At 43.5% G+C, this 110,449-nt stretch overlaps 6 protein-coding genes and 3 pseudogenes across 10 annotated transcripts; all 9 read right to left on the bottom strand.

Moving 5' to 3' along the window:
• Nucleotides 1-1,830: 1,830 nt before the first annotated feature.
• Nucleotides 1,831-5,642, bottom strand: LOC125528878 (subtilisin-like protease SBT3.10; annotated as a pseudogene). The gene is made up of 10 exons (XR_015610360.1): nt 5,391-5,642; nt 5,208-5,299; nt 5,010-5,107; nt 4,678-4,842; nt 3,971-4,583; nt 3,456-3,523; nt 3,094-3,360; nt 2,872-2,989; nt 2,569-2,740; nt 1,831-2,485 (listed from the first exon to the last, which is right to left on the bottom strand). The product of XR_015610360.1 is annotated as a subtilisin-like protease SBT3.10 (transcript).
• Nucleotides 5,643-25,948: 20,306 nt separating this feature from the next.
• Nucleotides 25,949-29,376, bottom strand: LOC125520323 (subtilisin-like protease SBT3.9). The gene is made up of 10 exons (XM_087535507.1): nt 29,220-29,376; nt 29,038-29,129; nt 28,826-28,923; nt 28,572-28,736; nt 27,874-28,487; nt 27,588-27,655; nt 27,191-27,463; nt 26,988-27,105; nt 26,690-26,861; nt 25,949-26,604 (listed from the first exon to the last, which is right to left on the bottom strand). The coding sequence occupies exons 1-10, from the start codon at nt 29,298-29,300 to the stop codon at nt 26,066-26,068; spliced, it is 2,220 nt and encodes a 739-aa protein (XP_087391633.1). The 5' UTR covers nt 29,301-29,376; the 3' UTR covers nt 25,949-26,065.
• Nucleotides 29,377-31,506: 2,130 nt separating this feature from the next.
• LOC125525160 (subtilisin-like protease SBT3.10) lies at nt 31,507-35,314 on the bottom strand (annotated as a pseudogene). Its single transcript, XR_015611541.1, has 10 exons — nt 35,063-35,314; nt 34,880-34,971; nt 34,682-34,779; nt 34,327-34,491; nt 33,620-34,232; nt 33,103-33,170; nt 32,741-33,007; nt 32,519-32,636; nt 32,216-32,387; nt 31,507-32,132 (listed from the first exon to the last, which is right to left on the bottom strand). The product of XR_015611541.1 is annotated as a subtilisin-like protease SBT3.10 (transcript).
• Nucleotides 35,315-49,183: 13,869 nt separating this feature from the next.
• On the bottom strand, nt 49,184-52,903 carry LOC125520321 (ABC transporter C family member 10-like). The gene is made up of 8 exons (XM_087536049.1): nt 52,310-52,903; nt 52,048-52,212; nt 51,586-51,880; nt 50,947-51,161; nt 50,550-50,855; nt 50,312-50,375; nt 49,828-50,067; nt 49,184-49,648 (listed from the first exon to the last, which is right to left on the bottom strand). Exons 1-8 carry the CDS (start codon nt 52,901-52,903, stop codon nt 49,539-49,541), a joined length of 1,989 nt encoding a protein of 662 aa, XP_087392175.1. The 3' UTR covers nt 49,184-49,538.
• A 5,811-nt stretch (nt 52,904-58,714) lies between these two features.
• On the bottom strand, nt 58,715-62,871 carry LOC125518389 (subtilisin-like protease SBT3.10; annotated as a pseudogene). Its single transcript, XR_015609736.1, has 12 exons — nt 62,681-62,871; nt 61,963-62,020; nt 61,781-61,872; nt 61,569-61,666; nt 61,315-61,479; nt 60,617-61,230; nt 60,331-60,398; nt 59,947-60,206; nt 59,895-59,904; nt 59,732-59,848; nt 59,434-59,605; nt 58,715-59,348 (listed from the first exon to the last, which is right to left on the bottom strand). The product of XR_015609736.1 is annotated as a subtilisin-like protease SBT3.10 (transcript).
• A 16,614-nt stretch (nt 62,872-79,485) lies between these two features.
• Nucleotides 79,486-83,961, bottom strand: LOC125520319 (subtilisin-like protease SBT3.8). Of its 2 annotated transcripts, none has more exons than XM_048685213.2 (10): nt 83,004-83,961; nt 82,821-82,912; nt 82,627-82,724; nt 82,270-82,434; nt 81,562-82,175; nt 81,133-81,200; nt 80,770-81,036; nt 80,548-80,665; nt 80,245-80,416; nt 79,486-80,161 (listed from the first exon to the last, which is right to left on the bottom strand). In XM_048685213.2, the coding sequence occupies exons 1-10, from the start codon at nt 83,316-83,318 to the stop codon at nt 79,623-79,625; spliced, it is 2,448 nt and encodes an 815-aa protein (XP_048541170.1). In that variant the 5' UTR covers nt 83,319-83,961; the 3' UTR covers nt 79,486-79,622. The 2 variants fall into 2 exon arrangements, with proteins under 2 accessions (XP_048541170.1, XP_087392856.1); XM_087536730.1 differs by having other exon boundaries at nt 79,487-80,161; nt 82,627-82,719.
• A 283-nt stretch (nt 83,962-84,244) lies between these two features.
• LOC125520317 (ABC transporter C family member 10-like) lies at nt 84,245-88,646 on the bottom strand. The gene is made up of 10 exons (XM_087536729.1): nt 88,326-88,646; nt 88,159-88,245; nt 87,467-88,063; nt 87,205-87,369; nt 86,743-87,037; nt 86,104-86,318; nt 85,707-86,012; nt 85,469-85,532; nt 84,985-85,224; nt 84,245-84,789 (listed from the first exon to the last, which is right to left on the bottom strand). The coding sequence occupies exons 1-10, from the start codon at nt 88,554-88,556 to the stop codon at nt 84,680-84,682; spliced, it is 2,310 nt and encodes a 769-aa protein (XP_087392855.1). The 5' UTR covers nt 88,557-88,646; the 3' UTR covers nt 84,245-84,679.
• Nucleotides 88,360-92,209, bottom strand: LOC147958178 (ABC transporter C family member 10-like). Its single transcript, XM_087536731.1, has 4 exons — nt 91,900-92,209; nt 91,290-91,369; nt 89,110-91,142; nt 88,360-88,646 (listed from the first exon to the last, which is right to left on the bottom strand). The coding sequence occupies exons 2-3, from the start codon at nt 91,303-91,305 to the stop codon at nt 89,197-89,199; spliced, it is 1,962 nt and encodes a 653-aa protein (XP_087392857.1). The 5' UTR covers nt 91,306-91,369; nt 91,900-92,209; the 3' UTR covers nt 88,360-88,646; nt 89,110-89,196.
• Nucleotides 92,210-95,977: 3,768 nt separating this feature from the next.
• Nucleotides 95,978-103,705, bottom strand: LOC125520318 (ABC transporter C family member 10). The gene is made up of 13 exons (XM_048685212.2): nt 103,347-103,705; nt 102,768-102,833; nt 100,640-102,672; nt 100,028-100,348; nt 99,847-99,933; nt 99,140-99,733; nt 98,883-99,047; nt 98,443-98,737; nt 97,827-98,041; nt 97,430-97,735; nt 97,142-97,205; nt 96,678-96,917; nt 95,978-96,588 (listed from the first exon to the last, which is right to left on the bottom strand). Exons 2-13 carry the CDS (start codon nt 102,781-102,783, stop codon nt 96,479-96,481), a joined length of 4,446 nt encoding a protein of 1,481 aa, XP_048541169.1. The 5' UTR covers nt 102,784-102,833; nt 103,347-103,705; the 3' UTR covers nt 95,978-96,478.
• Between the last annotated feature and the right edge of the window lie 6,744 nt (nt 103,706-110,449).

Raw genomic sequence — 110,449 nt, forward strand, 5'->3', positions numbered from 1 at the left:
CTTTCAAACAAGCTTCCACGGCTTTGCACATGGGTCTTAATCGTTCCACATGCGTCTTAATCGTTCTACAAACGCGGGCGGTATAGGTAATACGTAACAAAGTTGACAAACGTGACACATTCAAATATTCCATGGGCACGTCAAGGATATAGACCCGCCAACTTTCCTATAATCGCATGTACTCAAAGATGTAACTTTGCCTGTTTTCAAATAAAGTTCCAAGAGACTTTTTCTTCGAAAAATAAATTTACAAGGGCAAAGACTGGTTTTGCTGATCCGTTTCTCCAGCTATTACATTATATAAATCCAGTAATTCGAGCCGACATAGTGTGATGTGGTCGCCTCTCTAAGCTCGTCTCATGGTTTTCAATTCTTTCACTGAGAAAGCCAACTAACAAGTATTTAAAGAGAAAACACATTTATGGAAAACATAGGCCCGAGAATGGATATTGGGACGTTACATAGACATCATCAATCATATCATAGTGCACATAACAAAGCATGTAAAACCAAGCTCATGTTCTCCTACTTTTGTAGGCATGTATTAGTATGTAGTTGAACTTGCTTATTTATAAGAACAAGAGCTTGCCCGGCATCTATAGTCCTACCCTCCCATGTCACGGTGATCATAGTTTAAACAAAGGGTAATTAAGGCGTCATTTCATGAGACAACCGTACCAACACATTAACACTTCGTGAATACATGGAAACATCAAATCACAACACTCCCCATTGATATCCCGGTCACCCTCGGGGTCACTTTTGAGGCTATAATAGGTACATACCACACTTGCAGGTACAATCCAGACACATTGGCATCATGAAAACTTATATGGTTAATATATGATCCCACATTACTTGGGCCCTATTAGTAGACATTAAGCATAACAAAGTTGTATCAAAACCCTATAATCTTAGCACTACTATATGATTGGCATCGTCAAATTCCCATCCACCTGCCTACAACAGATTACTTGCATATGGATGGAAGAAACATGATGGAGATGAGAGGAAAAGAGTTGATGGCGGTGGAACTCCCTCTTAGTGTGCAGAATCAACCTCTCGACAACCCTCCTAGACGAGGATTAGCGATGGTGTCGACCGTCAAGTGTCAGGATAATATGGCATAAATTTCGTGGAACTTAGAACGCCAAGAGAAATTGATAGCCGGAAGGAGATGATGGGAGACAACCTTTGGATCCCCACGCGGGTGGCTCACACAACCTCCTCCATAGCCAGCGTGAGGAGTGGGGCATTAAGGTCAATGATACTCAAATCGGAAGAGACATACCGAGGACGAGGTAAGGGTGGGGGATAATCCATCATTACAAAAGGAATGTGAAACCGAATTTTATTAAACTAATTTTCATGTGTATTAGATTATTTTTTTCACCCGCCAAAGAATCTTATCTGGAGCAATAGAATTAAAATGGACATGGGCGATCAGAACAATTAATTGACAAACGCAAAAATAAGGATCTTGAAGTTTGGACCCAAGGACAACAAGGCATAAAATTTTTGATATCACAAAGGAAATCGTGCAAACTACAATGTAAATCTAAATTAACTTCAATGTACTAACACGAGCATTTTGGACATTAGCAGCCATTCATGAATTCGGTGCTTTTGGCCCAGCTAAGAAAATTTGATCGTGTTTATTTCTTTTCACTTCCAGTTTAGAAACGTTTTCATCCAGAAAGAAAGGTTCCGGAGATTTGATCCGTCGTTCTCCCTTAGTCTATTTCATGTCGATATGATCCGTGGTTTTCTCGTTAATTCATTTTTCGTAAAAGTTTGTGAATAAACCTCTCCTTAGCAAAGAATCGTATTTTATTCCAGTATAACATTTCCTGTGATGATGTACAAAATTAAAGTGTTTCTTCTACATTTTCTTATGCCAACCACATGAATACATAAATTATGTGTATAATACAAAGAATATGAGCTTAAGATGTATCTGCAACAAAGTCTTGTATCACAGTCCGTACCGCGATAGGAATTCTCACTGAGTGGGTACTTCCGTCTGACCATGTCAAGCTCCCAAAAGTGTATCCTCCTTGTACTCTCTGCCTTGTTGTGAATGCCACCATAAACGTCACGCTTTTACTAGTGCTTTGGGTGAAATTGATCACAGATGGCTCTACGGACACGTCTATCCCCGCTGGAGCTTCAACCACTAAATGATATGTTGCTTCCACTGGCCCAATGTTAGTCACGGTGCGCCGAAGCATGACACGGTCCTTGAGGTCTGGCACGGCAATTGACGGGAGGTTGAGATTGAGGTAGTAGGACTCACAGCCGCCTAAATATCCAAGGGTGCAGTTGAAAAACTTGTTGTACTCCCTTGCATCAACGTCGTAAACCAAGCCAGGGTCAACGGCTCTATTTGGGTCAATGTGTCCACCACCAAAGTCGAAGGGGTCGGCCAGTTTCCTTGGGACTGCTTCTGCTTGGATTGGCATGCCAAAACGATCGATCGCAGATGCTTCAACCAATGCCAAGGAATCATCAAGTTAGTCATATATTCAAATGAGTTATTTTGACGTATTTTGGTTATTACTTTCCTACCTGTGGTGACGATGGCCGATTTGATCATGGCAGGTGACCACTGAGGGTGAACCGACTTGAGCATCGCAGTCACTGCGGAGACATGTGGGCACGCCATTGATCTCCCAGAATAGAACACGTAGGAGCCGCGCACCGCTGCCAATATGTTGACGCCAGGAGCAGTAATGTCGGGCTGTCAAAACATTAATTTTTATCATGAATTAGGTATGTAAGTCTTTAATTCTGAAAAACTAGAGAGGCTAGATAGCAAACAAACAGTGACAAAAATTCAACTATTTGCCTTAAGTTGATAATGATATACACCTTCAGTATGCCAGGGAACAATAGGCTTGGACCTCTGGAGGAGAACGAGGCGACCCTCGGCGACAACACCCCATTTCCAACAACACTTACAGCCGGAGCCACCATCACCACCGGATTCCTAGACACATGACAAACATGAATTAGTTCTTGTATAAGGAGATGGCAAACTGACTGTTCAAATATTTTCACACTGCAGTTTCCAACAATTCAACAAATTCTCACTCAGTCATGTCCCAGTAGGAGGAAATTCGATGTGCGATCTCGAAATCCACCAGAGCGCAAGGCATAAATCCCTCGCACCTGACCAGGCTGTCAAGATTGTTGGCGGTGTATTGTGCGAAGATGAGGCCCTTTGCACCGGCCTCAATAGTGTAATTGATGGCATAAGGGAGTATTAACTGGGGCGACCACCGCGATGCCTCTTCTGGTGCATAACAAAGGATGATTTTGCCCTTGACATTGCCCAAGGCCAGTGATTCCGGGCCGCAGCTGCTCAAAAGTTTTAAAATTGAACATGGTTTTGTCCTAAAGCGCGGCATTTACTATTAATCAAATGTCGTCAAGAGACTGGTTTCTTTCATTACCTCCCAGCAAAAACAAGGGCCTGAGAGCCGCTGTTATTCATAGCTGCATTGTAATTTAGAGATTGCCCCTGCGTTTGAAATTGATCACAAATTAAAGAACAAGCTAACTGAGGAAAGCTACAAGATACGATATAGTTGGTGGAACCAGCAATGATTTAAGTAAAGCTCCAAGGAGGAGCAAACCATTTATTTTCCCCGGGTTGGTTTGAACGTCACTTTCGTGCTCAGAGAGTCAAAAGGTTATTATTTAGTAAAATTGTAGGAAAAAATCCAGATTGACTAATCCTCCACATTCATGCTATCTTATATGAACTATTTCAGGATTGGAGCACGTCTTATCCAATAACATTTTTCACCTGTTTTTTTATCCATTATTAATATTTTCCATGGGGTTTTTCAATCCCTTGAGAAGGGCAAGGTAATACTTCCCTGTAATATTTCTTAAGAGATGGAAAATATAAGAAATAATTTACATACTTTTTTAAAACAAAGGAGTGAAATTGTTTGGTACGTACCATCAGCTTTTCTTTGTTCCCAAGCAATATTAGGGTCGGAAAAGACCGGTCAATCGTGCTAGCGGCCACCGTCGTAACCCATGGCACGGCATTCGTCACTGTCTGTGGCACAGGGCCATCATTCCCTCCGGCGAACACGACGGAGATCCCTCTTTGCACAGCATGCAACGTCCCAGAGTACTCCTGACCAACCCCTCCAACAGAGAGCGACAAGACGTCAACCCCATCATGTATGGCGTCATTGATGGCAGCAAGGACCGCCGCGTCAGGGCAACCCTCATCCACCCAGCACACCTTGTAGATACCAAGTCGTGCATGTGGTGCTCCGCCACGTGCCACACCAATGCCTAGGCCTCCATAGCTCACGCCCTGCACTTCCCCACCGGCGATAGTTGAGGCGACGTGTGTGCCATGGCCATTGAGGTCCCTAGGTGACTTGTAGTCGATCTTTAGTGACTCGGCACTGATGCCACGGCCATACCACCGCGCACCGATGATCTTTCTGTTGCAACCAGTGGCGTTGAACTTCTGGCCACTCTGGCATTTTCCTTTCCACCGTGCCGGCACGGGCCATAGCCGTTGTCATCAAAGCTTCGTGATTGAGGCCATATGCCTATAAAGAAGCATTTACATCCATGGGGTTAATTGATTCCTGGTCTTGGGATTTCTCATGTTTTGGGTTTAAACTTAAGGATGGGATTACGAACCTGTATCGATCACACCCACAATGACATCTTCACCATACTTTGCTCTTTTGAGGAGCCCCGGTTGTTGTGGCGGTTGATTATAGTCAAGGCCAAGGAAATCCCAGCTCCGAGTTGTGTGCGTTTTGTGAAAAATATTAGGCTTCACAGAGACAACTTCAGGAAATTCTACATTCATATATGTTGATTAGTTCATTTCGATCATGCAAGTTGATATAAAGATAGCAAGCTCATGGCACCTCAGGACTGACAATTAATAATCATACTCCAAACAAATATGGTTGTGTAAATTGCAATGACCCCGTCTTATAAAAAAAGGGTTGACAATTACTTACTTGCGATTGCCACAGCTTGAGATTTTGTTAGCATAGCCGCAAACCCAGAAAATCCATGCTTGTAACTGTAAACTATCGACCTCACGGCTTCATCCTTGCTGTTTCAAGTAATAATAAAACAAAAGGGAGGTGAGCAAATCACGACTGTTTCCTGCTAACACATCTATGATGCGACATGAAACTCATAGCCAGTAGTACCTCCCAAAAACAGATATTAGCATGTCATGGTGCGACGCGATGACCACGGACGGGTCATCATGTTTCTTCTCCCTCATATACACAATGTAGAGCTGAAATTTCAACAAGAAAATGTTCTCAGTAAAAGATGGGAAAGAAGATAAGATAAATGCTGTGCGAAGAGGAATCGAGCATGGATCTTACTTTGCTCGGCGCGCTGGCTGAAAGAGGCAGCAGCGTCACCAGCAGTAGCAGAGCGCCGCAGAATGCTGTTCTGGAATCCATATCTGGCTTCGAGAAGAGTGTTCCCTCGATCGCTTCTCCCTGTGTGTATATATAGCAGCCAGGAACAAGAACAAGCATGGAGGCACAAGAACAGTTCAGACGAATTTGTCTGCGAGCTGTTTCCTTCCCTTTTAAGGGATTGTTTGTGTTGCTACTTGCTAGGTGACACACACGTCCGAACGGAAGACCATATATAGATCCTTGTCTGTATACAAAGCACCGTGCCTTTTCCATCATAGAAGAAGCACCGTGCTTTGATCAGGTCCGCCAGGATTAAACAGCTAACCGGATATAAATATTCTGGTGTCTGACGTAATGACCTTTTTTTCGAAAAGGGGGATTCCCCCACCTCTGCATCAGAACGATGCATACGGCCATGTTAATAACCAAATAAAGAAGTACCAACATGATTCCAAAGGTCTCCAAAAGTAAAAAAAAGTACAGAAAGCTCACACAGAGCCAAATAAAGGCTAGAAACACCAACTAGCCAGGACAAGATGCCACAACCGGCCGGCTCAAATTAGACAGGGAAACTAAGTACCTATCCTATTACATGACCGTTATCCAAACCGGTTGAAGATATCCCGAGGTACCATCTCCCAGCGGAAAGATCCAGTAACCAAATGCTCCCTGGCCTCCGTCTGGGTGAGTAGCGACCACGAACGGATCAGTGCCGTAGTTTGGAATATGACCTGCAAAAAATGTATATATGATATTCTGTTAAAGACCAAATCATTTCTGCAAGCCCAGATAGTCCACAGCAAAGCACAAACTCCAACCCGAATATGTCTCGCTAAACCAGGCTCGATCCCATTAAGCCAAGTCCCAAATAACGCATTAACAGAATTCGGTGGATTGATATTAAAAGCAATGTGGACTGTCTGCCAAACTACCTTGGCCAACGGGCAATCAAAAAAGAGGTGTTTGATAGTCTCATCCCGATCGCAGAAACTACACCTAGTAGGTCCTGTCCAATTACGCTTTATCAAGTTGTCCTTAGTTAAAATAACTTGTTTATGGACAAACCACATAAACACTTTTATTTTCAAAGGAACTTTGACATCCCAAACATGCTTAGACGTAGGAATGGAGTTCGAATTAATAACATCAATATACATTGATTTAACCGTGAATACTCCAGACTTAGTCAATTTCCAACGCAATTCATCGGGTTGTTGGGAAAGCTGGACGTCCATCAGTCTCCTAACTAGACGGAGCCATTCTTCCCAACGGTTGCCCGCTAGCGTTCCTCGGAACTGGATATTAAGGGGGGTAGACTGAAAGACCGATGCGACGAATACCTCACATCGTTGAACAATGCGGTACAAAGACGGATATTGGATGGCCAGGGGTGTCCCGCCAAGCCAAGTATCCTCCGAGAAACATGTACTCGAGCCGTTTCCAATCACAAACTTCGTCCTATTAAATAAGGCATGTTTGACTTTCATCAGGCCTTTCCAGAAAGGCGAATCGGTCGGCCTGACTGTAACCCGGGACAGAGTTTTTGTCTGGAGGTACTTGCTGCGAAGGATTTGAGCCCACATAGCATCAGTCTCCGATGAGAGCTTCCACAGCCACTTGCTAAGAAGGCATTTATTCTTAACTTTTAGATTCTCAATACCTAGACCCCCTTGGTCTTTTGGTCTACAGATGATATCCCATTTAGCAAGCCGATATTTTCTTTTAAGCTCATCACCCTGCCAAAAGAAACGCGATCGATAGAAGTCCAGTCTCTTCCTAACACCAACTGGGACCTCAAAGAACGATAGGAGAAACATTGGCATGCTCGTGAGCACCGAATTAATCAGGATTAATCGGCCTCCGTATGATATGAGCTTACCCTTCCAGCAGCTCAGTTTCTTCTCAAATCGGTCCTCAATGCACTTCCACTCTCTGTTTGTCAACCTACGATGGTGGATTGGAATCCCCAGGTAGGAGAAGGGTAACTCTCCCAACTCGCACCCAAACAATTGCCTATAAGCATCCTGTTCATCTTTGGCCCTACCAAAACAGAACAACTCGCTCTTATGAAAGTTAATCTTTAATCCGGTCAATTGTTCGAAAAGGCATAACACAAGCTTCATACTTCTAGCCTTGGCCAAGTCATGCTCCATGAAGATGATTGTATCATCAGCGTACTGAAGGATGGATACATCTCCATCAATAAGATGAGGTACCAATCCACCTACTTGACCATTTTCCTTTGCCCTTCCTATCAAGATTGCTAACATATCCACCACAATGTTAAACAAGATAGGGGACATCGGATCTCCTTGTATGAGGCCTTTATGTGTCTGGAAGTAATGACCTATGTCATCATTAACTTTAATTCCCACACTACCTTTTTGCGTAAATGATTCAACCTGTCGGCGCCAGGCCTCATCAAAACCTTTCATACGCAATGACTGTTGGAGGAATGGCCATTTGACCTTATCGTACGCTTTCTCAAAATCCACCTTAAAATTACACCATCTAATTTTTTTGGAATGGATTTCATGGAGTGTTTCATGCAGGACGACCACCCCTTCAAGGATATTTCTGTCCGGCATGAAAGCAGTTTGGGACTGTCGCACCACAGAATGCGCAATCTGTGTGAGTCTGTTAGTCCCGACTGAAGGAAATATGCCCTAGAGGCAATAATAAAGATATTATTTATTTCCTTATATCATGATAAATGTTTATTATTCATGCTAGAATTGTATTAACCGGAAACATAATACATGTGTGAATACATAGACAAACAAAGTGTCACTAGTATGCCTCTACTTGACTAGCTTGTTAATCAAAGATGGTTATGTTTCCTAACCATGGACAAAGAGTTGTCATTTGATTAACGGGATCACATCATTAGTTGAATGATCTGATTGACATGACCCATTCCACTAGCTTAGCACCCGATCGTTTAGTATGTTGCTATTGCTTTCTTCATGACTTATACATGTTCCTATGACTATGAGATTATGTAACTCCCGTGTGCCGGAGGAACACTTTGTGTGCTACCAAACGTCACAACGTAACTGGGTGATTATAAAGGTGCTCTACAGGTGTCTCCAAAGGTACATGTTGGGTTGACGTATTTCGAGATTAGGATTTGTCACTCCGATCGTCGGAGAGGTATCTCTGGGCCCTCTCGGTAATGCACATCACTTAAGCCTTGCAAGCATTGCAACTAATGAGTTAGTTGCAGGATGATGCATTACGGAACGAGTAAAGAGACTTGCCGGAAACGAGATTGAACTAGGTATTGGATACCGACAATCGAATCTCGGGCAAGTAACATACCGATGACAAAGGGAACAACGTATGTTGTTATGCGGTCTGACCAATAAAGATCTTCGTAGAATATGTAGGAGCCAATATGGGCATCCAGGTCCCGCTGTTGGTTATTGACCGGAGACGTGTCTCGGTCATGTCTACATTGTTCTCGAACCGTAGGGTCCGCACGCTTAAAGTTACGATGACAGTTTCATTATGAGTTTATGTATTTTGATGTACCGAAGGTTGTTCGGAGTCCCGGATGTGATCACGGACATGACGAGGAGTCTCGAAATGGTCGAGACATAAAGATTGATATATTCGGACACCGGAAGTGTTCCGGGGATGTTTCGGATAAAACCGGAGAACCGGGGGGTTGCCGGAACGCCTCGGGGGGTTAATGGGCCTCATGGGCCTAAAGTGGAGAAGAGGAAAGGCAGCCAGGCCAGGCCGCGCGCCCCCTCTCCCCCTAGTCCGAATTGGACAAGGAGGGAGGGGCGGCGCCCCCCCTTTCCTTCCTCTCCTCTCTCCCTTCCTTCCCCCTCTCCTACTTGGACAAGGAAAGGGAGGGGAGTCCTACTCCCAGTAGGAGTAGGACTCCTCCTGCGCGCCTCCTACTAGGGCCGGCCGCACCCCCCCTTGGCTCATTTATATACGGGGGCAAGGGGGCACCCTAGGACACAGAAGTTGATCTTCGTGATCATTACTTAGCCGTGTGCGGTGCCCCCCTCCACGATATTACACCTCGATCATATTGTAGCGGTGCTTAGGCGAAGCCCTACGACGGTTAAACATCAAGATAGTCACCACGCCGTCGTGCTGACGAAACTCCTCCACCGAAGCTTTGCTGGATCGGAGCCCGGGGTGTGTCATCGAGCTGTATGTGTGTCAAGAACTCGGAGGTGCCGGAGTAACGGTGCTTGGATCGGTTGGACCGGGAAGACGTACGACTACTTCCTCTACGTTGCGTCAACGCTTCCGCGTCGATCTACAAGGGTACGTAGATCACACTCTCCCCTCTCGTTGCTATGCATCACCATGATCTTGCGTGTGCGTAGGAATTTTTTTTAAATTACTACCTTACCCAACACCGACCTTGGTGAAAATTTTGAAACTAACATTGAGGAGACAGATCGGCCTGAATTGCTCAATTCTCACAGTATCCGTCTTCTTAGGAAGCAGTGTGATAGTCCCAAAATTCAAGTGAAATAATTGAAGCTGTCCGGAAAACAGATCATGGAACATAGGTAGTAAATCCCCCTTAATAATGTGCTAGCACTTTTTATAGAACTCTGCCGGGAATCAATCCGGTCCGGGAGCCTTGTTGTTTTTCATCTGTGCAATAGCATCAAAAACCTCCTTCTCCGAAAACGGGGCAACCAGAATATCATTATCAGCAGCTGATAGCTGAGGTACTTTCTTAGTCCTGGACTCATCGAGGGACACACAATTATCCTCCGGAGGTCCAAATAACTGCTTATAATAGTCGGTAATATATGTTTTTAGGTTATCCTGACCTAAAATAGTGCCCTCGTCTTGCTCAAGCTGAAAGATACGCTTCTTTCTGTGATTGCCATTAGCTATCAAATGGAAGAACTGAGTGTTCGCATCCCCTTGGACCACTTTGCGGACTTTGGCACGCAAAGCCCACTTCAATTCTTCTTCGCGAAACAGTTCTTTCAGCCTCTTCTCCGCCTCATTTTTAGCCTAAAGCTGAGCTGGCGACAAGATATTGACTTCGGCCTGTATGTCCAGGGCCTGTATAAGAGTAAGGAGTCTATCCTTTTCAATCTTATACACACCACTGAGGTTCTTAGCCCAACCCCATAAGAAACTTCTTAAATGCCTAATCTTATTCTGCCAACGCTCTATCGCATTCTTGCCTCCTACACCTCTATCCCATTCCCTGGCGATCAAGTCCAAGAACCCCTCATGTTCAAACCAAGACATCTCGAAGGAGAAGGTATTCTTGTTACCCTCATGGTTCGGCTCCCCTGAGTCCACGAACAATGGGGTGTGATCAGATATTCCCCTCGAAAGAGCTTGCACCGTAACCAGAGGGAACTTTTGTTCCCACTCCACGCTCGCAAGTACTCGATCAAGTTTTTCATAGGTTGGGTTTGGTAGAGCATTAGCCCAGGTGAACTTTCTCCCAGAAAGCTCTATCTCTCTCAGATCCAAGCTTTCAATAATGGTGTTGAACATAAACGACCATCTGCCATCAAAGTTATCATTGTTCTTCTCCTCTCTCCTCCTGATGATATTGAAATCACCTCCAACTAAAATTGGAAGCTGTTCTGACCCACAGATTCGAACAAGGTCCGCCAGAAACTCTGCTTTAAGTTCAGGCTGTGCGGCACCATAAACCGCCACCAAAGCCCAGTTAAAACCATCTACCCTAGACCTGACTCGAAACTTGACCGCGAAGTCTCCCATCACGACACTTCGGACTTCAAGCGAATCGCATCTCACACATAGTAAGATACCACCCGATCTTTCTCGCGGAGGGAGGCAATGCCAATCGAAATCAATACCACCCACAAGAGAAGAGAGAAACTGGGGCGCAAAGTTATCTCTACCCGTCTCCGATAGAGCAACAAAATCTAACCTCTGCTCTAGAGCTGCCTCAGCTAGGAATCTTCTTTTAGCCAAGTCCTTCAGACCTCTGCTATTCCAAAAAATTCCTCTCATAGTTCATCATGGAATTTTTTAGTAACTAGAATCCTAGCACTCCTACGAACTGCGGAATCTGGATAGATCTTCCGTTTCCACTTACGCTTAGGTTTACTAGGCTCAGTCACCCGGTCCTCATAACCGGGTTCACATATATTGCTAGCCTCATTCTCTAGGGGTACATCATCTTCCTCAGAGTCATGATTGGGGGGTGCTAGATCCGCACACAGATTATCGAGCACTCTAACCCCTAACGCATCAATCTCATCATCATTCATGACGTAATGACCTGATCATCGTCTTTCAAACAATTTTCCGCGGTAAGTTGGGCATGAAACAGGATGGGCCGCTTTGATGCCAGGACAATCATTTTAGGTTTTTTAGGTTTATGCCCTTGGTTGGTTCCCACTACTCTTAGATTTCGGACCAACACAGTTTTACCCTTGTTTCAATATAAAAACATTTTTTTCTTTTCAATTTGAACTCAATTTCATCAATTCTGAAGTTGCTACCCACATGTGTGATGTGGTCTGTTAGACCATTGCTTAGGGCATCTCCAATGCAGACTCCTACTCCGGCCTCAAATGTCTGGACCGGATGGTTGCACATCCCCTAGAATTTTTTGTAGTTGTCAGGTCTAGTATATTTTCTTAGTTTTTTTGCAGGTTGCACACTGGTAGTCCATAGTTATCATCATGAGCTTTATTAGTTGCACAAAAACATCATATTAGTTGGCATGATCCATTTTATGTTTATATAGTTTTTGTAATACTGATCCAAATGATGATTGCTAGTTTTTTCAGTCCTGTTTTTTGTCTTGTGTTTACTGTTTCCTTAATGTTTTTATTTTCTCACCAACAGGCCAACAGTGAAGGAGTTGAGGTGGCTGCAGGGGAAGATGTGGAGCGACCATCACAAGCGGGCAGGATAAGGGCATCACCAGGGCGGTTTGCGAAGTTCAACAACTCTTTATCCCCACCGCAGAAGTCTAAGCTAGTTTTGAGGTTGTTGGGGGCCTCTTGAACTTATCAGACACACTTCCAGTGGACCTCACTAAATTCCTGGTGGAGTCCTACCATCTAGAGAGCTCTGAATTTGTGTTCCCAGGCTGGGAAAGGATCCGTGTCGATGTTGACAGTGTTCAGAGGGTAATTGATCTCCCAAATAGGGGTCAAAAAGTCAGATATGTAGGTGACAAGGATGCAACTAGGAGATTCAGAGAGGCTTTCAACATAACTGGAGATTCTCATCCCCAGATCACTACATGGTGCAAGATGATTAAGGATATGGCTGGAAGAACGGATGACACATTCTTTATGGCCTGGCTTGCGGTTGCATTCAGCACTTTTCTAACACCAACCATGGCCAAGCACCCTTGATCTAAATAATTATTATTTGGTGCTAGCGTTGAGCATGAACATTATATCTGGATCTTGTTTGATGCCAGGCGGTTATTCATTTAAATTAGAGAATAATGGTTGTTCTATTTATATGAACAATATCTTTTATGGTCATGCATCCTTGATAAGTGGTCTATTTTTACTAAATCTTGATAGTAGTGATACACATGTTATAGTATTGAAGCCAAAAGATATAAGTTTAATAATGATAGTGCAACTTATTTGTGGCACTGCCGTTTAGGTCATATTGGTGTAAAGAGCATGAAGAAACTCCATGCTGATGGACTTTTAGAATCACTTGATTATGAATCACTTGATGCTTGCGAACCATGCCTCATGGGCAAGATGACTAAGACTCCGTTCTCCAAAACAATGGAGATAGCAACAGACTTGTTGTAAATAATACATAATGATGTATGCAGTCCAATGAGTGTTGATGCTCGCGGTGGGTATCATTATTTTATTACCTTCACATATGATTTGAGCAGATATGGGTATATCTACTTGATGAAATATAAGTCTGAAACATTTGAAAAGTTCAAAGAATTTCAGAGTGAAGTGGAAAATCATCGTAACAAGAAAATAAAGTTTCTACAATCTGATCGTGGAGGAGAATATTTGACTTACGAGTTTGGTCTTCATTTGAAACAATGCAGAATAGTTCGCAACTCACGCCACCTCGAACACCACAGCGTAATGGTGTGTCCGAGTCGTAATCGTACTTTACTAGATATGGTGCGATCTATGATGTCTCTCACTGATTTACCGCTATCGTTTTGGGGTTATGCTTTAGAGGTAGTTGCATTCACGTTAAATAGGGCACCATCAAAGTTTGTTGAGACGACACCTTATGAACTATGGTTTGGCGAAAAACCCAAGTTGTCGTTTCTTAATGTTTGGGGCTGCAATACTTATGTGAAAAAGCTTCAACCTAATATGCTCGATCCCAAATCGGAGAAATGTGTCTTCATAGGATACCAAAAGGAAACTGTTGGGTACACCTTCTATCACAGATCCGAAGGCAAGATATTCGTTCTCTAGAATGGATCCTTTCTAGAGAAGGAGTTTCTCTCGAAAGAAGTAAGTGGGAGGAAAGTAGAACTTGATGAGGTAACAGTACCTGCTCCCTTATTGGAAAGTAATTCATCACTGAAATCAGTTCCAATGATTCCTACACCGGTAAGTGAGGAAGCTAATGATGATGATCATGAAACTTCTGATCAAGTTACTACTGAACCTCGTAGGTCAACCAGAGTAAGATCCACACCAAAGTGGTATGGTAATCCTGTTCTGAAGTCATGTTACTTGACCATGACGAACCTACGAACTATGAGGAAGCGATGATGAGCCCAGATTCCACAAAAATGGCTTGAGGCCATGAAATCTGATATGGGATCCATGTATGAGAACAAAGTATGGAGTTCAGTTGACTTGCCCGATGATCGGCAAGCCATAGAGAATAAATGGATCTTCAAGAAGAAGACTGGCGCTGATGGTAATGTTACTGTCTACAAAGCTCGACTTGTTGCAAAAGGTTTTCGACAAGTTCAAGGAGTTGACTACGATGAGACTTTCTCACCCGTAGCGATGCTTAAGTCCGTCCGAATCATGTTAGCAATTGCCACATTTTATGATTATGAAATTTGGCAAATGGATGTCAAAACTGCATTCCTTAATGGATATCTTAAAGAAGAATTATATATGATGCAACCAGAAGGTTTTGTCGATCCAAAAGGTGCTAACAAAGTGTGCAAGCTCCAGAGATCCATTTATGGACTAGTGCAAGTCTCTTGGAGTTGGAATATATGCTTTGATAGTGTGATCAAAGCATAGGGTTTTATACAGACTTTTGGAGAAGCCTATATTTACAAGAAAGTGAGTGGGAGTGTCGGTGTCAAAACCGGCGGATCTCTAGTAGGGGGTCCCGAACTGTGCTTGTAGGATCGATGGTAACAGGAGACGGGGGACACGATGTTCACCCAGGTTCAGGCCCTCTCTATGGAGGTAATACCCTACGTCCTGCTTTATTGATATTGATGATATGAGTATTACAAGAGTTGATCTACCACGAGATTGTAGAGGCTAAACCCTAGAAGCTAGCCTATGGTATGATTGTTGTTGTCCAACGGACTAAACCCTCCGGTTTATATAGACACCGGAGGAGGCTAGGGTTACACAGAGTCAGTTACAAGGGACGAGATCTACATATCCGTATTGCCAAGCTTGCCTTCCAAGCCAAGGAAAGTCCCATCCGAACACGGGACGAAGTCTTCCATCTTGTATCTTCATACTCCAGCAGTCCGGCCAAAGGATATAGTCCGGCTGTCCGGAGACCCCCTAATCTAGGACTCCCTCAGCCTCCACTTCCATTTGCCTTGCGCACCACTACCGTACTGGCCAACCACATCGGATGGAGTACTCCTCTCACCAAGCCTGCCGCTTCCAACTTCCTGATCTCCTCCGTAATGAACTCCTTTCGTTCCAAAGCTTGCTTCATGACCTTCTGCTTGACGGGTCGCGCATGAGGACAGAAAGCAAGGTGGTGCTCAATCACCTCCCTGGGAATGCCGGGGATGTCGGATGCTTGCCATGCAAACACATCGACATTTTCCCGTAGGAAGGTGACAAGAATGCTTTCCTATTTGCTATCCAGGGTGGATCTTATGGTGAAAGCCCCTCCCGTGCCATCCTCCTCGGTGGACACCCTCTTGATCTCTGGTGGCGTAGCTCTGGATTTCTTGCTCTTGTCGGTTGAGCCCTCTGGCACGTCCTCGATGGGAGCACAACACTCCGAAGAGGTGCGCTTGCCGGAGTGGGTGCGAGAGGTCTTGCCGGTCTTCTTCCCTGCCGGGGCTCCAGCGGCTGTTGCGAGTGCCTTGGCGTCGAAAATGATAGGCGTGCTGGACCATTTCAGTGGCCTCTGAGCATCAAGTGATGGTTCTGTTGCTGTGATCTCACGCGCCCACGGCTTGAGCTGGCGGTGAGAAGGGTGCAGCGAGGCGCCAGCATCGACGCACATGGCCTCTATAGCCTTTTGGAACTCGTGCTCGTCGGACTCGTCGTCTTCGTCATGATCATCATCTCCTTGCTTCTTGTCGCGGCCCCAAGCGGGCCTCTCTTGCTGATTATCCTTTCCGCGGCAGCCTCCATGGCCGCCATGCTTCTTGCCAGACCCCTCGGCACCGTCCTGGCCCTTCTCCTTGTCCCGCCTCTCATACCCAGCGTTTTGCTGCTCAGCAAGCAGCTCGACTTTCCCGTAGTTCTGGAGGTCGTAGCCCTTGGTGCGGTGGATCTTGCAATATTGCTTGTCGTAGCCTTTGGTTAATAGGTTAGTCCCAAAAATAATATAAAGAGGTATATTAAAGCCCATTAAACATCCAAAACAGATAATATAATAGCATGGAACAATAAAAAATTATAGATACGTTGGAGACGTATCAAGCATCTCCAAGCTTAATTACTGCTCGTCCTCGAGTAGGTAAATGATAAAAACAGAATTTTTAATGTGGAATGCTACCTAGCATAATTCTTAATATAATTTTTTTATTGTGGCATGAATGTTCAGAACCGAAAGATTCAAGACAAAAGTTTAATTTTGACAGAAAAATAATAATACTTCAAGCATACTAGCAAAGCAATCATGTCTTCTCAAAAGAACATGGCCAAAGAAAGTTATCCCTACAAAATCATGTAGTCTGTCTATGCTCCATCTTCACCACACAAAATATTTAAATCATGCACAACCCCGATGCAAGCCAAGCAATTGTTTCATACTTTTAATGTTCTCAAACTTTTTCAATCTTCACGCAATACATGAGCGTGAGCCATGGTCATAGCACCATAGGTGGAATAGAATGGTGGTTGTGGAGAAGACAAAAAGGACAAGATAGTCTCACATCAGCTAGGCGTATTGACAGGTTATGGAGATGTCCATCAATAGATATCAATGTGAGTGAGTAGGGATTGCCATGCAACGGATGCACTAGAGCTATAAGTGTATGAAAGCTCAACAAAAAAAACTAAGTGGGTGTGCATCCAACTTGCTTGCTCATGAAGACCTAGGGCATTTTGAGGAAGCCCGTCATTGGAATATACAAGCCAAGTTCTATAATGTAAAATTCCCACTAGTATATGAAAGTGACAACATAGGAGACTCTCTATCATGAAGATCATGGTGCTACTTTGAAGCACAAGTGTGGTAAAAGGATAGTAACATTGTCCCTTCTCTCTTTTTGTCTCATTTTTTATTTTTATTTGGGCCTTTTTTCTCTTTTTTGCGCCCCCACTTTTTTCTTTTTTTCGTCCGGAGTCTCATCCCGACTTGTGGGGGAATCATAGTCTCCATCATCCTTTCCTCACTTGGGACAATGCTCTAATAATGATGATCATCACACTTTTATTTACTTACAACTCAAAAAATTACAACTTGAGACATAGAAAAAAATATCACTCTATGTGAATGCCTCCGGCGGTGTACCGGGATGTGCAATGACTCATGAGTGACATGTATAAAAGAATTATAAAGGTGGCTTTGCCACAAATACGATGTCAACTACATGATCATGCAAAGCAATATGAAAATGATGAAGCGTGTCATAACAAACGGAACGGTGGTAAGTTGCATGGCAATATATCTCGGAATGGCTATGGAAATGCCATAATAGGTAGGTATGGTGGCTGTTTTGAGGAAGGTATATGGTGGGTTTATGGTACCGGCGAAAGTTGCGCGGTACTAGAGAGGCTAGCAATGGTGGAAGGGTGAGAGTGCGCATAATCCTTGGACTCAACATTAGTCATAAAGAACTCACATACTTATTGTAAAAATCTATTAGTTATCAACATAAAGTACTACGCGCATGCTCCTAGGAGGATAGATTGGTAGAAAAAGACCATCACTCGTCCCCGACCGCCACTCATAAGGAAGACAATCAATAAATAAATCATGCTCAGACTTCTTCACATAACGGTTCTCCATACGTGCATGCTACGGGAATCACAAACTTTAGAACAAGTATTTCTCAAATTCACAACTACTCAACTAGCATGACTCCGACATCACCATCTTCATATCTCAAAACAATCATCAAGTATCAAACTTCTCATAGTACTCAATGCACTTTTTATGATAGTTTTTATTATAACTATCTTGGATGCCTATCATATTAGGAATAATTTTATAGCCAAAGCAAATTACCATGCAGTTCTAAAAGACTCTCAAAATGATATAAGTCAAGCATGAGAGATCAATAATTTCTATAAAATAAAACCACCACCGTGCTCTTAAAGATATAAGTGAAGCACTAGAGCAAAATTATCTAGCTCAAAAGATAAAAGTGAAGCACATAGAGTATTCTAATAAATTCCGATTTATGTGTGTCTCTCCAAAAGGTGTGTACAGCAAGGATGATTGTGGTAAACTAAAAAGCAAAGACTCAAATCATACAAGACGCTCCAAGCAAAACACATATCATGTGGTTAATAAAAATATAGCCTCAAGTAAAGTTACCGATAGACGAAGACGAAAGAGGGGATGCCTTCCGGGGCATCTCCAAGCTTAGGCTTTTGGTTTTCCTTTAATTTTACCTTGGGGTGCATTGGGAATCCCCAAGCTTAGGCTCTTGCCACTCCTTGTTTCAAAATCCATCAAATCTTTATCCAAAACTTGAAAACTTCACAACACAAAACTCAACAGAAAATCTCATGAGCTCCGTTAGTATAGGAAAACAAACCACCACTTCAAGGTACTATAATGAACTCATTCTTTATTTATATTGGTGTTAAACCTACTGTATTCCAACTTCTCTATGGTTCATACCCCCCGATACTAGCCATAGATTCATCAAAATAAGCAAACAACACACGAAAAACAGAATCTGTCAAAAACAGGACAGTGTGTAGTAATCTGTAGGTTTCGAATACTTCTGTAACCCCAAATATTCTGAAATAAATTGGTGGACGTGAGGAATTTGTCTATTAATCATCTGCAAAAAGAATCAACGTAATCGCACTGTCCAATAAAAATGGCAGCAAATCTCGTGAGCGCTAAAGTTTCTGTTTTTTACAGCAAGATCGCAAAAACTTCTCCCAGGTCTTCCCAAAGGTTCTCCTTGGCACAAACACTAATTAAAAGCATAAAACCACATCTAAACAGAAGCTAGATGAATTATTTATTACTAAACTGAATCTAAAAGAAAGAAACAAAAATAAAATTAGGTTTCCTCCCAACAAGCGCTATCGTTTAACGCCCCTAGCTAGGCATAAAAACAAGAATAGATCTAGGTATTGTCATCTTTGGTATGCAGTCCATAAGTGACTCTCATAATAGATTCATAAGGTAATTTAATTTTCTTTCTAGGAAAGTGTTCCATGCCTTTCCTTAACGGAAATTGGAATCTAATGTTTCCTTCTTTCATATCAATAATTGCACCAATCGTTCTAAGAAAAGGTCTACCAAGAATAATAGGACATGTAGGATTCCAATCTATATCAAGAGCAATGAAATTTATGGGGACATAATTCCTATTTGCAACAATAAGAACATCATTAATCTTTCCCATAGGTTTCTTAATAGTGGAATCCGCAAGGTGCAAATTTAAAGAACAATCATCAAATTCACGCAAACCTAACACATCACAGAAAGTTTTTGGAATCGTGGAAACACTAGCACCCAAATCACATAAAGCATATCATTCAGGATCTTTAATTTTAATTTTAATAGTAGGTTACCACTCATCATAAAGTTTTCTAGGGATAAAAACTTCTAATTCAAGCTTTTCTTCATAAGATTTCATTAAAGCTTTATTTTGATCGTAAGCATGAGGAGAATTTCGCACGGATTGCAACAAGGAAATACAATCTATCAAAGAGGAATTATCATAATTAAATTCCTTGAAATCCAAAATAGTGGGTTCATTGATATGTAAAGTTTTGACCTCTTTAATCCCACTTTTACCAATTTTTGCATCAAGATCTAAAAACTCTGAATCATTGGGACGCCTTTTAGCTAAAGTTGACTCATCTCCAGTCCCATCATTATCAAGATTCATATTGCAAAACAAAGATTTAATAGGAGACACATCAATCACTTTTAGATCTTCATCCTTATTATCGTGAAAACTAGAAGAACACACTTTTATAAGGCAATCCTTTTTAGCACGCATCCTAGCGGTTCTTTCTTTGCACTCATCAATGGAAATTCTCATGGCTTTGAGAGACTCATTGATATCATGTTTAGGTGGAATAGATCTAAGTTTCAAAGAATCAACATCAAGAGAAATTATATCCACGTTCCTAGCCAACTCATCAATCTTAGGCAATTTTTCTTCAAGCAAAGCATTGAAATTCTTTTGAGAAATCATAAATTCTTTAACACTAGTCTCAAAATCAGAGGGCATATTATTAAAATTTCCATAAGAGTTGTTGTAGGAATTACCATAATTATTAGAGGAATTACTAGGAAACGGCTTAGGATTAAAGTTTCCTCTATAAGCGTTGTTACCAAAATTGTTCCTACCAACAAAATTCACATCCATAGATTAATTATTATTCTCAATCAAAGTAGACAAAGGCATATCATTAGGGTCAGAAGAAACACTCTTATTAGCAAATAATTTCATAAGTTCATCCATCTTTCCACTCAAAACATTAATTTCTTCTATAGCCTGAACCTTTTTACTAGTAGATCTTTTGGTGTGCCATTGAGAATAATTAACCATAATATTGTCTAGGAGTTTGGTAGGTTATACTAAAGTGATTTCCATAAAAGTGCCTCCTGCGGCCGAATCTAAAAGATTTCTAGAAGCAAAATTCAATCCGGCATAAAAAAATTGTATGATCTTCCATATATTTAATCCATGAGTAGGGCAATTGCGTACGATTAATTTCATCCTCTCCCATGATTGTGCAACATGCTCATGATCAAGTTGCTTAAAATTCATGATATCGTTTCTAAGAGAGACGATCTTAGCGGGAGGAAAATACTTAGAGATAAAAGCATCTTTACACTTATTCCATGAATATTTACTATTTTTAGGCAAAGACGAAAACCAAGTTTTAGCATGATCTCTAAGCGAAAACAGAAATAGCTTCAATTTAACAATATCATTATCCATATATTTCTTCTTTTGCATATCACATAAATCAACAAAGCTGTTTAGATGGGTAGCGCCATCTTCACTAGGAAGACTAGAAAATGGATCTTTCATGACAAGATTCAGCAAAACAGTATTAATTTCACAAGATTCAACATCGGTAAGAGGAGCAATCGGAGTACTAATAAAATTATTATTGTTCGTATTGGAGAAGTCACACAATTTAGTATCATCTTGAGCCATCATGACAAACAATCAATCCAACACACAAGCAAACAAGAGGCAAACAAAAGGAGACGAACTGAAAAGAGGCGGACTAAAAAGAGGGCGAATAAAACGGCAAGGGTGAAGTGGGGGAGAGGAAAATGAGAGACAAATGGCAAATAATGTAATGCGAGGGATAAGAGTTTGTGATGGGTACTTGGTATGTCTTGACTTGTGCGTAGATCTCCCCGACAACGGTGCCAGAAATGGCTTGTTGACGAGAGATCAAATCTTGACTTGACTTGGTGCAACCTCCCCGGCAACGGCGCCAGAAATCCTTCTTGCTACCTCTTGAGCTTGCGTTGGTTTTCCCTTGAAGAGGAAAGAGTGATGCAGCACAGTAGCATAAGTATTTCCCTTAGTTTTTGAGAACCAAGGTATCAATCCAATAGGAGATTACACGCAAGTCGCCTAGTACCTGCAAAAACAAACAAGAACCTCGCAACCAACGCGATAAAGTGGTTTTCAATCCCTTCACGGCCACTTACGAAACTGAGATCTGATAAAAATAATAAGATCAATATTTTTGGTATTTTTGTTGTATAGATTGGAAAATAAAGATCGCAAAATAGAAATAGCAAGTTGATAGGAAAATAATATGATGGAAGATAGACCCGGGGGCCATAGGTTTCACTAGTGGCTTCTCTCAAGATAGCAAATTCTACGGTGGGTGAACAAATTACTGCTGAGAAATTGATAGAAAAGCGCATAGTTATGAGAATATCTAGGCATGATCATGTATATAGGCATCACGTTCGCGACAAGTAGACCGAAACGATTCCGCATCTACTACTATTACTCCACACATCAACCGCTATCCAGCATGCATCTAGAGTATTAAGTTCATAAGTAACGCATTAGGCAAGATGACATGATGTAGAGAGATAAACTCAAGCAATATGATATAAACCCCATCTTTTTATCCTCGATGGCAACAATACAATACATGCCTTGCTGCCCCTGCTGTCACTGGGAAAGGACACCACAAGATTGAACCCAAAGCTAAGCACTTCTTCCATGGTAAGAAAGATCAATCTAGTTGGCCAAACCAAACTGATAATTCGAAGAGACTTGCAAAGATATTGTTCATAGGTAATCTAGATCATAAACCCACTATTCATCAGATCTCGACAAACACACCGCAAAAAGAATTACATCGAATAGATCTCCAAGAGAATCGAGGAGAACTTTGTATTGAGATCCAAAGAGAGAGACGAAGCCATCTAGTTAATACTATGGACCCGAAGGTCTGTGGTAAACTATTCACACATCATCGGAGAGGCTATGGTGTTGATGTTGATGCCCTCCATGATCGATTCCCCCTCCGGCAGAGCGCCGAAAAAGGCCCCAAGATGGGATCTCACAGGTACAGAAGGTTGCGGCGGTGGAAATATGGTTTCGTGGTGCTCCTGGATGCTTTTGGGGTATATAAGTATATATAGGAGGAAGAAGTACGTCAATGGAGCTGCGAGGGGCCCACGAGGGTGGGGGGCGCGCCTACCCCCCTGGGCGCGCCCTCCTGCCTCGTGGCCTCCTCGCTTCTTTCTTGACGTCCACTCCAAGTCTCCTGGGTCATGTTTGTTCCAAAAACAACTCTTCCGAAGGTTTTATTCCGTTTGGATTCCGTTTGATATTCCTTTTCAGCGAAACACTGAAATAGGCAAAAAAACAGTAATTTGCACTGGACCTTTGGTTAATAGGTTAGTCCCAAAAATAATATAAAGAGGTATATTAAAGCCCATTAAACATCCAAAACAGATAATATAATAGCATGAAACAATAAAAAATTATAGATACGTTGGAGACGTATCAAGGAGCAAGTCGGCAACACACGAACTCCACTCCAAGTCTCCAACGCCTCTATACTGTTGTAAAAGGAAGAATATAGATTAATCACTAGCTAGATTAATATTGAGGGCAAAGAAAAGAGAAATTTATCTAGATGTACTTACCTTTCTTTCCTGCAAGCATCCGGCAGCCCGATCTGCGAGGCGAGCGAGAAAACGAACCGGCATGGAGACTGATGAGGAATCGCCGCCTCGCCGCTGTGCGTGCGTACCTTCTTCGGGCCTCTTGGCAATTGGGATTTTGTTGGAAGTTGGATGATGGGCCTCTCAGCCTACAAACTTTTTCTTTTTTATTTTCATTCACGAATTCATCAGGGCCTATATCATCTACTACCTGAAATCTAAAACGTGTGCGCGCGCTAGTTGGAGAAATCAAGCGGCCGCTGTGTTGCATGCATGTGTATATGTTTTGTCCGCTAGTGCATGTGATTGCTGGCATTAAATGCGGTCAGACTTGTCACATGTGAAGAAAAAATAGATCCACGCATATTTATTTCTGTTTTCAAATTTTTAAAAAGTCATATCTTTCAAACCACGCACCGGAATTCAGATCCATCTTCACCATTGGATTCCTCATGATGAGATCTTTCAAACTAGATCCTGCATGGGTATGTTTCGGCGAAATGTTTTTATGCGAACTTTGATGCTATATGGTGCAACTTTAGTACTGTATTGTGCAACCTTAGTGCAACATCGTGCAACTTTTTCGAAAACCAATTTTTAGATCTGCATGATTCAACTTCCTATGAGATTGCTATCTAGCAACTATGACAACATTGATGTGCAACTAGTCTACCGTCTCGATCAATTACCTAGTAGTCCATGTGCAACCCTCCTCTCTACATGTGGATGTGTAGTTCGTTTACTGTTGGCACACCCTACCCCCTACCCCTGCAAGCAATATGTGCAACTTAGTCTATTATTCAATCCAACTATCTATTAGTCATTGTGCAACTCCTTCCCCTCCCTATTTGTGGACATGTACTTTCAGTTGGCGGGGGCAACAAACAGAGTTGCACATAGTCTGCTAGGTGGTTGGCCAGGGAAACATACGAAGTTGCACATCTCATAGGCAGAGATAGTTGAATGGTCAAAAATTGACATTCATGAGGGTAATGAAAAGTTGCATATAAACAGAGTGCTAAAGTTACAAATCTCACTAGCAGGGGTGGTTTGGGCCGGGTGATAGTAGGGAAACTACACATCCATGGGGGTATGAGAGAAAGTTGCACATCACTGTTAGATAGTTGGCCGTTGCAGTATTCGAAGTTGCACATCCACTGTTAGTATGTTGGCCGATGCAGCAAACAGTGAAGCACATCCACGGGCGGGGGAAAGTTGCACATCAACTACTATGAAGTTGGCCTGGGCAACATACGAAGTTGCACATCTCACTAGAAAGAGGCAGTTTGGGGCTGGAGGTACCATAAAGGAAAATTGCATGTCTACATAGTAGGAGAAAAGTTTCACATCTCTAAGGTAGTTGCACATCGACGACTAGCCAGTTACACAAAACATGGACAAAATTACACAAAAAAAATTTCGTCGAAACATACCCATGCTGGATCTAGTTTCGAAGAGCACGCCGCGAGGGTTCCAACAATGAAAACGGATCTTAATTTCGATGCACTGCTCGAAAGCTATGGTTTTTTAAAATTTAAAAACACAAATTAAATGGGTTCACATATATTCACGTGAATACTTTGCAATTATTTATCTTGTTCACACATGTCCATACCTCTTCACTTTGCCTAATATGGATTAGGGAGAGAAAATATTTCATTTTTTGGCCGGCCATCGCGGAGCACTAGCGGGCCAACAGCCACCTGCTAGACCAGTCCCATCTACTATACACACACTGCAGCACGGGTCAGGGCCCCTAGTTTGGCTGGGCCCGGGCCGTCGCCCCTGCTGCCCTGGCCCAGGGCCGGCCCTGACCGAAAGTTTCAACTTCCTTTCTGGAAAAAGGTGGCCCGCAAATCGACACGCCTGACCTTATCATGCCGTTGTCACACTGGGCTTAGCGACCTCGCCTTGATTGCTAAATTTGATCTGCTGGGGCACGATGGGTTGTTTTCAGGGCAGTCGTGTCGAACTTGGGCAGTTGTTAATTTGTGAGCCAAATCCTAACTGATACGAGCAGTTTCTAATGTGTGAAGCACAATTCAACTGCTGATGAGGCAGAGTATTTTTGTGGGTTCTGGCATGTCTTTTTTCTTTTCTTTCACAAGCATGCCAATTTGTACATTCTTTTCTTTATGAGAAGACAATGCTCATGCCAGTTGCGGGAAAAAACTTTCAATACTCCCAAATTGCTATATGCATTTATGCTGCCACTGAAGGTAAGCATGAAGGCAAATGGAACATCAACGTCAATAATACTCAAATCAGAAGAGACCTCAGGGGACGGGGGTGATTGTGGTGGATAATCCATCAATAGAAAATGAGTGTGAAACATAAATGTATTATCATAATTGTCATGTGTTTATTTATTTTTACCTGGCTAAGAACCATGTCTAGAGGAGTAGAATCAAAGGACATGGGTGGTCGGGACAATGGAATGAGCAACTGCAAAAATAAGGATCTTCAAGTCTGGACGCCAATACCGATGAATATTGATCACGATAGTACAAAGAAAATTGTGCAAAATCTGATAATAATATAAACATAAGTTAATTTCAGTGTACTACACGAGCATTTTAGACATTGGCAGCCATCTATGAATTCAGTGATATTTTCCCAGCAAAGAAATTTCGGTTGTGTTGATTTCTTTTCACTTTCAGTTCAACAAAGTTTTCATCAAGAAAGAAAGGTTTGTGAGCTTTACATCCATGGTTGTCCCTTACTCTAGTTCATGTCAATGATATATATGATCCGATATTTCTTATTAACTGCAATTTTTGAACAAGTTTGTGAAGAAACCAAACTTTTGCAAAGAAGAATCATACTATTTTTATTTAACATTTTTTTATGATGTATAAATTCGATACGGAGTGTTTCTCCTACATTTTTGTATGTGGCCTACATGAATACACAAAGAAGGTTTACAATAACAAGATACGAGTTTAGGCGGTATCCGCAACAAAGTCTTGTATCACAGTCCTTACAGCAACCGGAATTCGAACTGAGTGGGTACTTCCGTCTGACCATGTCAAGCTCCCGAAAGTGTATCCTCCTTGCACTCTCTGCCTTGTGGTGAATGTCACCATAAATGTTGCGCTTCTACTGCTTCCTTTGGTGAAAGTAATCATAGATGGTTCTACCGACACATCTATACCAGCTGGAGCTTCAACCACTAAATGATATGTTGCTTCCGCTGGCCCAACGTTAGTCACAGTGCGCCGAAGCATGACATGGTCCTTGAGGTCCGGCACGACAATTGACGGGAGGTTGAGATTGAGGTAGTAGGATTCACAACCATCTAAATATCCAAGAGTGCAGTTCAAAAACTTGTTGTACTCTCTTGCATCCACGTCATAAACCAAGCCAGGGTCAACAGCTCTATCTGGGTCTATGTGTCCACCACCAAAGTCGAAGGGGTCAGCTAGTTTCCTTGGGACCGCTTCTGCTTGGATTGGCATGCCAAAACGATCAGTCACAGATGCTGCAACCAAGACAAGAAACAATCAAATCAGTTTTATATTTTGACGAATTGTTTTCATGTATTTTTTGTATTTCAATGTTCACACCTGTGGTGACGATGGCAGACTTGATCATGGCAGGTGACCAGCCAGGGTGAACCGACTTGAGCAGTGCGGTCACAGCGGAGACATGCGGGCACGCCATGGATGTCCCGGATTTGAACACGTAGGAGTCGCGGTCCGCTGCCAAGATGCTGACGCCAGGTGCAGCAATGTCGGGCTGTTCAAACATGTGTATTGAGAATTAGTTAAGAAGTCGTAAGTTAAGAAAAATTAGGAAGGCTAGGTAACAAACAAGACAATGGCAACAATTGTCTCAAGTTAAGAAATTGAGAATGATATATACCTTGAGTATGCTAGGGAACAACATGCTTGGACCTCTCGACGAGAATGAGGCGACCCTCGGCGACAACACCCCTTTTCCGACAACGGTCATGGCAGGTGACACCTTCACCACCGCATTCCTAGCATGACACGTGACTGGCATGAGTTTCCGGAGAAGAAGAAAACGCATTCAAGTCTGTTTCAGACAACACGACATGCACTCACCCTTTGTCCCAACTCCAATAGGAGGCAATTCGTTGTGCGATCTCAAAATCCACCACTACACAGGGCATAACGCCCCTACACAAAGGCAGGAAGTCGAGGAGGTTAGTAGTGTACTGTGCAAATATGAGGCCCTTGGCGCCAGCCATGGTGGTGAGATTGATGGCTATGGGAAGTGCTTGTCGAGGCGGCATGCTTCTCGCTGCCACGGGTTGATAGCATAGGACGATTTTACCGGTGACGTTGCTCAATGCCAGTGACGACTCCGTGTCACAGCTGCGCAGAAGTTGTAATTCAGTATAGTTGATAAAACACTAAATCGTGGTTACAAAAGTGGACAACTACAACAAATGCGTCAAGTGATTACAGATGCATAACTACAGAAGTTTTATTTCATTACCTCCCGGCATAAACAAGGTCTTTAAAGTTGCCGCTGATCACAGATGCATTGTTGTGAAGAGATTGCCCCTGTATTTCGAATCAAGCACACATTAATAAGTAACTAAAGGAATCAGGGAAAGCTGGCTTCAGGGACGAGCTAAATGTACTTTTTGTTTGTTTCCACGCTCTGAGACGAATCAAGTTAATTTGTCAAAAACTATAAAACCAATTTTATAGCCCCGGATCTATCATTTCCTCAGACCAAATAAATACTTGGAGAATGTTTGTTTGTAGCATGCACGTACCACAAGCTTTTCTTTGTTTCCGAGCGATATCAAGGTCGGGAAAGACCGGTCAATCGTGCTAGCGGCCACCGTTGTAACCCACGGTAGGGCATTAGCCACCGTTTGTGGCACAGGGCCATCATTCCCTCCGGCGAACACGATAGAGATCCCTCTTTGCACAGCATGCAGCGTCCCAGGAAACTCGTGACCAGCCCCAGCAATCGAGAGCGACAAGACGTCCACACCGTCATGCATAGCATCATCGATAGCCGCGAGGACCGCTGCTTCAGGGCAACTCCCACCCAACCAACACACCTTGTAGATACTGAGCCGCGCACGTGGCGCCCCGCCGCGTGCCACGCCCATGCCTAGGCCTCCGTAGCTCACGCCCTGCACTTCCCTGCCAGCGATGGTCGACGCGACGTGTGTGCCATGGCCTTCAATGTCCCTAGGCGACTTATAGTTTCTGTTTAGCACCTCGTCACTAATTCCACGCCCATACCACCGCGCACCGATGATCTTTTTGTTGCAACTTGTGGCGTTGAAATCCTGACCAGTCTGGCATTTCCCTTTCCACCGTGCCGGCACAGGGCCATACCCATTGTCATCAAAGCTTCGTGATTCAGGCCATATGCCTATAAATAAGCATGGGAATCAATTGATTCGGTATCGGAATTTCTCATATTCAGGATTTACGCTTGAGGGGTCGGACTGCAAACCTGTATCGATCACACCCACGATGACATCTTCACCATACTTTGCTTTTCTGAGTAGGCCGGGTTGTTGTCTTGCTTGGTTATGGTCAAGGCCAAGAAAGTCCCAGCTCCGAGTTGTGTGCGTTTCGTGATAAGTGTTAGGCTTCACCGTGACAACTTCTGGGAATTCTACATCCAAAATATGTTGATTAGTTCTTGTCGGTCATGCAAGTAGATACGATGATAGGTAGGAGCCTATAGGACTGACAATCACTTACTTGCGATTGTCTCAGCCTGAGACTCGGTGAGCATCGCCGCAAAACCAGAAAATCCATGCTTGTAACTGTAAACTATCGACCTCAAGGCTTCATCCTTGCTGTTGTCAAGTAAAATGAGGGTGAGCAAATCACGACTAATACGTCGACGATGCAACATGAACTCCTCATTGTTTTTGTTTTGAACAAAATGAATTGGTAGCTAGTTACAGTACCTCCCAAAAACAGAGGTTAGCATGTCACGGTGAGACGCGGTGACCATGGATGGGTCATCATGCTTCTTCTCCCCCATATACACGATGTAGAGCTGAAATTCATTTTGTCGCATAAGTTCTCAACAAAAAACAGATATCAGGAAAGAAAGCAAATTGAGAGAGGACTCGGGTGTGTATCTTACTTTACTCGACGCGTTAGCTGAAACAGGCAGCAGTATTACCAGCAGTAGGAGAGCGCCGCAGAATGCTGTTCTGGAATCCATATCTTGCTTGGAGAAGAGTGCTATGTTGTTGTGTTTGTGTTCCCTCGTTCGGTTTGTATGTCTATATAGCAGCCAGGAGCAATAAGGATGGGGTGCAAGAACAGTTCAAACCAATTTGTTTGAGTGTCTTTTTTCTCATTTCAGAGGGAATGTTTCAGTGTTGTTAGTTAGGTGACAGCGACACACACGCGTGAGGAGCAAAGACTAATCCTTTTGTCTATATAGGAATCCCCGTGCTTTTTGTAATGAGGAAGAAGCACCATGCTTTGATCAGGTCCTGGCGGCTATTAGTACCAAACCGGATATAGATCTTAATTAATTATATGCTCTCTCGTGCAATGACCTGGTCGACTTTCAAACAAGCTTCCACGGCTTTGCACATGGGTCTTAATCATTCCACATGCGTCTTAATCGTTCTACAAACGCGGGCGGTATAGGTAATACGTAACAAAGTTGACAAACGTGACACATTCAAATATTCCATGGGCACGTCAAGGATATAGACCCGTCAACTTTCCTATAATCGCATGTACTCAAAGATGTAACTTTGCCTGTTTTCAAATAAAGTTCCAAGAGACTTTTTCTTCGAAAAATAAATTTAGAAGGGCAAAGACTGGTTTTGCTGATCCGTTTCTCCAGCTATTACATTATATAAATCCAGTAATTCGAGCCGACATAGTGTGATGTGGTCGCCTCTCTAAGCTCGTCTCATGGTTTTCAATTCTTTCACTGAGAAAGCCAACTAACAAGTATTTAAAGAGAACACACATTTATGGAAAACATAGGCCCGAGAATGGATATTGGGACGTTACATAGACATCATCAATCATATCATAGTGCACATAACAAAGCATGTAAAACCAAGCTCATGTTCTCCTACTTTTGTAGGCATGTATTAGTATGTAGTTGAACTTGCTTATGTATAAGAACAAGAGCTTGCCCAGCATCTATAGTCCTACCCTCCCATGTCACGGTGATCATAGTTTAAACAAAGGGTAATTAAGGCGTCATTTTGTGAGACAACCGTACCAACACATTAACACTTCGTGAATACATGGAAACATCAAATCCACTCCCCATTGATATCCCGGTCACCCTCGGGGTCACTTTTGAGGCTATAATAGGTACATACCACACTTGCAGGTACAATCCAGACACATTGGCGTCATGAAAACTTATATGGTTAATATATGATACCACATTACTTGGGCCCTATTAGTAGACATTAAGCATAACAAAGTTGTATCAAAACCCTATAATCTTAGCACTACTATATGATTGGCATCGTCAAATTCCCATCCACGTGCCTACAACAGATTACTTGCATATGGATGGAAGAAACATGATGGAGATGAGAGGAAAAGAGTTGATGGCGGTGGAACTCCCTCTTAGTGTGCAGAATCAACCTCTCGACAACCCTCCTAGACGAGGATTAGCGATGGTGTCGACCGTCAAGTGTCAGGATAATATGGCATAAATTTCGTGGAACTTAGAACGCCAAGAGAAATTGATAGACGGAAGGAGTTGATGGGAGACAACCATTGGATCCCCACGCGGGTGGCTCACACAACCTCCTCCATAGCCAGCGTGAGGAGTGGGGCATTAAGGTCAATGATACTCAAATCGGAAGAGACATACCGAGGACGAGGTAAGGGTGGGGGATAATCCATCATTACAAAAGGAATGTGAAACTGAATTTTATTAAACTATTTTTCATGTGTATTAGATTATTATTTTCACCCGCCAAAGAATCCTATCTGGAGCAATAGAATTAAAATGGACATGGGCGCTCAGAACAATTAATTGACAAACGCAAAAATAAGGATCTTGACGTTTGGACCCAAGGACAACAAGGCATAAAAATTTTGATATCACAAAGGAAATCGTGCAAACTACAATGTAAATCTAAATTAACTTCAATGTACTAACACGAGCATTTTGGACATTAGCAGCCATTCATGAATTCGGTGATTTTGGCCCAGCTAAGAAAATTTGATCGTGTTTATTTCTTTTCACTTCCAGTTTAGAAACGTTTTCATCCAGAAAGAAAGGTTCCGGAGATTTGATCATTCGTTCTCCCTTAATCTATTTCATGTCGATATGATCCGTGGTTTTCTCATTAATTCATTTTTCGTAAAAGTTTGTGAATAAACCTCTCCTTAGCAAAGAATCGTATTTTATTCCAGTATAACATTTCCTGTGATGATGTACAAAATTAAAGTGTTTCTTCTACATTTTCTTATGCCAACCACATGAATACATAAATTATGTGTATAATACAAAGAATATGAGCTTAAGATGTATCTGCAACAAAGTCTTGTATCACAGTCCGTACCGCAATAGGAATTCTCACTGAGTGGGTACTTCCGTCTGACCATGTCAAGCTCCCGAAAGTGTATCCTCCTTGTACTCTCTGCCTTGTTGTGAATGTCACCATAAACGTCACGCTTTTACTAGTGCTTTGGGTGAAATTGATCACAGATGGCTCTACGGACACGTCTATCCCCGCTGGAGCTTCAACCACTAAATGATATGTTGCTTCCGCTGGCCCAATGTTAGTCACGGTGCGCCGAAGCATGACACGGTCCTTGAGGTCTGGCACGGCAATTGACGGGAGGTTGAGATTGAGGTAGTAGGACTCACAGCCGCCTAAATATCCAAGGGTGCAGTTGAAAAACTTGTTGTACTCCCTTGCATCAACGTCGTAAACCAAGCCAGGGTCAACGGCTCTATTTGGGTCAATGTGTCCACCACCAAAGTTGAAGGGGTCGGCTAGTTTCCTTGGGACTGCTTCTGCTTGGATTGGCATGCCAAAACGATCGATCACAGATGCTTCAACCAATGCCAAGGAATCATCAAGTTAGTCATATATTCAAATGAGTTATTTTGACGTATTTTGGTTATTACTTTCCTACCTGTGGTGACGATGGCCGATTTGATCATGGCAGGTGACCACTGAGGGTGAACCGACTTGAGCATCGCAGTCACTGCGGAGACATGTGGGCACGCCATTGATGTCCCAGAATAGAACACGTAGGAGCCGCGCACCGCTGCCAATATGTTGACGCCAGGAGCAGTAATGTCGGGCTGTCAAAACATTAATTTTTATCATGAATTAGGTATGTAAGTCTTTAATTCTGAAAAACTAGAGAGGCTAGATAGCAAACAAACAGTGACAAAAATTCAACTATTTGCCTTAAGTTGATAATGATATACACCTTCAGTATGCCAGGGAACAATAGGCTTGGACCTCTGGAGGAGAACGAGGCGACCCTCGGCGACAACACCCCATTTCCAACAACACTTACAGCCGGAGACACCATCACCACCGGATTCCTAGACACATGACAAACATGAATTAGTTCTTGTATAAGGAGATGGCAAACTGACTGTTCAAATATTTTCACACTGCAGTTTCCAACAATTCGACAAATTCTCACTCAGTCATGTCCCAGTAGGAGGAAATTCGATGTGCGATCTCGAAATCCACCAGAGCGCAAGGCATAAATCCCTCGCACCCGACCAGGCTGTCAAGATTGTTGGCGGTGTATTGTGCGAAGATGAGGCCCTTTGCACCGGCCTCAATAGTGTAATTGATGGCATAAGGGAGTATTAACTGGGGCGACCACCGCGATGCCTCTTCTGGTGCATAACAAAGGACGGTTTTGCCCTTGACATTGCCCAAGGCCAGTGATTCCGGGTCGCAGCTGCTCAAAAGTTTTAAAATTGAACATGGTTTTGTCCTAAAGCGCGGCATTTACTATTAATCAAATGTCGTCAAGAGACTGGTTTCTTTCATTACCTCCCGGCAAAAACAAGGGCCTGAGAGCCGCTGTTATTCATAGCTGCATTGTAATTTAGAGATTGCCCCTGCGTTTGAAATTGATCACAAATTAAAGAACAAGCTAACTGAGGAAAGCTACAAGATACGATATAGTTGGTGGAGAACCAGCAATGATTTAAGTAAAGCTTCAAGGAGGAGCAAACCATTTATTTTCCACGGGTTGGTTTGAACGTCACTTTCGTGCTCAGAGAGTCAAAAGGTTATTATTTAGTAAAATTGTAGGAAAAAATCCAGATTGACCAATCCTCCACATTCATGCTATCTTATATGAACTATTTCAGGATTGGAGCACGTCTTATCCAATAACATTTTTCACCTGTTTTTTTATCCATTATTAATATTTTCCATGGGGTTTTTCAATTCCTTGAGAAGGGCAAGGTAATACTTCCCTGTAATATTTCTTAAGAGATGGAAAATATAAGAAATAATTTACATACTTTTTTAAAACAAAGGAGTGAAATTGTTTGGTACGTACCATCAGCTTTTCTTTGTTCCCAAGCAATATTAGGGTCGGAAAAGACCGGTCAATCGTGCTAGCGGCCACCGTCGTAACCCATGGCACGGCATTCGTCACTGTCTGTGGCACAGGGCCATCATTCCCTCCGGCGAACACGACGGAGATCCCTCTTTGCACAGCATGCAACGTCCCAGAGTACTCCTGACCAACCCCTCCAACAGAGAGCGACAAGACGTCAACCCCATCATGTATGGCGTCATCGATGGCAGCAAGGACCGCCGCGTCAGGGTAACCCTCATCCACCCAGCACACCTTGTAGATACCAAGTCGTGCATGTGGTGCTCCGCCACGTGCCACGCCCATGCCTAGGCCTCCATAGCTCACGCCCTGCACTTCCCCACCGGCGATAGTTGAGGCGACGTGTGTGCCATGGCCATTGAGGTCCCTAGGTGACTTGTAGTCGATCTTTAGTGACTCGGCACTGATGCCACGGCCATACCACCGCGCACCGATGATCTTTCTGTTGCAACCAGTGGCGTTGAACTTCTGGCCACTCTGGCATTTTCCTTTCCACCGTGCCGGCACGGGCCATAGCCGTTGTCATCAAAGCTTCGTGATTGAGGCCATATGCCTATAAAGAAGCATTTACATCCATGGGGTTAATTGATTCCTGGTCTTGGGATTTCTCATGTTTTGGGTTTAAACTTAAGGATGGGATTACGAACCTGTATCGATCACACCCACAATGACATCTTCACCATACTTTGCTCTTTTGAGGAGCCCCGTTTGTTGTGGCGGTTGATTATAGTCAAGGCCAAGGAAATCCCAGCTCCGAGTTGTGTGCGTTTTGTGAAAAATATTAGGCTTCACAGAGACAACTTCAGGAAATTCTACATTCATATATGTTGATTAGTTCATTTCGATCATGCAAGTTGATATAAAGATAGCAAGCTCATGGCACCTCAGGACTGACAATTAATAATCATACTCCAAACAAATATGGTTGTGTAAATTGCAATGATGATGCAGAGGCCGGGGGGTTAACCCCGTCTTATAAAAAAAGGGTTGACAATTACTTACTTGCGATTGCCACAGCTTGAGATTTTGTTAGCATAGCCGCAAACCCAGAAAATCCATGCTTGTAACTGTAAACTATCGACCTCACGGCTTCATCCTTGCTGTTTCAAGTAATAATAAAACAAAAGGGAGGTGAGCAAATCACGACTGTTTCCTGCTAACACATCTATGATGCGACATGAAACTCATAGCCAGTAGTACCTCCCAAAAACAGATATTAGCATGTCATGGTGCGACGCGATGACCACGGACGGGTCATCATGTTTCTTCTCCCTCATATACACAATGTAGAGCTGAAATTTCAACAAGAAAATGTTCTCAGTAAAAGATGGGAAAGAAGATAAGATAAATGCTGTGCGAAGAGGAATCGAGCATGGATCTTACTTTGCTCGGCGCGCTGGCTGAAAGAGGCAGCAGCGTCACCAGCAGTAGCAGAGCGCCGCAGAATGCTGTTCTGGAATCCATATCTGGCTTCGAGAAGAGTGTTCCCTCGATCGCTTCTCCCTGTGTGTATATATAGCAGCCAGGAACAAGAACAAGCATGGAGGCACAAGAACAGTTCAGACGAATTTGTCTGCGAGCTGTTTCCTTCCCTTTTAAGGGATTGTTTGTGTTGCTACTTGCTAGGTGACACACACGTCCGAACGGAAGACCATATATAGATCCTTGTCTGTATACAAAGCACCGTGCCTTTTCCATCATAGAAGAAGCACCGTGCTTTGATCAGGTCCGCCAGGATTAAACAGCTAACCGGATATAAATATTCTGGTGTCTGACGTAATGACCTTTTTTTCGAAAAGGGGGATTCCCCCACCTCTGCATCAGAACGATGCATACGGCCATGTTAATAACCAAATAAAGAAGTACCAACATGATTCCAAAGGTCTCCAAAAGTAAAAAAAAGTACAGAAAGCTCACACAGAGCCAAATAAAGGCTAGAAACACCAACTAGCCAGGACAAGATGCCACAACCGGCCGGCTCAAATTAGACAGGGAAACTAAGTACCTATCCTATTACATGACCGTTATCCAAACCGGTTGAAGATATCCCGAGGTACCATCTCCCAGCGGAAAGATCCAGTAACCAAATGCTCCCTGGCCTCCGTCTGGGTGAGTAGCGACCACGAACGGATCAGTGCCGTAGTTCGGAATATGACCTGCAAAAAATGTATATATGATAGTCTGTTAAAGACCAAATCATTTCTGCAAGCCCAGATAGTCCACAGCAAAGCACAAACTCCAACCCGAATATGTCTCGCTAAACCAGGCTCAATCCCATTAAGCCAAGTCCCAAATAACGCATTAACAGAATTCGGTGGATTGATATTAAAAGCAATGTGGACTGCCTGCCAAAGTACCTTGGCCAACGGGCAATCAAAAAAGAGGTGTTTGATAGTCTCATCCCGATCGCAGAAACTACACCTAGTAGGTCATGTCTAATTACGATTTATCAAGTTGTCCTTAGTTAAAATAACTTGTTTATGGACAAACCACATAAACATTTTTATTTTCAAAGGAACTTTGACATCCCAAACATGCTTAGACATAGGAATGGAGTTCGAATTAATAACATCAATATACATTGATTTAACCATGAATACTCCAGACTTAGTCACTTTCCAACGCAATTCATCGGGTTGTTGGGAAAGCTGGACGTCCATCAGTCTCCTAACTAGACGGAGCCATTCTTCCCAACGGTTGCCCGCTAGCGTTCGTCGGAACTGGATATTAAGGGGGGTAGACTGAAAGACCGATGCGACGAATACCTCACGTCGTTGAACAATGCGGTACAAAGACGGATATTGGATGGCCAGGGGTGTCCCGCCAAGCCAAGTATCCTCCCAGAAACGTGTACTCGAGCCGTTTCCAATCACAAACTTCGTCCTATTAAATAAGGCCTGTTTGACTTTCATCAGGCCTTTCCAGAAAGGCGAATCGGTCGGCCTGACTGTAACCTGGGACAGAGTTTTTGTCTGGAGGTACTTGCTGCGAAGGATTTGAGCCCACATAGCATCAGTCTCCGATGAGAGCTTCCACAGCCACTTGCTAAGAAGGCATTTATTCTTAACTTCTAGATTCTCAATACCTAGACCCCCTTGGTCTTTTGGTCTACAGATGATATCCCATTTAGCAAGCCGATATTTTCTTTTAAGCTCATCACCCTACCAAAAGAAACGCGATCGATAGAAGTCCAGTCTCTTCCTAACACCAACTGGGACCTCAAAGAACGATAGGAGAAACATTGGCATGCTCGTGAGCACCGAATTAATCAGGATTAATCGGCCTCCGTATGATATGAGCTTACCCTTCCAGCAGCTCAGTTTCTTCTCAAATCGGTCCTCAATGCACTTCCACTCTCTGTTTGTCAGCCTACGATGGTGGATTGGAATCCCCAGGTAGGAGAAGGGTAACTCTCCCAACTCGCACCCAAACAATTGCCTATAAGCATCCTGTTCATCTTTGGCCCTACCAAAACAGAACAGCTCGCTCTTATGAAAGTTAATCTTTAACCCGGTCAATTGTTCGAAAAGGCATAACACAAGCTTCATATTTCTAGCCTTGGCCAAGTCATGCTCCATGAAGATGATTGTATCATCAGCGTACTGAAGGATGGATACACCTCCATCAATAAGATGAGGTACCAATCCACCTACTTGACCATTTTCCTTAGCCCTTCCTATCAAGATTGCTAACATATCCACCACAATGTTAAACAAGATAGGGGACATCGGATCTCCTTGTATGAGGCCTTTATGTGTCTGGAAGTAATGACCTATGTCATAATTAACTTTAATTCCCACACTACCTTTTTGCGTAAATGATTCAACCTGTCGGCGCCAGGCCTCATCAAAACCTTTCATACGCAATGACTGTTGGAGGAATGGCCATTTGACCTTATCGTACGCTTTCTCAAAATCCACCTTAAAAATTACACCATCTAATTTTTTGGAATGGATTTCATGGAGTGTTTCATTCAGGACGACCACCCCTTCAAGGATATTTCTGTCTGGCATGAAAGCAGTTTGGGACTGTTGCACCACAGAATGCGCAATCTGTGTGAGTCTGTTAGTCCCGACTGAAGGAAATATGCCCTAGAGGCAATAATAAAGATATTATTTATTTCCTTATATCATGATAAATATTTATTATTCATGCTAGAATTGTATTAACCGGAAACATAATACATGTGTGAATACATAGACAAACAAAGTGTCACTAGTATGCCTCTACTTGACTAGCTCGTTAATCAAAGATGGTTATGTTTCCTAACCATGGACAAAGAGTTGTCATTTGATTAACGGGATCACATCATTAGTTGAATGATCTGATTGACATGACCCATTCCACTAGCTTAGCACCCGATCGTTTAGTATGTTGCTATTGCTTTCTTCATGACTTATACATGTTCCTATGACTATGAGATTATGTAACTCCCGTGTGCCGGAGGAACACTTTGTGTGCTACCAAACGTCACAACGTAACTGGGTGATTATAAAGGTGCTCTACAGGTGTCTCCAAAGGTACATGTTGGGTTGACGTATTTCGAGATTAGGATTTGTCACTCCGATCGTCGGAGAGGTATCTCTGGGCCCTCTCGGTAATGCACATCACTTAAGCCTTGCAAGCATTGCAACTAATGAGTTAGTTGCGGGATGATGCATTACGGAACGAGTAAAGAGACTTGCCGGTAACGAGATTGAACTAGTTATTGGATACCGACAATCGAATCTCGGGCAAGTAACATACCGATGACAAAGGGAACAACGTATGTTGTTATGGGGTCTGACCAATAAAGATCTTCGTAGAATATGTAGGAGCCAATATGGGCATCCAGGTCCCGCTGTTGGTTATTGACCGGAGACGTGTCTCGGTCATGTCTACATTGTTATCGAACCGTAGGGTCCGCACGCTTAAAGTTACGATGACAGTTTCATTATGAGTTTATGTATTTTGATGTACCGAAGGTTGTTCGGAGTCCCGGATGTGATCACGGACATGACGAGGAGTCTCGAAATGGTCGAGACATAAAGATTGATATATTCGGACACCGGAAGTGTTCCTGTGATGTTTCGGATAAAACCGGAGAACCGGGGGGTTACCGGAACCCCCCGGGGGGTTAATGGGCCTCATGGGCCTAAAGTGAAGAAGAGGAAAGGCAGCCAGGGCAGGCCGCGCGCCCCCTCTCCCCCTAGTCCGAATTGGACAAGGAGGGAGGGGCGGCGCCCCCCTTTCCTTCCTCTCCTCTCTCCCTTCCTTCTCCCTCTCCTACTTGGACAAGGAAAGGGAGGGGAGTCCTACTCCCAGTAGTAGGACTCCTCCTGCGCCCCTCCTACTAGGGCCGGCCGCACCCCCCCTTGGCTCCTTTATATACGGGGGCAAGGGGGCACCCTAGGACACAGAAGTTGATCTTCGTGATCGTTACTTAGCCGTGTGCAGTGCCCCCCTCCATGATATTACACCTCGATCATATTGTAGCGGTGCTTAGGCGAAGCCCTACGGCGGTTAAACATCAAGATAGTCACCACGCCGTCGTGCTGACGAAACTCCTCCACCGAAGCTTTGCTGGATCGGAGCCCGGGGTGCGTCATCGAGCTGTACGTGTGTCAAGAACTCGGAGGTGCCGGAGTAACGGTGCTTGGATCGGTTGGACCGGGAAGACGTACGACTACTTCCTCTACATTGTGTCAACGCTTCCGCGTCGATCTACAAGGGTACGTAGATCACACTCTCCCCTCTCGTTGCTATGCATCACCATGATCTTGCGTGTGCGTAGGAAATTTTTTGAAATTACTACGTTACCCAACAGTGGCATCCGAGCCTAGGTTTTATGGTTTGATGTTATTTGCACGAGTAGAACACAAGTGAGTTGTGGGCGATATAAGTCATACTGCCTACCAGCATGTCATACTTTGGTTCGGCGGTATTGTTGGATGAAGCGGTCCGGACCGACATTACGTGTACGCTTACGCGAGACTGGTTCTACCGCCGTGCTTTGCACACAGGTGGCTGGCGGGTGTCAGTTTCTCCAACTTTAGTTGAACCAAGTGTGGCTACGCCCGGTCCTTGCGAAGGTTAAAATGGCATCAACTTGACAAACTATCATTGTGGTTTTGATGCATAGGTAAGATTGGTTCTTGCTTAAGCCCGTAGCAGCCACGTAAAACATGCAACAAACAAAGTAGAGGACGTCTAACTTGTTTTTGCAGGGCATGTTGTGATGTGATATGGTCAAGACATGATGCTGAATTTTATTGTATGAGATGATCATGTTTTGTAACCGAGTTATCGGCAACTGGCAGGAGCCATATGGTTGTTGCTTTATTGTATGCAATGCAATCGCGCTGTAATGCTTTACTTTATCACTAAGCGGTAGTGATAGTCATGGAAGCATAAGATTGGCGAGACGACAACGATGCTACGATGGAGATCAAGGTGTCGCGCCGGTGACGATGGTGATCATGACGGTGCTTCGGAGATGGAGATCACAGGCACAAGATGATGATGGCCATATCATATCACTTATATTGATTGCATGTGATGTTTATCTTTTATGCATCTTATCTTGCTTTGATTGACAGTAGCATTATAAGATGATCTCTCACTAAATTATCAAGAAGTGTTCTCCCTGAGTATGCACCGTTGCGAAAGTTCTTCGTGCTGAGACACCACGTGATGATCGGGTGTGATAGACTCTACGTTCAAATACAACGGGTGCAAAACAGTTGCACATGCGGAATACTCAGGTTATACTTGACGAGCCAAGCATATACAGATATGGCCTCGGAACACGGAGACCGAAAGGTCGAGCGTGAATCATATAGTAGATATGATCAACATAGTGATGTTCACCAATGAAACTACTCCATCTCACATGATGATCGGACATGGTTTAGTTGATTTGGATCACGTGATCACTTAGAGGATTAGAGGGATGTCTATCTAAGTGGGAGTTATTTAAGTAATTTGATTAATTGAACTTAAATTTATCATGAACTTAGTACCTGATAGTATCTTGCTTATGTATGTTTGATTGTAGATAGATGGCCCGTGCTGTTGTTCCGTTGAATTTTAATGCGTTCCTTGAGAAAGCAAAGTTGAAAGATGATGGTAGCAATTACACGGACTGGGTCCGTAACTTGAGGATTATCCTCATTGCTGCACAGAAGAATTACGTCCTGGAAGCACCGCTGGGTGCCAGGCCTGCTGCTGGAGCAACACCAGATGTTATGAACATCTGGCAGAGCAAAGCTGATGACTACTCGATAGTTCAGTGTGCCATGCTTTACGGCTTAGAATCGGGACTTCAACGACGTTTTGAACATCATGGAGCATATGAGATGTTCCAGGAGTTGAAGTTAATATTTCAAGCAAATGCCCGAATTGAGAGATATGAAGTCTCCAATAAGTTCTATAGCTGCAAGATGGAGGAGAACAGTTCTGTCAGTGAGCATATACTCAAAATGTCTGGGTATAATAATCACTTGATTCAGATGGGAGTTAATCTTCCAGATGATTGCGTCATTAACAGAATTCTCCAATCACTGCCACCAAGCTACAAGAGATTTGTGATGAACTATAGTATGCAAGGGATGAATAAGACTATTCCCGAGCTCTTCGCAATGCTGAAAGCTGCGAAGGTAGAAACCAAAAAGGAGCATCAAGTGTTGATGGTCAACAAGACCACTAGTTTCAAGAAAAAGGGCAAAGGGAAGAAGAAGGGGAACTTCAAGAAGAACAGCAAGCAAGTTGCTGCTCAAGAGAAGAAACCCAAGTCTGGACCTAAGCCTGAAACTGAGTGCTTCTACTGCAAGCAGACTGGTCACTGGAAGCAGAACTGCCCCAAGTATTTGGCGGATAAGAAGGATGGCAAGGTGAACAAAGGTATATGTGATATACATGTTATTGATGTGTACCTTACTAATGCTCGCAGTAGCACCTGGGTATTTGATACTGGTTCTGTTGCTAATATTTGCAACTCGAAACAGGGACTACGGATTAAGTGAAGATTGGCTAAGGACGAGGTGACGATGCGCGTGGGAAACGGTTCCAAAGTCGATGTGATCGCGGTCGGCACGCTACCTCTACATCTACCTTCGGGATTAGTATTAGACCTAAATAATTGTTATTTGGTGCCTGCGTTGAGCATGAACATTATATCTGGATCTTGTTTAATGCGAGACGGTTATTCATTTAAATCAGAGAATAATGGTTGTTCTATTTATATGAGTAATATCTTTTATGGTCATGCACCCTTGAAGAGTGGTCTATTCTTATTGAATCTCGATATTAGTGACACACATATTCATAATGTTGAAGCCAAAAAATGCAGAGTTGATAATGATGGTGCAACTTATTTGTGGCACTGCCGTTTAGGTCATATCGGTGTAAAGCGCATGAAGAAACTCCATACTGATGGACTTTTGGAACCACTTGATTATGAATCACTTGGTACTTGTGAACCGTGCCTTATGGGCAAGATGACTAAAACACCGTTCTCTAGTACTATGGAGAGAGCAACAGATTTGTTGGAAATCATACATACAGATGTATGTGGTCCGATGAATATTGAGGCTCGTGGCGGATATCGTTATTTTCTCACCTTCATAGATGACTTAAGAAGATATGGGTATATCTACTTAATGAAACATAAGTCTGAAACATTTGAAAAGTTCAAAGAATTTCAAAGTGAACTTGAAAATCATCATAACAAGAAAATAAAGTTTCTACGATCTGATCGTGGAGGAGAATATTTGAGTTATGAGTTTGGTGTACATTTGAAACAATGCGGAATCGTTTCGCAACTCACGCCACCCGGAACACCACAGCGTAATGGTGTGTCCGAACGTCGTAATCGTACTTTACTAGATATGGTGCGATCTATGATGTCTCTTACCGATTTACCGCTATCGTTTTGGGGTTATGCTTTAGAGACGGCCGCATTCACGTTAAATAGGGCACCATCAAAATCCGTTGAGACGACGCCTTATGAACTATGGTTTGGCAAGAAACCAAAGTTGTCGTTTCTGAAAGTTTGGGGCTGCGATGCTTATGTGAAAAAGCTTCAACCTGATAAGCTCGAACCCAAATCGGAGAAATGTGTCTTCATAGGATATCCAAAGGAAACTATTGGATACACCTTCTATCACAGATCCGAAGGCAAGACTTTTGTTACTAAATTCCGAAACTTTCTAGAGAAGGAGTTTCTCTCGAAAGATGTGAGTGGGAGGAAAGTAGAACTTGATGAGGTAACTGTACCTGCTCCTTTATTGGAAAGTAGTACATCGCAGAAAACTGTTTTTGCGACACCTACACCAATTAGTGAGGAATCTAATGATAATGATCATGAAACTTCAGGACAAGATACTACTGAACCTCGTAGATCAACCAGAGTGAGATCCCCGCCAGAGTGGTACGGTAATCCTGTTCTGGAAATCATGCTGCTAGATCATGATGAACCTACGAACTATGAAGAAGCGATGGTGAGCCCAGATTCCGCAAAATGGCTTGAAGCCATGAAATCCGAGATGGGATCCATGTATGAGAACAAAGTATGGACTTTGGTTGACTTGCCCGATGATCGGCAAGCAATTGAGAATAAATGGATCTTCAAGAAGAAGACTGACGCTGACGGTAATATTACTGTCTACAAAGCTCGACTTGTCGCAAAAGGTTTTCGATAAGTTCAAGGGGGTGACTACGATGAGACCTTCTCACCCGTAGCGATGCTTAAGTCTGTCCGAATCATGTTAGCAATTGCCGCATTTTATGATTATGAGATTTGGCAGATGGATGTCAAAACTGCATTCCTGAATGGATTTCTGGAAAAAGAGTTGTATATGATGCAACCGGAAGGTTTTGTCGATCCAAAGGGAGCTAACAAAGTGTGCAAGCTCCAGTGATCCATTTATGGACTGGTGCAAGCCTCTCAGAGTTGGAATAAACGCATTGATAGTGTGAACAAAGCATTTGGTTTTATATAGACTTTCGGAGAAGCCTGTATTTACAAGAAAGTGAGTGGGAGCTCTGTAGCATTTCTGATATTATATGTAGATGACATATTACTGATTGGAAATGATATAGAATTTCTGGATAGCATAAAAGGATACTTGAATAAGAGTTTTTCAATGAAAGACCTCGGTGAAGCTGCTTACATATTAGGAATAAAGATCTATAGAGATAGATCAAGACGCTTAATTGGACTTTCACAAAGCACATACCTTGACAAGATTTTGAAGAAGTTCAAAATGGATCAAGCAAAGAAAGGGTTCTTGCCTGTGTTACAAGGTGTGAAGTTGAGTCAGACTCAATGCCCGACCACTGCAGAAGATAGAGAAAAAATGAAAGATGTTCCCTATGCTTCAGCCATAGGCTCTATCATGTATGCAATGCTATGTACCAGACGTGATGTGTGCCTTGCTATAAGTTTAGCAGGGAGGTACCAAAGTAATCCAGGAGTGGATCACTGGACAGCGGTCAAGAACATCCTGAAATACCTGAAAAGGACTAAGAATATGTTTCTCGTATATGGAGGTGACAAAGAGCTCATCGTAAACGGTTACGTTGATGCAAGCTTTGACATTGATCCGGACAATTCTAAATCGCAAACCGGATACGTGTTTACATTAAACGGTGGAGCTGTCAGTTGGTGCAGTTCTAAACAAAGCGTCGTGGCGGGATCTACATGTGAAGCGGAGTACATAGCTGCTTCGGAAGCAGAAAACGAAGGAGTCTAGATGAAGGAGTTCATATCCGATCTAGGTGTCATACCTAGTGCATCGGATCTAATGAAAATCTTTTGTGACAATACTGGTGCAATTGCCTTGTCAAAGGAATCCAGATTTCACAAAAGAACCAAGCACATCAAGAGACGCTTCAATTCCATCCGGGATCTAGTCCAGGTGGGAGACATAGAGATTTGCAAAGATACATACGGATCTGAATGTGGCAGACCCGTTGACTAAGCCTCTTCCACGAGCAAAACATGATCAGCACCAAGGCTCCATGGGTGTTAGAATCATTACTATGTAATCTAGATTATCGACTCTAGTGCAAGTGGGAGACTGAAGGAAATATGCCCTAGAGGCAATAATAAAGATATTATTTATTTCCTTATATCATGATAAATGTTTATTATTCATGCTAGAATTGTATTAACCGGAAACATAATACATGTGTGAATACATAGACAAACAAAGTGTCACTAGTATGCCTCTACTTGACTAGCTCGTTAATCAAAGATGGTTATGTTTCCTAACCATGGACAAAGAGTTGTCATTTGATTAAGGGGATCACATCATTAGTTGAATGATCTGATTGACATGACCCATTCCACTAGCTTAGCACCCGATCGTTTAGTATGTTGCTATTGCTTTCTTCATGACTTATACGTGTTCCTATGACTATGAGATTATGTAACTCCCGTGTGCCGGAGGAACACTTTGTGTGCTACCAAACGTCACAACGTAACTGGGTGATTATAAAGGTGCTCTACAGGTGTCTCCAAAGGTACATGTTGGGTTGACGTATTTCGAGATTAGGATTTGTCACTCCGATCGTCGGAGAGGTATCTCTGGGCCCTCTCGGTAATGCACATCACTTAAGCCTTGCAAGCATTGCAACTAATGAGTTAGTTGCGGGATGATGCATTACGGAACGAGTAAAGAGACTTTCCGGTAACGAGATTGAACTAGGTATTGGAAACCGACGATCGAATCTCGGGCAAGTAACATACCGATGACAAAGGGAACAACGTATGTTGTTATGCGGTCTGACCGATAAAGATCTGCGTAGAATATGTAGGAGCCAATATGGGCATCCAGGTCCCGCTGTTGGTTATTGACCGGAGACGTGTCTCGGTCATGTCTACATTGTTCTCGAACCGTAGGGTCCGCACGCTTAAAGTTACGATGACAGTTTCATTATGAGTTTATGTATTTTGATGTACCAAAGGTTGTTCGGAGTCCCGGATGTGATCACGGACATGACGAGGAGTCTCGAAATGGTTGAGACATAAAGATTGATATATTCGGACATCGGAAGTGTTCCGGGGAAGTTTCGGATAAAACCGGAGAACCGGGGGGTTACCGGAACCCCCGGGGGGGTTAATGGGCCTCATGGGCCTAAAGTGGAGAAGAGGAAAGGCAGCCAGGGCAGGCCGCGCGCCCCCTCTCCCCCTAGTCCGAATTGGACAAGGAGGGAGGGGCGGCGCCCCCCCCTTTCGTTCCTCTCCTCTCTCCCTTCCTTCCCCCTCTCCTACTTGGACAAGGAAAGGGAGGGGAGTCCTACTCCCAGTAGGAGTAGGACTCCTCCTGCGCGCCTCCTACTATGGCCGCCCCCCCCCCTTGGATCCTTTATATACGGGGGCAAGGGGGCACCCTAGGACACAGAAGTTGATCTTCGTGATCGTTACTTAGCCGTGTGCAGTGCCCCCCTCCACGATATTACACCTCGATCATATTGTAGCGGTGCTTAGGCGAAGCCCTACGACGGTTAAACATCAAGATAGTCACCACGTCGTCGTGCTGACGAAACTCCTCCACTGAAGCTTTGCTGGATCGGAGCCCGGGGTGCGTCATCGAGCTGTACGTGTGTCAAGAACTCGGAGGTGCCGGAGTAACGGTGCTTGGATCGGTTGGACCGGGAAGACGTACGACTACTTCCTCTACGTTGTGTCAACGCTTCCGCGTCGATCTACAAGGGTACGTAGATCACACTCTCTCCTCTCGTTGCTATGCATCACCATGATCTTGCGTGTGCGTAGGAAATTTTTTAAATTACTACGTTACCCAACACCGACCTTGGTGAAAATTTTGAAACTAACATTGAGGAGACAGATCGGCCTGAATTGCTCAATTCTCACAGCATCCGTCTTCTTAGGAAGCAGTGTGATAGTCCCAAAATTCAAGTGAAATAATTGAAGCTGTCCGGAAAACAGATCATGGAACATAGGTAGTAAATCCCCCTTAATAATGTGCCAGCACTTTTTATAGAACTCTGTCGGGAATCCATCCAGTCCGGGAGCCTTGTTGTTTTTATCTGTGCAATAGCATCAAAAACCTCCTTCTCCGAAAACGGGGCAACCAGAATATCATTATCAGCAGCTGATAGCTGAGGTACGTTCTCAGTCCTGGACTCATCGAGGGACACACAATTATCCTCCGGAGGTCCAAATAACTGCTTATAATAGTCGGTAATATATGTTTTTAGGTTATCCTGACCTAAAATAGTGCCCTCGTCTTGCTCAAGCTGAAAGATACGCTTCTTTCTGTGATTGCCATTAGCTATCAAATGGAAGAACTGAGTGTTCGCATCCCCTTGGACCACTTTGCGGACTTTGGCACGCAAAGCCCACTTCAATTCTTCTTCACGAAACAGTTCTTTCAGCCTCTTCTCCGCCTCATTTTTAGCCTGAAGCTGAGCTGGCGACAAGATATTGACTTCGGCCTGTATGTCCAGGGCCTGTATAAGAGTAAGGAGTCTATCCTTTTCAATCTTATACACACCACTAAGGTTCTTAGCCCAACCCCGTAGGAAACTTCTTAAATGCCTAATCTTATTCTGCCAACGCTCTATCGCATTCTTGCCTCCTACACCTCTATCCCATTCCCTGGCGGTCAAGTCCAAGAATCCCTCACGTTCAAACCAAGACATCTCGAAGGAGAAGGTATTCTTGTTACCCTCATGGTTCGGCTCCCCTGAGTCCACGAACAATGGGGTGTGATCAGATATTCCCCTCGAAAGAGCTTGCACCGTAACCAGAGGGAACTTTTGTTCCCACTCCACGCTCGCAAGTACTCGATCAAGTTTTTCATAGGTTGGGTTTGGTAGAGCATTAGCCCAGGTGAACTTTCTCCCAGAAAGCTCTATCTCTCTCAGATCCAAGCTTTCAATAATGGTGTTGAACATAAACGACCATCTGCCGTCAAAGTTATCATTGTTCTTCTCCTCTCTCCTCCTGATGATATTGAAATCACCTCCAACTAAAATTGGAAGCTGTTCTGACCCACAGATTCGAACAAGGTCCGCCAGAAACTCTGCTTTAAGTTCAGGCTGTGCGGCACCATAAACCGCCACCAAAGCCCAGTTAAAACCATCTACCCTAGACCTGACTCGAAACTTGACCGCGAAGTCTCCCATCACGACACTTCAGACTTCAAGCGAATCGCATCTCACACCTAGTAAGATACCACCCGATCTTCCTCGCGGAGGGAGGCAATGCCAATCAAAATCAATACCACCCACAAGAGAAGAGAGAAACTGGGGCGCAAAGTTATCTCTACCCGTCTCCGATAGAGCAACAAAATCTAACCTCTGCTCTAGAGCTGCCTCAGCTAGGAATCTTCTTTTAGCCAAGTCCTTCAGACCTCTGCTATTCCAAAAAATTCCTCTCATAGTTCATCATGGAATTTTTTAGTAACTCGAATCCTAGCACTCCTACGAACTGCGGAATCTGGATAGATCTTCCGTTTCCACTTACGCTAAGGTTTACTAGGCTCAGTCACCCGGTCCTCATAACCGGGTTCACATATATTGCTAGCCTCACTCTCTAGGGGTACATCATCTTCCTCAGAGTCATGATTGGGGGGTGCTAGATCCGCACACAGATTATTGAGCACTCTAACCCCTAACGCATCAATCTCATCATCATTCATGACGTAATGACCTGATCATCGTCTTTCAAACAATTTTCCGCGGTAAGTTGGGCATGAAACAGGATGGGCCGCTTTGATGCCAGGACAATCATTTTAGGTTTTTTAGGCTTATGCCCTTGGTTGGTTCCCACTACTCTTAGATTTCGGACCTACACAGTTTTAGCCTTGTTTCAATATAAAAACATTTTTTTCTTTTTGATTTGAACTCGATTTCATCAATTCTGAAGTTGCTACCCACATGTGTGATGTGGTCTGTTAGACCATTGCTTAGGGCATCTCCAATGCAGACTCCTACTCCGGCCTCAAAAGTCTGGACCGGATGGTTCAGACACTTTAGGCCTCCAATGTGGACTCCTACTTTGGGCCGGACACGTCCAAAATCACTCAGTCCGTCCACAAATCGAGAGGCGGGGTTGGGGAGCCTAGGCGTCATCATGCCCCATTACTACATCTTAACCCAGCAACCACCTCCTTGACCCCTCCTTTTTTTTCCAGACGTCCCCCCTCCCCCTCCACTCTCTGTCCCCGTTCCTGGAGCCCAACGCCAACGCCACCACCCCCACCCCACCCCCATGCCACCTTGGCCTTGCCATTGCAATCATTCGAGCAGAAGGAATCGCTCCATAAGGCCATAAATCACCTAAGTTGGGGTTGTCTTCCTCGCCTCCGGTCGAGCATCGCCATGGTTAGGTCCCAGCGCCCCTCTGTCCATCTTAGCAATCCCCAGGAGCTTCCAAAGACGGTGCTGCAAAATAATGTATACAAACTATATAACTTGGCTACGAACAATAGGCCATCCCTCCATTTGTCTCCTATAAGTAGTTCCAACAATGTATTAATGGTGACAGCAGGGTTACAAATTTGTAATTCCTCTCAAATAGCCTCCTACATCCGATCGCTGGAGCGAAGGAATGTTCATGGGCTTATTCTATTCAGCCTCAGCGCTTCTGAAGAGTGGCAACACCAACGAGCATAAGCTAAACTATATGTAGCTCATAACTTCAGGTAGTAGTTGATAGCAAAAGAATTTTCCAGGCAATAACTGAGATTGCACTGTATTTTCTTCCGATCCCAAATAGAGGTATGTCGAGAGATTACTGCATCTCTTTTGTTCTCTTGTCGAGGCCAGCATATCCTTTTTCTGAAACTAATTCTAGCATATCTCCTGGGAAACTGCAACAGTGAACACACACTGTAAGAAATCTCTTCTAAATGTTTCCGTTTGATGTGTATGACCAGTACTCGTTGACCAGCTCACGGAAGAGAGATCCCTCAGTTTCCATGAGCTTCATGGGCTTGTCATACTCCACTACTTTCCCTGGAAATGTATGCAGATCAGTAGTATGGAATACTATGCTGCGGAACCAATAAGTTGGCAATAAGAGAAACCAATAGGTTGCAGAACCAATAAGTTGTCATACTCCGCTAGTTTCCCACATTAGTATGGAATACTATGTTGCAGAACCAATAAGTTGGCAATAAGAGGAACATACATACCATCACTTATTGCAAGTACCATGTCACAGCCCATAACTGTTGGTATATGGTGTGCAACAGTAATAACGGTGCAATGTTTGAATTCTGACTGGATCGTTTTCTGAAGGACGGCATCAGTTGCATTATCTATAGAGGCCGTGGCTTCATCAAGAACTAAGATCCTGCACCTTTTCAAAAGTGTGCGGCCCAAGCAAAAGAGCTGCCTTTGGCCCATGCTCCAGTTCGACCCGTCTTCCGCGACTGTATGGAAAGATATAGATCAGTACTATGAAGAACACAATTCCAGACATCATGCTAGCAAACTGATCCGACTCATACGCCTAGTACTACAAGCAGTTTGACAGATTTATTGGCGCATGTATTCTAATTGGTTAGGGGCATAAAATCAAAAGACTGAAGCAGAATTGTAATATGCTATCCTATTTTGTTAGGGGCATAAAATGAAATCCAGAAATTAAATCATAGGTACAGTGAGGTTTCCTACCAAGTGAATCCAATCCCTGTTCCTTCTCCCGGACAGCTTCAAGAAGTTGGCATTTGTCAAGAACCTGCAACCGAACAGCATATGAATTAACCAATTTAATGGGTTCTTTTTCCAAATGCACGTATGGCATATAACAGAGAATGGACTTATCATTTGACAGGCCCACTAATCAGTTTATTCATCCCAATCAGACAATGAGCTTACTGTTCTGAAATTGTAGATACATAACATGTCTTACCTCCCATATTTGTTGATCTGAGAACTGCCCAAGAGGATCTAGATTATATCTTACTGTACCCTGAAAAAGTGTTGGATCTTGTGGAATGATGCCCAAACGTGAACGCAGGTCATGTAAGCCTATTTTACTGATGTTCACAGAGTCTATAATTATTTCCCCTTCAGCAGGTTCAACAAGGCGAAACAATGCACCAATTAAAGTTGTCTTGCCACTTCCTGTTCGACCAACTATACCAATTTTATCTCTACCTTGAAACTTGCAAGTGATTCCATGTAGTACAAGGGGAGTATCTTCCCTATACCTAATCTGTCAATGAAAACCAATCACACACATCTGTCAGAATATTTGAAGGGTTTCGCCCTAGTCAGGCATACATGCATATTTTATATTTGCTTACCTTCAAATCTTTAAGCTCCACACTGCCAACCTGGGGCCAATCTAGTGCTGGTCGGTTTTCTTCAATAACTTCTGCTGCTTCACTCGGAATGTCCATGTACTGGTTCACCCGTTCCACAGATATTATTTTGTTTGCAAGGTCACATTGCTTTTGAATAGAGCTAACAAAGGAATTATTTAGGGAAAGGCCGTAGGACAATGCCATTCCAACAAAACCTGTGCCAAGTATGGTAAAAAGTAATTAGTTTTCTGAGGATAATGTTGATTTCTTTATAATCCAGTGCATATTAAATGTATATTTATAATGACAGTGGCACATAGACATTGAGCGTATAACGTGTTACTAAATGGAAAATTGGGTATCCTCCACTAGGGTTTCGAGCCATTCGCCGTTATGCAGAAGGATTCTGTAACTCTATTTGATAAAGAAAGTAGGCTTTCATAACGAAGTAGAGCCTTCGTAACACCTAATACCAGGAGCCTATGGAAACAAACAAAAAAGCTTTTGCAGTGCAAATAACGATTCATTGCAAATCAGATGAATGCAATGATCAATCGTCATACAGCCTGTAAGCTGCCATAAATATGTGCAGCACATGAAACAACTATGTGATGCTTGTACCTGGAATAAGCTACATACCAGGGCTAAAAGTTCCTGCAGGAAGAAGAGCCATGACAAAAGCAGAAGAAGAAAGAACCGCAGCACTCATTATTTCCAGACGTTGAATCAACCATTCAGTTGCTGCAAAATTAAAAAAGTACGGACCAGCATTCTTGTCAACTAACTCCAGATTTTTAGCAAAGAAACGACCTTCTTCCTCAAAGGCACGTATTGTTATAGCCCCTGAGATCGATTCACCTAAGTGATTTACTAGAGCAGACTTGGTAGTGCCATTGATACGCATCAATTCCTTAGCCGAGGCTAAGTAGTACCTCTGCATGAACAAACATATGAAATGTCAGCCAACGGGAATTGTGAAACGAAAAAAGTAGACGAACTTTACCTCCTGGGTGAAAATAGCAGCATATCATTTGGTGAATGAAATAACCAAAGAAAGGGGGTTTAGGCGTTTAGCCATACAGAAAAAGGCCACAAGATTACCTGTAACCGAATTGCCAAAACTATCATTGGCAATGATACAAACAGAACTTGCCATGTAACAACAGCCAATACCCCCAGATTGCTATATGCATTTAAGCTGGAACTAAAGCCAAACATCAATGCAAATGGAACATCAAGGTCAATGATGCTTAAATCTGAAGAGACCTGCAGGTTGGGGGGAGGGTTGATCTATTAATATAAAACCTTGTAACGTTAAACTGAATTGTAGTTCATATAGTTGTGTTTGTTTGAGAATTTTTACCCGGCTAAGAACCCTGCCTAGAGGAGTAGAATCAAAGAAGGACATTGGTGCACGGAACAATGAATTAAGTAGCTGGGAAAATAAGGATCTTGAAGTCTGCATCCCAAGAACAACGAAGAATATAGATCTTGATAGCACAAAGAACACCGTGCAAACTCCAATAACAATGTACACAGAAATTAACTTCAGTGCACTAACATCAGGATTTTGGACATTAGCGGCCATCCATGAATTCTGTGATATTTGCCCAGCTATGAAAATTATGTGAGACATGACAGAAAGGGAGGCATACAGGAAGCCTTTTTTCTGGCGCAGGTATAGTATATAAGGCTTAAGACCTGCGTCCCCTGATTCTCTTTCCTCTGTTTTGATCAGTTGATCTACTGGTGATGGCTTCATAGACTCTATATATCTGTTTCCATGAATACCATCTGTCTCCTTTATTGGCAAATCCTTTGTTCTGTGATGGGCCATATTGTTAAGATCTGAAACACCAGTAGTATCTTTATGGGCATTTACAAGATATTTTAATTCTTGGCAATCTGACAATAAATCATGATAAGACGCAGACCGAATAACCACCCCATCTGACATTAACTGCCAAAAATTATCACTAGTTTTAGACGAAATTGACAAATATAAATACGTGCATGCTACGGGAATCACAAACTTTAGAACAAGTATTTCTCAAATTCACAACTACTCAACTAGCATGACTCCAATATCACCATCTTCATATCTCAAAACAATCATCAAGTATCAAATTTCTCATAGTATTCAATGCACTTTTCATGACTTTTTATGATAGTTTTTATTATAACTATCTTGGATGCCTATCATGTTAGGAATAATTTTATAGCCAAAGCAAATTACCATGCAGTTCTAAAAGACTCTCAAAATGATATAAGTCAAGCATGAGAGATCAATAATTTCTATAAAATAAAGCAACCACCGTGTTCTTAAAGATATAAGTGAAGCACTAGAGCAAAATTATCTAGCTCAAAAGATAAAAGTGAAGCACAAAGAGTATTCTAATAAATTCCGATTTATGTGTGTCTCTCCAAAAGCTGTGTACAACAAGGATGATTGTGGTAAACTAAAAAGCAAAGACTCAAATCATACAAGACGCTCCAAGCAAAACACATATCATGTGGTTAATAAAAATATAGCCTCAAGTAAAATTACCGATAGACGAAGACGAAAGAGGGGATGCCTTCCGGGGCATCTCCAAGCTTAGGCTTTTGGTTTTCCTTGAATTTTACCTTGGGGTGCATTGGGAATCCCCAAGCTTAGGCTCTTGCCACTCCTTGTTTCAAAATCCATCAAATCTTTATCCAAAACTTGAAAACTTCACAACACAAAACTCAACAGAAAATCTCATGAGCTCCGTTATTATAGGAAAACAAACCACCACTTCAAGGTACTATAATGAACTCATTCTTTATTTATATTGGTGTTAAACCTACTGTATTCCAACTTCTCTATGGTTCATACCCCCCGATACTAGCCATAGATTCATCAAAATAAGCAAACAACACACGAAAAACAGAATCTGTCAAAAACAGGACAGTGTGTAGTAATCTGTAGGTTTCGAATACTTCTGTAACCCCAAATATTCTGAAATAAATTGGTGGACGTGAGGAATTTGTCTATTAATCATCTGCAAGAAGAATCAACGTAATCGCACTGTCCAATAAAATGGCAGCAAATCTCGTCAGCGCTAAAGTTTCTGTTTTTTACAGCAAGATCGCAAAAACTTCCCCCAGGTCTTCCCAAAGGTTCTACTTGGCACAAACACTAATTAAAAGCATAAAACCACATCTAAACAGAAGCTAGATGAATTATTTATTACTAAACAGAATCGAAAAGCAAGAAACAAAAATAAAATTGGGTTGCCTCCCAACAAGCGCTATCGTTTAACGCCCCTAGCTAGGCATAAAAACAAGAATAGATCTAGGTATTGTTATATTTGGTATGCAATCCATAAGTGACTCTCATAATAGATTCATAAGGTAATTTCATTTTCTTTCTAGGAAAGTGTTCCATGCCTTTCCTTAACGGAAATTCGAATCTAATGTTTCCTTCTTTCATATCAATAATTGCACCAATCGTTCTAAGAAAAGGTCTACCAAGAATAATAGGACATGTAGAATTGCAATCTATATCAAGAGCAATGAAATTTACGGGGACATAATTCCTATTTGCAACAATAAGAACATCATTAATCCTTCCCATAGGTTTCTTAATAGTGGAATCCGCAAGGTGCAAATTTAAAGAACAATCATCAAATTCACGGAAACCTAACACATCACACAAAGTTTTTGGAATCGTGGAAACACTAGCACCTAAATCACATAAAGCATATCATTCAGGATCTTTAATTTTAATTTTAATAGTAGGTTACCACTCATCATAAAGTTTTCTAGGGATAAAAACTTCTAATTCAAGCTTTTCTTCATAAGATTTCATTAAAGCATCAACGATATGTTTGGTAAAAGATTTATTTTGATCATAAGCATGAGGAGAATTTCGCACGGATTGCAACAAGGAAATACAATCTATCAAAGAGGAATTATCATAATTAAATTCCTTGAAATCCAAAATAGTGGGTTCATTGATATGTAAAGTTTTGACCTCTTTAATCCCACCTTTACCAATTTTTGCATCAAGATCTAAAAACTCTGAATCATTGGGACGCCTTTTAGCTAAAGTTGACTCATCTCCAGTCCCATCATTATCAAGATTCATATTGCAAAACAAAGATTTAATAGGAGACACATCAATCACTTTTAGATCTTCATCCTTATTATCGTGAAAACTAGAAGAACACACTTTTATAAGGCAATCCTTTTTAGCACGCATCCTAGCGGTTCTTTCTTTGCACTCATCAATGGAAATTCTCATGGCTTTGAGAGACTCATTGATATCATGTTTAGGTGGAATAGATCTAAGTTTCAAAGAATCAACATCAAGAGAAATTCTATAGCGTAAGTATTTTTCCCAGTTTTTGAGAACCAAGCTATCAATCCAGTAGGAGATTACACGCAAGTCGCCTAGTACCTGCACAAACAAACAAGAACCTCGCAACCAACGCGATAAAGTGGTTTTCAATCCCTTCACGGCCACTTACGAAAGTGAGATCTGATAAAAATAATAAGATCAATATTTTTGGTATTTTTGTTGTATAGATTGGAAAATAAAGATCGCAAAATAGAAATAGCAAGTTGATAGGAAAATAATATGATGGAAGATAGACCCGGGGGCCATAGGTTTCACTAGTGGCTTCTCTCAAGATAGCAAATTCTACGGTGGGTGAACAAATTACTGCCGAGAAATTGATAGAAAAGCGCATAGTTATGAGAATATCTAGGCATGATCATGTATATAGGCATCACGTTCGCGACAAGTAGACCGAAACGATTCTGCATCTACTACTATTACTCCACACATCAACCGCTATCCTACATGCATCTAGAGTATTAAGTTCATAAGAACATAGTAACGCATTAGGCAAGATGACATGATGTAGAGGGATAAACTCAAGCAATATGATATAAACCCCATCTTTTTATCCTCGATGGCAACAATACAATACATGCCTTGCTGCCCCTGCTGTCACTGGGAAAGGACATCACAAGATTCAACCCAAAGCTAAGCACTTCTTCCATGGTAAGAAAGATCAATCTAGTTGGCCAAACCAAACTGATAATTCAAAGAGACTTGCAAAGATATTGTTCATAGATAATCTAGATCATAAACCCACAATTCATCGGATCTCGAGAAACACACCGCAAAAAGAATTACATCGAATAGATCTCCAAGAGAATCGAGGAGAACTTTGTATTGAGATCCAAAGAGAGAGAAGAAGCCATCTAGCTAATAACTATGGACCCGAAGGTCTGTGGTAAACTATTCACACATCATCGGAGAGGCTATGGTGTTGATGTAGAAGCCCTCCGTGATCGATTCCCCATCCGAAAGAGCGCCGAAAAAGGCCCCAAGATGGGATCTCACGGGTACAGAAGGTTGTGGCGGTGAAAATAGGGTTTCGTGGTGCTCCTGAATATTTTCGGGATATATAGGTATATATAGGAGGTAGAAGTACGTCGGTGGAGCTGCGAGGGGCCCACGAGGGTGGGGGGGCACGCCTACCCCCCTGGGCGCGCCCTCCTGCCTCGTGGCCTCCTCGCTTCTTTCTTGATGTCCACTCCAAGTATCCTGGATCACATTTGTTCCAAAAATAACTCTCCTGAACGTTTCATTCCGTTTGGATTCCGTTTGATATTCCTTTTCTGCTAAACATTGAAATAGGCAAAAAACAGCAATTTGCACTGGGCCTTTGGTTAATAGGTTATTCCAAAAATAATATAAAAAGGTATATTAAAGCCCATTAAACATCTGAAATAGATAATATAATAGCATGGAACAATCAAAAATTATAGATACGTTGGAGATGTATCAAGGAGCAAGTCGGCAACACACGAACTCCACTCCAAGTCTCCAACGCCTCTATACTGTTCTAGAAGGAAGAATATAGATTAATCACTAGATAGATTAGATTGAGGGCAAAGAAAAGAGAAATTTATCTAGATGTACTTACCTTTCTTCCCTGCAAGCATCCGGCGGCCCGATCTGCGAGGCGAGCGAGAAAACGAACCGGCATGGAGACTGATGAGGAATCGCCGCCTTGCCGCTGTGCGTGCGTACCTTCTTCGTGCCTCTTGGCAATTGGGCTTTTGTTGGAAGTTGGATGATGTGCCTCTCAGCCTACAGACTTTTCTTTTTTATTTTCATTCACGAATTCATTAGGGCCTATATCATCTACTACCTGAAATCTAAAACGTGTGCGCGCGCTAGTTGGAGAAATCAAGCGGCCGCTCTGTCGCATGCATGTGTATATGTTTTGTCTGCTAGTGCATGTGATTGCTGGCATTAAATGCGGTCAGACTTGTCACATGTGAAGAAAAAATAGATCCACGCATATTTATTTCTGTTTTCAAATTTTTAAAAAGTCATATCTTTCAAACCACGCACCGGAATTCAGATCCATCTTCACCATTGGATTCCTCATGACGAGATCTTTCAAACTAGATCCTGCATGGGTATGTTTCGACGAAATGTTTTTATGCCAACTTTGATGCTATATGGTGCAACTTTAGTATTGTATTGTGCAACTTTAGTGCAACATCGTGCAACTTTTTCGGAAACCAATTTTTAGATCTGCATGATTCAACTTCCTATGAGATTGCTATCTAGCAACTATGACAACATTGATGTGCAACTAGTCTACCGTCTCGACCAATTACCTAGTAGTCGATGTGCAACCCTCCTCTCTACATGTGGATGTGTAGTTCGTTTACTGTTGGCACACCCTACCCCCTACCCCTGCAAGCAATATGTGCAACTTAGTCTATTATTCAATCCAACTGTCTATTAGTCATTGTGCAACTCCTTCCCCTCCCTATTTGTGGACATGTACTTTCAGTTGGCGGGGGCAACAAACAGAGTTGCACATAGTCTGCTAGGTAGTTGGCCAGGGAAACATACGAAGTTGCACATCTCATAGGCAGAGATAGTTGAATGGTCAAAAATTGACATTCATGAGGGTAATGAAAAGTTGCATATAAACAGAGTGCTAAAGTTACAAATCTCACTAGCAGGGGTGGTTTGGGCCGGGTGATAGTAGGGAAACTACACATCCATGGGGGTATGAGAGAAAGTGCACATCACTGTTAGATAGTTGGCCGTTGCAGTATTTGAAGTTGCACATCCACTGTTAGTATGTTGGCCGATGCAGCAAACAGTGAAGCACATCCACGGGCGGGGGAAAGTTGCACATCAACTACTATGAAGTTGGCCTGGGCAACATACGAAGTTGCACGTCTCACTGGAAGGAGGCAGTTTGGGACTGGAGGTACCATAAAGGAAAATTGCATGTCTACAGTGTAGGAGAAAAGTTGCACATCTCTAAGGTAGTTGCACATCGACGACTAGCCAGTTACACAAAACATGGACAAAATTACACACAAAAAATTCCGGCGAAACATACCCATTCTGGATCTAGTTTTGAAGAGCACGCCGTGAGGGTTCCAACAGTGAAAACGAATCTTAATTTCGATGCGCTGCTCGAAAGTTATGGTTTTTTAAAATTTAAAAACACAAATTAAATGGGTTCACATATATTCACGTGAATACTTTGCAATTATTTATCTTGTTCACACATGTCCATACCTGTTCACTTTGCCTAATATGGATTAGGGAGAGAAACTATTTCATTTTTTGGCCGGCCACCGCGGAGCGCTAGCGGGCCAACGGCCACCTGCTAGACCAGTCCCATCTACTATACACACACTGCAGCACGGGTCGGGGCCCCTAGTTTGGCTGGGCCCGGGCCCCTATTTTTTTATGATGTATAAATTCGATAGGGAGTGTTTCTCCTACATTTTTGTATGCGGCCTACATGAATACACAAAGAAGGTTTACAATAACAAGATACGAGTTTAGGCGGTATCCGCAACAAAGTCTTGTATCACAGTCCTTACAGCAACCGGAATTCGAACTGAGTGGGTACTTCCGTCTGACCATGTCAAGCTCCCGAAAGTGTATCCTCCTTGCACTCTCTGCCTTGTGGTGAATGTCACCATAAATGTTGCACTTCTACTGCTTCCTTTGGTGAAAGTAATCACAGATGGTTCTACCGACACATCTATCCCTGCTGGAGCTTCAACCACTAAATGATATGTTGCTTCCGCTGGCTCAACGTTAGTCACAGTGCGCCGAAGCATGACATGGTCCTTGAGGTCCGGCACGACAATTGACGGGAGGTTGAGATTGAGGTAGTAGGACTCACAACCATCTAAATATCCAAGAGTGCAGTTAAAAAACTTGTTGTACTCTCTTGCATCCACGTCATAAACCAAGCCAGGGTCAACAGCTCTATCTGGGTCTATGTGTCCACCACCAAAGTCGAAGGGGTCAGCTAGTTTCCTTGGGACCGCTTCTGCTTGGATTGGCATGCCAAAACGATCAGTCACAAATGCTGCAACCAAGACAAGAAACAATCAAATCAGTTTTATATTTTGATGAATTGTTTTCATGTATTTTTTGTATTTCAATGTTCACACATGTGGTGACGATGGCAGACTTGATCATGGCAGGTGACCAGCCAGGGTGAACCGACTTGAGCAGTGCGGTCACAGCGGAGACATGCGGGCACGCCATGGATGTCCCGAATTTGAACACGTTGGAGTCGCGGTCCGCTGCCTAGATGCTGACGCCAGGTGCAGCAATGTCGGGCTGTTCAAACATGTGTATTGAGAATTAGTTAAGAAGTCGTAAGTTAAGAAAAATTAGGAAGGCTAGGTAACAAACAAGACAATGGCAACAATTGTCTCAAGTTAAGAAATTGAGAATGATATATACCTTGAGTATGCTAGGGAACAACATGCTGGACCTCTCGACGAGAATGAGGCGACCCTCGGCGACAACACCCCTTTTCTGACAACGGTCATGGCAGGTGACACCTTCAGCACCGCATTCCTAGCATGACACATGACTGGCATGAGTTTCCGAAGAAGAAGAAAACGCATTCAAGTCTGTTTCAGACAACACGACATGCACTCACCCTTTGTCCCAACTCCAATAGGAGGCAATTCGTTGTGCGATCTCAAAATCCACCACTACACAGGGCATAACGCCCCTACACAAAGGCAGGAAGTCGAGGAGGTTAGTAGTGTACTGTGCAAATATGAGGCCCTTGGAGCCAGCCATGGTGGTGAGATTGATGGCTATGGGAAGTGCTTGTCGAGGCGGCATGCTTCTCGCCGCCATGGGTTGATAGCATAGGACGATTTTACCGGTGACGTTGCTCAATGCCAGTGACGACTCCGTGTCACAGCTGCGCAGAAGTTGTAATTCAGTATAGTTGATAAAACACTGAATCGTGGTTACAAAAGTGGACAACTACAACAAATGCGTCAAGTGATTACAGATGCATAACTACAGAAGTTTTATTTCATTACCTCCGGGCATAAACAAGGTCTTTAAAGTTGCCGATGATCACAGATGCATTGTTGTGAAGAGATTGCCCCTGTATTTCGAATCAAGCACATATTAATAAGTAATTAAAGGAATCAGGGAAAGCTGGCTTCAGTGACGAGCTAAATGTACTTTTTGTTTGTTTCCACGCTCTGAGACGAATCAAGTTAATTTGTCAAAAACTATAAAACCAATTTTATAGCCCCGGATCTATCATTTCCTCAGACCAAATAAATACTTGGAGAATGTTTGTTTGTAGCATGCACGTACCACAAGCTTTTCTTTGTTTCCGAGCGATATCATGGTCCGGAAAGACCGGTCAATCGTGCTAGCGGCCACCGTCGTAACCCACGGTAGGGCATTAGCCACCGTTTGTGGCACAGGGCCATCATTCCCTCCGGCGAACACGATAGAGATCCCTCTTTGCACAGCATGCAGCGTCCCAGGAAACTCGTGACCAGCCCCAGCAATCGAGAGCGACAAGACGTCCACACCGTCATGCATAGCATCATCGATAGCCGCGAGGACCGCTGCTTCAGGGCAACTCCCACCCAACCAACACACCTTGTAGATACTGAGCCGCGCACGTGGCACCCCGCCGCGTGCCACGCCCATGCCTAGGCCTCCGTAGCTCACGCCCTGCACTTCCCTGCTGGCGATGGTCGATGCGACGTGTGTGCCATGGCCTTCAATGTCCCTAGGCGACTTATAGTTTCTGTTTAGCACCTCGTCACTGATTCCACACCCATACCACCACGCACCGATGATCTTTTTGTTGCAACTTGTGGTGTTGAAATCCTGACCAGTCTGGCATTTCCCTTTCCACCGTGCCGGCACAGGGCCATACCCATTGTCATCAAAGCTTCGTGATTCAGGCCATATGCCTATAAATAAGCATGGTAATCAATTGATTCGGTATCGGAATTTCTCATATTCAGGATTTAAGCTTGAGGGGTCGGACTGTAAACCTGTATCGATCACACCCACGATGACATCTTCACCATACTTTGCTTTTCTGAGTAGGCCCGATTGTTGTCTTGGTTGGTTACGGTCAAGGCCAAGAAAGTCCCAGCTCCGAGTTTTGTGCGTTTCGTGATAAGTGTTAGGCTTCACAGTGACAACTTCTGGGAATTCTACATCCAAAATATGTTGATTAGTTCTTGTCAGTCATGCAAGTAGATACGATGATAGGTAGGAGCCTATAGGACTGACAATCACTTACTTGCGATTGTCTCAGCCTGAGACTCGGTGAGCATCGCCGCAAAACCAGAAAATCCATGCTTGTAACTGTAAACTATCGACCTCAAGGCTTCATCCTTGCTGTTGTCAAGTAAAATGAGGGTGAGCAAATCACGACTAATACGTCGACGATGCAACATGAACTCCTCATTGTTTTTGTTTTGAACAAAATGAATTGGTAGCTAGTTACTGTACCTCCCAAAAACAGAGGTTAGCATGTCACGGTGAGACGCGGTGACCATGGATGGGTCATCATGCTTCTTCTCCCCCATATACACGATGTAGAGCTGAAATTCATTTTGTCGCATAAGTTCTCAACAAAAAACAGATATCAGGAAAGAAAGCAAATTGAGAGAGGACTCGGGTGTGTATCTTACTTTACTCGACGCGTTAGCTGAAACAGACAGCAGTATTACCAGCAGTAGGAGAGCGCCGCTGTAACGCCCCGGATATAACTTTCCCAATTTGTACTCCGACTCTTGTCGTTTCCGACGTTAAGTTATTTGATTTTCTCGGGTTCGGGTCTTTGTCTTTGTGTGTTGTTATCGTTGTCATGCATCTCATATCATGTCATCATGTGCATTGCATTTGCATACGTGTTCATCTCATGCATTCGAGCATTTTCCCCGTTGTCCGTTTTGCATACCGGCGCTTCGTTCTCCTCCGGTGGTCATTTCTAGCTTTCTTTCGTGTGTGAGGATTAAACATTTCCGGATTGGACCGAGACTTGTCAAGCGGCCTTGGTTTACTACCGGTAGACCGCCTGTCAAGTTTCGTATCATTTGGACTTCATTTGATACTCCAACGGTTAACCGAGGGACCGAAAAGGCCTCGTGTGTGTTGCAGCCCAACACCCCTCTTCTTTTGGCCCAAAACCCACCAAACTCTGATCCATCATCTAGATCGTTCGATCACGATCACGTGACCGAAAACCGCACCTCATTTGGACTCTCCTAGCTCCCTCTATGCCTATATATACCTCCCCCATTCCAAATCTCGGATCCCCTCTCTCTGAACCCTAAAAAAAAAGATCCCCTCGCCGCCGGACGTGTCCGGACGGGGCCGGACAACGTCCGCCCGCCACCGCCGCCCAACCTCGTTCTGCCACGTGGCGGGGCGCGTGCCCACATCGCCGCCGGCCCGGGCAGGCCCGCACCGGGCCCTCCAAGCCCATCGGGTGCCGCCGCCCGGATCCCTCGCCGCGCCACCGCGGGACCGCGCCGGTCGCCGCCCCATGCTCGCCGGTCGCCGCGCTCCTCCGCCCCGGGGCCCTCGTCGCCAGCCATCGCCCCGGCCGCCGCGCCGCCGCAAGGCCCCGCCGCCGACGCCGCCCCGCTCTGGCCGGCCTCCTCCAACTCCGGCCTCCTCCTCCCCTCACTCCGGCGGTTCTTGCTACAGTAACTCCGGCGAACATCGAAGAACGTGCCAGATCTGAGATCTAAAATCTCGAGGGTTGACTTTTTGCCTGAAACCCTAGTTCATATGCTCCTGTTCATCGCATCGTAACTTTGCATCCATAGCTCTGATTCATGCATATAGCATATCAAAATGTTCGTCTCAGAGAGTACATCATTTCATTCCATTCCATCATTTTCATTTGAGTTCATCTTGATGCCCGAAATGCTGTTAGAAGAGGGCTACTTGAGTTAATTGTCAGATCTGCTACTCCATCTTAGGCATTTGTCATTTTTGCCATGATTAATGTGTGCATGATATGCCCATGAGCTCTACATATGTTTTGTTAAGAGTTTTTTCATCTTTCCAGAGGTGCAACCCATGTATTTTTTGTGATGTGTGTGGTGACTAGTGCAAGCTTGCGAAGTGAGGCACTCGGTAACTCCGTTTTCAGGGACTTGGTAATTTCACTAAGTCCTGGGATTGTTTAGTTCATGATGCCACATGTTCGTGTTGTTTCCTAGTGATCCGTGCCTCTTTTGAGGATGATCAGTAAAGGAGTTTTGTCATTATTGTAGTGCTCTATCCATCCATGTCTTTGTTTGCAATTATGGAGCACCCTAGCTTGAGTCAACCGAGCTCTACTTTTGCTTCGTTGTGAATCTGGGCAGATTGTCAACTTGTTTGCAATTTTGCCGGAGATGTTGTAGTTGATCCGTGCATGCTATGCTATTGTTCTTGCCATGTCTAGCTTGCATTTTGTGCCTTCTTAGTGGATGTATGCTTGTCTTTCCATGACTTGCACCGTAGTGAGTGCATCGAGCTCATAAACATGCCTACTTGAGTTAAGTTTCAGCATGTGTCAGTTTTCACTAAGTCTGAAAACTGATTATGTTTTTGCTATGTTCGTGTGCTTGTTAGTATATTTTCGGATCCCTTTTGGCTCAAGGTCACTAAGGGACTTTTGTTAAGCTTGTTGAGTAGCTCTACGCCATGTTCTTATTTGCCATGTTCAGGTCCTGTAACATGTTGTTTTGTTGCTCCGAAGAGGGCTATATGATCTGAAATTTCAGACAAGTGTTAATTTCACTAAGTCTGAGATCTGTTTTCCATTTGCGTTTTTTTCATGCTTGTTTGAACCTGTTAATGGATGATTTGGCCGTAGCTCAGTGCTAGACTTTTGTTAATCTTCTTGAATGCTTCCCTGCCATGTATTTTTTTGCCATGTTTAGATGTTGTAGCATGTTTATTTCATTGCATTTAGGTGCCTACTTGCTGTAAATCGCAGACCGGTGTCATATTTGAATCGCTTGTCATTTCCAAACCGTAACTCCGATTCCGGCGATATTTATATCGTTTTCAAGCGATTTCATCTCATCTTTCCAGTGGCACACTTGGAATTCCAAGTTAAGGCCAGGTTCATGCATTTCCTGTCATATCTTGCATATGCATCCCGCATCGCATCCCACATAGCATATCATCATTGCATCATATTGTTTGAGTTTGCACGTGGTTGATTGTATCCTTGTTGCTTGTTTGTCTTGTTTGGGTAGAGCCGGGAGAAGAGTTCGCTAACGAGGAGCCCGTTGAGTTTGCTTTCGAGGATCTAGTCAACTCTGACAGATTTGCAGGCAAGATGATCATACCCTCGAAATCACTACTATCTTTGCTATGCTAGTTTGCTCGCTCTTTTGCTACGCCAATGCTACGATGCCTACCTTTGTTTGCCAGCCTCCCGAATTGCCATGTCAAACCTCTAACCCACCATGTCCTAGCAAACCGTTGATTGGCTATGTTACCGCTTTGCTCGGCCCCTCTTATAGTGTTGCTAGTTGTAGGTGAAGATTGAAGGCCGTTCCTTGTTGGAACATTTATTTACTTGTTGGGATATCATTATATTGCCATGTTATCTTAATGCATCTATATACTTGGTAAAGGGTGGAAGGCTCGGCCTCTCGCCTAGTGTTTTGTTCCACTCTTGCCGCCCTAGTTTCCGTCATATCGGTGTTATGTTCCCGGATTTTGCATTCCTTACGCGGTTGGGTTATAATGGGAACCCCTTGATAGTTCGCCTTGATTAAAGCTTTTCCAGCAATGCCCAACCTTGGTTTTACCATTTTCCACCTAGCCTCTTTTCCCTTGGGTTTCCGGAGCCCGAGGGTCATCTTATTTTAGCCCCCCGGGCCAGTGCTCCTCTGAGTGTTGGTCCGAACCAGGCAGCCTGCGGGGCCACCTCAGGGAAACTCGAGGGTTGGTTTTACTCGTAGCTTGACCTATCTGAGTGTGCCCTGAGAACGAGATATGTGCAGCTTCTATCGGGATTTGTCGGCACATTCGGGCGGTGTTGCCGGTTTGGTTTTAACCTGTTGAAATGTCTTGAAGAACCGAGATACCGAGTCTGATCGGAACGTCTTGGGAGGAGGTCTATTCCTTCGTTGACCGTGAGAGCTTGTCATGGGCTAAGTTGGGACTCCCCTGCAGGGATTGAACTTTCGAAAGCCGTGCCCGCGGTTATGGGCAGATGGGAATTTGTTAATGTCCGGTTGTAGATAACTTGAACCTTAATTTAATTAAAATGAATCAACTGTGTGTGTTACCGTGATGGCCCCTTCTCGGCGGAGTCCGGGAAGTGGACACGGTGTTGGAGTAATGTTTGCGCAGGTTGCTCTCTAGTTTCTCGCTCGCGCTTTGCCTCCTCTTCTCGCTCTCTTTTGCGAATAAGTTAGCCACCATATATGCTAGTCGCTTGCTGCAGCTCCACATATATTTACCTTACCCTACCTATAAGCTCAAATAGTCTTGATCGCGAGGGTGCGAGATTGCTGAGTCCCTGTGGCTCACAGATTACTATTACACCAGATGTAGGTCCAGGTGATTCCGCTCCAGGTGACGCGTACGAGCTCAAGTGGGAGTTCGACGAGGACTCTCAGCGTTACTATGTTTCCTTTCCTAATGATCAGTAGTGGTGCCCTGTTGGGGGTGATCGGGACCATGTCGCTTGTTGGGTTATCTTTCATTTTGGCGCCGTAGTCGGGCCATGAGTGTTTGAATGATGTATGTTATTTATGTACTTGATTGACGTGGCGAGTGTAAGCCAACTATGTTATCCCTTTTCATTATCTTTATTACATGGGATGTTTGTGATGATTACCTGACTTGCGACATATGCCTTCAATGCGATTATGCCTCTAAGTCGTGCCTCGACACGTGGGAGATATAGTCGCATCGAGGGTGTTACAAGTTGGTATCAGAGCCTTCCCCGACCTTAGGAGCCCCATTGCTTGATCGTTTTTAGCGGCCGAGTTGTGTCTAGAAAAATTATTTTGAGTCATTTAGGAATTATATATCGGAGAGCTTAGGAATTATTTTTACTTCCCAGTCTCCTCATCGCTCTGGTAAGGCATCCTGACGTAGAGTTTTGACTCTTCTCTTCTCAAATTTCACTAAAAAATTTAGGATCACGCGGGTATCTTGGAATCGTTCCGATGGTTTTATGATGAGAACATTGTCTTGGTGCCTCCTGTCAGGGGTTTAGTGGAAGTGTCCCGGGGAGTTGAGCTCTGAGGTGTTGTCATCATAATTTTATCGTTGCAATTCTGGAATACTTGAGTTTAGTACGCCGACATCGAAAATCTCTTTTATGCAGTTCGTTGGTGAGATAACCTCGACGCCACCCAGTACTGGGGCGGGAGTTCGGGAGTATCGCCATAACTTGTATAACAGATGCTTTTCGAAGGTTGAGGTAGATGGTTTCCGAAGGTTTCTTGGTTATGTGTTGAAGGATGGATACAGCTGGATGTAGGATTTGCTAGATTTGGGTGAGATATTATGCTTCCCCTGTATCCCCAACACCTGATTGCATAACCGGAAAGGTTTGGGAGCTTCATAGGTGGGAATTCTCGTAGCTCTAGTTCTTCTTCCACGGATATTGGTTTGAGATTGGGATTTCTTACCGATTATTCGTTCTTGAGCCGTACCTTGTTGATTTATTTATCTACCTTCATTCTACGTGGCTTCGCAATTTATGGATATGTGACCATTTCAAGAGGAATGCATTCGTTCAATTTGTTCGGATGTGAAGACTTTATGTTGCGATTTTCTTTCCGTTGGATTCAGCTTCATTTATCTGTCTATGTGCTAACGGTGGTCAACCTCTTCAGGATGGCTCCCGCTAAGAGCACCAGTCAGAATCAGAATCAAGATCCGCCACCACCTCCACCTCCTCCGGAGGCATGGCAAGCTGTGATGGCCGCAACCAATGCAAACACACAGTTGATCATGCAAATTCTCCAAGAGGGCAATCAAGGCAGTCAAGGGAATCAAGGCAGCAATCAGAATCACTTTGCTACACTGAACCAGTTCCTTGCTAATGGGCCAAAGACGTTCAGCAATTGTGTTGAGGCATCCGATGCTGACGATTGGCTTGTGGATCTGTGTAAGCATTTTGAGTGCAGCAACGTCAGGCCTGAAGATTTCGTCAAGTTTGCTTCCTTCCAACTCAAAGATCAAGCTGCAGAATGGTTCCAGCAGTACAAGGATTCTAGAGGTGGACGTCTGATCACTTGGGATGAATTCCGTCAAGATTTCTGAGCTCATCACATCTCTCAGAGCGTGGTTGAAAGTAAGCGTGAGGAATTCCGCAACTTGAAGCAAGGCTCTTTGTCTGTCTATGACTACAACAAGTTGTTCCAGAAGCTCGCCCGTTTTGCCAAGCAGGACGTACCTGATGAGAAGAGCATGATATACCAGTTCAGGGGTGGCCTCAAAGAAGAAATTCAGCTCGCTCTTGTCCTCTTTGAGCCGTTGAGATACGATGAGTTCTACAACAAGTGCCAAGAAAAGGGTCACTATGCCAACAAGTGTTTCAACCAGAGGCGCCTTCCTCCTCCTCCTGTGAGATCGGCAAGTACAGCTGTGGTCAAGCATAACCCCAAGCACGCCAAGGTCAACTTAATGAACGCAGCTCAGGCAGAGGATTCATCAGATGTCATCATGGGTAACCTTCCTGTTAACGATGTTCCCGCAAAAGTTCTTTTTGACACTGGTGCATCGCATTGTTTCATGTTAAAGCCATTTTTTACCAAGCATGAGTTCTTTTCTTCTCATTTGGGTAAACAAATGGATATCGTTTCTCCTGGCAAACGTTTGAGTGCAAGTCTGGAGGTGCCAGATGTCACTATCACATTGGGCGACTACAAGTTCCTTTCTTCCCCAATGGTTCTTGGCAACTCGGATATTGATCTTATTCTCGGAATGGATTGGCTTTCTAAGCACAAGGCACATCTTGATTGTGCAGCCAGGCAGATTCAATTGACTCATTCGTCTGAGGATGTAATTGTCTTTGCTGCTCGGGATAATACCATCCGTCTGTTTTCTCTCAATGAGAAGGGTGAATTGGATGCTATCTCGCAAATTCCAGTCGTTTGCGAATATCAAGATGTCTTTCCAGAAGAGCTCCCAGGAATGCCTCCGCACCGGCCAGTAGAATTCGTTATTGATCTTGAGCCCGGTACGGAACCTGTGTGCAAACGTCCTTACAAGCTCGGACCTGAAGAGTTGAAGGAGCTAAAGAAGCAACTCGATGAGCAAGAGAGAATGGGTCTCATCCGGCCTAGTTCGTCTCCGTGGGGTTGTGGTGTTCTTTTTGTGAAGAAGAAGGATGGAACGGACCGACTTTGTGTTGATTACCGTCCATTGAACAAGAAGACCATCAAGAACAAATACCCACTTCCCAACATCAATGAGCTGTTCGAACAACTCAAAGGTGCTCAAGTATTCTCCAAGCTTGATCTCCGTATGGGTTATCATCAGATTCGTATCCGTGAGCAAGATATTCCCAAGACGGCTTTCAGGACAAGCTTTGGTTCTTATGAATACACTGTCATGTCTTTTGGCCTCGTCAACGCTCCTCCGACTTTCTCTCGCATGATGAACTTCATCTTCAACGCCTACACCAATGACTTCGTTTTGGTCTATCTCGACGACATTCTGGTTTTCTCGAAGAACAAGGAAGATCATGCCAAACACTTGCGTTTGGTTCTCGATAAGCTCAGGGAACATAAATTCTACACCAAGTTCTCCAAGTGTGAATTTTGGCTCGATGAGGTTCTTTATCTTGGTCATATCATCTCTGCCAAGGGCATTGCCGTGAATCCTGAGAAGGTGTCTGCAATTGTGAATTGGGAACCTCCTCAGAACGTGAAGCAACTCCGCAGTTTCCTCGGTCTCGCAAGCTATTGTCGAAGATTCGTTGAAAACTTTTCTAAGATCACGAAGCCTCTCTCTAATCTTCTTCAGAAGCACGTCAAGTACGTTTGGTCTCCGAAGTGTGATATTGCTTTCAACACTTTGAAAGAGAAATTGGTCACTGCTCCAGTTCTGACTCCGCCTGACGAATCCAAACCGTACGAGGTCTTTTGTGATGCCTCTCTCCAAGGTCTTGGCGCAGTATTGATGCAAGAGAAGAAAGTTGTTGCTTATACCTCTCGCCAGTTGAAGCCTAATGAGAAGAACTACCCCACTCATGATCTCGAGTTGGCGGCAGTTGTGCATGCTCTTTTGACTTGGAGACATCTTCTATTGGGAAGAAAAGTGGATATTTTCACTGATCACAAGAGTCTCAAGTACATCTTCACTCAGCCTAATCTCAACCTCAGGCAAACTCGATGGGTCTAAATGATTCAAGAGTATAATCCGAGTATCGAGTATACTCCAGGCAAGGCCAATGTGATTGCTGACGCTTTGAGCAGGAAAGCTTATTGCAACAGTCTGATTCTAAAGCCTTATCAACCCGAGCTTTGTGAAGCTTTCCGCAAACTTAATCTGCAAGTTGTTCCTCAAGGTTTCCTCGCCAACCTTCAAGTCTCTCCTACCTTGGAAGACCAGATTCGCCAAGCCCAGCTTCTTGATGCTATGGTGAAGAAGGTGAAGATTGGGATTGCTAAGAGTCAACCCAAGTACAAGTGCTACCGCCTTGATGACAAGGATACTCTCTTCTTCGAGGATCGAATTGTTGTACCCAAAGGTGAACTTCGTAAAGTGATTATGAACGAGGCTCACAATTCTCTCCTCTCCATCCACCCTGGGAGTACGAAGATGTATCAGGGCCTCAAGCAAGCTTATTGGTGGACTCGAATGAAGCGCGAGATCGCTCAATTCGTGAATGAATGTGATGTCTGCAGAAGAGTGAAGGCAGAACACCAAAGGCCAGCAGGTCTCCTCCAACCTCTTGCCTTTCCAGAATGGAAGTTTGACCACATTGAAATGGACTTCGTGACTGGGTTTCCAAAGTCCAAGCGTGGCAATGATGCTATATTTGTTGTCATCGACAAACTCACCAAAGTGGCTCACTTTCTGCCTATCAAAGAGTCGATCACTGCAGCTCAATTGGCGGAACTCTATACCTCTCGAATTGTCTCTCTACACGGTATCCCTCAAGTGATATCTTCAGACCGTGGCAGCATCTTTACCTCCAAGTTTTGGGATTCTTTTCATAAGGCCATGGGCACCAACATCCGCTTCAGCACAGCTTTCCATCCTCAAACAAGCGGTCAAGTCGAGCATGTCAACCAGATTCTTGAAGATATGCTCAGGGCTTGTGTGATCTCCTTCGGCATGAAGTGGGAGGATTGTCTTCCTTATGCTGAATTCTCCTACAACAACAGTTTTCAAGCAAGTTCGGGCAAGGCCCCATTTGAAATTCTATATGGCAGGAAGTGTCGTACCCCTCTCAACTGGTCTGAAACCGGTGAACGTCAGCTTTGGGGCAATGACTTAATCACAGAAGCAGAGGAAATGTGCAAAGTCATTCGTGATAACCTCAAAGCAGCCCAATCCCGCCAGAAGAGCTACTATGATAGTAAGCACCGTGATTTGGCTTTCGATATCGGAGATCATGTTTACCTCCGCGTCTCTCCTATGAAAGGTACTCGTCGCTTCGGTATCAAAGGGAAGCTTGCCCCTAGATACGTGGGACCTTTCAAGATTATCAGCAAGAGAGGCGACCTCGCCTATCAACTCGAGCTTCCTTCAAACTTTGCAAATGTTCATGATGTGTTCCATGTCTCTCAGCTTCGGAAGTGCTTCAAGACTGCTGACCGCACAGTCAACTTCGAGGACATTGAGCTCCAAGAAAATCTCTCCTATCGTGAGCACCCAGTTGCTATTCTTAAAGAGACTGAACGCAAGACTTGCAACAAGTCAATCAAATTTCTCAAAGTCAAGTGGTCACACCATTCCGACCGTGAAGCTACCTGGGAACGCGAGGATCACCTCCGTTCTGAGTACCCGGCGTTCTTTCAGTCCTAGATCTCGGGACGAGATCCTTTCGTAGTGGTGGAGTGTTGTAACACCCCGGATATAACTTTCCCAATTTGTACTCCGACTCTTGCCGTTTCCGGCGTTAAGTTATTTGATTTTCTCGGGTTCGAGTCTTTGTCTTCGTGTGTTGTTATCGTTGTCATGCATCTCATATCATGTCATCATGTGCATTGCATTTGCATACGTGTTCATCTCATGCATTCGAGCATTTTCCCCGTTGTCCGTTTTGCATACCGGCGCTTCGTTCTCCTCTGGTGGTCATTCTAGCTTTCTTTCGTGTGTGGGTATTAAACATTTCCGGATTGGACCGAGACTTGTCAAGCGGCCTAGGTTTACTACCGGTAGACCGCCTGTCAAGTTTCGTATCATTTGGACTTCGTTTGATACTCCAACGGTTAACCGAGGGACCGAAAAGGCCTTGTGTGTGTTGCAGCCCAGCACCCCTCTTCTTTTGGCCCAAAACCCACCAAACTCTGCTCCATCATCTAGATCGTTCGATCATGATCGCGTGGCCGCCGCACCTCATTTGGACTCTCCTAGCTCCCTCTATGCCTATATATACCTCCCCCATTCCAAATCTCGGATCCCCTCTCTCTGAACCCTAAAAAAAGATCCCCTCGCTGCCGAACGTGTCCGGACGGGGCCCGACAACGTCCGCCCGCCACCGCCGCCCAACCTCGTTCTGCCACGTGGCGGGGCGCGTGCACACATCGCCGCCGGCCCGGGCAGGCCCGCACCGGGCCCTCCAAGCCCATCGGGTGCCGCCGCCCTTCGCCCGCCGCCCGGATCCCTCGCCGCGCCACCGCGGGACCGCGCCGGCCGCTGCCCCGTGCTCGCCGGTCGCCGCGCTCCTCCGCCTCGGGGCCCTCGTCGCCGGCCATCGCCCCGGCCGCCGCGCCGCCGCAAGGCCCCGCCGCCGCCCCGCTCCGGCCGGCCTCCTCCAACTCCGGCCTCCTCCTCCCCTCACTCCGGCGGTTCTTGCTACAGTAACTCCGGCGAACATCGAAGAACGTGCCAGATCTGAGATCTAAAATCTCGAGGGTTGACATTTTGCCTGAAACCCTAGTTCATATGCTCCTGTTCATCGCATCGTAACTTTGCATCCGTAGCTCCGATTCATTCATATAGCATATCAAAATGTTCATCTCAGAGAGTACATCATTTCATTCCATTGCATCATTTTCATTTGAGTTCATCTTGATGCCCGAAATGCTGTTAGAAGAGGGCTACTTGAGTTAATTGTCAGATCTGCTACTCCATCTTAGGCATTTGTCATTTCTGCCATGATTAATGTGTGTGTGATATGCCCATGAGCTCTACATATGCTTTGTTAAGGGTTTTGTCATCTTTCCAGAGGTGCAACCCATGTATTTTTTGTGATGTGTGTGGTGACTAGTGCAAGCTTGCAAAGTGAGGCACTCGGTAACTCCGTTTTCAGGGACTTGGTAATTTCACTAAGTCCTGGGATTGTTTAGTTCATGATGCCACATGTTCGTGTTGTTTCCTAGTGATCCGTGCCTCTTTTGAGGATGATCAGTAAAGGAGTTTTGTCATTATTGTAGTGCTCTATCCATCCATGTATTTGTTTGCAATTATGGAGCACCCTAGCTTCAGTCAATCGAGCTCTACTTTTGCTTCGTTGTGAATCTGGGCAGATTGTCAACTTGTTTGCAATTTTGCCGGAGATGTTGTAGTTGATCCGTGCATGCTATGCTATTGTTCTTGCCACGTATAGCTTGCATTTTGTGCCTTCTTAGTGGATGTATGCTTGTCTTTCCATGACTTGCACCGTAGTGAGTGCATCGAGCTCGTAAACATGCCTACTTGAGTTAAGTTTCAGCATGTGTCAGTTTTCACTAAGTCTGAAAACTGATTATGTTTTTGCTATGTTCGTGTGCTTGTTAGTATATTTTCGGATCCCTTTTGGCTCAAGGTCACTAAGGGACTTTTGTTAAGCTTGTTGAGTAGCTCCATGCCATGTTCTTATTTGCCATGTTCAGGTCCTGTAACATGTTGTTTTGTTGCTCCGAAGAGGGCTATATGATCTGAAATTTCAGACAAGTGTTAATTTCACTAAGTCTGAGATCTGTTTTCCATTTGTGTTTTTGTCATGCTTGTTTGAACCTGTTAATGGATGATTTGGCCGTAGCTCAGTGCTAGAATTTTGTTAAGCATCTTGAATGCTTCCCTGCCATGTATTTTTTTGCCATGTTTGGATGTTGTAGCATGTTTATTTCATTGCATTTAGGTGCCTACTTGCTGTAAATCGCAGACCGGTGTCATATTTGAATCGCTTGCCATTTCCAAACCGTAACTCCGATTCCGGCGATCTTTATATCGTTTTCAAGCGATTTCATCTCATATTTCCAGTGGCATACTTGGAATTCCAAGTTGAGGGCAGGTTCATGCATTTCCTGTCATATCTTGCATATGCATCCCGCATCGCATCCCGCATAGCATATCGTCATTGCATCATATTGTTTGAGTTTGCATGTGGTTGATTGTATCCTTGTTGCTTGTTTGTCTTGTTTGGGTAGAGCTGGGAGACGAGTTCGCTAACGAGGAGCCCGTTGAGTTTGCTTTCGAGGATCCAGTCAACTCTGACAGCTTTGCAGGCAAGATGATCATACCCTCGAAATCACTACTATCTTTGCTATGCTAGTTTGCTCGCTCTTTTGCTATGCCAATGCTACGATGCCTACCTTTGTTTGTCAGCCTCCCGAATTGCCATGTCAAATCTCTAACCCACCATGTCCTAGCAAACCGTTGATTGGCTATGTTACCGCTTTGCTCAGCCCCTCTTATAGCGTTGCTAGTTGCAGGTGAAGATTGAAGGCCGTTCCTTGTTGGAACATTTATTTACTTGTTGGGATATCATTATATTGCCATGTTATCTTAATGCATCTATATACTTGGTAAAGGGTGGAAGGCTCGGCCTCTCGCCTAGTGTTTTGTTCCACTCTTGCCGCCCTAGTTTCCGTCATATCGGTGTTATGTTCCCGGATTTTGCGTTCCTTACGCGGTTGGTGTTGGAAATATGCCCTAGAGGCAATAATAAATTGATTATTATTATATTTCGTTGTTCATGATAATCGTTTATTATCCATGCTAGAATTGTATTGATAGGAAACTCAGATACATGTGTGGATACATAGACAACACCATGTCCCTAGTAAGCCTCTAGTTGACTAGCTCATTGATCAATAGATGGTTACGGTTTCCTGACCATGGACATTGGATGTCGTTGATAACGGGATCACATCATTAGGAGAATGATGTGATGGACAAGACCCAATCCTAAGCCTAGCACAAAGATCGTGTAGTTCGTATGCTAAAGCTTTTCTAATGTCAAGTATCATTTCCTTAGACCATGAGATTGTGCAACTCTCGGATACCGTAGGAATACTTTGGGTGTGCCAAACGTCACAACATAACTGGGTGGCTATAAAGGTACACTACAGGTATCTCCGAAAGTGTCTGTTGGGTTGGCACGAATCGAGACTGGGATTTGTCACTCCGTGTGACGGAGAGGTATCTCTGGGCCCACTCGGTAGGACATCATCATAATGTGCATAATGTGATCAAGGAGTTGATCACAGGATGATGTGTTACGGAACGAGTAAAGAGACTTGCCAGTAACGAGATTGAACAAGGTATCGGGATACCGACGATCGAATCTCGGGCAAGTACAATACCTCTAGACAAAGGGAATTTAATACGGGATTGATCGAATCCTCGACATCGTGGTTCATCCGATGAGATCATCGTGGAACATGTGGGAACCAACATGGGTATCCAGATCCCGCTGTTGGTTATTGACCAGAGAACGTCTCGGTCATGTCTGCATGATTCTCGAACCCGTAGGGTCTACACACTTAAGGTTCGATGACGCTAGGGTTATAAAGGAAGTTTGTATTTGGTTACCGAATGTTGTTCGGAGTCCCAGATGAGATCCCGGACGTCACGAGGAGTTCCGGAATGGTCCGGAGGTAAAGATTTATATATGGGAAGTCCTGTTTTGGTCACCGGAAAAGTTTCGGGTTTTATCGGTAACGTACCGGGACCACCGGGAGGGTCCCTGGGGTCCACCAAGTGGGGCCACCAGCCCCGGAGGCTTGCATGGGCCAAGAGTGGTAAGGGACCAGCCCCTGAATGGGCTGGTGTGCCTCCCACAAGGCCCAAAGGCGCAGCTTGGAGGAGAAGGGGAAACCCTAGGCTCAGATGGGCCTAAGGCCCACCCTAGGGGGCGCCCCCCTCTCCCCCTCTTGGCCGCCCCCCCTTTTCCCATCTAGGGCTGCCGCCCCCCTAGGGGTGGGAACCCTAGAGGGGGCGCACCCTCCTCCCCTCCTCCTATAAATAGTGGGGTTTTGGGCTGCCCAACACACGCGATTTGATCTCTCCCTGGTGCAGCCCTACCTCTCTCCTCCTCGTCTCTTGCGGTGCTTGGCGAAGCCCTGCTGGAGTACCACGCTCCTCCACCACCACCACGCCGTTGTGCTGCTGCTGGATGGAGTCTTCTTCAACCTCTCCCTCTCTCCTTGCTGGATCAAGGCATGGGAGACGTCACCGGGCTGTACGTGTGTTGAACGCGGAGGTGCCATCCGTTCGGCACTAGGATCTCCGGTGATTTGGATCATGACGAGTACGACTCCTTCAACCCCGTTCTCTTGAACGCTTCCGCATAGCGATCTACAAGGGTATGTAGATGCACTCTCTTTCCCCTCGTTGCTGGTTTCTCCATAAGATAGATCTTGGTGACACGTAGGAAAATTTTGAATTTCTGCTACGTTCCCCAACAGTTGGGTTATAATGGGAACCCCTTGATAGTTCGCCTTGATTAAAGCTTTTCCAGCAATGCCCAACCTTGGTTTTACCATTTGCCACCTAGCCTCTTTTCCCTTGGGTTTCCGGAGCCCGAGGGTCATCTTATTTTAGCCCCCCGGGACAGTGCTCCTCTGAGTGTTGGTCCGAACCAGGCAGCCTGCGGGGCCACCTCGGGGAAACTCGAGGGTTGGTTTTACTCGTAGCTTGACCTATCTGAGTGTGCCCTGAGAACGAGATATGTGCAGCTCCTATCGGGATTTGTCGGCACATTCGGGTGGTGTTGCTGGTTTAGTTTTAACCTGTCGAAATGTCTTGAAGAACCGAGATACCGAGTCTGATCGGAACGTCTTGGGAGGAGGTCTATTCCTTCGTTGACCGTGAGAGCTTGTCATGGGCTAAGTTGGGACTCCCCTGCAGGGATTGAACTTTCGAAAGCCGTGCCCGCGGTTATGGGCAGATGGGAATTTGTTAATGTCCGGTTGTAGATAACTTGAACCTTAATTTAATTAAAATGAATCAACCGTGTGTGTTACCGTGATGGCCCCTTCTCGGCGGAGTCTGGGAAGTGGAAACGGTGTTGGAGTAATGTTTGCGCAGGTTGCTCTCTAGTTTCTCGCTCGCGCTTTGCCTCCTCTTCTCGCTCTCTTTTGCGAATAAGTTAGCCACCATATATGCTAGTCGCTTGCTGCAGCTCCACATATATTTACCTTACCCTACCTATAAGCTCAAATAGTCTTGATCGCGAGGGTGCGAGATTGCTGAGTCCCTGTGGCTCACAGATTACTATTACACCAGATGCAGGTCCAGGTGATTCCGCTCCAGGTGACGCGTACGAGCTCAAGTGGGAGTTCGACGAGGACTCTCAGCGTTACTATGTTTCCTTTCCTGATGATCAGTAGTGGTGCCCTGTTGGGGGTGATCGGGACCATGTCGCTTGTTGGGTTATCTTTCATTTTGGCGCCGTAGTCGGGCCATGAGTTTTTGAATGATGTATGTTATTTATGTACTTGATTGACGTGGCGAGTGTAAGCCAACTATGTTATCCCTTTTCATTATCTTTATTATATGGGATGTTTGTGATGATTACCTGACTTGCGACATATGCCTTCAATGCGATTATGCCTCTAAGTCGTGCCTCGACACGTGGGAGATATAGTCGCATCGAGGGTGTTACAGCCGCAGAATGCTGTTCTGGAATCCATATCTTGCTTGGAGAAGAGTGCTATGTTGTTGTGTTTGTGTTCCCTCGTTCGGTTTGTATGTCTATATAGCAGCCAGGAGCAATAAGGATGGGGTGCAAGAACAGTTCAAACCAATTTGTTTGAGTGTCTTTTTTCTCATTTCAGAGGGAATGTTTCAGTGTTGTTAGTTAGGTGACAGCGACACACAGGCGTGAGGAGCAAAGACTAATCCTTTTGTCTATATAGGAATCCCCGTGCTTTTTGTAATGAGGAAGAAGCACCATGCTTTGATCAGGTCCTGGCGGCTATTAGTACCAAACCGGATATAGATCTTAATTAATTATATGCTCTCTCGTGCAATGACCTGGTCGACTTTCAAACAAGCTTCCACGGCTTTGCACATGGGTCTTAATCGTTCCACATGCGTCTTAATCATTCTACAAACGCGGGCGGTATAGGTAATACGTAACAAAGTTGACAAACGTGACACATTCAAATATTCCATGGGCACGTCAAGGATATAGACCCGCCAACTTTCCTATAATCGCATGTACTCAAAGATGTAACTTCGCCTGTTTTCAAATAAAGTTCCAAGAGACTTTTTCTTCAAAAAATAAATTTACAAGGGCAAAGACTGGTTTTGCTGATCCGTTTCTCCAGCTATTACATTATATAAATCCAGTAATTCGAGCCGACATAGTGTGATGTGGTCGCCTCTCTAAGCTCGTCTCATGGTTTTCAATTCTTTCACTGAGAAAGCCAACTAACAAGTATTTAAAGAGAACACACATTTATGGAAAACATAGGTCCGAGAATGGATATTGGGACGTTACATAGACATCATCAATCATATCATAGTGCACATAACAAAGCATGTAAAACCAAGCTCATGTTCTCCTACTTTTGTAGGCATGTATTAGTATGTAGTTGAACTTGCTTATGTATAAGAACAAGAGCTTGCCCAGCATCTATAGTCCTACCCTCCCATGTCACGGTGATCATAGTTTAAACAAAGGGTAATTAAGGCGTCATTTTGTGAGACAACCGTACCAACACATTAACACTTCGTGAATACATGGAAACATCAAATCACAACACTCCCCATTGATATCCCGGTCACCCTCGGGGTCACTTTTGAGGCTATAATAGGTACATACCACACTTGCAGGTACTATCCAGACACATTGGCGTCATGAAAACTTATATGGTTAATATATGATACCACATTACTTGGGCCCTATTAGTAGACATTAAGCATAACAAAGTTGTATCAAAACCCTATAATCTTAGCACTACTATATGATTGGCATCGTCAAATTCCCATCCACGTGCCTACAACAGATTACTTGCATATGGATGGAAGAAACATGATGGAGATGAGAGGAAAAGAGTTGATGGCGGTGGAACTCCCTCTTAGTGTGCAGAATCAACCTCTCGACAACCCTCCTAGACGAGGATTAGCGATGGTGTCGACCGTCAAGTGTCAGGATAATATGGCATAAATTTCGTGGAACTTAGAACGCCAAGAGAAATTGATAGACGGAAGGAGTTGATGGGAGACAACCATTGGATCCCCACGCGGGTGGCTCACACAACCTCCTCCATAGCCAGCGTGAGGAGTGGGGCATTAAGGTCAATGATACTCAAATCGGAAGAGACATACCGAGGACGAGGTAAGGGTGGGGGATAATCCATCATTACAAAAGGAATGTGAAACTGAATTTTATTAAACTATTTTTCATGTGTATTAGATTATTATTTTCACCCGCCAAAGAATCCTATCTGGAGCAATAGAATTAAAATGGACATGGGCGCTCAGAACAATTAATTGACAAACGCAAAAATAAGGATCTTGAAGTTTGGACCCAAGGACAACAAGGCATAAAAATTTTGATATCACAAAGGAAATCGTGCAAACTACAATGTAAATCTAAATTAACTTCAATGTACTAACACGAGCATTTTGGACATTAGCAGCCATTCATGAATTCGGTGATTTTGGCCCAGCTAAGAAAATTTGATCGTGTTTATTTCTTTTCACTTCCAGTTTAGAAACGTTTTCATCCAGAAAGAAAGGTTCCGGAGATTTGATCATTCGTTCTCCCTTAATCTATTTCATGTCGATATGATCCGTGGTTTTCTCATTAATTCATTTTTCGTAAAAGTTTGTGAATAAACCTCTCCTTAGCAAAGAATCGTATTTTATTCCAGTATAACATTTCCTGTGATGATGTACAAAATTAAAGTGTTTCTTCTACATTTTCTTATGCCAACCACATGAATACATAAATTATGTGTATAATACAAAGAATATGAGCTTAAGATGTATCTGCAACAAAGTCTTGTATCACAGTCCGTACCGCGATAGGAATTCTCACTGAGTGGGTACTTCCGTCTGACCATGTCAAGCTCCCAAAAGTGTATCCTCCTTGTACTCTCTGCCTTGTTGTGAATGCCACCATAAACGTCACGCTTTTACTAGTGCTTTGGGTGAAATTTATCACAGATGGCTCTACGGACACGTCTATCCCCGCTGGAGCTTCAACCACTAAATGATATGTTGCTTCCGCTGGCCCAATGTTAGTCACGGTGCGCCGAAGCATGACACGGTCCTTGAGGTCTGGCACGGCAATTGACGAGAGGTTGAGATTGAGGTAGTAGGACTCACAGCCGCCTAAATATCCAAGGGTGCAGTTGAAAAACTTGTTGTACTCCCTTGCATCAACGTCGTAAACCAAGCCAGGGTCAACGGCTCTATTTGGGTCAATGTGTCCACCACCAAAGTCGAAGGGGTCGGCTAGTTTCCTTGGGACTGGTTCTGCTTGAATTGGCATGCCAAAACGATCGGTCACAGATGCTTCAACCAATGCCAAGGAATCATCAAGTTAGTCATATATTCAAATGAGTTATTTTGACGTATTTTGGTTATTACTTTTCTACCTGTGGTGACGATGGCCGATTTGATCATGGCAGGTGACCACTGAGGGTGAACCGACTTGAGCATCGCAGTCACTGCGGAGACATGTGGGCACGCCATTGATGTCACAGAATAGAACACGTAGGAGCCTCGCACCGCTGCCAATATGTTGACGCCAAGAGCAGTAATGTCGGGCTGTCAAAACATTAATTTTTATCATGAATTAGGTATGTAAGTCTTCAATTCTGAAAAACTAGATAGGCTAGATAGCAAACAAACAGTGACAAACATTCAACTATTTGCCTTAAGTTGATAATGATATACACCTTCAGTATGCCAGGGAACAATAGGCTTGGACCTCTGGACGAGAACGAGGCGACCCTCGGGGACAAGACCCCATTTCCAACAACACTTACAGCCGGAGACACCTTCACCACCGGATTCCTAGACACATGACAAACATGAATTAGTTCATGTATAAGGAGATGGCAAACTGACTGTTCAAATATGTTCACACTGCAGTTTCCAACAATTCGACAAATTTTCACTCAGTCATGTCCCAGTAGGAGAAAATTCGATGTGCGATCTCGAAATCCACCAGAGCGCAAGGCATAAATCCCTCGCACCCGACCAGGCTGTCAAGATTGTTGGCGGTATATTGTGCGAAGATGAGGCCCTTCGCACCAGACTCAATAGTATAATTGATGGCATAAGGGAGTATTAACTGGGGCGACCACCGCGATGCCTCTTCTGGTGCATAACAAAGGACGGTTTTTCCCGTGACATTGCCCAAGGCCAGTGATTCCGGGTCGCAGCTGCTCAAAAGTTTTAAAATTGAACATGGTTTTGTCCTAAAGCGCGGCATATTACTATTAATCAAATGTCGTCAAGAGACTGGTTTCTTTCATTACCTCCCAGCATAAACAAGGGCCTGAGAGCCGCTGTTATTTATAGCTGCATTGTAATTTAGAGCTTGTCCCTGCGTTTGAAATTGATCACAAATTAAAGGAGGAGCAATCCATTTATTTTCCCCGGGTTGGTTTGAACGTCACTTTCGTGCTCAGAGAGTCAAAAGGTTATTATTTAGTAAAATTATAGGGAAAAGCCTGATTGACCAATCCTCCACATTCATGCTATCTTATATGAACTAATTCAGGATTGGAGCACGTCTTATCCAATAACATTTTCACCTGTTCTCCTTAATATTTTCCATGGGGTTTTTCTATCCCTTGAGAAGGGCAAGGTAACACTTCCCTGTAATATTTCTTAAGAGATGGAAAATATAAGAAATGATTTACATACTTTTTTAAAACAAAGGAGTGAAATAGTTTGGTACGTACCACCAGCTTTTCTTTGTTCCCAAGCAATATTAAGGTCGGAAAAGACCGGTCAATCGTGCTAGCGGCCACCGTCGTAACCCATGGCACGGCATTCGTCACCGTCTGTGGCACAGGGCCATCATTCCCTCCGGCGAACACGATAGAGATCCCTCTTTGCACAGCATGCAACGTCCCAGAGTACTCCTGACCAACCCCTCCAACAGAGAGCGACAAGACGTCAACCCCATCATGTATAGCGTCATCAATGGCAGCAAGGACCGCCGTGTCAGGGCAACCCTCATCCACCCAGCACACCTTGTAGATACCAAGTCGTGCACGTGGTGCTCCGCCACGTGCCACACCCATGCCTAGGCCTCCATAGCTGACGCCCTGCACTTCCCCACCGGCGATAGTTGAGGCGACGTGTGTGCCATGGCCATTGAGGTCCCTAGGTGACTTGTAGTCGATCTTTAGTGACTCGGCACTGATGCCACGGCCATACCACCGCGCACCGATGATCTTTCTGTTGCAACTAGTGGTGTTGAACTTCTCGCCACTCTGGCATTTTCCTTTCCACCGTGCCGGCACGGGGCCATAGCCGTTGTCATCAAAGCTTCGTGATTCAGGCCATATGCCTATAAAGAAGCATTTACATCCATGCGGTTAATTGATTCCTGGCCTTGGGATTTCTCATGTTTTGGATTTAAGCTTAAGGATGGGATTACAAACCTGTATCGATCACACCCACAATGACATCTTCACCATACTTTGCTCTTTTGAGGAGCCCCGGTTGTTGTGGCGGTTGATTATAGTCAAGGCCAAGGAAATCCCAGCTCCGAGTTGTGTGCGTTTTGTGAAAAATATTAGTGTTCACAGAGACAACTTCAGGAAATTCTACATTCATAGTATGTTGATTAGTTCATTTCGATCATGCAAGTTGATATAAAGATAGCAAGCTCATGCCACCTCAGGACTGACAATTAATAATCATACTCCAAACAAATATGATTGTGTAAATGGCAATGATGATGGAGAGTCTGGGGGCTTAACCCCGTCTTATAAAAAAAAGGGTTGACAATTACTTACTTGCGATTGCCACAGCTTGAGATTTTGTTAGCATAGCCGCGAACCCAGAAAATCCATGCTTGTAACTGTAAACTATCGACCTCATGGCTTCATCTTTGTTGTTTCAAGTAAAACAAATGGGAGATGAGCAAATCAGGACTGTTTCCTGCTAATAATACGCTTACGATGCGACATGAACTCATATCCAGTAGTACCTCCCAAAAACAGGTGTTAGCATGTCATGGTGCGACGCGATGACCACGGACGGGTCATCGTGTTTCTTCTCCCCCATATACACAATGTAGAGCTGAAATTTCAACAAAAAATGTTCTCAGTAAAAAGATTGGAAAGAAGCTAAGCTAAATGCTGCGAGAAGAGGAATTGAGCATGGATCTTACTTTGCTCGACGCACTGGCTGAAAGAGGCAGCAGCGTCACCAGCAGTAGCAGAGCGCCGCAGAATGCTGTTCTGGAATCCATATCTGGCTTCGAGAAGAGTGTTCCCTCGATCGCTTCTCCCTGTGTGTATATATAGCAGCCAGGAACAAGAACAAGCATGGAGGCACAAGAACAGTTCAGACGAATTTGTCTGCGAGCTGTTTCCTTCCCTTTTAAGGGATTGTTTGTGTTGCTACTTGCTAGGTGACACACACGTCCGCAAGGAAGACCATATATAGATCCTTGTCTGTATACAAAGCACCGTGCCTTTTCCATCAGAGAAGAAGCACCGTGCTTTGATCAGGTCTGCCAGGATTAAACAGCTAACCGGATATAAATATTCTGGTGTCTGACGTAATGACCTGATCATCGTCTTTCAAACAATTTTCCGCAGTAAGTTGGGCATGAAACAGGATGGGCCGCTTTGATGCCAGGACAATCATTTTAGGTTTTTTAGGCTTATGCCCTTGGTTGGTTCCCACTACTCTTAGATTTCGGACCTACACAGTTTTACCCTTGTTTCAATATAAAACCATTTTTTCTTTTCGATTTGAACTCAATTTCATCAATTCTGAAGTTGCTACCCACATGTGTGATGTGGTCTGTTAGACCATTGCTTAGGGCATCTCCAATGCAGACTCCTACTCGGGCCTCAAATGTCTGAACCGGATGGTTCAGACACTTTAGACCTCCAATGTGGACTCCTACCAAAATCACTCAGTCTATCCCCAAATCGAGAGGCGGGATCGGGGAGTCTAGGCATCGTCATGTCCCATTACTACATCTTGAACCCAGCAACCACCTCCTTGACCCCTCCTTTTTTTTTCCAGACGTCCTCCCTCCCTCCCCCCCCCCCCCCCCCTAATGCCACCCGGGCCTTGCCGAACCTCCGCCACTCCACCTCTGAATGCACTGCGACCCAATCAGCATCCAGAGCTCACAGCCACTAACCACCATTTGTTGATCATGCGCCCAACAACTTCGCCTCGCCACCCAATCTTGTCTGCAAGTCTCGCCTTGCCGTTGCAATCATTCAAGCAGAAGGAATCGCTCCATAAGGCCATAAATCACCTAAGTTGCGGTTGTCTTCCTCGCCTCCGGTCGAGCATCGCCATGGTTAGGTCCCAGCGCCCCTCTGTCCATCTTAGCAATCCCCAGGAGCTTCCAAAGACGGTGCTGCAAAATAATGTATACAAACTATATAACTTGGCTACGAACAATAGGCCATCCCTCCATTTGTCTCCTATAAGCAGTTCCAACAATGTATTAATGGTGACAGCAGGGTTACAAATTTGTAATTCCTCTCAAATAGCCTCCTACATCCGATCGCTGGAGCGAAGGAATGTTCATGGGCTTATTCTATTCAGCCTCAGCGCTTCTGAAGAGTGGCAACACCAACGAGCATAAGCTAAACTATATGTAGCTCATAATTTCAGGTAGTAGTTGATAGCAAAAGAATTTTCCAGGCAATAACTGAGATTGCACTGTATTTTCTTCCGATCCCAAATAGAGGTATGTCGAGAGATTACTGCATCTCTTTTGTTCTCTTGTCGAGGCGCATATCCTTTTTCTGAAACTAATTCTAGCATATCTCCTGGGAAACTGCAGCAGTGAACACACACTGTAAGAAATCTCTTCTAAACGTTTCCGTTCGATGTGTATGACCAGTACTCGTTGACCAGCTCACGGAAGAGAGATCCCTCAGTTTCCATGAGCTTCATGGGCTTGTCATACTCCACTACTTTCCCTGGAAATGTATGCAGATCATTAGTATGGAATACTATGCTGCGGAACCAATAAGTTGCAGAACCAGTAAGTTGGCAATAAGAGAAATCAATAGGTTGCAGAACCAATAAGTTGTCATACTCCGCTAGTTTCCCACACTAGTATGGAATACTATGTTGCAGAACCAATAAGTTGGCAATAAGAGGAACATACATACCATCACTTATTGCAAGTACCATGTCACAGCCCATAACTGTTGGTATACGGTGTGCAACAGTAATAACGGTGCAATGTTTGAATTCTGACTGGATCGTTTTCTGAAGGACGGCATCAGTTGCATTATCTATAGAGGCCGTGGCTTCATCAAGAACTAAGATCCTGCACCTTTTCAAAAGTGTGCGGCCCAAGCAAAAGAGCTGCCTTTGGCCCATGCTCCAGTTCGACCCGTCTTCCGCGACTGTATGGAAAGATATAGATCAGTACTATGAAGAACACAATTCCAGACATCATGCTAGCAAACTGATCCGACTCATACGCCTAGTACTACAAGCAGTTTGACAGATTTATTGGCGCATGTATTCTAATTGGTTAGGGGCATAAAATCAAAAGACTGAAGCAGAATTGTAATATGCTATCCTATTTTGTTAGGGGCATAAAATGAAATCCAGAAATTAAATCATAGGTACAGTGAGGTTTCCTACCAAGTGAATCCAATCCCTGTTCCTTCTCCCGGACAGCTTCAAGAAGTTGGCATTTGTCAAGAACCTGCAACCGAACAGCATATGAATTAACCAATTTAATGGGTTCTTTTTCCAAATGCATGTATGGCATATAACAGAGAATGGACTTATCGTTTGACAGGCCCACTAATCAGTTTATTCATCCCAATCAGACAAGGAGCTTACTGTTCTGAAATTGTAGATACATAACATGTCTTACCTCCCATATTTGTTGATCTGAGAACTGCCCAAGAGGATCTAGATTATATCTTACTGTACCCTGAAAAAGTGTTGGATCTTGTGGAATGATGCCCAAACGTGAACGCAGGTCATGTAAGCCTATTTTACTGATGTTCACAGAGTCTATAATTATTTCCCCTTCAGCAGGTTCAACAAGGCGAAACAATGCACCAATTAAAGTTGTCTTGCCACTTCCTGTTCGACCAACTATACCAATTTTATCTCTACCTTGAAACTTGCAAGTGATTCCATGTAGTACAAGGGGAGTATCTTCCCTATACCTAATCTGTCAATGAAAACCAATCACACACATCTGTCAGAATATTTGAAGGGTTTCGCCCTAGTCAGGCATACATGCATATTTTATATTTGCTTACCTTCAAATCTTTAAGCTCCACACTGCCAACCTGGGGCCAATCTGGTGCTGGTCGGTTTTCTTCAATAACTTCTGCTGCTTCACTCGGAATGTCCATGTACTGGTTCACCCGTTCCACAGATATTATTTTGTTTGCAAGGTCACATTGCTTTTGAATAGAGCTAACAAAGGAATTATTTAGGGAAAGGCCGTAGGACAATGCCATTCCAACAAAACCTGTGCCAAGTATGGTAAAAAGTAATTAGTTTTCTGAGGATAATGTTGATTTCTTTATAATCCAGTGCATATTAAATGTATATTTATAATGACAGTGGCACATAGACATTGAGCGTATAACGTGTTACTAAATGGAAAATTGGGTATCCTCCACTAGGGTTTCGAGCCATTCGCCGTTATGCAGAAGGATTCTGTAACTCTATTTGATAAAGAAAGTAGGCTTTCATAACGAAGTAGAGCCTTCGTAACACCTAATACCAGGAGCCTATGGAAACAAACAAAAAAGCTTTTGCAGTGCAAATAACGATTCATTGCAAATCAGATGAATGCAATGATCAATCGTCATACAGCCTGTAAGCTGCCATAAATATGTGCAGCACATGAAACAACTATGTGATGCTTGTACCTGGAATAAGCTACATACCAGGGCTAAAAGTTCCTGCAGGAAGAAGAGCCATGACAAAAGCAGAAGAAGAAAGAACCGCAGCACTCATTATTTCCAGACGTTGAATCAACCATTCAGTTGCTGCAAAATTAAAAAAGTACGGACCAGCATTCTTGTCAACTAACTCCAGATTTTTAGCAAAGAAACGACCTTCTTCCTCAAAGGCACGTATTGTTATAGCCCCTGAGATCGATTCACCTAAGTGATTTACTAGAGCAGACTTGGTAGTGCCATTGATACGCATCAATTCCTTAGCCGAGGCTAAGTAGTACCTCTGCATGAACAAACATATGAAATGTCAGCCAACGGGAATTGTGAAACGAAAAAAGTAGACGAACTTTACCTCCTGGGTGAAAATAGCAGCATATCATTTGGTGAATGAAATAACCAAAGAAAGGGGGTTTAGGCGTTTAGCCATACAGAAAAAGGCCACAAGATTACCTGTAACCGAATTGCCAAAACTATCATTGGCAATGATACAAACAGAACTTGCCATGTAACAACAGCCAATACCCCCAGATTGCTATATGCATTTAAGCTGGAACTAAAGCCAAACATCAATGCAAATGGAACATCAAGGTCAATGATGCTTAAATCTGAAGAGACCTGCAGGTTGGGGGGAGGGTTGATCTATTAATATAAAACCTTGTAACGTTAAACTGAATTGTAGTTCATATAGTTGTGTTTGTTTGAGAATTTTTACCCGGCTAAGAACCCTGCCTAGAGGAGTAGAATCAAAGAAGGACATTGGTGCACGGAACAATGAATTAAGTAGCTGGGAAAATAAGGATCTTGAAGTCTGCATCCCAAGAACAACGAAGAATATAGATCTTGATAGCACAAAGAACACCGTGCAAACTCCAATAACAATGTACACAGAAATTAACTTCAGTGCACTAACATCAGGATTTTGGACATTAGCGGCCATCCATGAATTCTGTGATATTTGCCCAGCTATGAAAATTATGTGAGACATGACAGAAAGGGAGGCATACAGGAAGCCTTTTTTCTGGCGCAGGTATAGGATATAAGGCTTAAGACCTGCGTCCCCTGATTCTCGTTCCTCTGTTTTGATCAGTTGATCTACTGGTGATGGCTTCACAGACTCTATATATCTGTTTCCATGAATACCATCTGTCTCCTTTATTGGCAAATCCTTTGCTCTGTGATGGGCCATATTGTTAAGATCTGAAACACCAGTAGTATCTTTATGGGCATTTACAAGATATTTAAATTCTTGGCAATCTGACAATAAATCGTGATAAGATGCAGACCGAATAACCACCCCATCTGACATTAACTGCCAAAAATTATCACTAGTTTTAGACGAAATCGACAAATATAAATACATCTCACTACAAACAAAATATATTAAATCATGAGAGAGAAAGAGACCAGAATGGAGTCAAATCCAGGTAGAAAATCCACTTGGTGGGTCACCAAAAGAACAGTCTTGTCTGACAGAATACCCATGACATAATCCTGTCACGCAAGTAAGAGCTTTATTACACAATTCATAATAAGATAGGAATACAATCTACTCCTACTGATACAATTCTTACATTAAAGAGACTTGTTGCTGTATGGGCATCGACAGCACTGAAAGGGTCATCAAGAAGATAGATGTCGGCATTCTGGTATAATGCACGAGCAAGCTGAACACGCTGCTTCTGACCACCACTGAGATTTATTCCTCTCTCCCCAATTTGAGTAAGATCGCCGAATGGCAGCATTTCAAGGTCCTTGAGCAACGAGCACCTTGCAAGTGTTTCTTGGTACATTTGTCTGTCCATCAAAGATCCAAAGAGGATATTATCTTGTATAGTTCCTGTTTGGATCCATGCAGTCTGAGAAACATATGCTATTCTTCCACAGACTTGAATCTGAAATACGTACACAAAGATTAATGATCTGATATTAAGTTCTTACAGAAAAGGAAATGACGAGTCTACTTTATGATGGCAACTATTATCAACCAAAATTATCATAACAACTTGGCAAAATCAAACAAGATGCAGTTGTGAACAGGCGGTACTTCGATAAAGAAATTGGAAACTAGCCAAATTAAGGTTCTTAACCACACAGAGCAATACTATGTTGCCCAATGCCCGATGAATATGGCACTTGTACTTGCAGTACAATGGCAAATTTTATCATGATACAGAATCTGCAAGCTGATAAAAAAAAGGAACATAATGAATGTAAAAAATAAATTACAAAAGCAACAGCTTTTTTCGTGCATGAGAAAACCCAAATGGGATAACAGAAGTACATCAAAACCTCACAAATTGACAGCCATTTGATTTTCTACTTCATAAAAAAGATGAAGGCAATAGAAAAGCATACCGTGCCTTCAGTTTTGGGGACCTCTCCGAGTACAGCAGCCAAAAGTGTTGATTTTCCTGATCCTACCTCTCCACAAATTGCAATCTTTTATCCAGCTTTGACCACCAGATTTATATTGTTTAGAGTTGGTTTTGATGGATTCTCATCCCAGGAGAAACTGCATGAGTTCATCGCTATTGGATAATCGGTGCCCACACGGTATTTCTTCCTAACTTGCCCATTCAGCTCACGTGCATCAAGGAACTTTGATATCCGAGTGAAAGCAACCTTAGCTTGTATTGCAACTGCGATAACAATTGGTATTGATCTAACTGGCTCCTGCACAAGACGCAGAGTTGCTACAGTGGTGAAGACGTTGCTAGCGTCAAGAGGGATTTTCAAAAGATAGCATGTTAGAAAGGTTGCCGCTGAAACTAAAACAGGTGATGACCAGAACACGATACTGTTGTATGCCCTCCTAAGCAAGAATGCTGACAACCACTTATACTCAACCTCCCTCAACCCCTCGATGACCTTCTTGAAGTGAGCTTCCCATGCATAAAGCTTCAAGATCTTCATATGAACTAATGACTCAGACATGGCCTTCAATCTCACATCTTGTGCTTCCATAAGCTTACTCTGAAATTTGTTCTGTAGTTTCGCCAATGGAGCATTACCAACTACGGTGATAATGATAACAGCTAACGATGAGACCGCTGCAGCACCAACTGCATTGTACAGAATTGCCAGAGCAATGCAAAGTTGAATAGTTGTTGTCCACGTTTGGTGGAACCAGTACGGGAATTCCCCAACCCGGTAGGCATCAACTGTCACATAGTTCATAATCTGTCCAGAAGAGTGCTGCATTTTTGCGGAGTTTGATAGCTTCTGTTGCTTCTTATAAATAGCTGCTGATAGCAATGACCTCACTTGGAGTCCTAATCTCCGAGTACGGAAATACCACTGCCTCTCTGACAAAGATTCACAACATTTGCAAATGAACAATGTCGCAGCCAGCACAAAGCCTTCATATTTGAAGGTCCCTTTCCCAACTGATACATTGATGAATGCCTTGAGAAGCAATGGGCCTATAGATAAGGTGAGCACCTTGAGCAAAGCAAAGAAACCTGAGACCATGATCCCACGCTTGTGACAAGAAACAATGGTCCACAAGAGTGATGGTGTGGCATTTGACTGGGACTGCTTGCTGTTCAGCTTCGCCAAGAATATCAAGTACTGGTTATGTGCTAGGTCTGTGGCTTGTAAAAGCGGCACATCTTTGTCCTCGAGAGGCTTCTTGTAACCCATCTTCATCAAATGATTTAACCACCAGAATGACATCTTGCTGAAAAAACCAGCTTTGGCAAAAAGAGTCACTTGACTGTCAGAATCAGCCATCTCACCATCTGCCTCGGCGTTCAGGGGCTTGTATAAAGCATTTCCATTTCCTTGGTAACCCTCTTCGTCATGGCTGCACCGAACGCCATAAAGTAAAAGGAGAAATGCATCTGGTAGGGACAGAACATCCAAGCAAGCCTTAATGGTAATTGCCTTCTTTGCAACAATGCCAACCACTGAGGAACAACCTATGAATGCTGCATACGTGGTCACCAAAACAGAAAAAAGTTTAACAAATGCAGCTCCAAGAAACCGAGGCCTGATGCTGAAAGCAAAGCTGGAACAGATCAAATTGAATCCTTGAGATAATGTCACAAGCCACCAGTGTGGCGGGTAAACAGAAGCATCCTGATTGAAGATGTTGTCCAGCATCGAGAGTCCTAGGCCAAGATAAACCAAACCCAAGCAGCCACTGAACAATACTGCAGCCAACTGTAGTGGTGAACTGAGTGTGAAGAGTTGCCGCATAGATGCTCTGCTCTTCGGAATTTGGACAAGTAAATGGAGTGTGAGCACAAGTATGAGCAGCATGCCGATGCCAATCGCCACCAGATGATTCGTGCAGGTGGAAGAGTCGAATATTCCGTTGAATGCACATGAAAGTACATCTTGGTTGGAGCATACTGGGCTCCCGCACAAGTTCATAATCCAAGAACCTGAAGTAATGGCCAAGTATCGGAGTGAGATTCCCAGCTTGGTTTAATCCCCAACAGCAAGGTTGACTGTCAAAAGGTAGCAACAAAGATGTGGCTATATATGCTAAAAAAATGATGTAGCATGAGAAATGTGGAGAGAGGACTAACTTGTGAGGAACCCCATCAGTGTAATCTCGAATGCACTGCTGCCGAGGAGAGTGGATCTGGTGCTCTTCAGAAATCAGAACCTGCAGCAACCCATGAACTAGTCAGAATAAAGAACATTAGAACAGGTGAAGAAAACGGACAAAGAACAGAGACTGAAAACACCACTGAGCAAGATTAGAAATGTTTGTATGTAATCACAGATCTTCCCACGATTCACAATGCAAAGACCATAGTGAGGCGCGAAAATCAGGGAACCACAAAGCTGCACTGTTTTCCATGAGCAACTGACCAATAACTGAAGCAAGATCCCACAACCTATATGAAATTAAAGCAGCCACAGATCCCATGGTCACACAACCTCACGAAATCAAAGCAGCCACAGATCCTGCAACTACTGAAACTGAAGAAACCATGAAACTGAATATAATCTGCGAGGAATCGGACAGAATCAGGACAATGCGCGAGCGCCAAACACGGAAGAGAAAACCCCAAGCCTAGACCCCCTTCCGCATTGACGCCGCCAGTCAAGAAGTAACTTTTCCCCTTTTATTTCCAGGAAACCAATTCCTCCTTGACTAGGTGAGCAATGGGCAATGGCGGCAGCACTGACCTTTCTGGCGGCCACGGCGGCCTCCTCGCCGTCGTCACCGACCGCGAGCTCCCCGATGTGGTGACGCGCGGACGGACGAACGGCGGCAGGCCACTCACTAGCTGCTGCCCCAGTGCTCGGCGGACCGCGGGCCTTTTCATCAGTGGGGGGCCGGAGGTGGTAGGAGCCACGGCGCTAGATGACGACAGGAGGGGAGAGCGACGGAGCGCACGCGGGCACTCGCGTTCGTCACTGCTCGCGTCGTCGCGGCGTCCTGCCTGTGGCTGCCGGGCGTGCCGTGCCCCGCATCGCTTCTCCGCCGCCAGCCGACCATCGCGACCGCGACGACCTACCCTGGTAACCGCACACGTGGACCGGATGATTGACTATTTTTCTCTTCGGGGAAGAAGGTTCACTTTTACGAGTAGTGTCAATTTAGTTCTTGTTTTCGAACCAACCTGTGGTTGGATTTTTTTTTTTAAACGCAATCAATTGTTGGTGGTATATCGTGGAAAAAACAAACAATTGTTGGTAGTCTATTGTCAAAAAACAATCAATTGTTGGCTGCTATATTTCTTCAAATCTCACATACAGTACCTTTCAAATTTTGATCAGATAGTTGTTGTCTTCTATCAACATCACTCGTGCATAAGTACAAACTAAATGCTACAATTAAATGTGGCTACAGTTTGTGCACTTCCAATACCTCAACTTTAGGCTAATTGATGTGGTTCCAAAAATAATTGAGAATTTGATAACAATAATACGATGATAGTGATAATAAACCAATAATAAGAACAATAAAACACCAATAGCCCCGTTCAATCAAAACAGGCATATGAGATCAACATCAAGCTTTCCTTCTCCAATGAGATGAGATCGTATCAAACTTCTCCACTAGATTCTCCCTAATTTGTTTTCTTCCGCACATGCATGCATGGTTGACGGAGAGCGACTTAATTCAAAAAGCATCACCTTAGCCTGAACTGAGTCAACAGAACCATATCCCAAAGAAAAAGAAACAGAATTCATGTGGCAACATTGGTGAGCGACGTGTAAGTTTGCTATTTCGTGGCAAAGCACGAGCACTCAACTAGTGATCTCAAAATATCAGGCAGCGGTAGAGAGCAAAATAATTTCAGGAAATGACTGAAAGATGGCATCGTATTTTTCTTCAGATCTCAAATGGATAGATCCCTCCGAGGTATGTACAATACTATACGTGGTGTTTTCTCTTGTCGAGGCAGCAGCAGTAAACACACACCAACAAGAATCTCTCCTAAATGTTTCCATTTGATGTGTATGACCAATACTCATTTACCAGCTCGCGAAAGAGAGATCCTTCAGTTTTCATGAGCTTCGCGGGTTTTGTAGCTCATTAGTGTGATTTTAGTTCAAATTTCAATTGTTATGCTATTTATGTATCAAAATATAAGACATTTTTGCAGTTCAAAGGCAACTATGGAAACGTGGAGTAGAAACTTACAATAATAGCACATTGTCCATGCGTTTCAAAGAACAAACAATTGCTGGCAGTCTATTGTCAAAAACAAACAATTGTTAGTCGTATATTGTGAAAAAAATAAACAATTATTGGTTGGCTGCTATATTTCTTCAAGTTTCAGGCACCTTTCAAATTTTGATCAGATAGTTGTTGTCCTCTGTCAGCATCACTCGTGCATAAGTACAAACTAAATGCTACAATTAAATGTTGCTACAGTTTGTGTACTTCCAATATACCAGAATTTTTGGCTATTGATGTGCTTCCAGGCAATCGAGAATTTGTTTATAATAACACACTGATAGTGATAACTCTATAATAAGAATAATAAAACATTGATAGCCCTGTTCAGTCGAAACAGACATCTGAGATCAACGTCAAGCTTTCCTTCTCCAATGGGATGAGATCGTATCAAATTTCTCCACTAGATTCTCCTAATTTGTTTTCTTCCACACATGCATGCATGGTTGACGGAGAGCGACTTAATTCAAAAAGCATCACCTCAGCCTGAATGGAGTCAACAGAACCATATCCCAAAGAAAAAGAGGAAAAGGAGAAAAAAAACAGAACCATCCATATGATCTCAAAATTTCTGATAGTGGTAGAGGGCAAAATAATTTCCGGAAATTACTGAAAGATGGCACCATATTTTCTTCAGACCTCAAATGGATAAATCCCTCTGAGGTATATGTCAAGAGATTACTATATATGGTCTTTTCTCTTGTCGAGGAACCATCAATAAACACACACCATCAAGGATCTCTTCTAAATGTTTCCGTTTGATGTGTATGACCAGTACTCATTGACCAGCTCGCGGATAAGAGATCCTTCAGTTTCCATGAGCTGCCTTTGGCCCATGCTCCAGCTCGACCCGTCTTCAGCAACTATATGGCAAGATCTTGATTATTACAATGAAGAGCAAAAGCTCTAATCTGCACCATTGGTCTGTCTCAAAAATTGTAATCTTGTTGGGGGGTGTTCGAAGCACAACCTGGAAGCTTTGATGCTTGGGATTTGCTTTTTCTGGAAACAAGGAACCACCCCTAATCACCCATGTTGAAGGACAAACAATTTCGATTGGGCAGAGGAAGTGCACATCGCTCAAGTGCTGCCTTTGGCAATTGTTACGCTGCATCTCGTACCCCTTCCGTATCGGTTTGCAAATTCGGTGAAGCAAAATGCGCTCTTTGTATTGGTTTACTCAAATATCTCGAGAAGCAAGAGTCTGCATTATGGACTGTTCCACCCAACAAAGAACCTACATATATGGATTGTGTGGTGGTGGAAAAACTGCCGCTTGCGCATATATACACTGTTCATTCCCCTGCCACCAAAAGAGCTCATCAGGTCATCATATTGCCATGATCATTTGCATTACTATGGCATGGTAGATCATCATGCTTTTGTGTTCCATGGAAATGCAGTTTTCACTACCGGAATCGCCACTTCACCAATGTCAAAAAGAAAACACTAAGCTCTGAAATCAGAGTCAGTTGAGAGCTCGCTCCATGGCAAAAACTGCATGATAAAACACGAAAAATGCGGGTCCAGATCTCCCATATCCGAATCACAGTTATGTACCCTGTATCCACACAATGTGTGCGCCATCCCGATTAAGAAGACGGCACATCAACCACTGCTCTCAACATAAACGAACCTGGGCTGAAAGCTGGCCTTGAGATCTGGATTTGGTTTTGCTCTGAAGCTGATTGTGTTAAGGGGTAAGTATATTTTTCGTGTTCGAACTCTTCTGAAAGTTGAGAAATCGTCCCTCAACTTCAAAACCATCAAAAATCAGTCCCTCAACTATTTAAACCATATGCTTTTCGTCCCTTATAACGCTTAAGGTGGTTTTACTGTGACGTGGACCCTGTTTTGACTGGAACTGGCCACGTGGACTGGTTTTGACTGTTTGTGCATGAGTATGTGTGTGCGCGTGTGTACAAGTGAGAACAAGAGAAAAGGAAAATGTTTGCACTGAATATAGCTTAACAAAATCTGAATATAACTGAAAATAGTTTGGACATTTCAGAGCATTGTACTGAATTTATTTAGTTGAACATAGTCTGACAAAGTACTGAATGGGAAAGGGAAATAGTACTGAATATAGCTTACAATCAACGACAAACATGAACTCTCACATGGTCTGACACAAGAACAGACAGCAGCAAAACAAGCACTAGTCTGGTAGTTTTGCTGGCACTTTCTTTGCTCTTTTATTTCCACCAACTTGGGAACTTGCCGGGCCTGAGGTAACATTGACAGTAAAGGATGAACTGGGCTCAACCAGCAACCGCGGGCCTCAATCACCACCGCCCATGAGGGAATCGTCGTCGCAGCCGCTGCCTAAATCGCCGCCACCGCCCAGAACTGGTCGTGCTCAAGGTCGCCGCAGCCGTGCCCTAGCAGCCACCACCACAACCACTGTGCTCAGCCAGCAACCACCGCGCCTCAGTAGGGGCAGCACAACAAAAGTTGTGAAAAATACACTGTACTTTATAGTAGTAGCAGCAGTAGGGGCAGCACAACAAACAACAAACAACAACGACAAATGCACTAATTGCCCTTTTCGATCCGAAACAGGCACGTGATCAACAATTCAACATCAAGCTTTCCTTCTTCAATTATTAATCAGATCATATCAAAATTTTCCACTAGATTTTCCCTAATTTAGTTTTGTCCAAACATGCATGCATGGTTGATGCCTGGATTAAATCGTAAAGCATCACCTCAGCCTGAATGGGGTCAACATAACCATATTATTTCGCAATAAGAAAAACAGAACCATATTTGAAAGAAAAGGAGAACAGAACCGGCACCGGCACCGCCTAGCTAGGTATGCTTTTCTGTTCCGTTCAGCCTTGGTGCTTTTGAAGAGTGGCGATACTGAACAAACATAGGCTAAACCATATGTAGCTCGAACTTTCAGGTAGCTGTAGAGAGCAAAAAAATTCCAGGAAATGACTGAAAGATGGCACCGTATTTTCTTCAGATCTCTAGTAGATGAATCCCTCTGAGGTATGTCAAGAGATTAAACTATATATGGTGTTTTCTCTTGTCGAGGCAGCAGCACCAAACACACACCGTCAAGAATCTCTTCTAAATGTTTCCGTTTGATGTGTATGACCAGTACTCGTTCACCAGCTCGCGGAAGAGAGATCCTTCAGTTTCCATGAGCTTCGAGGGTTTGTCATACTCTGCTACTTTCCCTGGAAATGAATGTAGCTCATTAGTGTCGATTATGGACTATAGAACTCTGTGCTGCGGAACCAATAAGTTGGCAATAAGAGGAACATACCATCACTCATTGCAAGTACCATGTCGCAGTCCATGACTGTGGGTATACGGTGGGCGACCGTAATGACGGTGCAATGTTTGAATTCTGTCCGGATCGTTTTCTGAAGGACGGCATCTGTTGTGTTGTCTATAGAGGCAGTGGCTTCATCAAGGACCAAGATACGACACCTTTTCAAAAGTGTGCGGCCCAAACAAAAGAGCTGCCTTTGGCCCATGCTCCAGTTCGACCCGTCTTCCGCAACTGTATGGCAAGATCTTGATTAGTACAATGAAGAACAAAACTCCAGACGTCATGCTATCCGATTGATCCAACTCATATGCCTAGGACTACCAGCAGTTTGACAAATTTAGTGGCAGATGTATTATGAGACCCCTATTTTGAGTTCTGACATTGACTACTTGACTAGAGCGTAATTTATGCTTGCCTAATTTGCTAGGGCAATAAAATAAATAATAGAATCGTACCAAGTGAATCCAATCCCTGTTTCTTCTCCTGGACAGCTTCAAGAAGTTGACATTTGTCAAGAACCTGCAACATAAATAGAGAAAGGTAACCAATTTAGTGATTTCTTTCAAGATATATGTACGCCATAAACAGAGAAAGGTAGTCATCTGACATGCCCCTAGATCCGTTTACTCATCCCAATTTGATAAGGTGCTGAACTTTCTAACATCAAAGTGCCTTCATCATAATCCTATCTGATCAATGGGTAAGACAAGAAAAGGCAACATAGATATCTGTGTACATCTTACCTCCCATATTTGCTGATCTGAGAATTGCCCAAGAGGATCTAGATTGTATCTTACTGTACCCTGAAAAAGTGTTGGATCTTGTGGAATGATGCCCAAACGTGAACGCAGGTCATGTAAGCCTATTGTACTGATGTCCACGGAGTCTATAATTATTTTCCCTTCAGCAGGTTCAACGAGGCGAAACAACGCACCAATTAAAGTTGTCTTGCCACTTCCTGTTCGACCAACAATACCAATCTTATCTCTACCTTGAAACTTGCAACTGATACCGTGTAGTACAAGGGGTGCATCTTCCCTGTACCTAATCTGTCAAACGAAAATCAATAGCGTACGTTTGTTAGTGTTTCTAAAGGATGTGCCTAGTCAGACATACATGTATATATTAATATTTGATTACCTTCAGATCTTTAAGCTCCACACTGCCAACTTGGGGCCAATCTGGTGCTGGTCGGTTTTCTTCAATAACTTCTGGTGCTTCACTCGGAATGTCCATGTACTGGTTCACCCGTTCCACAGATATTATTTTATTTGCGAGGTCACATTGCTTTTGTATGGTGTTAACAAAGGAATTATTTAGGGAAAGGCCATAGGACAGTGCCATTCCAATAAAACCTGCCCAAGTATATAAAGTAATTAGTTTTCTGATGGGAATGTTGATTTCTTTATAACCTGGTGGTGGATATTAGATAAGTATATTTGCAATGACTTTGGCACATAGAAATTGGGCATAGTGTTACTAGCTCCATTCTACAAAGAAAGCATGCTTTCGCAGCAAAAGCTAAAATTTCATAACACCTAATATCAGGACCTATGAAAACATAGATAAAAGGTTCTTTGCACTGCGTATAATGATTTACTGCAAATCAGATGCATGCAGGAATCAATCGTCATAGAACTTGTAAGCTAACATAAGTTTTCAGACCGGGGGTGTTTTCCTTGAAAGAAAAAAACCATAAGCTTGTCAAGCCCTTGAAACAATTATGTGATGGTTGTACTTACAATAAGCTACTTACCAGGGCTAAAAGTTCCTGCAGGAAGAAGAGCCATGACAAAGGCAGAAGAAGAAAGAACCACAGCACCCATTATTTCCAGACGTTCAATCAACCATTCAGTTGCTGCAAAATTAAAGAAGTATGGACCAGCATTCTTGTCAACTAGCTCCAAATTCTTAGCAAAGAAACGATCTTCCTCCTCAAAGGCGCGTATTGTTATAGCCCCTGAGATCGATTCACCTAAGTGATTTGCTAGAGCAGACTTGGTGGTTCCGTTGATCCGCATCAATTCCTTAGCTGAGGCTAAATAGTACCTCTGCATGAACAAACATAGCAATTCTCAGTCAAATGGAAATTGCGAAATGAAGAGAGTAACTAATTCACCTCTAGGATGGAAATAGCAACGAAATAACCAAAGAAATGGGATTTAGCCAGACAGAAAAAAGAGCCACACCAATCACCTGCAACTGAATTACCAAAACTATCATCGGCAGTGCTACAAACAGAACTTGCCATACAACAACAGCCAATACCCCCACATTGCTATATGCGTTTAAGCAGGAACTGAGGCTAAACATGAATGCAAATGGAATATCAAGGTCAACGATACTCAAATCTGAAGAGACCTGCAGGTTGGGGGAGAGGGGGTTAATTCATCATTACAAAACGTAGGAATGTAAAACATAATTATAGCTGTTGCTTGTTCCAGAATTTTTACCCGGCTAAGAATCCTTCCTTGAGGAGTAGAATCAAAAAAGGACATAGGTGCACGGAACAATGAATTGAGTAACTGGGTAAATAAGGATCTTGAAGTTTGGACGCCAAGAACAACGACAAATAAACATCTCGATAGCACAAAGATCATTGTGCAAACTCCAATACCAACGTACACAGAAATTAACTTCAGTGTACTAACATGAGGATTTTGGACATTGGCAGCCATCCATGAATTCTGGGATATTTGCCCAGCTAAGAAAACTATGTGAGACATAACAGAAAGAGAGGCATACAAGAAGCCTTTATTCTGGCGCAGGTAAAGCATATAAGGCTTAAGACCTGTATCCCCTGATTCTCTTTCCTCTTTCTTGATCAGTTGATCTACTGGTGATGGCCCCACAGACTCTATGTATCTGTTTACATGAATTCCATCTGTCTCCTTTGTTGGTATTTCCTTTGCTCCGTGGGGAGCACTGTTAGGATCTTGAACACCAACAGTATCTTTATGTGCATTTACAAGGTACTTGAATTCTTGGCAATCTGCCAATAAATCTTGATAAGGTGCAGACCGAATAACCTCCCCATCTGACATTAACTGCCAACAAATATCACTAGTTTTAGTGGAAATCGACAAAAAAAATACAGCTCGCTACAAATAAATATAAATCATAGTGGCATATAAATCATGAGAGAGAGAGAGAGAGAGACCAGAATGGAGTCAAATACAGGTAGAAAATCCACTTGGTGGGTCACCAAAAGAACAGTCTTGTCTGATAGAACACCCATGACATAATCCTGTCACACAAGTTACATTAAAGGTTATTCGGTCAAAACAGTTCGTAATAAACAAGGAATACAATCTGAGTCTGCTGATAAGGTAGGCTCTTACATTAAAGAGGCTTGTTGCTGTATGGGCATCAACAGCACTGAAAGGGTCATCAAGAAGATATATGTCTGCATTCTGGTATAGTGCACGAGCAAGCTGAACACGCTGCTTCTGACCACCACTTAGATTTACTCCTCTCTCCCCAATTTGTGTGCGGTCGCCGAATGGCAGCATTTCAAGGTCCTTGACCAATGAGCATCTCTCAATTGTTTCTTGGTATATTTGTCTGTCCATCAAAGATCCGAAGAGGATATTATCCTGTACAGTTCCTGTTTGGATCCATGCAGTCTGAGAAACATATGCTATTTTCCCACAGACTTCAATCTGAAATATGTACATAAAGGTTAAAAAATAGTGCATGAATTTTACAATAATAAAAGAGGATATTAATTAACACAATTTTTTTTGTTGATGATCCGAAATAAGAACATTATGAATTTATGATAACAATAAATTGCAGGAGCAACCAATTTTTTTAGTGCATGAGAAAACCCAAAAGGGATAACTAAAGAACATCATGTATTTGAGATAACAAAAGTATGTCATAACCTAACAATTTTGGCAGACATTTGATTTTGTAGTTAGAAGAAAAATGAAGATAATCAAAAAGCATACCGTGCCTTCAGTTTTGGGGACCTCTCCAAGTACAGAAGCCAAAAGCGTTGACTTTCCTGATCCTACCTCTCCACAAATTGCAACCTTTTCTCCAGCTTTCACCACCAGATTTATATTGTTTAGAGTTGGTTTTGATGGATTCTCATCCCAGGAGAAACTGCATGAGTTCATCGCTATTGGGTAATCGATGCCCGCACGGTATTTCTTCCTAACTTGTCCATTCAGCTCAGGTGCATCAAGAAACTTTGATATGCGAGTGAAACCAACCTTAGCTTGTATCAGCACTGCAATAACATCCGGTATTGTCCTAACTGGGTCTTGCACGAGACGCAGAGTTGCCACAGTGGTGAAGACGTTGCTAGCATCAAGAGGAATTTTGAAAAGATAGCATGTTAGAAAGGTTGCTGCCGAAACTAAAACAGGTGATGACCAGAACAGGAAACTGTTGTACGCCCTCCTAAGCAGGAATGCTGACAACCACTTATACTCAACCTCCCTCAATCCCTCGATGACCTTCTTGAAGTGACCTTCCCATGAATAAAGTTTCAAGATCTTCATATGAACTAATGACTCAGACATGGCTTTCAATCTCACATCTTGAGCTTCCATAAGCTTACTCTGAAATTTGTGTTGCAGCTTGGCCACCGGAGCATTACCGATTACAGTGATAATGATGACAGCCAATGATGAGACTGCTGCAGCACCAACTGCATTGTACAGAATTGCCAGAGCAATGCAAAGTTGAAGACTTGTTGTCCATGTTTGGTGAAACCAGTACGGGAATTCCCCAATCCGGTAGGCATCGACAGTCACATAGTTCATAATTTGTCCAGAAGAGTGCTTCATTTTTGCAGAGTTTGATAGCTTCTGTTGCTTCTTATAAATAGCTGCTGACAGGAATGACCTCACCTGGAGTCCTAACCTCCGAGTGCGGAAAAACCACTGCCTCTGCGACAAAGATTCACAGCATTTGCAAACAAACATTGTCGCAGCCAGCACAAAGCCTTCATATTTAAAGGTCCCTTTGCCAACTGATACATTGATGAATGCCTTGAGAAGCAATGGGCCTGTAGATAAGGTGAGCACCTTGAGCAAAGCAAAGAAACCTGAGACTATGATCTCACGCTTGTGGCAAGAAACAATAGTCCACAAGATTGATGGTGTGGCATGTGACTGCGACTGCTTGCTATTCAGCTTCTCCAAGAACATCAAGTACTGGTTATGTGCTCGGTCTGTGGTTTGTAAAAGTGGCATATCTTTGTCCTCAAGAGGCTTCTTATAACCCATCTTCATCAAATGGTTCAACCACCAAAATGACATCTTGCTGAAAAAACCAGCTTTAGCAAAAGAAGTCACCTGAGTGTCAGAATCAGCTATCTGATCATCTGCCTCGGTGTTCAGGGGCTGGTATAAAGCTTTTCCTGTTGCCTGGTAATCGTCTTCATCATGGCTGCGCCGAACGCCATAAAGTAGGAAGAGAAATGCAGCTGGTAGGGACAGAACATCCAAACAGGCCTTAATGGTGACTGCCTTATCTGCAACAATGCCAACAACCGAGGAACAGCATATGAATGCTGCGTACAGGGCCACCAGAATCGACCAAACTGGAACAAATGAAGCTCCGAGAAACCAAGGCCTGACGCTGAAAGCAAAGCTGGAAAGGACCAAACTGAATCCTTGAGATAATGTCACAAGCCACCAGTGTGGCAGGTAAACAGAAGCATCCTGACTGAAGATGCTTCCCAGCATCGACAGTCCTAGGCCAAGATAAACCAGCCCCAGGATGCCACTGAAGACCACTGCAGCCAACTGCAGTGGTGAGCCGACTGCGACGAGCCCCTGAGCAGACGCTCCACTCTTCGGGATTTTGATAACCAGCTGGAGTGAGAGCGCGAGTACGAGCAGCAAGGCGATGCCAGTCGCCGCCAGATGATTCGTGCAAGTGGAAGAGTCGAATACTTCCTTGAAGGCACATGAAAGTACATCTTGGTTGGAGCATACTGGACCCCCACACAAGTTCATCATCCAAGAACCTGATGAAATGGCAAGTATTAGAGTGAGATTCCCAGCTTGTTTCCAAAATGATGTGCTAGTTATGTAACAAGAGAAAGGTGAAGCGAGGACAAACTTGTGAGGGAACCCATTTATGTGATCTTGGTTACACCGCCAAGTTGATCAGTTTCCCCTTCCGGCCCTGCAGCGACAAATGAAACAATTGTTTGCTGAACAAAGTGACAGGGAACAGCATTAAACGAGAAGTGTTGTTTTCTGAACAAACGAGAACAGATACTAGAACAATTTGTCCTGGAGCAAGATCATAGTTGTTTGTATGTACCCACTTATATTCCCAAGCCCACGCAAGACCAAGATTAATGTGCGGCATTTTTAATAAAAAGAAAAAAGAAAAATCAAGGAACCCCAAAGCCGCACTGTTCTTCATGACCACCGTCAGAAGTTCAGAACAAGATGATGAACTGTACGCAGGAGTGGCCATCAGCTGCGTTCCCTCACGAATCGCCATGGAAAGGTAGATCAGTCGGGACGACGCTCGATTACCATTCACCAAACACGGAAGAGAAAATTCCCTTCCGCATTGACCCGCATTTCTTTTTCTCCTCCAAAACTTTTGCAGGCTCAAAAGTTTTCCCCTTTTACTTCCCTGACTCAGTTCCTCATTGACAAGGTGGGCAATGGTGGCGGCACTCACCTGTGTAGCGGCTATGGCGGCGGCCTCCTCGCCGTGGTCGCTGACCGCGAGCTCCTCGGCGTATTGACGGGCGGCAGGCCACTCACTCGCAGCTCCTGGGCTCGGCGGGCCGCGGGCCTTTTCATTGGAGGCCGGAGGTGGGTGGGTGGGAGTTGCGGCGCTTGATGACAGAAGGAAGGACGGAGGTAGGAGCCGCCGCGCTAGATGACAGGGGCGGGGCGCGCGCAATCGTCACTGCTCGCGTCGTGGCGGCCCGCCGGCAAGCCGCCGGTACCCGGCTGTGGCTGTCGGGCGTGCCGTGCCCCGCATCGCTTCTCCTCCGCCGGCAGTGAGACTGGTAACAACCGTACACGTGGATGGTGGACTGTAACGAGTGGCAGGACAAAGAACACAAGAGTAATAGTAGTAGAAAATTATAACCATATTCTAATATAGACCATCTAGCGATGACTCCAAGCACTAGAGCAAGTTGAAGGTGCATGTCGTCATTGCCCCTCCCATGTTAGAACCGGGCAAGACTCGTTGTAGTAGACAATCGGGAAGTCGTCGTGCTATTGCCTCAAAATACCAGCGCACCCGAACAACAAACGTCGATGATGAAGATAAGAGTGGATTGGAAGGATCCAAGTTGTAGACACATGAACGCAGACGAATGAAGACCAGATCCAAGCAATCAAGACAAACACCGATCGAATCCCGCAAGATCTGTCTGAGACACACCTCTACACGCCCTCCGACATCGCCCGAACAGAGGTTAGACAGGAGAATCTTATTCCATCTTCAAGGAGACATCCCCGCCTTGTCTTGCTAAGCAGGACACAACACTAGTGCAAAAATGTCTAGCTATGGCGTGCCAAAATTGCCTTTATTGACGCAGGGCTCCAACCCCATCAATATGGCGCCAATGAAATATTTTACTGGTAACGCTGGCACAAACGTCAGCAATATTGTGAGTGCTGATGACGTGCCACGTGTATAACACCAGCAATATGCTCGTGTTAGCTATGGCGTTAAGTGTGTTCTAACGCTAGTAATTAGATTTTTCGCTAATAAAAAAATTATACCCAAAAATTTAAACCAGTATATATATGCAACCATTTAAACTTACGTTCAGCTTCACAAAAGTTAGTATTTCTAGCGATAACTCCACAAACAGTACTAGACTAGCTAGTAGCAAAAATGATCAACTTCGATCACAGTATATCTCCAAACTACCTAAGCATGCATTACATCTCTCTCTGAAGAATTAACTTCATCTCACATAACTTGTTCCTATTACTCTGCCCCTCCTTTTTGTAATGGACTTTCACCATCTTCGGTTGCATCCTCTCGTCCTTCAGAAGCTATATGTCTATATTCAGCTCATCAATCTCGGCGACCAGTTTATCTTTTTGGTCGTTGAGTTTCAGTATCTTATCATAGAAATCCGCATTCTCATCGATAATCTGATCTCTCTCATTCCACAGGGAGCCATTAAACTCCCTGAGGGCCTTCACTGTATTCTCACGTGACGCGACACGTTCGCGGTTGAGTATGTACATGTCACATGGCTGTTGTTCGACGGGTGCTGGAGAAAGGTTTCGTACGTACTTCTAGCAAGTCAATTATTTGAAATCATCAATTATGATTTGTAATGCTCATGGATGTTTTATAATCTTATCTCATTGGTGCTCGCTTCGCCTTTGTCGACTTCGCCATACACCGTGAAGTTGTTCGAGGTACTCATGGCTGCAACTACAAAATAATAACAAGTGAGGATCGGATTATCTAACACATGGCATTATTTGTCCTATATAACAAATTTCTATAACAAATCATTGAACAACCTTTATTAGCATAGCATAACTGTTTTTTCAATTACACTAAAAATGTCAAGTATACTGACTTGGCATAGCATAATGGTTTTGTCAACTACACTAAGTTAATTGGCTACAATTATCCACATGTGTGTCAACTAAAAGTGCCAACAATGTGGCACTGACTTGGCAATGCACTAGAACAAACACATTTCTAAAAATGCCCAGAGCAAACACATTTCATTGACAACATAAATGATCACAATAACATTATTGTAGTGCCCAGAAGAACACCACCACACATTTCTAAAATTATCTTGCACTGCCAAACAAATACATTGTAGTTTCTAATTCAATTTGGCCTACTCACTCTAATTCAATTTGACCTACTCACTCTAATTCAATTTTGCCTACCCATCATAATTCAATTTGGCCTAGTCAAATCACTGCCAAACTGAAACCTAGCGATGCAAATCAAATCGGGAGGGGATGAACTCACCGATGATTTTGTAGAATGCAAAAGAAGGTGGATGGGATGAACTCACCGATGATTTGTAGTCAATGTTGTGGAGGGGATGAAGGTGGAGGGGGTTGAACTCTAGCAATCAGTTGTTTCTGTCACCTCCATCGCTGAAACCCTAGTGATGCAAATCAAAACAAAATCAAATCGGACGTCCACGAGCGACAAGAGAGGGAGAGGGAGATTAGTTGTTACCTCACCACCGGAATCGGAGTGGCGACGTCGACAAATGAAAGGGGAACGAGAGAGAGGAACAGAGAGAACACGCGTGAGGCAGAGAGAGGGGGAGTGGGGCGAGGTGGCCGTTGCCCCCTTGATTTTGACCCCCACGGTGTCTCCTAATAATTTTTGGGCTTGGCTCAATATGCCAAAAAAGTAAATTTAGCCCAAACATAAAAATTACGTACTTTAGTAAAAGAAATACGGTATTTCTACTTTACTAAAAACAAATAAAAGACTAAAAATAATAATAGTACTTTAATAAAATTCAGAACAGTATTCTTAATTTAATAAAAATAACTAAAATACTAAATATAATTTTAAAAATGTCAGAATTTCCATTTAAAATAATATAAATTAAATTAAAAATACAATATAATATAAAAATGATCACCACCTACCAACAAATAAAAAGGAAAAAAGTTGAAGTCTCAAAATATACTATAATAATGTGGAGAAAGAAAGTTAAATTGTTTGAGAAACAAGTGCCGCCAACTCCTATATATAGGGAAAACTTAGTGCTGACATTGAAATTCAATGAACGCTAGCACTAGACTAATTACCTACGGCGTTAACACAAATTCAACGCCACCACTTGCTGCCAACTGGTAAGTAAAGCTGGGTCATCAATTTGTGGCATGCTAGAAAAAAATGGACGCCGGCACTATCCTTATAAAGCTGTTGTACCAAATAAGCCAACGCTCAGGGCTTCACTCAAGTCAAAGGTTTGGACTTCAGTGAAAGTTTTGCCCCTGTTGCTCGTCCTGAATCAATTTGTATCTTGCTTGCAAATGCTTCAGCTTTATTATTGGTGGCTCCTCGCTCAATGCGCATGATCTTTTGAATTTGTTTAGCGAGCAGTTTACTTCTTGGATTTGGAATTCCTTCAGCTTCACTTGTCACCACTCTCTTGATATTTACCTTGATCTTCCCCTGCCGTCCATGGAAGAATTTTTTTAAATGCCATTTTTACAACATATCCCCCTATTGGGCCTCCTGGTTTATAATTTCAAGAGTGATCTCTACTTTCTTTCTTACAAAATGAAGGAGGATCTTCCACCTCTCTTAGGTATTTGGTTAGATTAGCTTGAGACTAGAGCTCTACTGCTAGCCTGCTTATGTGCTTTGTTTCTATATAGCCCCTCATCTTTCTTTCTTTCTTTCTTTCTTTCTTTTTGATAAAGGGCATTTTTGTTAACTCAGAATGTAGCATCAAGCGGATAGAAAGCATGATGAGCAACACCCGGTCTCTGCATAATTAAGATGCACATAGCCAAGCCCCTCATCTTTCTTATCGATGTAAATACTTACCCTATATATATTTCTCTTATTAATAGAATTTTATTGTTGAGATCTCCCCTACAGTTTCCATTCAAAAAATTACTTTATTTGTAAACAAATACTATAAGATGTTTTAGATCACTTTAGGGGGTACATGTTGAGCTTTGGTTCTAACTCCTTTGGCCATGGTCATCTCGATTGGTTAATGTTCGCTTTTATTGCTATTTTTCATAGCCTGCTATTTAAAACTTTGCTTGTGTCTGATGGCTGCATGGTCGTGTCCAAGGTATTACACATCAGATACATTTGCCATTAGAATATCAGCCTACAAATATTTATATCTCAAGGCATTGCATGTTACTCTATGTCATCTTCTTTCTGGTGCTACGAGTAATAGTGTAACAACCCAGAGTAATGACGAATTTAGATATGATTGCCATTTCTTTTTGCAGCATCATGATATCATTTTTACATCATCATGGTACCATATCATCATGTCATCGTGCTTTAACTTGAAATGAGGTTGAATTAAACCCTCAATATTAGTTAAATGCAAACCCTAATTAAAATGCAATTCAATAAGATGAATAGATTTGTAAACTATTTGAAATTGAGGGATGTCACATGGTGAACTCTCTTCAAAACCTATATTTAGCCTTCTAATATTATTAGGAAGCTACAATAATTATTCCATTAATTTTGGAATGACCCTCATTTCATTAACTCAAACCAAAACCTAATTTATTTTACTATTTAATTTAACAGGGGATAACTTGACCATCTTCCCTTTTGGTGAATTACACATAGCCTTCACTTGAAGCTTTCCTCATAGCCTTAATTTCAAGTTATTTGGAGTTGTTTTTTTTTGTGTGGGGAATATGAAGTTGTTTTGACCCACCAAATAGATTAAACAGCAGCACACTTGGAACGTATTGGATCCCCATCTACACAATGGTCCCCAGTTCCTATGTCAAACAAATCATGTTTTTTTTAGATTATTAGGGAGGCGCTCCATGGTTCCATTGGATTAATGAAAACACAACATGTAGCATTCCAAGGTTTAGAGAAAGCTAAAAGAAAGTAAAAGAAAATACAGTGTACAAGCAAACCTTACATCGCAATATAAATAGGCAGTTCTTAACCACAAAAGCAATTCCATTTAACCATACAAATCAGTACAGTCAGCAGGATTGCAGATCTGAAGTCCCTCCCATTTATTGGAGCAAGGAAATATTCAGGAATTTACTCTGTTTAGCTTCAGCAACTCCAAAGTGCAGCGACGGTTAGATCGCTAAAGAAATTTCGACACAATAATTGAAGGACAGCGCTAATCTAATTGCTCCCTGATGAAAGGTCTTGTGTTGTTAATGTACAGCACCAATGGTTCTCTTTCAAACATCTCTGATCAGACTGCTGAAGCAGTAGTTGTCTCTGCAGGTAATGTACTAGAGCAAGAGCTACTAAACAACATGTCAGTGACTGCAATTGATCGGCTGGTTGCCCGAATCGGCGAATCCAGCAGGCCATGAAGTGAGTTAGTGTTTCAGTAAGGAAGCGCGGTTAGATTAGACAGAGGAGCTGCGCTGCTTGCCAGCTCTAGGTTCTTTCGAATGCCTGCTGAAATGTTTTTATCGCAATATAAATAGGCAGCTGTTAACTACAAAAGCAAAGCCGGTTTTCATTGGAGAGAAGTACATCAAAGCATATACAACCAAAACCAATCGCATGAAACCTCGTCCACAGTCGATGCATTCAGCATAAACGACGCGCAAGTGAATACATGCAGTAGCTAATCAGGAAAGTGTTATGCCTATTTGAACAATTGACCGGGTTAAAGATTAACTTTCGTAAGAGCGAGCTGTTCTGCTTTGGTAGGGCCAAAGATGAACAGGATGCTTATAGGCAATTGTTTGGATGTGAGTTGGGCGAGTTACCCTTCTCTTACCTGGGGATTCCAATCCACCATCATAGGCTGACTAACAGAGAGTGGAAGTGCATCGAGGATCGGTTTGAGAAAAAAATGAGCTGCTGGAAGGGTAAGCTCATGTCATACGGAGGCCAATTAATCCTGATTAACTCGGTGCTCACGAGTATGCCAATGTTTCTCCTATCGTTCTTTGAGGTCCCAGTTGGTGTTAGGAAGAGACTGGACTTCTATCGATCGCGTTTCTTTTGGCAGGATGATGAGCTTAAAATAAAATATCGGCTTGCTAAATGGGACATCATCTGTAGACCGAAAGACCAAGGGGGTCTAGGTATTGAGAATCTAGAAGTTAAGAATAAATGCCTCCTTAGCAAGTGGCTGTGGAAACTCTCATTGGAGACTGATGCTATGTGGGCTCAAATCCTTCGCAGCAAGTATCTCCAGACAAAAACTTTGTCCCAGGTTACTGTCAGGCCGACCGATTCGCCTTTCTGGAAAGGCTTGATGAAAGTCAAACAGTTGTTATTTAATAGGACGAAGTGTGTTATTGGAAACGGCACGAGTACACGTTTCTGGGAGGATACTTGGCTTGGCGAGACACCCTTGGCCATCCAATATCCGTCTTTATACCGTATTGCTCAACGACGTGAGGTGTTCGTTGCATCGGTCTTTCAATCTATCCCCCTTAATATTCAGTTCCGACGAATGCTAGCGGGCAACCGTTGGAAAGAATGGCTCCATCTAGTTAGGAGACTGATGGAAGTCCAGCTTTCACAACAACCCGATGAATTACGCTGGAAACTGACTAAGTCTGGAGTATTCACGGTTAAATCAATGTATACTGATGTTATCAATTCAAACTCCATTCCTACGTCCAAGCATGTTTGGGATGTCAAAGTTCCTTTGAAAATAAAAGTGTTTATGTGGTTTGTCCATAAACAAGTTATTTTAACTAAGGACAACCTCATAAAGCGTAATTGGACATGACCTACAGGTGTAGTTTCTGTGATCGGGATGAGACTATCAAACATCTCTTTTTTGATTGCCCGTTAGCCAAGGTACTTTGGCAGACGGTCCACATTGCTTTTAGTATTAATCCACCGAATTCTGTTTATGCGTTATTTGGGACTTGGCTTAATGGGATTGAGCCTAACTTAGCGAGACATATTCGGGTTGGAGTTTGTGCTTTGCTGTGGACTATCTGGACTTGCAGAAACGATTTGGTTTTTAACAGATTATCATGTATACATTTTTTGCAGGTCATATTCCGAACTACGGCACTGATCCGTTCGTGGTCGCTACTCACCCAGATGGAGGCCAGGGAGCATTTGGTTACTGGGTCTTTCCGCTGGGAGATGGTAGC

The sequence above is a fragment of the Triticum urartu genome, chromosome 7A (genome assembly GCF_056163025.1).
Source record: "Triticum urartu cultivar PI428250 chromosome 7A, HENAU_Tu73, whole genome shotgun sequence".
NCBI classification, from domain to species: domain Eukaryota; kingdom Viridiplantae; phylum Streptophyta; class Magnoliopsida; order Poales; family Poaceae; genus Triticum; species Triticum urartu.

Bases quoted from the DNA above. Each gene is read 5' to 3' on its own strand.
- LOC125520323 (XM_087535507.1), bottom strand. From the start codon at position 29,300: ATGGATTCCAGAACAGCATTCTGCGGCGCTCTCCTACTGCTGGTAATA. The intron at 27,656-27,873 runs GTACGTGCATGC...TTCGAAATACAG, and splicing joins GAAACAAAGAAAAGCTTGTG to GGGCAATCTCTTCACAACAA. The intron at 27,464-27,587 runs GTAATGAAATAA...ACTTCTGCGCAG, and splicing joins GACCTTGTTTATGCCGGGAG to CTGTGACACGGAGTCGTCAC.
- LOC125520321 (XM_087536049.1), bottom strand. From the start codon at position 52,903: ATGTCAGATGGGGTGGTTATTCGGTCTGCGTCTTATCATGATTTATTG. The intron at 50,856-50,946 runs GTAAGCAAATAT...TTTCATTGACAG, and splicing joins TGGAGCTTAAAGATTTGAAG to ATTAGGTATAGGGAAGATAC. The intron at 50,376-50,549 runs GTAAGACATGTT...GTTCGGTTGCAG, and splicing joins CAGATCAACAAATATGGGAG to GTTCTTGACAAATGCCAACT.
- LOC125520319 (XM_048685213.2), bottom strand. From the start codon at position 83,318: ATGGAAAAGGCACGGTGCTTTGTATACAGACAAGGATCTATATATGGT. The intron at 82,435-82,626 runs GTAAGTAATTGT...CTATGAATGTAG, and splicing joins TCAAGCTGTGGCAATCGCAA to AATTTCCTGAAGTTGTCTCT. The intron at 81,201-81,561 runs GTACGTACCAAA...TTTCAAACGCAG, and splicing joins GGAACAAAGAAAAGCTGGTG to GGACAAGCTCTAAATTACAA.
- LOC125520317 (XM_087536729.1), bottom strand. From the start codon at position 88,556: ATGGACAGACAAATGTACCAAGAAACACTTGCAAGGTGCTCGTTGCTC. The intron at 86,013-86,103 runs GTAAGCAAATAT...TTTCATTGACAG, and splicing joins TGGAGCTTAAAGATTTGAAG to ATTAGGTATAGGGAAGATAC. The intron at 85,533-85,706 runs GTAAGACATGTT...GTTCGGTTGCAG, and splicing joins CAGATCAACAAATATGGGAG to GTTCTTGACAAATGCCAACT.
- LOC125520318 (XM_048685212.2), bottom strand. The intron at 99,734-99,846 runs GTCTCTCTCTCT...ATTTGTTGGCAG, and splicing joins CTGTATTTGACTCCATTCTG to TTAATGTCAGATGGGGAGGT. The intron at 99,048-99,139 runs GTAAAAATTCTG...CCCAACCTGCAG, and splicing joins AAGGAAGGATTCTTAGCCGG to GTCTCTTCAGATTTGAGTAT.